The sequence below is a fragment of the Schistocerca serialis genome, unplaced genomic scaffold (assembly GCF_023864345.2).
Source record: "Schistocerca serialis cubense isolate TAMUIC-IGC-003099 unplaced genomic scaffold, iqSchSeri2.2 HiC_scaffold_1407, whole genome shotgun sequence".
NCBI classification, from domain to species: domain Eukaryota; kingdom Metazoa; phylum Arthropoda; class Insecta; order Orthoptera; family Acrididae; genus Schistocerca; species Schistocerca serialis.
Genome location: NW_026047633.1, coordinates 3,084,798 through 3,228,976, shown reverse-complemented (window position 1 = coordinate 3,228,976; position 144,179 = coordinate 3,084,798). Strand labels below are relative to the sequence as shown.

The 144,179-nt window shown below is 42.2% G+C and overlaps 1 protein-coding gene across 1 annotated transcript; it reads right to left on the bottom strand.

Annotated features, from left to right (window-relative positions):
* Positions 1-30,507: 30,507 nt before the first annotated feature.
* On the bottom strand, positions 30,508-89,179 carry LOC126442788 (uncharacterized). Its single transcript, XM_050090823.1, has 4 exons — positions 89,074-89,179; positions 50,877-51,450; positions 47,037-47,183; positions 30,508-30,912 (listed from the first exon to the last, which is right to left on the bottom strand). Exons 2-4 carry the CDS (start codon positions 51,437-51,439, stop codon positions 30,531-30,533), a joined length of 1,092 nt encoding a protein of 363 aa, XP_049946780.1. The 5' UTR covers positions 51,440-51,450; positions 89,074-89,179; the 3' UTR covers positions 30,508-30,530.
* Between the last annotated feature and the right edge of the window lie 55,000 nt (positions 89,180-144,179).

The following is a 144,179-nucleotide window of genomic DNA, read 5'->3' as shown; positions in this document are numbered from 1 at the left end:
CTGCTGGCGGCTCACCTCCAACTGCGCAACGCTACGCGCTGTTCACAGCCAGCTGCCTAACACTACAATGGCGAGTATTACAACAATGCAAAGCAGCCACAGACTGCACACAGCACAGCCAGCGCTACGTAACGTTGCCAATAAGAAAACATAAACAGCCTACTTTCATAGAGAAAACATAAACAGCCTACTTACATAGAGAAAACATAAACAGCCTACTTACAACTGTCACAACTGAACACCACACTTCACAATGTGATAGTACAAACTGCAAATACCCTGCTGGCCAAAAGTGAAGCAACAATTGGGTATTTTGCGAGGTTGCATCTATTTTGCCACAAAATAGTGTAAACGGGCGTTAGTAAAATGGAAACAATGTAAAGAACACAGAATGTAAACAACTGGACCATGCATAACCGTTGTTCCTTTTCTTACAACTCAATGTATCTCCACACACGCACTGCGACGACTGGTTACTGTGCTCAGCACGGGGTGTGACCACCTCTGGCAGCAGTACAGCCCCGACAACGGCGGGGCGTGCTGTGAGTGATGTTGCCAATCTCTTGTTGAGGCGATAACGCCCACAGTTCCTGCAGAGCTGCTCGCAAGTCCTGCAGAGTGGTTCGTGGATGATGACGCGATGCAACCCGTCTCCCCAGTGCGTCCCAGACACGCTCTATGGGATTCAAATCGGGAGAATGAGCAGGCCACGCCATGCACGGTCTCCGATTTCCAAGAAAACGTGAAACACCTCTGCTCTATGAGGTCGAGCACTGTCGTCCATCAGTACAAAGTCTGGGTCCATCTCTCCTCGCTACAACCGCACATCAGGTCCCGAAATCTCGCCTCGATACCTGGCAGCGGTTAAACCTCGCCAATTCACTGGTACAATTACATGAAGAGGTGTTCGAGTGGTCGCCAGAATCCCTGCCCGGGATCCTCGATATCAGTCTCCTTGCACAGTGTTTGGATTGAGAAATCGTGTTCCACGTTCCCTCTAGATGCGAATGCGTCGAGAATCACTCTGCAGACCAAATGGGGACTCATCTGGGAAAAGAATGTCGGCCCAACTGTTCGACCGCCCAGGTGGCATGTTGACAGCTCCACTCTAGACACTCCAGGTGGAATGTTGACAGCTCCACTGTAGACACTCCCTTCTGTGGAGAAGTACCAGAGGTACATGTACAGCAGGTCTCCCACAGTAAAGGCCACTCTACCGAAGCCTATTAAATTGACGTATTGTGATTGTTTCATGTGTTTTTCATTCTGAATTTTGTCAGAATAAATCCAATTGTTATCTTGAACAGAAATTTCATTCTGTAGTTAGGTAGAGCAATCCTTTCATCTGTCACGACATTAATTAAACTTTCGACTGTCAAATTAATTTTTATCAAATTAAATTATTGCAGGTGCCAATTCTTCTCTACCCCACTTGCAGGGTCGATAACAATCAGTCTGCGTTTCTTTTTTTAATCCATATGCGACAGAAAAAGTCGGAGTTAGGAAAGGGGGTCTTAGAGCATCATTTCCATGTGCAAATTCTAACTGAATTTAGTGCTAAACACGCTGCTAGCCCCGGCACAGCTTATATGGCAGTAATTTGAGTATGGTGCAGTTTACACTAATCTAAGGCAGGACCATACATGCTGCCAGCGAATAGGTTCCAGTAATCAGGTAATGTAGGGGACTGGTTCAAAGAACAAACGCTAATGGAGTTGGGTGATGCGCTAGACAACCAATGATATTCCGGCGTTTGGCCTTCAAAGAGATTGGGCTTTTAGTTTTGAAATACACGAGATTGTGAAAGATGTCGGCTGCATTCTTGTAAGTAGTATGAATACTTTATGTTCCATGAGAAACACAAGCTCGACAGAGAGAGGAGTTGTGTTTCTTAGCAATGGACTATTTGTCAGTTGATGCAGAGCTATTACAAAGATTCCTGTCACATTGTTCACAGTTCGTAGTAATTGACGAAAATCATCGAAGGAAACATAAGTGATTTTCAGTGTTTCCCAAGTAATGCTGTTCCTTATCTATATAAACGATTTCGGAGAGAATGGAGGAAGCGTCTGAGGTTGTTTGCAGATGATGCTGTCGTTTACCTTCTAGTAAAGTAATCAGAATATCAAAACAAATTGCAAAACTATTTAGAAAAGATACCTGTATGGTGCAAAAGTTGGCAGTTGAACCTAAATAATGAAAAGTGTGAGTTGATCCACATGAGTGCTATAAGGAATCTGTTAAACTTTGGTTGGATCAGTCAGGGCAGTAAATTGAACTAAATACCTAGTAATCACAATTACGAACAACACAAAATGGAAATAACACATAAGAAATGTTGTGGGGAAGGCGAACCAAAGACAGCGATTTATTGGCTGGAGATGCAACAGATCTGCTAGAGAGACTGCCTACACTATGCTTGTCCGTCCTGTTTTGGAGCATTTCTGCTCGGTGTGGGATCCCTACCACATAGAATTAACAGAGTACATCCAGAATGTTCAAAGGAGGGCAGGACATTTTGGGTTATCGAGAAATAGGGGAGAGAGTGTCTCTGACGTGTTACAGAATTTGGAGCGGACATCATTAAAACAAAGGCGTTTTTCGTTGCGGCAGAAACTTCTCAAGAAATTTCGATCACCAACTTTCTCCTCCGAATGCGAAAATATTTTGTTGACGCCGACCTCCATAGGGAGAAATTATCATCATAATAAAATAAGGAAATCAAAACTCGCTCGGGAAGATGTAGGTGTTCGTTTTTTTCTCGCACTGTTTGAGATGGAAATAACAGAGGATTATTGTGAAAGTGGATCGATGAACCCTTTGCCAAGTACGTAAGTGTGATTTGTAAAGTATCCATGTAGACGTAGATATAGATTACGAGTTTACTACGAGTGATATTATAGTGGACTTGAAAGGCCGTTTATTGTTCTTTCACTTGCTCGCATAAAATGTGGAAATAATTCATTTAATGCATGTGTTTTTTTTTATGTTGTTACTTTCTTTTTTGATACCCCAATTTCTTTTGCGATAAAACTTTTGGCTATGTAATTAATCACGTGAGCTGCAATGGAATTTTATTATATGTATGTTTATTATCTTTCTTTTCTGTCATACATTCTTTGGTTTAGGAATAAACCCCTCTGCCTTCAGATATTGTCTCTAAGTAGCATCTGTGACTCAGATATGACGTCGGTGAAAGCCATAAAGTAGAAAAATTTCTGGAGTAAACATTTCGTGCTGCACTAGTTGTCAACATTAAGCTGAGATTGTCGCATGATCTCGGGATGACTCTTTTTAAGACCAGTTCACCTTGGGCGTCAGGTCCTGTCATGTCAGATCCAAAGATTCCACAATTTACTTCAAACGGCGGCATTCAGACAAGTCGTCAACAGACCGTCACGTCACGTCACGGCAGCTCAAGGTTTCTCGGGAAGGAAGTATCGACGGCATCATCGCCTGCTAACATCGTAAGTTAACCTATTTTGCCGCGCTCACTCGTGTTGTAGTAGTGGATTGTGTGCTTTTGTAACTTCTTAATCTATATTTAGATATTGTGTTTGGTTTTCGTGGCAAATTGTAGATGTACCATGACGACTTGGATGTTTATTGCATTGGATATTGTTACACAAGCAACGTGAGATATCTGAAGGCGAAAATTATTTACGTTTCACGATAACGGAACAAATGTCCGCTTTCCCAAACCACAGAAATGTCGATGTTTTGAAATGTTGTGTCACATCTCAGTACTTCAACAAACAAAACTGATCAAGAACGCAAGTTATGAGGTTTGCTTTACCCATTAATCACCTTAGTTCCTCAGCTGCAATACCGTACTCTGACGCGGACTAAGCGGAATGACGTGACGGTGCCATGCCGTGGTGCCCGCTAATTTTGCTCATCAAAGCTAAGAGAACAATTTATTCTAGGTATCAAATGCCAATTGTTATGGTGTCTACAAAACGCCTGTCCCAAATACACAGCACATATGAGGGCAATCTATCTGTACTGACGATATGGCGGCATTCAAAATTTATAGGACGTTTTACGGGGAAACCTATGCCGACCCCAGATCTCGTGCCCACGGTGGCAATGTGTGTCGACAACAAAAAATCAGTTCTGTGCATCTGAATGCTCACTCTGTGATTAAGGCCGACGGTGAAATCGTACACTAGAATTTGTTCATTCTTTCTTTCTGTTTGTGTATCATTAAATGAGGCGTCTTTATCGTCCTCGTGCCAGTGTAATTCGTATCCTTAACACCAGTGCAGTACCGTCGCATGATCTTGGCCTCTCACCTCCCTTGAATTGAATCAGTAGAGACTGCGCCAATTCGGGCTGCTGATATGTTGGTTCATTCTGCTGTCAGCTTTGCCATTCAGGCCATAGACCTGACACTATAGTGGTGTGCAACATATCGCTTACAACGCAAAATATTGCAATCGCAAACTTTCGCCATTGTCTGTACCATGGTTATATATGGCACATGGACATTTTTATCATTTAAACCGGTATATGATGTGGGTATTTCTTGCGGCATGCTGTCATATTTTTGTGTTATGAACATGCTATTTACACCTTGTGGTCACTATTAACAGATGATTTTATGTACCTATGATATTCCTGTGAACATGTCCATCATGGACTTACAACCTATGCTTTTCATATTTGGCCATGTCAACCATTATTTTCCGTAGTATATTTTCAGATCAAACTCACTACAAATGTAAATGCTGCCCTGATGTTCATTCTGTGGCTCGATTGTTTAATGACTGGAAAACTTATTTGCTACCAGTCTGCCATAGATTTTTACGATTTTGCACTTTCTGCACGCTGGGGCATCCATTACAATAGATCTTGACGATGACATCACTTGACAATGTCTAATTTTACCCAACATTGTTGACTTAAGACCAAAATCATGATATTAATATAGAATAAGGAAGTTTTATACAGTCATAAGGTGGAAATATCATCCAAAAGCTATACTCGTCATTGTTTAATGCTGTGTTTCATTTCGGTGATGCGTAACTTATAGCAGTGAGCGTCATTTGCACAGTTGTGTATCCCACAATGTGACAGGTTCGCCGACGACGAGTTCATCTAGCAGCACACACGCGACCGATATATCGCTAGCAATGTCGCTAGAAATTGGTCACAAAACACACCAGCGATTTATATAGCAATTTTAATCAGTAATTCGAACGTCACTACGTCTGGAACACCTGCTATCGAAAATTATCTGCAGTGATTAACAAGATTTCGTACGTCGGTTAATACTCCCAGAAAAACAAGAGATGAAATGCATTGCAGTTGTTTTGGGATGTTACCGACTGGGCACTGTAACATATCAAGTAAAATGGTGTTGAGATTTAAACTGTCTGCTCTTTTTCTTTTTTCCCTACCTCGGCATCAGTACGTTAATCTGTCAGTGGTTTAGGGTCGCGGGATGCTCCTTCCTGTTGCCAACCTTTTACCCTCCCCTAATTTTTGGAGTGAGTGGTGGGGGACAAAGGCAGTTTCGGCATTCCTAACAAGGGCTCAGGATTGCGCCATTGGAGCTTATATGTCTTTATAGCACATTTCATGGTGTATGACATGGTTGTCAGTTAATTTTTCTCAAAATTTCCCTGGGAAAGAACTACTCACGACAAATCAAAAGTGAGACTTACGTAGTACGTATACATTTCTGAAATGCCAATAACAAACTCCCAGTAGATCTCTTTCACTATTCCACAGCCTCTCCGGGCAGAATTTTGCAGGAGGATTTTTACATATGGCAAAGATTGTACTGAAACATTCGCCTGTGTCATATTATACGAAAATAATAGTAAGCCACGAAGTAGTATTGTATTTTGTAAAGAAACATAAAAAAGATTATGGAATATACAAAATATACATGTGACGTGCACATAGTCACTGCAAACAAGTGATAAAAAGTAGTGGTGCTAAGTCGCTTATAAATTAATTTGCAAAAATCTTTGTACATTTCGTGCTCAGGTACACTCCAAGTTAAGTTACAAATGTTGTTTATATTGGTGTTCAGGTTTACTTACAATACGTCACGTTCTGTTTGAAGTAAGTGTGCACAGGTTAAAAAAAAATGTCCCCTACATTAGTGTGCGCTAGTGGCAAAGTCACTAATCGTGGGAGAAATGACATTCATGGCATTTTTCTTTGTCGTTATTTTGCACAAAATCTCGTGTAACTGATTGTGATTACATTGTCTTTTAGTCGTGGCAAATATGTATCGAAGCAATAACTTTTCGTGGTTTTCATACTCGAAGCTGTTGACACGAGTGTGCACAGTAAACGAAGTGACACATGTTGAAGAGTCTTCCAGCACTTATGACGCTGTAATATCCCATCGTGTGAAAGCGTCGTATCGCGATTGTTTGGGAGGCGACTGAGAGCACACTTAGTGGGCGCAGTACGTGTCTATAATAAATCCAGTGACAACTCAGAGCCAAACCGCTCACAAAAGGCACCTCCATGTCACTTTAGTAAAATGTCTATGAAGTCATCTAAAATCACGATAATTGACTTGGCATGTCGCGGTAAAGAAAATATTTATAATATTTCGAACTTTCTCACAGTGCACAGAATAACTCTACTCAAGTCCATAAATGTGCTGTTTTCACAAAGTACTTATATTCTTTTACAATACAGTGAAAGAAAATAAAGCATACAGATTTATCTAAATATGGTGAATTCTCAGATTAAATGACAAAAAATAACAAACATTTCTTACCAATATCGAAATTACAGATATGTCGGTAGTGACATCTCAAACAGAATCATCATAATCGAAATCTGTTTTACACTGTGAAAGAAAAGAAACATTAAAATGAAGTAATGCATTACATGTACAGTGCATTGGGAAATATCAACAGGCAAAAACTGTTATCAGTCTTCTTACTTTTTACACGAGCACGAGTCGACCACTGGTGTTGTTATGCAAGAGTACAATAGTGATTTCTGCAGAGTATGTTTTTATATACTCCAGTAAATGCGCATAAGAATGCAGGCTAAAGGGAAGGACAGGGAGCGAGTGTGAACAACATTTTATTGCTGTAGAGAAAAATAAGAATTGTTACATTTATCTGTTGTGTGTCAGTCACTAAAGAAAATAAAATAAAAATGTGTTCACAAAACCTTAACCTACGCACGTGCCAGTTACTTATAATTACCCCAAATGCAAAATTTAAGTATTATCAAGACGAGTAGTTAGTAACTATGAACAAGTAAAGTGAATGTACAGAATGAAAATAATTAAGAAATATTGTCTTTCCGATGAAATCGGTTAACTACAGCCGAAAAGTTATGAGAAACGGTATTTTCCTGTGAATGAGAAAAGACTCATTAGCATAAGCAAAATGACAAATTTATCAAAGCAAGTACACGGCAATAACAGTCTCCAATCCTTCACGTTGTTGATCACAAACAAAAAAATTCATATTTTTGAAAGAAAGTTTTATATTCCTGTAACTTCATAGCCTTGTGTTGTCGTTTGGCAACACCTTATCAGAAGCCATTATAAATATTACTTATCAGAGATACACACCAAAACACAATCAACAAAGCACACACCAAGGGTAAAATCATCACGTAATCCCTGACAGTATGCCACACTTCATATCATAAATCATAAACGTCTGCATAATAATCATAACAAGTTTGCTATCCTCACTTCCTATTATCTCACCATATCCTCATTATAAAAATCCATAAATCATTGCTACACATACTTCACCTATAGTTAATCCTTAAGTCTTCTCTTCACATACGACACCTACAGCAAAATCCTTACAGTCAATGAAGAAACCCTGATTCTGCCACGGTGTTACAGTATCTCGGTGCAAGACGATGAAATTAAATATCTTCTCCGATAGTTGACAGTACGTGTTACACCTGTGCAAATATATACTGTCTACCTGTTGTATCAGTACTATCTGGAATCCGTTATTGCATACTTTTGTACGTTAGCCTGTAAGAGAAAATGCATTACGACGCACAAAATTCGATGTTATTGTTTCTCATGTTGAATTTATCTTTTGTGATGCCTTTGTCTTTGACGAAAAAAATCATTGCTGTCTTCTTTTACGTAGGATTTGCTTGTAAAACAATGGACTGTAAAGATCTGGGTTAATTATCTTAGAACATCATGTGGTATATGCTCTGTAACAATCGTTGTATCTATTTACATAAAAGCCATTACACAGTGAAATTAAACATACGAAATGGCTTGTACTTATGGTACTGTATGAGGGGAAAATGTTATTGTCGTGTACACCTACATGTCAATGAAGGAAAACCTGTAGAAAAAGTTTAACTACTGCGTACAAAGGGTTGATGTCATGAAAAAAATGAGATTGGTGTTGTCAGAACGTACCTGATGTACTGTGTGATTATAATTAAAGTCAAACTTTCAGAGTGCTGTAGAAATAACACCGCTGGGCAGAATGACGTCAAATTGCAACGGAATATTATCGGAGAAAGGGGAAATCGCATGGCAGTAGAAAAATAAATAGTTACAAAATGTAGCAATACATGGCGCTGTAGGCATCATAATTTAATGTGGTCGACTACAAATGACAAATGAATTATACAACAAAGCCTAAGGTGTACGTTTGACGTCAAACAAACTGTACTGCTCAATGTGCATTGGTGTATAGGTGTCATACTGTTAATTACGTAAGCCCATCCACCAAGGCAAGGTCATATCACATGGATTGGGAAAAATCAGTTTTCAATTGTCCTGAGGACAATATCCGCATAAACAGCATCAATAATAATGAAATCGGATTATTAATTTCCTTGTGACTGGAGGAAAACGTGTTCAATATGCTGTCCACCGTTTCAGTTGAAGCCGAGAAACAGCACGGTCCACTACTGATCGTAGTGGTTTCCGGGATCACGTTCAGAATGTGTTGCGCAGTGCGTGCCTTCAGTGCAGCTAAGTTCGCAGTCTCAACAGCGAACGCAACATCTTTCAGACAGCCCCACAGCCAGAAGTCACACGGATTAAGATCAGGTGATCTGGACAGCCAGGCTGTAGGAAAATGGCGGCTGATAATTCTAGCATTTCCGAAATGGCGCTTCAGCAGCTGCTTAACTGGATTTGCAGTGTGCGGAGGTGCGCCATCTTGCATAAAAATGATCCCATCCACACTTCCACGCTGTTGGAGTGCTGGGATGACGTGGTTGCGCTAAAGACACTGATAGCGCTTTCCAGTGACGGTACAGGTAACAGGACCGGAAGCACCTGTCTCTTCCAAAAATTATGGTGCTATGAAAAACCATGACGTAAGCCCGCACCACACAGAGACCTTTTCAGGATGAAGTGGTACTGGTTGGTTTGCGTGTGGATTTTCCGTTGCCCATATTCGACAATTCTGTGTACTGACATATCCTGTCTGATGAAAGTGGGCTTCGTCTATCCACAAAATCTTCCACGGTCAATCATTGTCCATTTCCGTGCGAACAAGAAATTCTAAAGCAAAGGTCTCTCTTGCTGGCAGGTCAACAGGAAGCAACTCGGGCACGTGGGAAATTCTGAATGGATAGCAAAGAACGATGTATCGTAGGATTTTACGCGCCGTGCTCTCGGGTGTGCCCAACGTTCTGGCAGTTCTCCGTGCTCCACACGTTTGCACTCCGCCACTCGCCTCCTCCTGCACTGCTGTGGCCGCTGCTTCCACTGACGTCGAACCAGTTCGTTTCCGCCCTCTACCAGGTTGCACACCAAAATAATCCGTCTTTCGAATTTCGGAATCTTTTTCTCCAGACCCACGGCAGTCATCGCCTTTTCTCAAACCCTTCAGTGTCCGAAACTTCTGCAGGGCGACGTGTTTTTTTCTTCTGCCATACGTTTCCCACCTTCTCCTATAATATTCCGTTGCAATTCGACGTTATTCTCACGAGTGGTGTTATTTCGACAGCGTTTTGAAAGTTTAACTTTAATTATAGTCCCCCTGTATAAAGGTGTGGTGTTGTCGTCATTAAGGAGTAGAAAGTCAAGTAATTGTTCAATGAACGATGTTGTATTGGTGATGTGATGAACACCTCTCCAAGCTTTCATTCTGAGAGTTCCAAGATGTACTACGTTGGGAAGTGGAATTCGTCGAATCCGAAACGGTCGTTATAAAGTAGTGCCCCACAAGATAATGGATATACTCGAACTAAAACTTTTTGTCCAACTCTGAATTTTCTAGTGCGACTTATCTTCTTTTGTAGCATTTTCCTCCTCCCAATTGCTTTTTTTATTTTAGTAACTGCAATCTCAATCGGTTCACGATGACGTAAAAAATGTGACTTATGGAAAGTAATTAGTTCTTTTATTTTGTCTGGTCGATTTATATTCTTCAAAACTAAATGTGGCGAGAGCAAAGCTGAATCACTAGGAATTGAATTACTGCTGTCCTGAAAAATCTGAATATGTCTGTCCCATTCAGTGTGTTGTTTGTCTTCCTCTGTTACTGCTTCATAATTGTCTACCTTGGCTTCCATTATCTGCGAAACGTCTAATTAAATTCTTCATGTCCAGTGTCAGTATCAAAAGACGGGTAGTGAAAAATAGTGTGTACCACTGTGTATTCTTCGAGTATGAAAGAAGCTGTAATTTGTTTATATGCTGTTCGTCTGTTGAAATGCTCTGCTGCGACTGTAATGCAACTTGCTCGTTATTGTTGCGTAGTACAATAGAAGAGTCCTAAAAGACCAAAATCTGTTCGTGTTCTGTCAAGGAGTCCATGCCTAGCATAACTTCATTTGTTAAAAGTGGGTCGATCCAAAAAGTTGTATAAAATCTGTGGCCATGAAGAGCAAATTTTAGATGTTTCTGTAGGTTTACATCTACTCCTGTTCCTGAAACTGCTCCTCTAACTTTAGTCTTTTCTAATGGGATTGCAGGGCAAGAATTATTCGCATTGAGTCTATTACCTGCTGCATCAGTAATCGATGTAACCGGAGAGCCATAGTCAGTCAGTGCGCTGAAATTATGTGAGTCAGCTGGTGTCTTTACAACCGGATGGTACACATTCTATTGTGCCTGTTGTTTTTGCTGCAATAACGGGATAACACGCTCGGTTACTGTGTTCATATAGTAAAAATGTGCAAACTGATTAAATCCTGAACTTTACTATTAATCTCTTTAATAAAAACAAAGTGTCCCCGTGCGTTAATGATCTGCAAATAATCCTATTGTTGAAATGATCCCTGTCCGTTGGCGATTTTTGTAGCAAACAGGTCCTGAAATGAAAATGTCTCACCTCGTAATGTAATTTCTTGGAAACACGCTCCTTGCTGCTCTCTGCGCTCCAGTCGCAAATTTCTGACTCCAGTCGCTGAGAGCCCAGTGCAGTGCTCCAGACAGCGAGCAAACTGTTTTATACACACCACTGAGTGCGGCACGATTTTATATAGAAATGCTCTTCGGTGAAATATGCCTTTAACAAACTGTTTTTACATTATCTGATATGTAATTAACTACTGTATGATATTCATGTTACAACACGCATTAACATTGACAAATGGCAATATTGTTAACAACACTCACTGTCAAAAATGTGGGACAAACAATTGACAGACATGAAGAAACCGTTACAGTGAAACTCATTCAATCTTTTAAAAAAAACCTCAATTTCCTTGATATGGCCGTCTAATTCGACAATGAATCTAACTACGCTTGACTGCAGTGCCACCAAATAAAAAATGTTACCTTCATACTCTTTTCTAATATCCTTACATCTCATTTCTTTCTGAACCCTTATCTTTCTCTTCTGTTTCACACAAACCACTTTACTTAAACGCAGGTGCACTTAACTTTACGCCTGCACTGCCCAGAGTCCTCTGCTCGGCGTCTTAACTCACAACTACCCTCCTGACGCTGGAACTCCAGCGCCCCTCTCTCTCCCCGGCAGCGACGACAAATACGTGGACACCTTCCAGCGACGCAGCTGCTCTGACCAAAGACTGCACGCGAATAATAAGCGACTAACAGTTGTCGCTTAGTGTCTGAGCCATACTCTAAGGAAGTGCGTACAAAATCCAGAAATGCAAATAACAAACTCCCAGTAGACCTGTCCAGTAACAGGTTTGTTCTCCTGTTCTTTGTCAGCAGGTTGACGAGTGTATTCTAGCTGCCACCATTTACTTTGCCATCGACTGCCTTTTATTTTCAATGGGAAGACACCGTGTTTGAGAGGAGGCTTTTAAATGTAGAGAAATGAGCCTTCTATCTTTGGGTAAGTAATTATATCTGGTAGACGATTTTAATATTATATTCTGCTACGTCAAAGACTATCTCCAGATTCCTATTTGGGATGTAATAACACGGTTCTTCTCCTCTACTTCATCAGGTTAATGAGCGCGTTGTGATTTCTACCGTTCATCCTGCCATCGACTGGATTTTTTCGGCAAAGGGAAGGTGCCCTAGTCGGTAGCTGGCTTTGACATGTAAAGAAACGATTACATCTTTTTTTAATTTGCTACGTAATTGTATTGCAATTTACTCTTTGAGAAGTTTTGTCGCCATCCCTACACGCCCAGTCATTTTTTGGTGTAATATGCTTGCAGCTCTTCCCATCCCTCACTTCTTTGCACAACGAGCGTAATCCTGGCCGCTTAATAAATCATCTACGAAGCCTTCACTGGCCGTGCACGAGACTCTTGAACATCCCTCTACGTGCAATCTGCTCCTCACGATTTCACAGGCGTCCGTAAGGAATGCATACTCTGCACTACTTGTCAAAAAGTCTGGTGAGTTCACATCGTCAAGGACAGCTGCAATCATCCTTTATTTTCTGAAATTCTACCACCACAATGGTGAAGAATTTCGTTCAATACATTCAAACATAGGAGAAAACAAGGAATTGTCTGCCCCATGGACATGATATTACGTACGCATTTCAATATCCTGTGGTCTCTTATTGTTTTCCCTTATTACTATAGTGCACTTTCTGGATTTTCTGGAATGGGTCAGATATCCATTACTTCTCTCTCTCTCTCTCTCTCTCTCACACTCTCCTATACTGATTGATTAATAACCTAGAGAATTTACTAACGGTCAGGTTATTCAAGGATAATTATTGCTTTTTGGTACAGTACTTGTAACTAAGTTTCTACATTCAAATTACACAGGTTAAACATGTAAGTAAAACAGAACAACCAACTTTAGCCTGTACGTATCAAATCTTCCCAACAACTAAATTTCTACGCAGATTAATAAGTCAGAGAGCTTCGGATTAAATTTCAGACGAAACCTTTCCTACGGACCTGCCACACACTCTGGAGGATTTATACTCATCTCCCACTGCACTGTAAGCCTCAATGTGTTGCTGGGTAAATGGTTAACTAACCTTTTTCTCTCTCAATCAAAATTTCTAGTTTGCTTTACACGAATCTAGTTAATAATGGTTATTTTGGTGCCATGAGTAGTTAATTATCTCACACACGGGTCCTCACGTGAAGGTTTGCACACGCACATCCGTTTTCCATTGTCTCTTCGCCAGATTGAAACAGTCAGTACTCACCATGTGGAAGTGCTTGTTTCCAATTCAAATTCCGTACAAGAAAATTCTTAAATATTCTCAGCTTAAATTTATACACGCAAGTATCTCAGCTTAAAATTACCACACGTGGTGTCATTGAGACCATTGCCCACTGCAAAAAATCCCAAGTTCCCCATGAGTGTTACCTACCTTCCTTTACATGAATCTACCACCATAACGTTTTTTATATATATATATATTCTGAAAAGGGAAATCATTGTTTCTGGCTGCTCTTAAATGTTCCACACGCATACCATTCCCGTATTCTTTGGTTCTACGGAGCGCACTGAAAACAGGTGTTTCAACTTGGGGAACCAGCGCCAGAGTGCCGGGACATGGCCGTTCGCCAGGCCACCGCACGCTCCCTCACCAGTGGGGGAGGGTCCTGTTACTGTAGTGGCCAGCCACACACTCCAGCCCCTCCAGTGGTCTGGAATGCTTCTTTGGCTCTCCCGAAGGTGACCAGAGGACTGTGTCAAAGATAATTACAGGTTCTACATCCACTATCTGTGGTCAGCAAGCAACAAACCATTCACTCATTTCTCAAACATCACAAAACTAGATATAGGGATCTATTTTTGAAGGAAGTGTGCATACGAATAAGCAAATATACAAACTGTCCTTTTTTTCTACACCAGTAACCGGTGTGAGTGTAGTGAATACAGTTGTGTTACAATAAAACAGCTGTTCTGACGAGAACAACGGAGTATGTTGTTATACTATGGGTATTACTGTCCCGAACGAGGCAAACCTTTTCTATGTCGGGTAGTACTGTACTCTTTCATAGTACAGCATATTTTCCACAATTTGAAGGCTGCTCGTTTGTTGTGTCCTGCACCAGATCACAGTGTACTTTTCCGTTCGCTCCTTTAGGAACCGAAAGCAAAGCAGCCTGAACTGTGTTATTTAGGCTACAAATCTGCGGCCTTACGGCAGAAAACCACAAACACGTAGTGTTTGGGGGCGACCTGAGGTGCGTCGCAGTGGAGAGAGACCATCTGCCGATGGCAGGCGCGTCCACTCAGTGAGAGGACGCTGTCGGTAAAGCGCAGCTCAGTGGCGGCTGCGACAATACATTGGGCATCGTGCTGCTATCAGACACGTGTTTGACGGTGCTCGAGTACAGCATTCAATATCTGAATTGTTATTAGTTTTGCTGTAACACCTAACTCGTATGTTTTTGTTGATGCAGTTGTGGTTGACATTTGATTAGACGCAGCGCATTGCGGTGATTATTTCATGTGATCGCACTTGCTGCGCCGTTTGTCCCTGAACAGCTGCAGCTGGTAGCGTGTTTAAGAATGCCCGCCTGCCTCGAGTCGGGTTCCCGCCAGTGTGCAGAGCCGCTCGCCCCGCCGCCGCTGACCGCTCAGCCCTGCCGGAGGAAACCCCAGCCGCTCTCCGGGGCAGCTAGGGGCTCTGCAGGCGCGCCTCAGCCGCAGCACCTTTCTGGCACTGTGTGCGGGGAGGCCCACACGTCACACATGCGAATGCCTCACGAAATAGTATCAATCCTTAATGGTTCTAATTACAGTACCTAATAAAAGCATTAATTATTAGCAACATTTTGTTTCCCATTACCATAAGGACAGTCATTACAGATGTTACGTATTTGTCAGATACAACACAACCGTCTGGTAAAGGAACGGTCAGCTCCAAAATGAAAACAAGTCTCCAACAGATGACGAGCAAACAGCCCGGCCAGTCACAAGTAACGCCAAAAGAATTGTTCACCTCGTAATTGAAAATCCCTGAGTTTAAAATGGTGCAACGGAAATCTAAACCTATAAAAATACCTTCAAGTTACAGTAGAAAAGAAATTCATGTCATCGGTCTTCACCACACTGTCACCGACAAAACAGAAAAATCTACAAAGTCATAACGACAGATGCCTCTGCAAATATTCCAGACTTTTGCTTTGGTCCTCTTACGTTTGCCAGATTCATTAAATATAACGTTACGTTCGTTCCTGTTTTCACCATGGTATCTCAGTAGCTACAACTGTCTGTTTCACAATAAGCAACAATATACCGTTAGTTCACTTAGAAGAGAACTGTATGAAAGCAAGAGAAAATAAAAGCCTATCTAAATCTGTGAAGAAAGTTTTATATGCTACGTTTTGAAATTATTGCTCAATGTTCATCACAACAAACTGCAAAGTATTGGCCGGCCGCGGTGGCCGTGCGGTTCTAGCCGTTCCATTCCGGAACCGTGCGACTGCTACGGTCGCAGGTTCGAATCCTGCCACGGGCATCGATGTGTGTCATGTCTTTAGGTTACTTAGGTTTAAGTAGTTCTAAGTTCTAAGATGTTAAGATGTTAAGTCCGCAGCTCGTGGTAGTGCGGTAGGATTCTCGCTTCCCATGCCCGGGTTCCCGGGTTCGATTCCCGGCGGGGTCAGGGATTTTCTCTGCCTGGTGATGACTGGGTGTTGTGTACTGTCCTTAGGTTAGTTAGGTTTAAGTAGTTCTAAGTTCTAGGGGACTGATGACCATAGATGTCAAGTCCCATAGTGCTTAGAGTCATTTGAACCATTTTTTTTTTTTTTTTTTGCAAAGTGTTGCTTATGGACAATGAAACGATACGTTGTAAATATTATCGCCAGAAACTGTAAAACCGTCTTCTGTTATTGCTCTGAGCTTGTTTCAACGTAATTTAACTCTAATTACTGCCTGAGATACAGTGTTGCTTATTTTGTACTGAGTGCCAGTCCAATGGAGGTCAGTAATAGATCTCTGTGAAGAACACGGAACATGATTTCGGGTGCGAAGAAAGGAAACTTTTTCGACTTTGGCATATCCGAGATCGGGAGAGTTAATTTCACGTTTGAAAATGTAATAAACGAAGTCTGACTGATAGTTCTGAATTTTCTATTTCTTTCCGTTTCCATTCACTTTTAGCAGCAACGAGCAAGCGCGGGAGCAGCTTGAAAGCTGCGTGGTTGGCAGGACACGGGAAGCGGACCTGGAAGTGAAATCGTCCTCTGCTTTGCTGCGACCTGCGTCTGCGGCTGACGTCAAAATGTCTGCAGAATTAACACGGCGACGTTGTGCCAATTCGAGGCTTGTTTCGCATACGAAGTGTAGTTCATCTACACAGATGGGTTACTGCTGCTACCATATCAGCTTATCAAGATTTAAGTGAGTCTGAACGCGGTGTTATAGTCGGAGCACCAGCGATGGGACACAGCAACTCCGAGGTAGCGATGAAGTGGGGATTTTCCGGGACGACCATTTCATTGGTGTACCTACAATATCAGGATACAGGAAAACATCAAATCTCCGACATCGCTGCGGTCTAAAAAACATCCTGCAAGAACAGGACCATCGACGACTGAAGAGAATCGTTCAACAAGACAGAAGTGCAACCCTTCCGCAAATTTCTGCAGATTGCAATGCTGGGCCATCGACAAGTGTCGGCGTGGCAACCACTCATCGAAAAGGTGTTTCGGATCCGAAGGCCCACTCGTGTACCCTTGATGACTGCACGACACAAAGCTTTACGACCGTCAACACCATCACTGGACTGTTGATGATTGGAAACACGTTGCCTGGTCGGACGAATCTCCTTCCACATTGTATCGAGTGGATGGACTCGTACGGGTGTGGATACAACCTCATGAATCTGTGGACCCTGAATTTCAGCAGGGGACTATTCCAGCTGGTGGAGGCGCTGTACTGGTGTAGCTGGAGTGATGTGGGACCCGTGACACGTCTAGATACGACCCTGAGAGGTGACAAGTACGTAACCATCCTGTCTGATCACATGCGTCCATTCACGTCCGTTGTGCACAACGACGGATTTTGGGAATTCCAGCAGGACAATGCGACATCCCGCTCGTCCAGAGATGCTACAGAGTGGCTCCAGGAACACTCTTCTGATTTTAAACACTTCCGCCGGCTGTCAAACTTGCAGCATACTGTTCAGAGGAGATCTCCAGCCCCTCTTATTCTTCCGGATTTGTGGACATCCCTGCAGGATTCATGGTGTCAGTTCCCTCCAGCACTACTTCAGATATTAGGCGAGTCCATACCTCGTCGTGTTGCGGCACTTGTGCATAAAATATGTCGACTTGAACAGCAAATATTAAGTGTGTCTTTAGGGTTACATCTACTCCTTTTCCTGAAACTGCTCCTCTATCTTTATTCTTTTCTAATGGGACTGTAGGGCAAGAATTATTCGGACTGCGTTTATTACATGCTGCATAAGTAATCAATGTAACTGGAAATCCTTAGTCAATTCCCGCAGTGAAATTATGTGTCAGTTGGTATCTTTATAATCGCAAGATACACATTCTTTTGTGGCTGTTCTTTTCCCTGCAATAACGTGTCTCTTACATCTTCTAACGTGATAAACGTTCTGTTACTGTGTTCATATTGTAAAAATCTGCAAACTGATTAAATCCTGAACTTAACTACTGATCTACTTAACAAAAACAAAGTGGTCCTCATGTGTTAATGCTCTGGAAATAATCCTGTTGATGAAATGATCCCTGTCCGTTGACGATTTTCGTAGCAAACTGATCCTGAAATGAAAATACCTCACTTGTTTTGCAAGTAGTGGCGACTACTCGCTCATAAATTATTTTGCAGAAAGCTTCGTCCATTTCGTGCTCAGGTGAACGCCAAGTCAAGTTACAAATGTTGTTTACATTGGTGCTCAGGTGTACTCAGAATACGTTACATTTCGTTTGAAAGAAGTGTGCGCAAGTTGAGAAAATGGTCTACTCCATTATTGTGCATTAGCTATAAAGTCATCAATTGAGGGAAATAATTACATTCATTGCTTTATTTTTTATCGTTGTTCTGCACAAAATCTCGTGAGACTTATTGTGATTACGTCGAAGCAATGTCTTTTTCTGCTTTTCATACACGATGCTGTTGGTGTACCCAGCACGCTATGTAGCACATGTTGAAGTGTCTTCCAGCACTCATGACGTTGTAACACCTCTCCAAGTGAAAGCGTCGTATCGTGACTGTGTGGGAGGCGGCTGAGAGCAGACTTGGTGCACTCAGTACGTGTCAGCAACAAACCCAGTGACAACTCAGGGCCAGACCGCTCACAGAAGGTACCTCCATGTTACTTTTAACAAAATGTCTGTGAAGTCGCCAAAAATCACGGTAATCGATTTGGCATGTCGTGATAAAAAGAAAACTTTCATAATACGTTCAACTTTCTCACAGTGCAGAGAATAACTCTACTCAAGTCTATCAATGTGCTGCTTTGACAAAGTACGTATATTCTGTTACAATACAGTGAAAGAAAATAAAGCCAAGATGTTTATCTAAAACTACGTATGGTAGATTCTCGGATTAAATGACAAAGACTAACAAACATTTGTCACGAATATCGACATTGCAATTTAGACAGATGTGTCCGTAGTAACATGTCAAACAGAAAAATCATAATCGAAATTTGTTTTACTGTGCTAGAAAAGAAACATTAAAATACAGTAATCATTACATGTATAATGCATTACGAAAATATCAATAGGTAAACATTGTGTTGTTATGCAAGAGTACAATAGTGATTTATGCAGAGTGCGTGTTTCTATGTACTCGAGTAAATGCGCCGAAGTATACAGGCTAAAGGAAAGGAACAATGTGTTGCTGCATTCTCTGTTGTCTCTCAATCACACAAAAAAAGATAAAGCAAATGAAAATGTGTCCACAAAACCTTAATCTATGCACGTGCCAGTTACTTATAATTACCCCAAATGCAAAATTTAAGTGTTATCAAGAAGAGTACTTAATATCTATGAACAACTAAAGTCAACGTGCAGAATGAAAATAATTAAGAAATTCTTTTTCCGATGAAGTCGATTAAATGTGGGTGAAAAGTAATGATAAATGATATTACTCTGTGAATGAGAAGAAAATCGATTAGTGGAAGCAAAGTCACAAATTTCATCAAAGCAAGTAAATCGTAATAAGCGTCTTCAATCCTTCAGGTTGTTATTCCCAAAGAAAAACATGTAAATGTTTGAAAGAAAGTGTTTATCTTCCTGTAAATTCACAGTTTTGTCTTGCCGCTTTGTAACACCTTATCGCAAACCATTAGACATTCCAGAATGAGAGTTTCACTCTGCAGCGGAGTGTGCGCTGATATCAAACTTCCTGGCAGAGTAAAACTGTGTGCCAGACCGAGACTCCAACTCGGGACCTCTGCCTTTCGATGGCAAGTGCTCTACCATCTGAGCTGCCCAAGCATGACTCACGCCCCGTCCTCACAGCTTTACTTCTGCCAGTACCTCGTCTCCTACTTTCCAAACTTCACAGAAGCTCTCCTGCGAAAGGCAAAGGTACCGAGTTCGAGTCTCGGTCAGGCACGCAGTTTTTATCTGCTGGGGAGTTTCATTGGAAATTCTATTCATCAGAGAAACACACCAAAACACAATCAACAAAGCATGCTCCAAAGGTTAAATCATCACGCAATACCTAATACTCCCAAACATCAGTGTGCCACACTTCATATTATAAATCATAAACGTCTGCATAATAATCATGAAAAGTTCGCTATCCTCACTTCCTATTATCTCACCATATCTTTGTTGCAAAAATCCATAAGTCATTGCTACACATGCTCCATCTATAATTAATCCTTAAGTCTTCACATACGACACAGAGTAAAATTCTTACAGTCAATGAAGAAACCCTGGTTATAGCTCAGGATTAGAGTATCCCAGTGGTAGACGAAGAAATTAACTATCTTCTCCGATAGTTGACAGTACGTGTCGAACCTGTGCAAATATTCATACTCTACCTGTTTTATCAGTACTATCTGGAATCCGTTATCGCATACTTCTGTACGTTAGCCTGTAAGAGAAAATGCATTATGACGCGCAAAATTCGATGTTATTGTTTCTCATGTTGCTTTTATCTTTTGTGATGCCTTTGTCTTTGGCGAAAGAATGTTTGTCTTCTTTTACGCAACCTTTGTTTTTAAAATGATGTACTGTAACGATCGGGGTCAGATGTTAGAACACGGAATGATATATATACTCTGTAACAATCATGAAACAGAGAAAATAAACATCCGAAATGGCTTGTGCTGGATGAGATAAAAATGTTATTGTCATGCACACATACGTGTCAATGAAACTACGTACAAACGGTTGGCGTTATATGGGAACGAAGTGTAGTATATCGGTGTGGTGTTGTCTTCAATAAGGAGTACAAAGTCAAACAATTACACAGTGAACGGTTTTGTATTGGTGATGTGATGAAGACCTGTCGAAGGTTTCGTTCTGAGTGTTTCAAGATGTCCTACGTTCGGAAGTCGGATTCGTCGATTCCGAAATGGTCCGTTATAAGGCAATGCAAATTTCTGACACCTGTTCTTTGCTTTACTAAGACAATGGGCGTGTTTGAACTAAAACTTACTGTCCAACTTGAAATTTTTTAGTGTGACTTACCTTCTGTTGTAGCGTTTTCCTCTTCTCAGCTGCCTCTTTTGTATTAACTGTTGCAGTGTCTGTGAGTTTACGATGACGTAGACGCTGTGACTTGGGGAGAGACACAAGTTCTTTTACTTTGTCTGGCTGATTTTTATCCTTCAAAATTAAATGTGGCGAGAGCAAAGTTGTATCAATAGCGATTGAATTAGTGGTGATCTGAAAAATCTGTCCAATGGAGTGTGTTGTTTGGTTCGTCTGTTGCTGCTTCACGACTGTCTTCCTTGGCTTTGATTGTCTGCGAAACGTCGAAATTTAATCCTTCATCCGCATTGACTGTGGCAAAATACGTGTCAGTTAAAAATGATGTGTACCATTGGTTATTTTTTGTGTATGAAGAAAGCTCTAATCTGTTAATTTCCCATTCGTGTATTGAAATGCTCTGCTGAAAGTGTAATGCATCTTCATAGTCCGAAATGGCATCATGTTCTGTTAAAAAACCCATACGCAGCTTAGCGTCAGTTTTTAAAAGTGGGACGATCCAAAATTCTGCGTAAATTGTGTGGCTGTGAACAACAAATTTTAAGTGTGTGTGAGTGGTTTTTACATCTATTGTTTTTCCTGAAACTGCTCCTCTAACTTAAGTCCTTTGTAATGGGATTGTACAGCGAGAATTATTCGCATTGCGTGTATTGCCCGCTGCATCACTAATCGATGTAACTGGAGATCCATAGTCAGTCAGTGTGGTGAAATTATGTAAGTCAGTTGGTATGCTTCTAATCGCATGATGCACATTCTTTTGTGGCTGTCCTTTTCCCTGCAATTACGTGTCTCTTGTGTCTTCCGACGTGATAATATGTTGTCTTACTGTATTGATACCGTAAAAACTGTAAACTCATTAAATCCTGAACTTTACTATTAATCTCTTTAATAAAAGCAAAGTAGTCCCCGTGTGTTAATGGTCTGCAAGTAATTCTGTTCGTGAAATGATGCCTGTTTCTTGATAATTTTCGTAGCAAACAGATCGTGAAATGAAAATATTTCACCTCGTAATGTAATTGCTTGGAAGCACAGTGCTTGGCTGCTCTCTGCGCTCCAGTTGCAAATTTCTGACTCCAGTTGCTGAGAGCCTAATGGAATGCTCCAGACAGCGAGCAAACTGTTTTATACACACCACTGAGTGAGACACTGCTTTGAATAAAAATGGCTTGGATCGAGGAATTGCTGAAATATGCCTTTAAGCAAATGTTTATACATTATCAGATATATTATTACCCGTATGCAGTTCATATTAAAACATTTATTAATATTGTCAAAGGAAGACACCGATACCAAAATCTTACTCTCACAAACGTCAGTGAAATAATTGACAGAAATGAAAAAACCCTGACAGTGAAAATCAAAAAATCTTTAATGAAAAATCTCAATTTCCTTGATATGGCTGTCTAATTCAACAATGAATCTAATGTAACTAGCGCGACTGCAGTGCCACTAAATAAAAAAAATGTTCCCTTCATCCCTCTTCATACTCTTTTCTGATACCCTTACACCTCATTTCATTCTGAACCGTTAATCGTATCTCTCTCCTCTGTTTCACAGCATTCAAACACAAACCACTTTATTCAAACGCAGGTGCTCTTAACTTTACGCCTGCACTGCCCAGAGTCCCCTGCTCGGCGTCTCAACTCACAACTACCCCCCTGACGCTGGAACTCCAGCGCCCCTCTCTGTCCCCGGCAGCGACGACAAACACGTGGACACCCTCCAGCGACGCAGCTGCTCCTCCCTTCTTCTGCTTGGTAGGTAAACAGACCTGGTTAGACACTGTTCATATGAGACCCTGCTGCCTCAAATGCTGTCTCCTGTTCCTTACCAGCAGGTTAATGAGCGCCACGTCGCTGCCGCCATTTATTCTGATATCGACCGCATTTTTAAATTTTTTTTTTTTTTGCCAAGGAAAGATGCCCAAATGAAGAGAAATAAGTACTTCCTTCTAGCACGTGGATAAGTAATGACATGTGGTTAACATTTTTTGATATTACTCTCTGCAACGTCAAAGGCTATTGTCTACAGCTTCCTATTTTGAAGTAACAGGGGGTATTCTGCTGTTCTTTATCAGCATTTAACGGACGCCTTTCAGTCTACTCTGCCGATGACTGCATTTTATCTGCAAATGGAAGATGCCCTACTCGAACAATCTTTTTGGGAACATCTTTTTTATAACAAATTACATCTGGTTAACGTTTTAAACATTACATTCTGCTGCCTCAAATGTTTTCTACAGAGCCCCACATGAATTGTAGTAATATCACTGTTCTTTTCCAGCACGTTATGAATGTCTTTTGGCTGCCACCATTTCCTCTGTCAACAACTGTGTTTTATTTGCAAAGTGGAGGTGCCCTGCCCAAAAGCACGCTATGAAACGTACAAAAATCAGTACCTCCTCCTTTCATTTGGTCAGTGATTACATCTGGTTTAGACTTTCAATACTACGTTCCACATATTGAAAATGTTACAGTTCTCTTGACGATAATGGAAGAGAAAAACGTTGTAATTTTGTGTCGCGTCACCAAGACCTCAGTGAGTGTGTCTGCAGTTTCTCTGCTTCAGTCTGTCATCAACTGAAGGCCGCGGCAGGCGCCTCTTGCCGACACACTGTGGTGACGTCACAACACCACCGCCACACACGCTGGCCCCGTAATCGAGTGAGCCTGGCCTTGTTGCCTCTCACCGGAACAACAAATCAACACTTTGAAGTCTGGGACTCAGTATGACACACTAGCACGCCAGACTGGGGTCTTCTGTCGTTTTTTAAAAAAAAAATCACAATTTACGAACGGTTACAGATAAATCGTTGCACTTTGTCCGTTTCACCCCTGTACATTAAACTTTAAAATGAAGTAACACGTTACAGTAAAAAACTCCGCTTAAATTTACACTGTTATCGCAAGTTTATAGCTGAAACAAAGAAAATAAAGTTTTTACAGTAGGGTTTATTATAGGTAGAATGAATATTGGACTTGTTTATGTTTTATAAAAACAAACTGAAACGCGTTTATTAAAAACTATCGCAATACACAACTAATTACAATTTTTTATAAATAATTTGTATACGTAAATGGCTTTCGTGTTGTAATGGTTCTTTATTTAACTGACCATTACGGCACTCCAACTCCAGTTGTCGATACCAGTAATATCGTACTGCTTTTCTGCCAAGTAACAGACATATTTTTGTGACAATATTCACATTTTTTTATTAATGTATAGCTACTCTGATGTATCGATATATTACAGTGATATGGTTCTTGTGTGTATTCTTTTCTGTGAGACTGTCATAATCTTTGACTTAATTGTAACCATTTTGGCGCGAATGCGCACAGAGCAGTCTTTGTTTCGCTTTGGCAGAAGTTGTTATTTCTCTTTATAAAAGAACAGTCAAGTCTTGTATTTCGTTAAAGTGGAAATCAAGTTTACGAAGATTGATACAAAACTGTTTTCTTGATTTGACAATTAAGAAGAAGTATATGTGAATTTACAAGAAGTTTAATAAGAATGTGGATCGTGAACACCAAGTCAAAAATTACTTCTACCATACCATTATTCTGATCTGGGATTGTTTGATCATTAAGAATTTCCGCAAAAACGCATTTGTTACGTCTTCAAATATTGCTAAAACACAGATCTGGACCTTCTAGCAGTCAAAGTGGAATCACCCTAGAATCAACAAGATGAGCCATAACGACTTGGACGAAATCTACGTGGGAATCCATTCAACGTAAGTGCCAAATTAATGACTCTTCTTGCAGTGACCTCATTATTTCCATTCTGACGATACCATCCAAAGTGAATAACTTTGATGTTGCCCGATAAAGATAACATATGCTGCGTGAGCAACATTATTAATCTGATTTCTAACTTACTTTGCAAGTGCTGGTATATTGTTAGAGCGTGAAACGATTCAAAGCATTCTGCCTTGCACAGCGTAACATCACACACTGAACATCAGTATGTTGTTTCTTTCCGTTTCGACTCTCCAGTTTCTTTTTTAACTTTGTCACCACACGCTTTACGCCATCTTCACGGCCTCGCTTTGCTGACAGTTGGAGGAAAATTTCTTCCAAAATGTCGCCCAATTAGTCTGTCGCCTGCAGTCGAAGGCTTCGCCACTACTTGTTCCTTTCCAGCCACCGTGGCCAGTGTTTCTCCAGTTAACACACATGAGTTTATCTGGAGGACGTGGTTGCCTGTGTAGCATTTTATACATAACTGTTTACTATTCCCCAAATGAAAATTCTGTAGATAAGTAAGTCGTATCTAGGACTTGCCAACACGTTTTGTATTATTTACAGTCTGATATGTCACGTGAACGAATTATGTTTTTGGATGATGTAGTGAGAATTACTAATTATTCTTACAAGTTTCAAATAATTCAAAATGAAATTCACGCTTTACTTCAATCCTGTAGGCGACATTTGTAACTAATTTCCGAACACCGGATTTTGCAAGATTCAGCCGCGACTCACTCGCGTTACGGAAGAAGCGTTTGTACCGAGCAATGAAATGTATGTTCACCGATGTTATGTGGAGGAGGTTACAATTTAATTTCCATTATCCTCTGCGAATTATTTTGGGACGAGGTAGACCTTTTACTTTCTCAATTACAGTGTCACGGTCAGAGAAGCTGACAGGGGCTGCTTCGTCATCCTGCACAGTTGCTCACAGCCCGCTGTGGTGTGGTCTGTCAGGCCTCGAAGCCGACACTGGCGAGGCGTGCCGTGCAGTGAGTACGTGTGGCGGCGCGCCGCTCAGCTGCGGCTTCCGTGTCCAGACCTGCAGTCAGATTTTGCAGGGCGCCACAGAAGGGTGTCGCGCCTTCTGAGTCAGTCTCCCTTAAAATACAATTAAAATGTCCTGCGCTGACGAAGTCGCCTTTTGCCTGTCTCAGAAAATACGGGACTCGATCGCTGAAAAATTTCACCCTTGGAGCTCTCTTGTCTGATGTGGAGGGAGTGCAGAGGTTTAGAGAGGTGACCACATTCGCAACGCCTTTGACAATGCGTCCTCCAGGCTCTTTTTCTACATCTTTTAGTTACTGTGTTCGTGAAGAGTTACTCACCGCAAAAGGCGCAAAATCTGCATTACGAAACTCTGCACTTGGCCGGTGGCCACCCGAGCGAGAAGCAGAAGGCGCACTTCTGCGCATGCGCGGGCGTATCGAATCCCTCTGCTGGTTCTGTGATGCTGGCACCGTTTCTGCCTCCAGACGGCTGTCGCGCTGGACCTGTACCGTACGTTTTTGACAGTTCCGTCACTCTCTTAATAGTAACTGGTTCCAGAACAGAGGAGCGTTCCGTTCACACAGCTAGGCCAACAAATTTAATTACCATCAATGTTCATGTCCACCGCAAGGTACAGCGACTGTCACAATGTATCTGTGAAAATATATCATTTCAGAGGTTCCAAATACGTAAATGAAGTCTAAACATGAAGATGAACAATATTCAGGGCCAACATTTTAATCAGAGTCATTTGTTTTGGAGACAAATGACATATACAAATTAGATTGAAATCGGCCTGCTCTCTCGCAGGCGAATTGTTTGACGTACTGACTAGCCTCTAATTCGCATCATGTAGCGTGTGCTTCCCATATACATATTTACCAAAAGATGTGGGAAATCCCGATTAAAAAAAAAATAGTCCGATCGTGCATGTGTAACGTCAGTCCCGGATGGCGCGTAAATATTTAAGCGGAATGTCTCAGCGACAGAACATGCAATTGCACGTCTGCTGGGATAAAGTTGGACGTTTTCAGGTGTAAACCCATCCCTTAAAAGAACTGCCGTAGCGTTGTTTACTTCTGCATGGATAGTAATGACAACTTGAAAGTCAGCTGATGTACCTATACCTATCATTGAGACTTGCTGCAAAAATAAAACATTACATGTATTAAATCATCCAGAGCACTAATTTTAACAGAGGTTGTTATCGAAATAATGTTTAGTGTTAGTACATAGTGGATTGCCATTAGACAGATGTAGCGTGCTGTGACGTAACTGCGAAACTGCTGGGAGGGCGAGAGAAAATATCTTTGTAATACTGGGACACTAAATGGCAGCCGGACACCGGTGTCTGCGATCATCACCGACTTTGAAATTGTTGAGTACAACTGGAGCAGTAATCGCTAAACAGTATTACAGATTTTATGTCGGAAGTGATCGTCCTGATTTAGTTTCGGCCCCCCCTGTCGTGTGGCCAGTCTTTTCTCCGCCGCCGTGGTCGGACCGCCCCTACCGCCTGCTCCCGCCCCGCCACATCATCTGCGCATGCGCGGCCCTCTGCCGGATTCGCTGCCCGCATTCTGCGTCGCTCCCCCACCTGCGAGTTTCCCCTCGGCGACTGCGCCGGCCGTTTGCGCGGCCAGTCTGACGCCACCTGTTGCTGTTTGCACGTGAATAACAGTGTCGTAAGCGTTTCTGCCTTACAGACAAGACCGAATGTTTACACAGGCTTTCGTTACGTAGAGAGTAATGCAACATGTTACAGATATGGTGCTCTTTCCGGAAATAACTGTTTCTTTGGCGTCATTTTTATCGATGAAATTCGGATCTCGGAAATTTCTTTGTTATCTCGTCATCTGGCGTGCGCAGACGCATACTTAAATGAAACAAAGTGCTGTAAACTCATCGCTGTGAAACCGGGCTTGAAACGCATTTGGTCGGTACACACCTGTCTGAAGCGTATTTCACAATGCTCTTCAACTTCTTCCACTGATACCCGCGCTGTTGGTGCTGCAGAGTAAAGGAAAGGTAACCTGAAGCCTGTTTCTCGTCGCTCTTGCTAAGGACAATAATATTCCCAACTTATTTTCTATTTATGGTTACGGTCGTATTCGGTAACACTGTAACGGTCTTGGCATAGCTGATTCCCCGTTCTACCCTAACAGATTCGAAAAGTTCGGTTCTATTTGTCACTTGCAAGTCTAAGATGCTGTCTTCACGACTCGTTTCTCAGATTAATGGCCCGAGGTAGTTTTTGAGTAAAGCACTTGGATCAGTTTCTCACGATTCCCTGGCCCTGCCGTCAGTCTCAGCCACCTATGTCGCCCACTGCAGAGGTGGCAGGTTAAATGTTCCACCTACAACTGTAACATGGCGAGGAAATGCACGCCAGATGTTCTCCGGGTTTCTTACTTTCCATTCAGAGCTCTTAATAGACGAGTAGTTCAAAGATATTTCTAGCATCGCGGCTGCAACAGGAAAAGGCCGGAACAGCTGTGGTACTCAAACTGTCCTCCGCCTCACACCAGAATGTATCTGTGAAATTATCATTTCAGACTTTCCAAATCGGTAAATTATCTCAGAAAGGCGTTATCTTGTGAATTTTGGAGCAGTTTTGACACAATGCGGGATGCGTTACATTTTATCTTCATTTGCACAATAGACACGACTTCAGATCTGGTGCAGTTATTGTTTACAAGTTTGAAGATAAGGATTTATAGTATTCAGGACCAATATTTTAATTTCAGTTATCTGTTTTGCAAACAAATGGTATGTATAAATTACATTGAAAACCACCTGCGCTCTCGCAGGCGAATTGGTCACTGTACGGGCTAGCCTGGATTTCGCATCGTGTAGCATGTGCTTCGCATACTTCCGTTCAAAATTTAATTTTTTACACATTTCTGTCGCACTGGACTGAGATTTACGTATTTCGATATCAAAAGAAATTTTAGCCATTTCTCAGATACCAACCACACACTTACAAGCACTAGTTTAAATAAATGCGAACACGTTTCAAAATATATGACGTCCGTTTCGACAGCAGATGTCTGCCGTGAGTGCTATTGTGTTTGACGATGCGAAGAACACAGGTGGAGTTCTGGGCTGTTTTCCGTCTGCTGACGCGTGCCATACCGTTCCAAAGTGCCGTAATAGCAGAGTGGAACAGGTGAATGGCGTTAGGCGCGATCCGAATTTTGGGGAGTCGCCGTTTTTTTAGGACGCTCTAGCGCGGTCACCACTCGCCGTCAGAAAATCACTGCTGATTGCTGCATGTTGTAGAAGAGTTTGTCCAATTTAATTTTGTGTTGAGTTTTCAACTTTGAGAAACACGTAGTCTTTGTGAAATAAATGAAAATCTGAGAAAAGTCGGAAAATTTTGAGGCTTTCGTTGTGAACTCCACATACTACAGGGCAGGAAGCACGAAATTTGGATTTAGGAGCCCAAAACATGTGATTATGGAATCGCTGAGAAAAGATGTACTGCAGTTTGTTACCAATTGGTATTTTTGGTCATTGCACGCAAGGTGGCTCTGGATAGTTACTGCTAGATATTTTACGGTAGCTAACTTACTGTTTCCAGCAATTTGTGATCAGCAGTGTAATTGTACAGTAGTGGATTTCTTTTCCTGTGTATGCACAGTATATTACATTTATTTATGTTGAGGATCAACTGGCAGAGCCTGAAGTATTCATCAATGCCGTGGAGGTCACTCACCAAGTCAGTACTGTCTCCTGGCGCCGCTGCTTCCTCACAGAGAATGTTGAGGAGCTTCCGTGTGTAACGCCGCCACATGAGGGCCACAGAAGCTCTTGTTCAGAATGCAGTCTGCCACTTTGGTCACACATGCACGCACGGGGATGCCAAGTCTAATTGTATCACAGCGGACAGGGGAATGAATGTTCCAAATGTGGTCTGCTTCCAAAGCGTGTACAGAGACGCAAAAGTGTACTTTGGGAAACTGCCGAATAATTCCAGTGATGGCTGCATGTCCCACGTGATTGAGTGTAATTCCTTGAGAGATGGTAGTTTGTTCTGTAAGAGCAGCAAGTGAGGTGTTTAGGAGTCTAATGATTTTAGGTGGTTCTTCAATTCTCTTTATTTGAAGGTGAGCTGGCAAGAAGGCTGCAGATGGTGTGAGCATGATGTGGTGTGAGCACTGCTACCAATGTGACATTACAATTAAACACGAAAAGTACTTGTGCAATGCAAGCACGTAAGTGAATTCAGTGTGAGGTCGCAAGTGAAGATACATTCTAACTGAACAGCTTATATGGCAGTAATATGAGAATGGTGCAGTTCGCAGTGATGTAATGTAGCAACATAGACACTGCTTGCAAATAGTTTGCAGTAATTAGGTAATGTAGGATACTGGTGGAAAGAACTAACATTAACGCACAACAACCGGTATTCTCGCATTTGTGTCTTGGAAGAGATTGGGTGTTTACATTTCGAAATACAGGCGGTTGTGAGAGAGGTCGGCTGTATTCTTGTAAGCTGTTTGAATACTGTATATGGGACGAGAAACACAACACAGAGAGGGAGAGAGAAGTAGAGTTTATGAATGATGGAGTATTTGTCAATTGTTGCTGAGCTTTTGCAGAAATTGCTTGTGAAATGTTTTACAGAGTGAATTCTCAAAAGGAAGGTTTGTCACGTTGGTTTACAGATATCTCCTGTTGTTGCAGTAGGTGTGGTGTTACTGGAGTAATTGTGTGGACTGCAAAAGGTAGAAATGAATAGAGAAAGCGATCTTTTTTTTTCAATTTTTTATTTTAATATCCTGTACAATGAAGTTCTACTGGCACGTATTAATGCTGTGTTAGCATCTCGACGAGCTGCGGCCGGTTGCGCAGCCTGGCGTAGTCCAGGGGGGTCCTCCCGTCATTAGTCCTCACCCCCCTGTCGGCTCCGGCCTGCAGCAACGCAGCCGCCGCTTCTGCGTGGCCCCAACATGCCGCCCAGTGCAGCGGCGTCTCCCCCCCATGACTCCTGGCGTTGGGGTCGGACGCCGCAGAGAGCAGCAGCCGCACCACAGCCGCGTCGCCTCTCCGTGCAGCGCAGTGCAGGGCGGTCTCCCCGTCCCCCGCTCCCACGTCCGCCCCAGCCGCGAGCAACGCCCGCACCTCCTCCACCTCCCCCTCCTTAGCCGCCTTCATCAGCCTCCTGCCTCGCTCTGCATCAGAAAGGCTCCTGCACAAAACATCGACACACTCTCTACTATCGAGACACACACACCAAATGAAAGAAACTGTCACAGCCGCAAAACTGCCAACAATTCTGAATACACTTCTTCCGAGCGACAAGTCACAAATCTAGAAATCTCGCTTCTGCGATACGGGTTAACCAGCGTATTACAGACAGATCCACAGCACTAGCCCATAATCAAAAACTTCAGCCATCTCCCATTAAAAATAGGTGCACTCCATCTCCTAACAAATTCATTTGGTTTTCCTGATAATTCAATCCACAGATCCGCCTCCTTTCACCTCTGCATGCAGTTGCTACTCAATCCTTCATCTACATTCAAACACACCCCTAAAACTACCTTCTCTGGGTACCAATTCCTTCAGTCACTTAGGAAGAAAACACTAGAAACTAAACGTATCTGTAAGTACTGAAATACAATTTCCTCACCAGACAGCTAAGTGATTCAGACAAGTAACATGGAAATTTCCTGACATACCGACAAAAGATATAAAAGTCACTGCTTCGTACACAATAAGTTGGTCGACATATTTCAAATACAACAAGGGCACCGGGTCGACTCTCCCTGACACACACACACACACACACACACACACACACACACACACACACACACACACACACACTCTCTACCCGCTGCATAATAACCGTCACATGTGCTCATATAATCATGCATGCAACAAGAGATACATCCACTGGAACATTCATTTCCATCTGCTTACACACTTTGCAAGCCACCATATGGTCTGTGGCAGGCGGCATCCTGCACAACTACTGTACTCAGTCATGTTAACTTTGTGCAACTTTTTGCATTTTCTGAAAATTCTGGACACAAAATAAGTTACACACCACTACAGAAGGCGTAAAACTTTACATTTATACTTAAAAAGGTCTAAGTAAACTTCAAGTGTACACCAGCTACGCTGCTTCCGAGTAAAATTTCTCTTTCAGTAGTAGTACAAAGACTTAAACCCTAACTTTAGACCAGTCTCAAAAAAGTACTGTATTTCCTGTATCTAATGCAATGCATAAATTGGATCATGCCAGAAAGAAATCAGGTGCCTGTAAGAAATACAAACAGAGTGTTGATTCATTATCGCATGTTCACTTACAAATATCAAAATACTTGTATAGATCTGGCATTGCTGAACTTTAACCAATGTCGCGGGAACCTCTCCCCACAGTTGAAGGCTAATCCCAAGCGAGAGAGCCAGTAAGAAGCTCCAAAGACAAGTGAAATACCAACTAGAAACTACAGACCTAATAAAACTGCTGCATTCAGTACAAAATAATCAATGTAGGTGGAGCAGCAACCATATGAAACAATAGTAGTAACTGGTACATATAAAAAGTTCTCAACTGACTGCAGTCATCTGCTTTTTCCGTTCCGCTCCCAAGTAGAGCGAGAGAGAAACGACTGCCTGTATGCCTCTGTACGAGCGACAACGCCTCTCACCCTATCTCACACGCCTTGTCTCAAGTGTACATTGCCGGAACTAGAATTGTTCTGCAGTCAGCCTCGAAAGACGGTTCTCTAAATTTTCTCAACAGAATTCCTCGAAAAGAACTTCGCCTCCCCTCCAGTGATTCCGATTCGAGTTCCTGAAGCTTCTGCACAATACCTCTGCGTCACTCGAAACTACCGGTAGCAAAAGCATCAGCTCAGCTCTCAGTCCTATAGCTGTCTTCCTTTAATTATACCTGTTGCGAATACCAAACACTCTAGCAGTACTCGAGAATAGGTCGCACCAGCGGCCTACATGCAGCCTCATCTACAGGCCAACCACACTTTCCTAAAATTCTCCCAACAAACTAAAGCCTACCTCCCGCCTTCCCTACCGCAGTCCTCTCACGCTCGTTCCATTTCGTATCACTTTGCGAACTTTCGCTCAGACATTTAAGCGACGCCTCTGTGTCTAGCGCAACACCTCTACTGCTGTACCTCAACATTACATGTCTGTTTTTCCTACTCACCTGCATCAACTTACGTTTCTCTACATTTACAGATGGCTGCCATTCGTCACACCAACTAGAAATTTTGTCCAACTCGCCTTGTGTCGTCCTACACTCACTCAACGACGACATCTTACTGTACACTAGGGGACAGTCAGCAAACAGCCGCAGACACCTGTCCACCAGACCATTTATGTATACAGACAGTAACAGCGGCCCCATCACCCTTTTCTGGAGCACTCCTGCCTCTGGCGAACACTCGCCACTGAGGACAACATACTGGGTTCTGTCACATAAGAGCTGAGGTCCATGGGAACCTATTCCACACGTTTCTATCTCCTTCAACAGTCGACAGTAATCGACCGTGTGAAATGCTCTGTGGACATGTACGAATATGTTATTCAGAGATGATCGACAAGCGCACCACATCACAGGAAAATCTGCACAATGCAAAGAATTGCGATCTTTGGGGTAAAAATGGCTCAGTCACCTCTGTTGCAATCACGGATTGTATTAAAGAGTCGGCACAGAGAGAACTGGGGGCTAATGTTGCCCGTCTCAAAGAGAAAGGATTGTACTTTACACACAAGTCAGCCTTACCGCTATTGGACGCATCACAAAGGCGACCGAAAATAAACCACGCGGTTTGCCAGAGCCGCCAAGAAAGTGCACTACGAAATTTGGAGTATAAATCCATCATTGCAAGGAGTTTTTCAAAATAGGTAATTTGATCAACCATAGGGACTTTTGTATGGCTAAAAACTAGTGCTGACATTACACAAATTAGTTGTTGCCGTAAAAACAAAACAAAAAATTACTCGTATCACAAGAATGGTTGCGCTTCAATCCACCCAATCAAGGGGAACTTTTACCTCTTAGAGGAAACACAATGGAAGACCAAGTCTTTAATTGTCCGGTATAATTGCACCACATTTCGTTTATAATCGCTTTGGAATATATCCATCCATTTAGGAGGGAATTGTAGATGAAAATGCCTTTAGATGAACAGGTATTCGGTACTGATGTATATTCGTAATTTATGTAGCAACCTTGGCTTATGATTTCTGTTCCTGTGTTGATGTGATTTACTCCACAATGTCGTGTTTCGGGAGGTGGCTATCGTCTGCTGTCTCGCAGTGGTGCCAACTCATTTACCCAAAAATGAACACTGCGCGGATGGGCATGCACAGTGCGTCGCCATCGATTTAAGGCGCGCGCCGCGTAATCGCCGGCACGGCATTTCGGAACCGAGGCATATAGGAAAAGCAGGCCGGCCATTCCGGCCCCAAGGGAGTAAAAAACTCGCAGACACCCTCGCGCGCCTTGACGTCACAGAGAGGAGAGGAGAGGAGGCTGCAGCGCCGAGCATTCAGTTTTGAGACAGCCACGATCAAGGCTCGCTGTAAGTGTGCCGCGGCACATTGCTTTAACAGTGCTCGGACGACGACGGACGTTACGTATCACGTGTTTCCCAAGGATGAGCACTTGCGACGTGAATGGATAGTTCGGTGCAAACGCAAGGACGAAGTGAATGCGGAAACTGCACGTGTGTGGTCAGCTCCTTATCGGCCAGAAGATTATGAACAGGATTTGAGAAATGAGCTTCTAGGGTTACCTTCAAGAAAGAAGTTATTACCAGCAGCAATCCTCTGCATCAACATTCCGAACTGGCGTGGACAAGAAATTGTGGAAAGCGGTGATGCAAACGAAAGGGTAAGACGTCTGCACATACATAACACTTTCAATAATTGAAACTGAAAAATTACCGTAATACAAACGAATTCACATAAATGCAATGCTTTTTGACGCATTAGTATACTGCTTTACGGGAGTGAATGACTCGCTATATTGTACAGACAATAAATAATGTTGCTCAAGTGTATTTGCTTTCCCTCCTGGATATAAGAGCTACATTTGTCTTAGAAATAGCCGTTTCTTTAAGTATTCTCGATATGTTGACTATTTTAAAGCTAGTATATAGTTCAAATGACAAAATCAGCATATTTCGCGTAATTTGTTTACATTTACTTCTGTAACAATAGCTGATGCTAACCAGTTGACTTCGCAGCGTAGTGGTGTGGTTTCTGACTCCCATCTTGGAGGTTAAGGGTTCGTATACCTGTATTTCCTCTTACATTGTATTTTTACATTTTATCAAACTGGGCTATTGCAGCCGCTTATGCCACTCATATTTAATCACTTTTGTCAATTGATCTGATTTTTAGTGAGAAATTAATGCAGTTGCATAGTAATTTTTAGGAGTAAAAAAATGGAAATGTCGTGTGGCTAGGGCCTCCCGTCGGGTAGACCGTTCGCCTGGTGCAGGTCTTTCGGTTTGACGCCACTTCGGCGACCTGCGCGTCGATGGGGATGAAATGATGATGATTAGGACAACGCAACACCCAGTCCCTGAGCGGAGAAAATCTCCGACCCAGCCGGGAATCGAACCCGGGCCCTTAGGATTAACAGTGTCACGCTGACCACTCAGCTACCGGGGCGGACATTTTTAGGAGTAGTAGGCCTACTCGGTAAATAATTTTACGAATAATAAAATTAAAATTAAATTTATGCTTTAGAGATCCGGAAGACGTGCACAATGCTGTGGAGTAAGAAGTTTGCAAAAGCTATCTCTGACAGCTTTAGAAACTGTGCCACCGAAAGAAAGTCGACCGAACCGCATGTACAGACTGCGTTCATGAACCCACTGAAGTAGTGAATAAGGATTTGGAAATTAAGGAACTGAGGGCCGAGACTGAACTTTTAAAAAAACTGAATGCACAGAAAGAAGCGGCACTAAAAAATGTGATGCAGCCTTACAAAGTAAAACGAAAGATCTCCGACGTGTTCTTTCGTCGAAGCGGGCAGAAAAGTCATCTGACGTGAAAGCAAAAGTCGTATTGCACAAAAGTGTAAATAGTGTATTGTCAAAGTGTTTTACACCGGCACAAATAAGATGTCTATTAAATGAAAATAAAAGGGCAAAGTGGAATTCGGAGGACATTGCCCATCCATTAACTTTAAGAGCTCTGTCACCTAAAGCATACACTTATTTGCTAAAGCGAGAAATTCCTTTGCCTTGCAGGGCAACCCTTCAGAAACGGACAAAGGAATTTAAATGCAGAGCGGGTATTCTTTAAGATATCCTGTGTTCATTGAATGAGGGGTCAGGCAGACCAGTGTCTCTCGCACCCCGCATTTACATTAATGCCACCCTTACCATCTGACACTCCACTGGGAACTCCTGAGGACGTGATTTTGAACGTGGCTCAAAATTTTGTCTTTCTGCGCTGCAGTGCATGGCAAACGATTCTGAAAATGTGCGCTCGCTTCATCAGGTAGAATACTAACGGTACTGAATTACCAATGTATGATTTGGCACGATATGAAATTATACTGTGGGACCTTACTTCTTCCACGGGGCGCTTAAATGGAAATACGTATGCACATATTCTTACTAACATCGAGCCTATTCTTCTGGAGGTAGTTCCGTGGACAACCGACAGTGTATGTGGATCGAACACGACCACTGCCCAGACTCTTCGCCTGCTCCAAAGCGACCAATGAATGGAAAGTTTCCTGGCCGTTGTATGGGACGGAATGCTGCAGTACAAAGGCCAGCCAGATGCCCTGATATGACTCAAATGGATTTCTTTCTACGGGGAGCACTGAAAGATAGAGTCTGTCATGATCCCCAGGTATGTCAGATGATACGCGCCAGACCACACAACGACGTATCATCCAATGTAGCTTGTCCAGTACATTTCTCTCGCTCAAACAGCGATTCCAAATGTGTCTAGCAGTCGATGGTGTGCTATTTCATCATATTGTTCATTAAAATGTGAAACCACACTTCACTAAGGAAAGTATTTAGTTTGTGGATGACAAGGCATCAGTTGTTTTGAATAAATGTTTAGCTTATTTAAAATCTATTCCGTCTACGTACAATTTCGAGTAGTCTCTGATTTCTAATTGACAGCAGGTCTTTTGCGCTGTAGAACCACCCGGGTGCTTCCAGGCAGAGACAGGCTGAGCTGACAGAAGGTCATGGGATAGCGATATCTACACATACAGATGGCAGCAGTATCGCGTATACAAGGTACAAAAGGGCGGCGGGTTGGCCGCGCTGTCACCTGTACTGAGGTGGCTCCTGGGAAAGGCTTACCGACGTCTTGATGGCCGCACGACGGGTTCTAACAGACGTCGATTGCGGAATGATAGAGCTTGCCTATGACTTGATATTTTTAAAATGTACAGTATCCGATGTATCGACATAAAATAAAATACCGTTATCTGCTCCCCATGTATCGAGGAAAGTATGGATATATCAGCGCAAAATCATCAACATGCCTGCCTATAAAAATATGGGCTGCACGTTGTAAGTACACTCCCGGTTTTAGAGCTGTTCGTTGGAGTATTGATTTATTATTGGATACTCTGTACATCAACAAGCTATCCCCCTCAGAGCAAGAACTGAAAGGAAAACGACGCACATTCACGCCTCCTGACAACCACCGTGCAAGCTGCGGTAACTGCATGTAAGTGGCACACTGAAAGGTGTCTCGTGGGTCCATCGTTCGGTATCGTCACGTATCGGATTTGTCCGCAACACTTCACGTCGACTTCCCTGCTTTTTCATTTCTGCAAACGCCATCGACCCTGCAGCTGTAGCGCCAGAACTGGGTCGTGAATCTGAAAGTTTGCCGTTTCTGTTGGTAGCGCTGGGCGCCGAATACGCCAGCAGTTCCCCGAGTCCACTGCAGCGACCAGTTTTGTCGTTTAGATTTTTGTTCATTTTCAACGTCTGTTTTTGAAGAATGTCGATGTGAAAAAAGAGCACACTAGTTCCGATAAAAATTGTGTAACGCAACTGGTGTCCTGTTTCTTCGCATTTGATATTCCATTCAATCCGCCCCTCCCCCGGGGCAATGAGTGTCACATATACTTGCCTCACATAATCAAAATTAAACACTGGACCTGATGAAAGTTCAAAAAGCGACAACACTCCTTTACACAGTGAAAGGAGAATTATGCCTCAGTACAAATTCAAAAAAGCAACTTCAATATTTTCCGAAAACTGCGAAAAAATCTAAATTAGAGAGACTGTCTTTAGTTCGCGTGGCGAGAAGACGTATTTCTAGTGATGCAGTATGTTGTCTGAATAATACACTACTGGACATTAAAATTGCTAAACCACGAAGATGAAGTGCTACAGACGCGAAATTTAACCGACAGGAAGAAGATGCTGTGACATGCAAATGATTAGCTTTTCAGAGCATTCACACAAGGTTGGCGCCGGTGGAGACACCTACAACGTGCTGACATGAGGAAAGTTTCCAACCGATTTCTCATACACAAACAGCAGTTGACTGGCGTTGCCTGGTGAAACGTTGTGATGCCCCGTATAAGGAGGAGAAATGCGTACCATAACGTTTTCAACTTTGAAAAAGGTCGGATTGCAGCCTATCGCGATTGCGGTTTATCGTATCGCAACATTGCTGCTCGCGTTGGTCGAGATCCAATGACTGTTAGGAGAATATGGAGTCGGTGGATTCAGGAGGGTAATACGGAACGCCGTGCTGGATCCCAACAGCCTCGTATCACTAACAGTCGAGATCACAGGCATCTTATCCGCACGGCCGTAACGGATCGTGCAGCCATGTCTCGATCCCTGCGTCAACAGATGGGGACGTTTCCAAGACAATGACCATCTGCACGAACAGTTCAACGTCGTTTCCAGCAGCACGGACTATCAGCTCGGAGACATGGCTGCTGTTACCCTTGACGCTTCATCACAAAATGGCTCTGAGCACTATGCGACTTAACTTCTGAGGTCATCAGTCGCCTAGAACTTACAAATAAGTATACCTAAATAACCTAAGGACATCGCACACATCCATGCCTGAGGCAGGATTTGAACCTGCGATCGCACCAGTCGCTCTGCTCCAGACTGTAGCGCCTAGAACCGCATGCCCACTCCGGCTGGCGCTGCGTCACAGACAGGACCACCTGCGATGGTGTACTCAACAATGAACCTGGGTGCACGAATGGCAAAACATTTTTTCGGATGAATCCAGGTTCTGTTTACAGTATCATGATCGTCGCATCCGTGTTTTGCGACATCGCAGTGAACGCACATTGGAAGCGTGTATTCGTTACCGCCATACTGGCGTATCACCCGGCGTGATGGTACGGGGTGCCACTGGTTACATGTCTGTCACCTCCAGTTCGCGTTGACGTCACTTTCAACAGTGGACGTTACATTTCAGACACGTGGCTCTACCCTTCATTCAATCCACGCGAAACTGTACATTTCAGCAGGATAATGCATGACCGCATGTTGCAGGTCTTGTACGGGCCTTTCTGGATACAGAAAATGTTCGACTGCTGCCCTGGCCAGCACATTCTCCAGATCTCTCACCAATTGAAATCGTCTGGTCAATGGTGGCCGAGCAACTGGCTCTTCACAATACACCAGTCACTACTCTTGATGAACTGTGGCATCGTGTTGAAGCTGCACGGGCAGCTGTACCTGTACACGCCATCCAAGCTCTGTTTGACTCAATGCCCAAGCGTATCACGGCCGTTATTACGGCCAGAGGTGGTTGTTCTGGGTACTGATTTCTCAGGAACTATGCACCCAAATTGAGTGAAAATGTAATCACATGTCAGTTCTAGTATAATATATTTGTCCAATCAATACCCGTTTATTATCTGCATTTCTTCTTGGTGTAGCAATTTTAATGGTCAGTAGTGTATCTTCCAACGGAAATCGTAGGGTCAGTATTGCCTCATATTCCTAGACATCAACAAAACCCAAACTGATATTCCCCGACATCAGCTTCTACGAGTTTTTCCATTATTCTGCAAGGAGCTGATGTTCATACTTTGCAACCCAATGACTTAACTGGTATCTCATTAGTGCTCACACCTGTCACCAACTGCTTTCTTTGGAACTGAAATCTCATAATTTTGAAATGTGAGGGTATTTCGCCTCCCTCATACATCTTGCACACTAGATGGGAGATTTGTGTCATAGCAGATGGGAGAGTTACACACACACACACACACACACACACACACACACACACACACACACACAATTTCTACGCAGTCCTCCTTAGCCATTTTCCACTTCTCGTCAATAATTTGTTAAACATTCATATTTCCTTTTGCCTACTTTATTTGCTGAATTTTTATAGTTTCTTCTTTTAACAGTTGAACTCAGTATCTCCTGCATTAACCAAGGATTTCTATTTGGCCCTGTTATTTACCTATTTGATCTTTTTCTACCTTCTCTGAAAGCTACCAATTCATCCCCAACAACTTTATTCTTTGTTTTTCATTGTCCTAGTTTGTTATTGTGTGTGCTGTAAGTCCATTGCTTCCTTCTCTAACAGTAAGTTTCTCACTTTTTTCGTTGTAACATAACCTGTTGTGTCTGCATCCTAAACATTTCCCCACTTCTTACCTTTCCAAGTCTTGCATCTCATCCTGGCGTTCTATTTTTTTCTGCTTTGTTTCACATTCTCTACGGAGCGTACTGATTTTGATATCAGCATGTGCTGCATAATTATTACTATTATCCTGGACACTAAGTATACAATTCGACACTATCAATGATGTTTTCAGTGTGCATGTAATACATGTAGGTGTGTGTCATCTTATATTTAGCGTTTTTAAAATTTTTTTACTTGTAGCTATGTACTTCCTGTGCCAAATTACGCATTATTACCCACATGATTTGTATGCACGAAAATTGAAAAATTTGTTTGTTGCCTGGCAATTGAAATTTCGTAAACAGATCTCTTCGCAAAGAAAACCGCCTTTGTTTCAGTGACTGCCACACCAACTCGCGAATCATGTCAGTGACACTCAACCATATAGCGCCATAACACGAAACGAACTGCCCTTCTTTGCACTTTTTCGCTGTCCTCCGCCAATCGTACCTGGTAAGGATCCCACACCGCCCAGCAATATTCCAGCAGAGGACGTACAAGTGTAATGTAGGCTCTCTTTGGTAGGTTTGTCGCATCTTCCAAGTTTCTGCCAACAAAGCGCAGTCTTTGTTTCATCTTTCCCACAATATTATCTATGTGGTCATTCCAATTTAAGTTGCTCATAATTGTAATTCCTAGGTATTTAGTCGAATTGACAGCCCTTAAATTTCTGCAATTTATCGTATATCCAAAATTAAGCAGATTTCTGTTAGTACCCACGTCGATGACCTCGCACTTTTCTTTGTTTGGTGCCAATTGCCACTTCTCGCATCATAAAGAAATTCTCTCTAGAACATTTTGTAATTGGAATTGATCGTCTGATGATTTTACTGGAAATTACAGCATCTTCTGCAAACAGTCTAAGGGGCAGCTCAAATTATCACCTAGACCCTTTATGTAAATCAGGAACGGCAGAGGGCCTATGACACTACCTTGCGGAACGCCGTATATGACTTCTATTCTACTCGATGATTTGCCGTCTATCAGTATGAACTGTGACATCTCTGCGAGGAAATCAAGAATCCAGTCACACAACAGAGACGATACTTCATACGTATCAAATTTGATTAATACTGTATGTATATGTGGACAAGGAAAAATTCCCGGATTTCCCGCTTAAAAATACACTCTCCCACATGAAAACACTTTTTCCGTCTTAAGTGACAGTATATTTTCCCTCGGAAGTGCAAAACTTATCAATCCTTTGAATGGTTATGGTTTTGGACATGGGCGTAGAATTTCCTGTCACTTTAGAAAACGAAACTCAGGGAAAAAGACACGTTTTGGAAATATCTTTGACGTGCAGCAACATGTACGTTGCGTATTTTCGTATTACGACAGCACACATTGAAATTCCACCAAACACCGCATGTTACTTTCCGAATCACTGAAATCGAGATTGCGATGCGCTTTTGTAAGGCAGTCACAGCTCATGTCACGTGATCTCGCAAGCTCATGACAGCGAGTATTCAGGGCATAGGGCGCGTGATGTAGTCAGCCAATAGCAACATCCCTGCTAAGCAGCGGTAACACACGAGTTAATGGCTTACATTAATATACATAGTGTTGCTACAAGAAAAGCAAAGCTTCCACATATAATATTGGTCACTAAGGTTAATAAGCTGCAAGAGAAGCTAATCTTTCGAGATAATGTTGATTTTTTGCGCGTGTTACACTTTCAGATACATCACACAAATGTGGCAGTAAAATTTCTAATAATGACAGAAATGTCTGATCTCCAGGGTTCGAAATTCTTGTAAATGGCTTGTCATCAAAGAGTTGATTTTTAAATGGAGTGAAACACACTGTGATTTAAGAATTTCATGGTACATCCTCGCGCATAGTCCAACTTACGTTAAAGGATATTTACTTTGAAAGTAACGCTTGTCAAACCAGCATTAGCAATATTTTTCCACGACCTGCTGGGAACAGGTTCGTTCCAGCAGCTGCCGGAGAGCACCAGGTAAGAGGCGCCCCGCGCTTGCGCAGCTAACATGACGTAGGAAGCCCGTATGTACGTACGTGTAAAACATTAAAAGATCTTACATTACGTTGTAAAAGCAGTAAGACATCACAGGGTACTCCAAGAGATCAGAACTTCGTGAACCATCCTAAAATATGCACATTTAAACTGCTACTTAAAGCGCACATTCGTATGTCCAGATTCAGATGTAAATTTTCTTGGATTACCAGTACTGCATTATCTAATGTTTGGTTCTTTATTATGGCATAATGCCGTACGTGCTAGAAGATGAAAACTTGCACTTGAAATACAGCGAACAGTTGAAACTAGCCAGTACTGTGGAATTAAAAATTTCGTTTCAAATACATTGGATGCCTCTGCGGAAAAGGTTAATAAAACCCAAATTTCTTTAGCAAACAGACAAAAATAACTTCATTGTTCTGCAAGGCGATTAGTGCTTGACTGTCAGAAAGGTGGAAATAAAATAAAGTCTGAAACTAATAACGTATATCAGCCTTCGGTAATTATGTGAATGTATTTTAATTCACTTGATACCTCCTGGCCAAAGATATCCGCTTTGCTTTCATGTGACGCGAGAGTAAACGAAGGAGAAACAGCAAAACCATTGAACGTTAACACGGGTCACGTGGAGACTGCCCACTATAATTCAGACTTCTCTGCGCATCAGCCTCCGATCTACGATATTTGCGAACCGGGTCAATACTAAAAAAAAATCGAATTTTCAAAAGTACCCTATGTGCATCTTGTAAAACACATCATTCTGAAAAATTTGAAACAAAAACATACGTGTTCGAGAAAATATACGACATGTTATTTGGCCTTAAGTGTGCTGAAGTGCAGTGCCACGCCTCTTCACACAGCGTTCTCTTACTGCACTGCACATCACTGCACTTCGCACTGTGGGACTCAAATGTGTATTTTGTAACGGATGCCATCGAACTACGTTCAGGACAGCGGAAATTAAAATGTCCTTTGATTTTAAACAAAATAATCTTGCAAGTAATACTGGATGGAATTATTTGTAACCGGAAAAAGAACTCTTCAGAAAATTTGGATTCTTTACTGCCTAATAGCTAATAACTTTCTGTTCTGGGTGACAAAATGAAATATAGGATACACAAAACCAGATAAGACAAGAGACAAGCAAGACAGTACATATTTCTTCAATGCTTGGGTTCTTTTCTCACTAATCTTGCTCTAGCTTTACATGCCGTGCTTTCCTTTCTGCGGAAGAATCTGTTACCTCATCAAAATTCGTCAAATGTTTTGCTACGTGAAAATGTACCAAAGACTGGTGTGGTTTCTCGATCTCATTACGTCTATTGTCACTGTTTGCAGGACGAAAGAAAATAGGCCTTACTAATATTGCAGCAACTGTAACACACACCAAACAAGCGAGATTGTTTTGGTAATAATGGTCGTTTTTATAATATGGCAGAATATAACTCGCCAAGTACCAATATGAAATGCCTGTTTGGCCTACCACAAGCGAAAGGCTTTATGTTAGGAAATAGTTTCATGTTTCATTCATAAGCTCCAGTTTCTTAAGCATGAGCTCGAAAAGTAGAAAAGTAGTAGTACGAAATTTTTGTATAAATTTGGAACCGCCCCGTTTCTTCTCCTTCCTCGTTCTAACAAAAGCTTCTCATCCCTAATTCTGTAACTATTCCTATCATTGTCAAAGCTCATTCTCCAGTCAACTCTACTAACTCTGCCAGAATCACCGGTTTAGTAATTATCCAGCGATTATTCTCCGGTTAGGCATTATTACGTGTTCGTACAACGCGTTTTCCGCGCTACTCCCAGAATGGAACTTAAGCGGCTGCTAACCAGGAAATGTACAACTTGCCCTCTCTAGTGTAGTGACCTGGTCAAAAACTTTTTGTCAAACTTTCATTTTCTTTGATACAGAGACAAGATAATACGTTAATATTTCGTATCTGTTATTCCTGTCGGTCGTTCATTTCCACTCTGGTAGTCTGAATCTATGGACGTAGCTATTCGCTCATCATCTGCATACCAGTCAGTCACACACACATACTACATTCACCCGTGCGGCTTTACTCCGCTCAGCTCGTGTAGCCCCGTCCCCTTTTGTCTGCAGGAAAGTTTATTTCCAGATGCGACGAGGATTCCCCTGACAGGTACATCACGTACACTATGCACACATTCAAAAATCAACTTACGATTCATTCAGAAATCAACTTAGAATGTGATCCAAAATGTTCACAAATCAACAGCGATGAGCTTCAAACACTTTTGAATAATCGATAGACCAATGTGCTCTAGATGCTAGGTGCTTTGTGAAACAAAGTTATTTTTCCTCAACAATACGAATTTTCCCACCCTCGCCACAGAAATTGGAGCCCGGTTCAGATACTCTGGTTTGCTGCGTGCAGAACCAACAACTGTGCATGCGCGTGATTCCGCTCGTAACTGCTTAAATGAATCTAATGTAAACAGTTGTGACTTAACGCTCATCAGAGGTAATTTGTTGTGACGAAGCACTGCATTGTCTTCCTACAGCCTTTCACACATTTTGCTGTTGGCAGACACTTGTATGAGCACTGTTTCGTTTATATATAAAGCATTCCCTCATTCATATTTTGTTGCTGCAGTATTATTCTCCAGCAGCGGGATACAGTAATGTCCTTAGTTAGAGTATCGGTTATTAACAATCAAAATGACAAAAAATTAACTGAAAACTACATCAATGAAAAACTCCCGGGATTCTAGAAAATTCCCGTTTTTCCCAGTTTTCTTGCGGATGAAAAAATTCCTGCGTCTTTCCGGGATCTTCCGGGCCGTATACACCATGTAATAGTCTCTTGTTAGGAATGGTATCAAAACCCTTCTGGAAATCTAGGAATATGGAATCGATCTTAGATCCCTTGTCGACAGCACTCATTACTTCATGGGAATAAAGAGCTAGCTGTGTTTCACACGAACGATATTTTCTGAATCCGTGTTGGTTATGTATCAATTAAGTCATTTTCTTCAAGGTGAGTCATAATGTTCGAGTACAGTATATGCTCCAAAATCCTACAGCAAATTGAGGTCAGTAATATGTCTCTGTAATTCAATAGGTTACTCCCATTTCCTTTCTTGAGTATTGGTGTGACCTTTGCTACTTTCCAGTCTTTAGGAACAGACCTTTCGCCAAGTGAACGGTTGTATATGATTGCTAAGAAAGGCACTATTGTGTCTGCATACTCTGAAAGGAACCTAATTCGTATTCCATCTGGACGAGAAGACTTGCCTTTCTTAAGTGATTTGAGTTGTTTCACAACACCTAATATATATAATTTTTCGTGAAGGAATTAAGGAAAACTGTATTTAGTAACTCCGGTTTAGTGGCACCATCACTGAGGAAACTGTTGTTGGGTATATATAAAACTGAAGTATAAAATGGTCCATACTTGATACTGAAATCCACAGGCTATGAAGTCATCTTGCAAATGTATCAGTTCACTGTGAGATGTCAATATATTTTTCAGTAGGACCAACTATCTTTGCCCACGTCAGTTGCTCATTTCTGAAACTAGAAGTTTACTATACCATGCAATTATGCAAAACTTCTCCTCTGTGAATCAAATCCACTACTCATCACACCTGGTGACCTCCATCATCCATCGAATACAGGAGTTTGTTTACGAGTGACGAGCCATACAGTGCTGTACGCATCTCCACTCAGCCACACCCACTGCATTTCTCACTTCTCGAGAGCAGATACCTCAACCATTAGACCAGCTGATGCGTTTGCTGGCGTAGATGGAATTACCATTGTGGATCATGTTTTTTACCCATGGTTTGCAAACACTACCGCCAGAGGTTCTCATGTACATCCTCTACAGTAGGGTAACATCCACCGATTCGATTTCCCTTTTGCTACTCTTCCCACAAGTCCCTCGGGATAAACTCTAGTGGAAGTGTCGATGAGACACTGAGTCAGAAGTGGAGGTGTGCTCAGGCAGCCGACTGGTCACGGAGACTGCCTGCAATAAGCAGCAAATCTGGGTTCCTGTTCCAGTGCGGCACAGATTTCCAATAGTCACTACAGATGTAACTCACTAGGGAACCATTTAAGGAATACTCGAATTACATTTTAAGACATACCCAAAACAAGCTGCATCCTCATACCGGTACTAAATAATAACTTTGTAATTATTACTTTTATTTCTGTTTACCTTTCTTTCGTCATTTCTTCCTGAGTGTCTTCAATAACTTATATCTACAACCATTCACGTAAGTTTTGTTGAGTGGAATTGTATGAAACATCCCGTTTGCATACCCATTTAATTCAGAATCAATTTGTAAGAGACACAATCATCACTAAAAACAAAATCTAGATTCAACACATCAATATATAAAGAATCTTTGGAAATGGGTATGATTTGTATGTGACACTTCCTACGTAGCTAAAGTTGAGCGACTCTGAACTGAACTTAATTCTCACGGCAAATACAGAGAGCGAGAAATCTTCTGCACATGTGCTCAATCTTCAAAATATCATAGCCAAAAAAGTGAGAAATAAGTGATGTTTAATGGCAACTGTAACCTCTATCCAAAAACTGAAGGAATCTGTATTTTATTTTATTTACTATATCGGCTGGTTAATGCCAAAATAAGCAGTACTCTGAGGGTAAGACTTGGGGACGTGTGGCAACACAACTTACCGGAAGCGAGAGACGGCTGCGTCATCAGGTGGAGGGGTGTGTCTGGCAGACGTGGGAGGCGCAGCTGCAGCAGGAGTCCGGCTGTGGCCGCTGTGGGGTTGACTGTCAGAGTTGGGGGTGGACCCGCCCCCTGTGGCGGTCGGCGAGCTGCACAGAGAAACACTGTGTGGGTGGGCATGTTCACACAGGGGCTCACTGCAGGCGATACAGCTGAGGGACTGTCCACCAGGGCAACAGAACACTCAGTGCCAACAACACCATCCTGTCACTTAAGGTGACTGTACCACCAATTAACTGATCTTTTTCTGCACTACTTCTGCTATATACCCCAATGGCATAGCTTGAGATGCAAAACAACAAATTGTTCACAATGAAGCACAAACCAAATCCCAAACATCAGGGCCAACAATTTTGCTGCCCTGACAGAACAACTATCAGACACAATTTAGAAGCAGTTAAAGTCATCTGGCTGCTACTTTTGGTTGTGAGGTGATTTGAAAACTGATATATGGATGCTGAATTATATCACTGGAGGAAGAGAGACAGAGAGAGAGAGAGAGAGAGAAACTGGTAAGTTGGGGTATCAACTTACTGTTTAAACTATATGGTCATGGATATGCAGGCGCTCTGATGTGAAGCCCGAGGGAATGAAGAAGATGGACAAGAATTACAAGAGCTATGCTATAAAAGTTATCAAGAGTATATTCAAAATTTGCATTTCAGTAAAGCAAATAGAACTGTATATATGCATGTAATGTCTCCACAATTCGATTCCTTGAAAAGACAGCAGTGGTGATGTGTTTCATAAACAACAATTTTCGTGTTGAGCAGTTTGCAGTAGAGGCCACCATTAAAAGAAAAAAAATAGATTACACAGTGTATGCAATTTTATCTGATGGACAACGTTTAAAACTTGCGAAGTAACCTGTAGTCTACTGAATATTGATTTTTTTTTAAATTTAAAAAGAAACAAAATAGACTTGTCTGGAGCATATGTATCCGAGAGAGAGAGGCAACAAATGATAGCTGGATGAAAACGTCACATCAATACTGACATTGTGGGAGATATGTCGTACACCTGTAGATGAACAGCGAATATAATCTGCTGTATGCCCGTAGCAGGAAACCTGATAGGATTCCCTGGACGACCTCTGGTAACGCCACAAGGAACTTCAAAAAAGACAGGGGGACAGAGATTTCCTGTCTGCTTTGTTAAAGGGAATGCACGGAAAATATTCAGGGCGATAGCTGAACAGAGACGAGAAGGAAATGTGATTGTAAGGCACTGCATCGAGTGTGACAATATTACTGTGCTGGCTGGAGTATTCTCTTCTTGTTTGCCCCCAGTGTGCATGAGTAGCTCCAGTGCTCATAGCTCCTGCTTTACTGGATATCTCAGGGAGACATACCCTGCTCTTTGGGGCCAGTCACTTAGGGGTAGCGTCTTTTTTAGTAATCAGGAAAATCCTCAGTCCCAGGTTTGAACCTCACCATCAGTTGAATTTTGAATAAGAATCATCAGCATCGGTGTCTGAAGACTTCCAGCATCAGGTGTCGCCCTCTTTCAGCCAACAACCTTTCCACAGAGGGCGGAGGGGCCGACAGAGGTTCAGGGCACTCCCTTTCCCTTGAGGTCTGAAACTGCTCCTAAATGAGGAAGAATTGGCAATGATCAAAGGTTGAGTAACCAACGAAAGGATAACGTTCTATGATTCTGGAGCTGGAAAGTTAGGAGTTCGAATGTGGTTGGGAGCCAGAAAATAAGAAACGGATTTCTGGTCACATGAGAATAGGGTAGTAGCAACAGCAGTAGGATTCAGTATCAATAGAAAGGCAGGGCAGAAAGTGAGTATAGATATGTTCTCATGAGAACCAAAAGCAAACCAACAACATGCATAGTTCAGGTATACATGATGACGTTGCAAGTTGAAGGTGGAGAGAGAGAAAAAGTGAGGATATTGAACAGGTAATTCAGTACTATGTAATAGTCATGGAGGGACTGAAACGCGATCATAGGGGAAGGAGTAGAAGAAAGGGTTACACGAGAATATGTACTTGATAATAGGAATAGGAGAGAAGAAAGGCTAGTTAAGTTCTACAGTAAATTTATCCTCGTAATAGCTGGTATAGTCTGTTCAAAAATCACTAGACGAGGGGGTATATTTGGAAAAGAATCGAAATATGGGAGGTTTAAAGTCACACCATATTATTGTCAGGCAAACATTTTGAAATCAGATACTGGACTGTAAAGCATACCCAGGAGTAGATATAGAGTCATAACAATTTAGCAGTGATTAAGAGTAGGCTCAATTTTACGAGACTCGTCAGGAGCAATCGATGTACAAAGAAGTGGAATACAGTAGTACTAAGGAAAGAAGAGATGAGATTTATGTTCTCTGAGGCTACAGTTACTGCAACAATAAGCAGCTCAATAGGTAGTTCAGTTGAAGAGGAATGGATATCTTTAACAACGACAGTAACAGAAGTTGGAAAGAAAAACGTAGGTACAAAGAAGCTAACTGCGAAGAAACCATGGAAAACATAAGAAATCCTTCCGCTGATCAATCGATTGAAGATATAAGTTCAAAAATATTCAGGAAAATTCAGTAATAGAGAAATATGTCACTTAGGAATGAAATGAATAGGAAGTGCAGAGAAGCTAACGTGAAATGGCTGCACGAAAAATGTGAAGAAATCAAAGAAGAAATGATTCTTGGGACGACTGACGCAGCATATAGAAAAGTCAAAGCAATCTTCCACAGAATTAGAAGCAAGCGTGGTAATATTAAGAGCACAATGGGAATTCCAGTGTTAAATACAGAGGCGAGATCAGATAGTTGGAAAGAGTACACTGAAGGCCTCCCTGATTGGAACAACTTGTCCGATGGCGTGACAGAAGAACAAGCAGGAGTCGGTATGGAAAATATTGGTGATTAGAATCAGAATTTAAAAGCGCTTTGGAAAATTTAAGATCAAAGAAGGCAAAAGGTATAGACAACATTCAATCAGAAGTTCTAAAATCATTGGGAGAGGTGGCAAAAGGTCTATTCTCACTGGTGTGTAGAATGTATGAGTCTGGCAACATACAATCTGACTTTGAAAGAAATATAATCATCACGATTTGGGAGACTGCAAGAGCAGAGAAGTGTGAGAATTATCGCACAATCAGCTTAACAGCTGAAGCATCCACGTTTCTGACAAGGATAATACACAGGAGAATGAAAAGAAAATTGAAGTTCTGTGACGTTCATAGGATTTGTGGTCCTGGAGAAAGCGTTCGGCAATATCAAGTGGTTCAAGATGTTAGAAATTCAGACAAAAATACATGTACGCTATAGGAGAAGTCAAGTAATTTGCAATATGTACAAGAGGCAAGAAGGTAAAATAAGAGTGAAAGACCAAGAATGAAGTACTCGGATTAAAAAGGGTGTCAGAGAGGGATGTAATCCTTCGCCCCTACTGTTCAGTCTATACATCGAAGAAGCGATGACGGAAATAATGGAAAGATTGAAGAGTGGAATTAAAATTCAGGGTGAAATGATATAAGATTTGCTGATGACCGATTCTCTCAGTGACAGTGAAGAAGAATTACAGGGTTTGCTGAATGGAATGAACAGTCTAATGAGTACAGAATATGGAATCAGAGTAAATCAGAGAAAGGCGAAATTGATAAGAAGCAGTAGAAGTGAAAACAGCGAGAGACTTAGCATCGTGACTGACGATCATTAAGTAGATGACGTTAAGGTGCTATGCAATGTAGGCAGCAAAGAAACCCATGACGAACAAAGCAAGGACGACGTCAAATTCACACTAGCACTGCCAAAAAGGGAATTTGCTTACCAGGCTTCTGCCGGTGGCTCACCGAGCAGACGGCCGACTTCAATGACTTCTTGCGGGTACTTGAGCACAGCGTCCGCCCAGCCCCGCGTGGCCATCACCTGCAGGTGGTCCTTTATGAAGGCGACGGCAGCCCTGGTGGCGTCCGGGCACGAGTGCCTCATTGCCGTGACGGCCGTCGCCGCTGCGGTCTCGACGGCCAACTGCGAGATCAGCTGCCGCTCACAGGCAGCCTTCAGGCCCGACAAGCCGTACTTGTCGGCCGCCGAGAGCAGCTGGGCGGCCATGTCGGGCAGGTGGGGGGCCTGCAGGGTATACGTGTAGGCGACCAGGAGCCTCAGCACCGGGCCCTCCACGTCGTCGATGCTCACCTGGCCGCAGCTGGCCTCCAGCATGTCGTGCGCGAACATCGCTGCGAACACGGGGCTCGCGGCCGCCAACACGGCCCTGTGAGCCGCCACCCTCGTCTCGCCCGCCACCAGCGTCACCAGGGCGTCTTCACCCCCATCTACCAGGGCGGCCAGGGCCTCGGTTGTGTTGTTCTGAACCTCCGTAACTGCCGACATGGTGGGTGGTCCTGAAACACAGTGCCACTGAGCAGCCCTCACACTGCACCCTCAACACTTGTACGAGGCGCATGCATACCTGTATGAAACAGCAGCTGTGAAAGTGTTGTCCACCCTAAATCAATTGCAACGTCACCAGTTTCCTTCAAATGACAAGGGCCCGTACTGCTTTGCGATCACCTAAGGTTTGTAACTACCACTGCGGTGCTATGATAGACTGCTTTCACCTTCTAAAAATGTTATCGTTCTCAGTCAAAAGATGGTTTATTTATGTCATAGCAAAAAAATTAACAAAGCAACAAACGTGTTTCAGCCATAAAGTTACACGACTTATATTTAAATCCAAGTTGGTGGCACCTCTAACTAGGAAAAATTTTCTTCCTCCTTATCTCAAGTTCCTCAGATCCGTGACACCTGATCAGAAGCAATGTACATCTAATGCAGAAATCAGTTTCCTCGGTGAATGTCTCAGGGTAGGCACGATTAAACTTGACCGGCCACCATGGCCGAGTGGTTCTAGGCGCTTCAATCCGGAACCACGCGCCTGCTACGGTCACAGGTTCAAATCCTGCCTCGGGCATGGGTGTGTGTGATGTCCTTAGGTTAGTTAGGTTTAAGTAGTTCTAGGTTCTATTGGACTGATGACCTCCGATGTTAAGTCCCATAGAGGTCAGAGCCATTTGAGCGGTTTTGAACCACTAGTCTAAATTCATTGGTATGTTTAACTCTCCTTTGAACAGATTGATACCTGCGTCTTCTTTCTTCAGAAAAAGATGCAGCGCCCACCTCCGTGGTAAAGAATGCTGCATAATACAATCATAAATCATGTCGCCATTTTATCCGATTGTTGCGAGCTATGGTGTACCCAGGTATTTCCAGGTTGAGCAGTTTAGGAATGAAACTCGTTGCCTCCATTTCCAGAACGTGTGTTGTGGAACTTTCGCACAAATATAAATTTGCATCTCCTTTTGGCGTGGACGTGTTTGTAGAGCATCTTTGCCCCACAGAACGTTCGGGTACTTATTAGATGACACATACGTCATGGCTAAACCAAAGTAAGCTCTATCACAGCTCCGACATCACTCTTGACTCTCCTGGTCGTATGAGGGGCAAACGACGGAGTCAGTGAAATAGTTCCACACCCTACAGTGTAAACTGCCTTCCGAAATTCAGACAAGTGGGTTTTGCGAGAACGGCGTCCACTTTTTTCGAAACGTGCCGAATCAGAATCTCCATTCCACCAGCGTAAGACGTCTGCCGGACCGTTACGGTGCTAGCAGAGCGCCAAAGAATTCGTCCGAAGGCTTCTGTCGCGCCCGCCCGACTTGGATCGAGACGCCGAGGCAGTGCTGAACAGAGCGTAGCGCCGGAGGTCAGCGCAGGGTCGCAGGCCAACACGTACACTGCAGGCTTCTGGAAGCCACCCGACCAACCCAAGTCTTCCTTTCCCATCCCTCGTTAGTTGTACATTTGTTTCCGTTTTATGTCGCTTTGTGGTTTTTTCGCCTCCCCATACAAAGTATGCACTCAATGTTATAGGCTCAAAAATTTGGACACTGGCGTTGTAATCGCATAATGAACGACTTTTTACTGTTGTTTAAAGGCGTTGTTACCGTATTTTCCTACACCCAAGTGGTGTTGCATGTCAATAAACTAAGTGGTAAAAGCTGTAAAGCCGTTCACATTTCCATACAGTCTTCGAGCATCGACATGTTCCTCGTCTAAGAAACAGACGTCATTGTCTTATAAATCTTTAATGTATCCCGAGATCAGTGGTGTAGTTTTCTACTTTATTGTGACACTCGCAATGCGACTGTAGTTTAGACTGAGCTTTCGCAGATTCTTTCACTCAAACGGTTTTCTAGGTAATCACAAACTTGCCAAGATACTGAGCGGGATCGCGTCTGAATTATTAGAAGACAGAGAGCCATGGTCCCGATCACCTTCAGCATATTTTGGAGACACAATCTTCGTACGTGTCTGCGCCATGTAACTGGCAGAGAAACGTGTGTGAAATGCAAGTAGTGGCCTGCAGGAGGAGCTGGCCACTGTCCGCGAACAGCTGAACGTGTTGATGGCCGTGGTCAGCCGTCTTCAGGCTGCTGCCTCTGAGTGTAGCGGCAGTGGGGAGTCTGGTGCGTCGCAAGGTACACCCCAGGTGTTACACATGCGTCACCCACTGTCCCTGCTGTCGAGACATCTTCGCGGGTACAGGGCGCGGTTGGGCCACCCTCTCCCCAAGGGGAGCGGCGGTTTCAGCGTCGTTCGCGGCGCACGAGGCGGAGGGTCAATGTGGAGGCTGGTTGCGTGGCAACGCCCGATCTGCCTGTGAGTGGACATGTGGCTGCTCCTTCAGCAAGGTCCGAGCAGGCACACGGGGGGAGGGGTTTATTAGTTATTGGGAGCTCCAACGATAGGCGGGTGATGGAGCCCCTTAGGATAGCAGAAAGGTCGGGGAAGAAGGCCAGTGTTCACTCTGCTTGCCGGGGGGTCTCATCCGAGATGTGGAGGAGGCCCTGCCTGCGGCGATAGAGAGCATTGGGTGCACCCGATTGCAAATTGTTGCTCATGTCGGCACCAATGACTCCTGCCGTCTGGGTTCAGAGGTCATCGTCAGTTCGTACAGGCGGTTGGCGGAATTGGTGAAGGCAGAAAGCCTCGCTCGCGGGGTAGAATCAGAGCTAACTATTTGTAGTATCGTTCCCAGAACTGATCGCGGTCCTCTGGTTTGGAGCCGAGTGGAAGGCTTAAACCAGAGGCTCAGACGATTCTGCGGAGATTTGGGGTGCAAATTTCTCGACCTCCGCTATCGGGTGGAGAAACGTAGGGCCCCCTGAATAGGTCAGGCGTGCACTACACGTGAAGCGGCTACAAGGGTAGCGGACTATGTGTGGAGTGCACATGGGAGTTTTTTAGGTTAGAGAATTCCCTCCCTAGGCCTGACAGGATGCCTCCTGAGACGCGGCAAGGTAGGAGTAGGCAAAATGCAACAGGGAATAACAATATTAATGTGCTAATAGTAAACTGCAAGAGCGTCTATAGAGAGGTCCCAGAACTGTTCTCATTAATAAACGGTCATAACGCCCATATAGTACTAGGGACAAAGTTGGCTGAAACTAGACGTAAACAGTAATTAAATCCTAAACTTTGATTGGAATGTATACCGCAGAGACAGGCTGGACAGTCAAGGGGGGAGGCGTGTTTATAGTGATAAGAAGTGCTATAGTATCGAAGGAAATTGACGGAGATCCGGAATGTGAAATGATTTGGGTGTAGCTCACGGTTAAAAAAATGGTTCAAATGGCTCTGAGCACTATGGGACTTAACGTCTGTGGTCATCAGTCCCCTAGAACTTAGAACTACTTAAACCTAACTAACCTAAGGACATCACACACATCCATGCCCGAGGCAGGATTCGAACCTGCGACCGTAGCAGTCGCGCGGTTCCGGACTGCGCGCCTAGAACCGCTAGACCACCGCGGCCGGCCACGGTTAAAGTAGGCTCAGACATAGTAATTGGATGTCTCTATAGGCCCCCTGGCTCAGCAGCTGTTGTGGCTGAGCACCTGAAGGATAATTTGGAAAATATTTCGAGTAGATTTCCCCACAATGTTATAGTTCTGGGTGGAGATTTTAATTTGCCGTATATAGACTGGGAGACAAACATAGATAACGGGTGGCAGGGACAAAGAATTCAGTGAAATTTTTGTAAGTGCTTTATCTGAAAACTACCTTGAGCAGTTAACAGAGAACTGACTCGTGGCGATAACATATTGGACCACCTGGTGACAAACAGACCCGAACTATTTGAAACAGTTAACGCAGAACAGGGAATCGGCCATCATAAAGCGGTTACGGCATCGATGATTTCAGCCGTAAATAGAAATATTAAAAAAGGTAGGAAGATTTTTCTGTTTAGCAAAAGTGACAAAAAGCAGATTACATAGTACCTGACGGCTCAACACAAAAGTTTTGTCTCACGTACAGATAGTGTTGAGGATCAGAGGACAAAGTTCAAAACCATCGTACAATATGCGTTAGATGAGTATGTGCCAAGCAAGATCGTTAGAGATGGGAAAGAGCCACCGTGGTACAACAACCGAGTTAGAAAATTGCGGAAGCAAAGGGAACTTCACAGCAAACATAAACATAGCCAAAGACCCTTGCGGACAAACAAAAATTACGCGAAGCGAAATGTAGTGTGAGGAGGGCTATGCGAGAGGCGTTCAATCAATTCCAAAGTAAAGTTCTATGTACTGGCTTGGCAGAAAATCCTAAGAAATTTTGGTCCTATGTCAAAGCGGTAGGCGGATCAAAACAATGTCCACTCTGCGACCTAAATGGTACTGAAACAGAGGATGACAGACTAAAGGCCGAAATACTGACTTTTTCCAAAGCTGTTTCACAGAGGAAGACTGCACTGTAGTTCCTTCTCTAGATTGTCGTACAGATGACAAAATGGTAGATATTGAAATAGACGTCAGAGGGATAGAGAAACAAAATCGCTCAAAAGAGGAAAGGCTGCTGGACATGATGGGATACCAGTTCGATTTTACACAGAGTACGCGAAGGAACTTGCCCCCCCTTCTTGCAGCTCTGTCCCGTAGGTCTCTACAAGAGCGTAGCGTTCCAAAGGATTGGAAAAGGGCACAGGTCATCCCCGTTTTCCAAGAAGGGACGTCTAACAGATGTGCACAACTATAGACCTGTATCTCTAACGCCGATCAGTTGTAGAATTTTGAAACATGTATTCTGTTCGAGTATAATGACTTTTCTGGAATCTTGAAATCTACTCTGTAGGAATCAGCACGGGTTTCGAAAAAGACGGTCGTGTGAAACGCAGCTCGTGCTATTCGTCCACGAGACTCAGAGGGCCATAGACACGGGTTCACAGGTAGATGCCGTGTTTCTTGACTTCCGCAAGGCGTTCGATACAGTTCCCCACAGTCGTTTAATGAACAAAGTAAGAGCATATGGACTATCAGACCAATTGTGTGATTGGATTGAGGAGTTCCTAGATAATAGAACGCAGCATGTCATTCTCAATGGAGAGAAGTCTTCCGAAGTAAGAGTGATTTCAGGTAAGCCAGGGGAGTGTCATAGGACCGTTGCTATTCACTATGTACATAAATGACCTGGTGGATGACATCGGAAGTTCACTGAGGCTTTTTGCAGATGATGATGCTGTGGTGTATCGAGAGGTTGTAACAATGGAAAATTGTACTGAAATGCAGGAGGATCTGCAGCGAATTGACGCATGGTGCAGGGAATGGCAATTGAATCTCAATGTAGACAAGTGTAATGTGCTGCGAATACATAGAAAGATAGATCCCTTATCATTTAGCTACAAAATAGCAGGTCAGCAACTGGAAGCAGTTAAAATTATCTGGGAGTACGCATTAGGAGTGATTTAAAATGGAATGATCATATAGTTGATCGTCGGCAAAGCAGATGCCATTCATTGGAACAATCCTAAGGAAATGCAATCCGAAAACAAAGGTTACAGTACGCTTGTCCGCCCACTGCTTGAATACTGCTCAGCAGTGTGGGATCCGTACCAGATAGGGTTGATAGAAGAGATAGAGAAGATCCAACGGAGAGCGGCGCGCTTCGTTACAGGATCATTTAGTAATCGCAAAAGCGTTATGGAGATGATAGATAAACTCCAGTGGAAGACTCTGCAGGAGAGACGCTCAGTAGCTCGGTACGGGCTTTTGTTAAAGTTTCGAGAACATACCTTCACCGAAGAGTCGAGCAGTATATTGCTCCCTCCTACCTATATCTCGCGAAGAGACCGTGAGGATAAAATCAAAGAGATTAGAGCCCACACAGAAGCATACAGACAATCCTCCTTTCCACGAACAATACGAGACTGGAATAGAAGGGAGAACCGATAGCGGTACCCAAGGTACCGTCCGCCACACACCGTCAGGTGGCTTGCGGAGTACAGATGTAGATGTAGATATGCAGGGCGCGGCGGTGAGACACTCTGGACTCGCATTCGGGAGGACAGTGGTTCGACCACACACCGTGCAGTGGTCTGCAGCAGGTCTGCAGACAGAGGGCGAATGAGTGGATGTGGCTGCTTGTCATTTGTGTCTTCTGCACCGGTTTTCTGTTTGCTGTCCACCCACACAGGTTTTTCTTCATAGAGTCTCTCTCAATAGGGGTGCCGTGATGGTGCCCTAGGAGAGGCATGACCTTTAAGGTAGCCCTACCGGTCTTCATTACCGAATGTTCCACAAATTGCAACAGGTATTTACTTGTCGGTGTGTCGTTTCCCAGAAAAACCGTGAGGAAGTGGTCTCATTTCGTCCATCATTAAAGTTGTTTACAAGCTTTCCAATGAGTACGACGTGCATTAAACTACTTTTCAATATTTTTATAATTTCCAATGGTGGTCATGTTTTCTTCTACAGTGTAATTTCCGTGTGTGGGTCACACAAGTCAGAAACGATTTCACGGTGCCATCAATTTGGAATCTTTACAGTCGCCTCATCAGTATGAATTGCAGACTTCTTTATTCTTTTTCCACCCGAATTAGAAATTAATCAGCGAAAGAACTACGTCCTCTTGGTTTATTAATGACTAAACATTTGGCTGAGCTTTTGATATATTATCAATTTCTTCCACCCCTGAGAGGCGTTTTTGATGTGATGGGGCCTTCCACTGTAATTCCACATGTCTGATGGCATCTGGTCTTTATCAACCAACTGGTCTAGAAATAGTCAAATAATCGACGAAACTAGTTTTTCAGACAGTATTTTCTGAATAGACAGCCAACCATGGTCCAATATTTCTAAGACAATATATCGTAGTCCGGATAGATTGTTAAGTAACAATGTCTTTCTTAGTTTTTCTTAAGAGGGGACTTCTTTCCACGTTGATTAAAATGAAAATTGCAACTCGTAATCTCTGGTTCAGGAAATAATTTTCCAGCTGATGGGAATGGACATTAGCAACTTCCAGAGTCGTTATGAGAGAACAAGGTTCGATCCGAGCACATTTTTATTTGCCAAATAATAGTAATTATTAGGACTGTATAGTATGTCTCAAATAGTGAGGTGCATTCTGACTCCTAACGTGTACACAATTATCTTTCATGATTCAAACCAACTGTTAGCAGTGGTTAAATTGTGCTCTGTGCAAAATTCTGCCAGGCAGCTTCCCCTTTCATTCCCTTAATTCAATTCATTTTCCTCCAACTTTCCTTCCACTTCGTATTCCGACTATCAATTTCGAGTGCCGCATCACAAGTTTTCATCTCGCTTAAAGATCTGAGCAATTTCTCCTCTCTCAAAAAGCATTTCCTTAATCTCTTCGTCATTTTCGGAACTAGTTGACGTGCAAGCCAGTACTTCTGTAACTGGTTTGGCTGTGTGTCTGTCCTGGCTGTGGTAGCGACTTCACTGTGCTGCTCAGATAGCAGTAAGATGTTAGTGTTTTCGGCCGAGAACGATATTAGATTTCCAGTGACCTCAGGGAGAAATCTAAGGAGGAGCTATTCTCAAACACACGCATTTCTTGCTACCAGATGCTGAGAAGAAGACAGGCATTGTGAAGAATCTAGCCACATCAAGATAAAGGACCCAGATTAAAATACATAAGCACAATCATCGTCCAACTGAGCTACTTATAAAATTACGGGGGCGTTCGATCTGCAACGCTACACTTTTTTCTCGGCCAATTTCAGTTGGAAAAATGCGAAATTTTGTGAGACATCGTGGAACATTTCTGCTTCAGCCCCTACAGCTTCATAGAATTCCATCAGCTGACAGCACCATAAGTAGCCTCCAAAATGGCGTCTGTAAAGGAGGTGCGACCCAAGCTGAGAGCGGTCACCGAGTTTCTTTCGGATGAAAACCAGAGCATCGGAGATCTTCATATCCGCTTGCAGAATGTCTGAGGAGATTTGGCAGTGAAGAGAAGCACCGTGAGTCGTAGTGCGAGGTGTCTGTCAGCGTCAGAAGAGCTTACTGGTGATCCACGCCTGGCCTAGCAGCGCCATCGTCGCAGCAAGGTTGTGCATATCTGGCCGACCTCCACGTGTCGGTCAGCTGCAGACGGCTGTGACTCCTGCGATGTGGGGACGTGCTCTCATTCAGGGTGACCGGTGGATCACTCAGAGCTGAACAACCCGCATCTCGCACCTTCCGACTTCCGTCTGTTTGGTCCAACGAAGGATGCACTCCACGGCAAGCAGTACACGGATGACGGGCAGGTCACTGATGCAGCAAGACGTGAGTGGCTGATCAACTGTTTATTCACTCTGTCAGTTGAATGAAACAACCAGATGAAACTGGGCATGTCAGCTATATGAACACTTTTTCAACCACTCTCTGGGTTTGCAATGTAGCTAATTATTACGAATTGTCATCTTACATCGAAAGCGTAGCTTACCACGGAGCTGGGAGGAGAGCAGAATTTTGGTTCTCACGCTGGAACAGCTGATTTCAAGTGAATAACTTCAGTACTTTCGGAGATATAAATTTTTACCTAAGGGACAACTGATGGATTCATCTATAGCATCAATTGAAACTACAACCAGAAGTACAGGTCCATAAGATCTAATTGTCTGGAATTTTCTTTCGTTTCATTACCACAGATTTCTGACTAAATAAAAAGTAGTTTGGAAAATAATTATTTCATCGTGTTTTGGTTATTTAAGTGTTTTGCAGGGTCTGAGGAATGAAATGGCACATAATTTAAGGTCGTGGCTAGGTTCAATGAAGATAAAATAATCATGTTTTTCGTTCTAGTATGGATTAATTCACAATACGAAATATGCAGCAAAATTCAATGTTAGATACAAACTGGAAGGCGCATAAAGAATCATGTATCATTGCCTATAATGGAGGTATTAAAGATAATTATAGATCATTCTCAAGTTGTGTTTTGTTTCATGGAAATTCCAATTAGTGACGTTGGATATTGAAAATCGAGAAGAGATTTGGCCTTTATGTTTCAGTTAATGTGTTTATTGGAAATAATAAATGAATCATCAAGTATAAATGTGATTTGGACGCTTGGGAGACAGAACACGTATAAATAAACCTGAGATCACTGGTGTGCAAGTCGCTGAGCGAGTCCCTCGCCTGTCTTCCCTCAGGACACCTCTTCTGGTTTGTATCTAACATTGTGTTCTGCTCTATCCCTCCTATATTCAGAGTTAATCCATGCTACATCTGAAGACGTATTTGCTTGTTCGACCTGCACTGAACCTTGCCATGACCAATAATTTATCCTTTTCCACGTTAAATGTTTCTAATCTTTACTCCAATATTAGGATTTCATTTTAAAAAATCACTTTAACCACCAAATGACGTTCACAGTTACGGCCATTAGTAGCAATGCGTGGCCCCATTTGACACATATAACTTGTATCTCAAACACCTAGCTATATCTAGTCTCTGTCCCGAGTTCTCCCCCCTCCCTCCCCCATGAACCATTGACCTTGCCGTTGGTGGGGAGGCTTGCGTGCCTCAGCGATACAGATAGCCGTACCATAGGTGCAACCACAATGGAGGGGTATCTGTTGAGAGGCCAGACAACAAACATGTGGTTCCTGAACAGGGGCAGCAGCCTTTGGTAGCCGCAGGGGCAACAGTCTGGATGATTGACTGATCTGGCCTTCTGACGCTAACCAAAACGGCCATGCTGTTGTGGTACTGTGAACGGCTGAAAGCAAGGGAAACAACAGCTGTAATTTGTCCCGAGGGCATGCAGCTATACTGTGTGGGTAAATGATGGCGTCCTCTTGGGTAAAATATTTCGGAGGTACAATAGTCCCCAATTCGGATCTCCGGGAGGGAACGACTCGAGAGGACGGCGTTATCAGGAGAAAGAAAACTGGCGTTCTACGGATCGGAGCGTGAAATGTCAGATCCCTTAATCGGGCAGGTAGGTTAGAAAATTTAAAAAAGGAAATGGATAGGTTAAAGATAGATATAGTGGGAATCCGTGAAGTTTGGTGGCAGGAGGAACAAGACTTTTGGTCAGGTGAATACTGGGTTATAAATACAAAATCAAATAGGGGTAATGCAGGACTAGGTTTAATAATGAATAAAAAAAAGGAGTGTTTGTAGAATACTACAAACAGCATAGTGAACACATTATTGTGGCCAAGATAGACACGAAGTCCATGCCTACTACAGTAGTACAAGTTTATATGCCAACTAGCTCTGCACATGATGACGAAATTGATCAATTGTATGATGAGATCAAAGAAATTATTCAGCTAGTGAAGGGAGACGAAAATCTAATAGTCATGGATGACTGGAATTCGAGTGTAGGAAAAGGGAGAGAAGGAAACATAGGTGAATATGGATTGGGGGTAACAAACGAAAGAGGAATCCGTCTGGTAGAATTTTGCAGAGAGCATAGCTTAAACATAGCTAACACTTGGTTCAGGAATCATGAAAGAACGCTGTATACATGGAAGAACCCTGGAGATACTAAAAGGTTTCTGAAAGATTATATAATGGTAAGACAGAGATTTAGGAACCAGGTTTAAAATTGTAAGACATTTCCAGGGGCAGATGTGGACTCTGATCTCAATCTATTGGTTATGAACTGTAGATTAAAACTGAAGAAACTGCAAAAAGGTGGGAATTTAAGGAGATGGGACCTGGATAAACTGAAAGAACCAGAGGTTGTACAGAGTTTCAGGGAGAGCATAAGGGAACAATTGACAAGAATGTGGGAAATAAATACAGTAGAAGAAGAATGGGTAGCTCTGAGGGATGAAGTAGTGAAGGCAGCAGAGGATCAAGTAGGTAAAAAGACGAGGTCTAGTAGAAATCCGTGGGTAACAGAAGAAATACTGAATTTGATTGATGAAAGGAGAAAATATAAAAATGCAGTAAATGAAGCAGGCAAAAAGGAATACAATCGTCTCAAAAATGAGATCTACAGGAAGCGCAAAATGGTTAAGCAGGGATGCCTAGAGGACAAATTTAAGGATGTAGAGGCTTATCTCACTAGGGTAAGATAGATACTGCCTACAGGAAAATTAAAGAGAGCTTTGGAGAAAAGAGCCACTTGTATGAATATCAAGAGCTCAGATGGAAAACCAGTTCTAAGCAAAGAAGGGAAAGCAGAAAGGTGGAAGGAGTATATAGAGGGTTTATACAGGGGCGATGTTCTGGAGGAAAATATTATGGAAATGGAAGAGGATGCAGATGAAGCTGAAATGGGGGATATGATACTGCGTGAAGAGTTTGACAGAGCACTGTAAAACAAGACCCTGGGAGTAGACAACATTCCATTAGAACTACTGACAGCCTTGGGAGAGCCATTCCTGACAAAACTCTACCATCTGGTGAGCAAGATGTATGAAACAGGCGAAATTCCGTCAGACTTCAAGAAGAATATAATAATTCCAATCCCAAAGAAAGCAGGTGTTGACAGATGTGAAAATTACCGAACTATCAGTTTAATAAGTCACAGCTGCAAAATACTAACGCGAATTCTTTACAGACGAATGGAAAAACTGGTAGAAGCCGACCTCGGGGAAGATCAGTTTGGATTCCGTAGAAATACTGGAACACGTGAGGCAATACTGATCTTTCGACTTATCTTAGAAGAAAGATTAAGGACAGGCAAACCTACGTTTCTAGCATTTGTAGATTTAGAGAAATGCTTTTGACAATATTGAGTGGAATACTCTTTCAAATTCTGAGGTGGCATGAGTAAAATACGGGGAGCGAAAGGCTATTTACAATTTGTACAGAAATCAGATGGCAGTTATAAAGAGTCGAGGGTCATGAAAGGGAAGCAGTAGTTGGGAAGGGAGTGAGACAGGGTTGTAGCCTCTCCCTGATGCTATTCAATCTGTATGTTGACCAAGCAGTAAAGGAAACAAAAGAAAAGTTCGGAGTAGGTATTAAAATCCATGGAGAAGAAATAAAAACTTTGAGGTTCGCCGATGACATTGTAATTCTGTCAGAGACAGCAAAGGACTTGGAAGAGTAGTTGAACGGAATGGATGGTGTCTTGAAAGGAAGATATAAGATGAACATCAACAGAAGCAAAACGAGGATAATGGAATGTAGTCGAATTAAGTCGGGTGATGTTGAGGGTATTAGATTAGGAAATGAGACACTTAAAGTAGTAAAGGAGTTTTGCTATTTAGGGAGTAAAATAACCGATGATGGTCGAAGTAGAAAGGATATAAAATGTAGACTGGCAATGGCAAGGAAAGCGTTTCTCAAGAAGAGGACTTTGTTGACATCGAGTATAGACTTAAGTGTCAGGAAGTCGTTTCTGAAAGTATTTGTTTGGAGTGTAGCCATGTATGGAAGTGAAACATGGACGATAACTAGTTTGGACAAGAAGAGAATAGAAGCTTTCGAAATGTGGTGCTACAGAAGAATGCTGAAGATTAGATGGGTATATCGCATAACTAATGAGGAGGTGCTGAATAGGATTGGGGAGAAGAGACGTTTGTGGCACAACTTGACTAGAAGAAGGGATCGATTGGTAGGGCATGTTTTGAGGCATCAAGGGATCACAAATTTAGCATTGGAGGGCAGTGTGGAGGGTAAAAATGGTAGAGGGAGACCAAGAGATGAATACACTAAGCATATTCACAAGCATGTGGGTTGCAGTAAGTACTGGGAGATGAAGCTTGCACAGGATAGGGTAGCATCGAGAGCTGCATGAAACCAGTCTCAGGACTGAAGACCACAACAACAACAACAACAACAACAACAATCTGACTCCCTTCGGGGCTGCATTTTCAGCAAAACAGAAATACGTATTTTTTTATTATTTTCTGACTGAGAAAGCAGATTCCAGTTTTCAGAACATTCTTCATTCCCTTTTCACCCCCTTCCGGGTTGAAATTTGGGGCAATACCTTCCTAGACGACGCGTACAGTGTAAGGTCCGCACCCCCTGAAGACTTCGAGTTCCTCACCTTATCTGACCCGACCCCGTCTAGCAGGGAAGAGGCGAGGAGCGTCCCACACTGCACATCCTACAGCGACTCATGTTCACGGTCGGTGCTGCAGTGTCTGCAGTCTGTGGTTAGCGTCCCAGGTTCGATTCCCGACAGAGTCGCTAGTTTCCTTCTCTCGGGGTCTGGGTGTTTGCGCCGCCCCCGTAACTTCGGGTCATCTCCACCGCCGAGCAGATCGGCCAAGTTGAAGGAAACGGGACGGCTTTCTCCTACAGGCCGAACAACCTCGGGTGCAAATCTCCCGGCCAACACCGCCACCTCAGTCTGTTTCCATGGTTCCGCAGCTCAGTCGGTAAAAACTAAAGCCTTGTAGGACCACTCTAATAAGTGTGTGTGTGTGTGTGTGTGTGTGTGTGTGTGTGTGTGTGTGTGTGTGTCCGCGCCAGTCCACAGAGAACTTTCACTGTATCTATACCGGAACGAAAAATTTATACAATTACTGTTGTGAAATTATGCCAACATGTACACTTCTGTATGATTTATACAAGCTGAAGGAAACGTTCTTCTGCCTGAAAACTTCATGTGGCGTACACATTTTTTACGCGCCAGTCTTTTCCGACTCAGCGTGAAACATCGCTTCCAAACGATATGAAGCACACGAAATGCACTGTCATGAATGTAACTGTATACCCTCATGTGCATAACCGTAATACGTTATAGTGCTCTTTTCCAACACAGTTCTCTAGTATGAACCAAATCTAAACCTAAAGCACCACAAAATTAATATCGTGATGGGGCATGCAGTAAAACTAAGTAACCACCTACAGATCCAAACCTGAGACGACTTTGCGGAATGTGGTGGTGAGTACTTTGTTCAGCGAAGCCGTTCTTCGCTGCGCCGTGACGTCAGTGTTGCTGCTGCCGCCGTCGCCCCCCCCCCCCCCCCCCGCCGCCCAACCTTGTGCTCACAGCAGCCAGTTTCCACCAGCCTCGCCGCGTGACGTCACCCGCTGACCCTGGACTGGCGACCCGCGGTTGTCTGCACTGCGCGGACGCCCGCTTCCTGCCCACAAACCGCTGTTCCGCAGCGCCAGCGCGTCTCCTCGAAGCTTCCAGGCTTGCAGCGAAATGACGACGACGAGAAAAATCGAGAAACTGCGGCCAATACAGACGCCTTACCGAGGATCACCCTACCCACGCGCCATTCGCTAGCGTAACAGGAGTGAAAAGACAATATCAAGAGAAATCTTGTCGAGATCAGTATTTTAGTTGGCACTAATGCCCGCTGTGATACTATCCGAAACCGACAAGGTCCCCCCTCCGTTGGTAATTATTGCAGTATTACATCGGCTGCATTCTGGGGCAGGACCAGAAATACGAGGGTATTTTACTCAGTCAGCACGTACTCCAAACTGTGTTACCTATTTCATCGTCAACACTGTCATAGTTCGACTTCTTAACATACAATAACATCTGTTTCGTAAAAAAGCATTTCTGAGGGAAGCCATCATTCTGTCTCGTTTCTGCTCTGCCACTTAATAGCAAGCTGAATCTATCCTACCTACATCATGACCTGTATAAAGGTCAAAACTGCATGTCGCTGCCTTCAGGTATCACCAAAACAACGAGAAAACTCGTTCGTTCTGAGATTAAACTGAGCACATAGAATAGTCGCCCAGAACAAGTTTGCAACCCTCATTTTTACAGAAGTTGGGTTTTACATGGAAAAAGGTTGTTAACAGTAATTGGCGCAAGGTAGGGATACCGGAACTGTCTACTAATTCTTGTGTTGGCGTCAGATTGCCAAGTTTGCGTTGGGCAGAACGATGGTATATCCGTACGTAAGATGGCGGACACAACCAGTACACTTCTTACAGCCAGTGCTCAAAAACCGGTCACCTCTACACGACATGATTGAAGAAGTCTGGTCTCTGAGTATAGAACTGTAGCGCATCTGCGGAATTATGTGCTTTGCATCGTCCGCCATGTTGTAGTTCGGCAAACGTATTTCCATCGGTCCGTACGTGATAAAGAATTGCAGACCCATTTCTTGTTTTGAACTTGATGTCAACATGTGATATAATAGCCTGATGTGGGAGCGAACTCCGGAAGTATTTTCTTTTCGTGTTCTAGTGACATTTCCTAGCAGCCATGTTGCAGTTTGGCAAGAAACGAAATACGAGCACCTACGGCTGTCACGACCTGACAGCTGAAGTTCAACATGGAGGAAGTACAGAGATGACTGTCAGGAACACACGAACAGAGGCAAACAGTGTAAACAACGTGTGAGTCGGTGGCGTTACGTGAAGCGTAAACGACTCACGGCTGCTGGAAAACAATACACTACTGGCCATTAAAATTGCTACACAAAGAAGAAACGCAGATGATAAACGGGTATTCATTGGACAAATATATTATACTAGAACTGACATGTGATTATGTTTTCACGCAATTTGAGTACATAGATCCTGAGGAATCAGTACCCAGAACAACCGCCTGTGGCCGTTATAAGGGCCTTGATACGCTTGGGCATTGAGTCAAACAGAGCCTGGATGGAGTGTACAGGTACAGCTGCCCATGCAGCTTCAACACGATACCACAGTTCATCAAGAGTAGTGACTGGCGTACTGTAACAGGCCAGTTGTTCGGACACCATTGACCAGACATTTTCAATCGGTGACAGATCTGGAGAATGTGCTGGCCAGGGCAGCAGTGAACATTTTCTGGATGCAGAAAGGCCTGTACAGGACCTGGAACATGGGGTCGTGCAGTATCTTGCTGAAATGTAGGGTTTCACATGGATCGAATGAAGGGAAGAGCCACGGGTCGTAACATATCTGAAACGTGACGTCCACTGTTCAAAGTGCCGTCAATGCGAACAAGAGGTGACAGAGACGTGTAACAAATGCCACCCCATACCATCGCGCCGGGTGATACGACAGTACGGCGATGACCAATACACGCTTCCAATGTGCGTTCACCGCGATGTCGCCAAACATGGATGCGACCATCGTTATGCCGAAACAGAACCTGGATTCATCCGAAAAATGACGTTTTGCCATTCGTGCACCCAGGTTCGTCGTTGAGTACACCATCGCAGGCGCTCCTGTCTGCGGATGCAGCGTCAAGGGTAACCGCAGCCACGGTCTCCGAGCTGATAATCCGTGTTGCTGCAAACGTCGTCGAACTGTTCGTGCAGATGGTTGTTGTCTTGCAAACGTCCCCATCTGTTGACTCAGGGATCGAGAGGTGGCTGCACGATCCGTTACAGCCATGCGGATAAGATGACTGTCATCTCGACTGCTAGCGATACGAGGCCGTTGGGATCCGGCACGGCGTTCCGTATTACCCTCCTGAACCCACCGATTCCATATTCTGATAAAAGTCATTGGATCTCGACGAAAGCGAGCAGCAATGTCGCGATACGATAAACCGCAATCGTGACAGGCTACAATCCGACCTTTATCAAAGTCGGAAACGTGATGGTACGCATTTCTCCTTCTTACATGAGGCATCACAACAACGTTTCACCAGGCAACGCCGGTCAACTGCTGTTTGTGTATGAGAAATCGGTTGGAAACTTCCCTCATGTCAGCACGTTGTAGGTGTCTCCACCGGCGCCAACCTTGTGTGAATGCTCTGGAAAGCTAATCGTTTGCATATTACAGCATCTTCTTCCTGTCTGTTAAATTTCGCGTCTGTAGCACGTCATCTTCGTGGTGTAGCAATTTTAATGGCCAGTAGTGTACAGAGGTATCAAAGAAGGGGTGTTAATAGTCGCAAAATCACCAGATGAGGTATGTAGAGCAAGATTATTTTTCAAGTACTTGTTTTTTAATCTACATGTGACCCTTACAAGTGCTTGTTAGTCAAATAACGAGGTCAGTACACTTGTTTCATTGTAACTTTGTCACTCGCGGTATAAACCTGTGTGCAACAGAATGTTTCCTTATTCCTGAAAAAGGAAATTAGTTTTGTCTGTTACAACCTTGTTCTGGGCGGCTATTTAATTGTAATAGTAGTCTCTACTTTGCCGCTCTTTATACTGAATTCAAGGTATTACTACCGGCAACAACTGCAAAGTAAAGCTTACTCACTTAATAGAAAAGTACGTATGTCACTGGATACGCGATGTTCTGTGGCTGCAGGTCAGAGCGCGTTTAGACGAGCCTCGAAATAAAACACGACGCTGTCTTCAGCTTTAGAAATGACTTCCACAGCTCAGGGACATTACACAGCTGAGTGTACCTGGCGTCAACATGACAGCGACTACATTCTTAGACCCAAATCCTACGCATTAGATCGCATGCATTACGACAATTCCAAGCGTAAGAACTAGGAAAAACAAATAAAAGGTAATTGTCATCGTCAAACAGGAAAGCGGGACTATGACATACGACATATTTCTTTTAACGATAGCTTACTCATGACCATTTATGCTTCTGCTCTCTCTCTCTCTCTCTCTCTTTCACACACACACACACACACACACACACACACACACACACACACACACAGCATTAATAAACTAATTATACAACAGTCTACACAAATGAAGTAGTGGTCGGTATTATTTCGAAAGTACGAGTATCGTGAAAGTCTGTGGTGATTTGATGTATTTAACTTGTTGAACTGTATTGCCAATGAAGGCAGATCTAATTACATGGCGATGTCTTTCGAACGACGTGATCTCTTCCTCTCACAAAGCACAAACGGCCAGCTGCCGTATTCCTGTCGCGCGCATTATTCTCAGCTCACTGAGCAATGTGTTGTCACCTTATCAACTGTTTACTTTTCTCAGCAACAACCGTTTTATTCGCGAATCGCATTGTCAGTAACCAGTATACGGCGTGTGCGTCTCGTATTGCCCGACGGCTACGCTCGTCATTAGTTTTAATACTCGTCAGATGAAGAAAAGGAATAAAATACTTTGTAAAGTTTCCATTCCAGTCGCTCAGTGTTAAAAATACGATGGGTTATGGGATTCAATCACAATTCCAACAGCATTGGCGGTTTATTTTTGTGTCAATTGCTAACCTTTCCTAATTCGAAGAAGCATCACTATTTTGTGAGTAACGGTCACATTCCTCTTGTTGACCGGTTTAATTGTACTTCTTGCCAAAACACTATAATTTTAACATTCATTTTTGGAACAGCTACTGTGAAAGAATTCTGAAAGTGTCTCATTAAACAAGTAATTGGCGACCAGAGAGCTCAATAGCTTACCAAGAACCTCATTGTGTCTACTTGTGGTATAGTTCAATTCTTTTATCTCGGCGGTTCGCGCATACCCGCCCAGACGCGGGAGATTGCTGCGTTGCCAGTTGTACGCGCCAAGAGAAGCAGCGCCATAGTATAGTATAGTTCGCAAACTTACCTCTAGGGAGGAGCGCGCAGTTTATGAAGTAAAGCCGCCACGGCCGCATTAACCCTTTCGCTGCTGCAGACACGTGCTCCCCGCATTCCGCGCTGTGCGCGATTTTGTCATCACTGCACTGCTCGCCTGTGCAGACACATGGTGTTCCGACTGCTTTGACACACTTATTCGATTTCACATAATCTATCTGGCCCAAAAATTTGATTTTAACACATCATCTTCACTGATAACTTCCCCACATAACTGACGATTTTGTTTCGATGTTCAACGCAGTTATTGCGCAGATTAAGTGTAGTAAACCATTGCACGAAATTTTGAAGTGTTTGCAGAGGCAAAAGTCCACAGCGTATACTTTCCGTATAGTCGATTTTAGTTGCCACTAGAAATTTCAAATAATTACATTCAAACGAATGAAATTCATGAAGACACTTCGATATTGTTTTTAAATAAAGGAAATATTAAACACCGCACAATGTTTGAACTCAGAACCTTTTGCTTAGCAGCCAAGCACCTTCACCATTACGCTAACGCAGCTCGTCATTCAACATAATTCCTGAAGGACTTTAAAGTATCACGCAAAATACCGTCAAACACTATTGGTATGACTATGAATTATTCACGTTTCATCCAAGTACAATAGGAAATAGCCGGCCGTGGTAGCCGAGCGGTTGTAGGCACTACAGCCTGGAACCGCGTCAGCGCTACAGTCGCAGGTTCGAATCCTGCCTCGGGCATGGATGTGTGTGATGTCCTTAAGTTTGTTAGGTTTAAATAGTTCTAAGTTCTAGGGGACTGATGACCTCAGAAGTTAAGTGTCATAGTGCTCAGAGCCATTTGAACCATTCTGTAATTTGTGAAAAAATGTGAAGTCACTTTAAAGCAAAGTCAACAGTTAGCAAGCTACTAAAGCTACCTTAAGATTTAATTGAAACAAAAATAGCTCTTTTAAGCAATGACACAGCTATATCTAAATTTCACTATCGTTTATGACGAACATGCTTCGTCGATGAACTTTGATTCTGACACGACATTCTTCATCTAGCAGTACAAAATGAGTCCTGAGCTGGAGTGCGATCCAAAAATAAAAAGAACAGCTACTTCCGACCACTTTACGGTGTGTGGCGGAGGGTACTTGGGGCAGGAAGGCCATTCTGCGGTCCGTCGCCGCGTCAGCCTCGCTGCCGCACACTCCTCTCCCCCACAGCAACAGGTACTTTTTTTCCGCGGGTGTGGCCGCACTGCGCCAGCTGCCCGGGGAAGTCCCGGCCTCTGTGGAGCCTGGGCTGGCCGCGGCGGGCGGCCGCTCCCCGGTGGCAGACCGCTCTCTCTCTCTCTCTCTCTCTCTCTCTCTCGCAGTGGCTGTGTGTCTCCTCAGTGTTTCAGCCTCGCAGCCGGAGTATCTGCTTCCGCGCCTATCAGCAAAGCGTCAACCACACCCGCGTATTCTGGCTGTTGAGACGTTTACGCCCCACATGAGGTTGCCAACGTGGAAGCTTCACTCTTGCCAGCTGAGGTATCCGTCCACGCCTTACGGCACAAATTTCAACGTGTCTAGATACGCAAGCTTCATCCATCGTGCTTCACAAAACTAAAGTGTCAGCAAGTTTTACAATAGTATAAGCAACCCGGCAGTGGCAACGATTCACTTTAGGTTATCTCCTTTATACGGAACATATGCAAGCCTAACATCTGACACAGTAATGAAAAACTTACGAAATCGCCATTTATTCTGATTTTTTTCCGATATACAAGTTGTTAGGGCTTGACAAACATATCCCTATATATAACGGTAGGTTCGTGTAGATGGGAAACAGTTTCACATTTATTGGGTACTGTATTAGAATTTCGCGATTCCGGACTGACCGCCGCTGTTTGCGAAACACGAAAATTTGGGCCGGATCTGAACTCTAACGCGAATGCCGCAGAAACTTCCACAGCTCACGTCAATTCGGGTTCGTAGAATGCGAAACAATTTGGTAATGTTTACCACAGCTGCAATCGTGAGAAGAGTGTGTCTGCATCTCTCAAGGGCACTGAAGTGTGATCCGGAGATGGGATTAACACGTACACTGCCAACATGGAGTTGAATTTATTTCAGAACTACGTATCACTGTATTTCGATTTAGAATCTCGTTGGGTACACGGGAATATACAATTGGAATTATCGTACATTGACGGAGACTAATCGGTTACGATTTCCCACAATACTGTTGTCACAGCGTACACAAGAGACTGGATCTATGGCTTGGCCCAGTTTAAAAGTATGCTCTCTTCTTTATCAGCGTTAGGATTAGCTTTCGTTTTGTTTTGCAAAGACGCAGTTGTATTTCTTGCACGGAAGGACGTTTCTAAGGGAACCTGTAGTTTTCTTTCATTTCTATTCCGAGCTCATCAGCGAACTGCAATAGCGAGTGACGTCGGCACGAGTTTCCTGCAGCACATTCCTGTCTTCTGTTATCACGAGATCTCAAAACGACGTCGTCCTTATGTGTAAAACACAGCCGGTATCGGTAGTTCTGAAATTTGTCTGTGCCCGTACCTCTTCAAACTGATGTCTGCATGTATCTACCAAAACCAGGTATCACGTTTTTGTGAATAAAGCTAACGCACTCCAGAGAGCAAGACGGGCTGCATGTCGTGCAGACAAATATGGCCGCCGATATGCGGCAGTCTGTGTCGGCAGCCTTTAGTGCGCACCGCGAATACGGCACGACGCTGCTTTCAGCTGCAGGGACAATCTGTGTGCGCCTCACGCCGCCCTGCCCGGCGTGTGGAGCAGCCACCAACGACGCTCTTAAAGCCCAACTCCAGAAAATAAGCTGCTTATGTATGAGCAGTAATGAAGAGGAGATGAGGTTATTATAACATTTTCAACATTTCGCGGCCCTGTCCGCAACTGTATAAATATTAATTTGAAACTAACAACAGCCCCAGTTGCAATGTTTACCTAGATTTACCTAGGTTTCAGTTGGGACAACCCAACCTTCTTCAGAATAAAAGGAACTACGATTTCTCCATACTGGTCAACGTCAGAAACTAAAAACTATAATACAGAAATACGTCGCCACATTGTAATAACTTACCCGGGAAACAGCCACGGCCCCACTCCGCGACCGCTGTACGGCAGCAACGGACGTTGTACTGGTACTGTCCACAGCCTCGAGAGCGCATGCGCGACACACTGTGTTAACACTCGTACCAACGTGTACTCCTAAACTTAAAATTTTATGAACAACCAGGTGCGGCTAACGAAATTGACGTACACGTTGTCCAGTAAGGAGCACAGACAAAGCGACTGTCTTAACATTTGTAATAATTTGTTGGACGTCAAAAGTGAAGGGACCAATGCGTTTACTATTTTAAGCCAACCTAGCATATTTGAGCTAAACATCGAACTTGACCGCATGGGGATAACTACGGGTTTGAAATACCGGATAATCCCAGCTATTCGGCAAAACGGGAGTGCTAAAACATGTTGATTACTCCCTACGATTATGGCGGATGGAATAACGGTTGAACACCTTCAAAAAAGTTTTTGCTTCGCAGCTGCAGCTGGTCGTTAAGAAGGTTATTTTTTGTCATGTAGTACGTGAACTTCGCAATGCAAGAGCTGAGCATTATTAGGAGGGTTGAGTGTGTGAGCCGTTTGCACCAAGTGTTCAGCGAATGTCGAACCACGCTTGTCATCTGCAACTTTAGTAGGGATAGGCTCCTTGTATCTCGTTAGTAAGGCTCTTCCTGTTTGGCCGATGTAAAATTTCGGACAATTGTCACATGCAATCTTGTAAACTCCGGATAATGACAATTTAGGCTTTTTCAAAGTGTGAATCAGGTTCTTCTGCAGCCTACTATTAGTAGGCAAAATTGTCTGGAACCCCTGGTTCTTTAGAAGACGCCCTATTTAATATGAAACTTTACCTATGAAGGGACTAACTTCCAGCACGATAACCTAACGTGGAACTTTTACTTTTATTACTATTTACTTTCCTGTCAGAGCCGTCTCTTTATTTCAAGCTCGTAGCCATTATTTCGGGCTGTTGTTTCCAGGGTTGCCAGTTCGTGTTCCAAGGCTTCTGCGGATGGGGGAATGGATATCGCTCTATGTATACTAGAACGAGAAAGTGCCATTTTATGCGCCAGCGGGTGTGCAGAATCGGCAGGTATGACATTCTCAGAAAAACTTATGCTTCCTGGAGATGAAGATGTCACATTCTATGTGATCATCGACTATACATAACTTAAGATCTACAACGTCATACTGGGTGACTCGTTTTCAAGAGTAAAAATTTTCTCGTGGAGATCGTTGAACAGTGCAAGTATCTGATCTATGTCTTCTTGGGATGAGTCAATTACCAAGAGAATATCATCCATGTATCTCGGCATACAACTTTATTTTCTCCGCCATCTATATATTACTAACAAAAAATTGAGATTCTATCGTATCCATGAATATATCGGAAAGAATCCCTGCTAGAGGGCTACCCAGTGCTAACCAGTACGGTTGTGAGTATATTTTGTCTTTAAAAGAAAAGTAATTGTATTTCAAAACAATGCGCGGGAGATTCATGAGCACATCAATTTCAATATCTGGTAATTTCTTATGGAAGTGTAAGTCCGATCTACAGGTACGTTGGTGCGGAGGCTGGAAACCTCGAAGGGGGCCAGCTCGGATGTGGCATGGCAGATTACGTTATTCAGTTCATTTACCATTCGACAGAGTTTCTGAAAGTAATTTTTCTGGAAAGCGAAGTTGTCCTTAATTTTGTAATGTAAACAGACAGCCAGCTTGTGGTACGTACTATTTGTACTGTCCATGATCGGACGTATCGGATGGAAGTTTTTGTGAACTTTGAATTGTCTCGTTAGTATGGGCGGCTTCGGGTTCATATTCAGGAGTCATTTCTTTAGAAACACTCCTATTAATTTATTGGTTTTCTGCTAACTTGTTCTTATCTCTTTCTGTAACGCTTGAGTAGGATCTGATTCGATGGAAGTAATGCCATTTTGATCGAAAAATGGCTGTTTTTCTATGTATTCCGCTTTGGAAGCTATAATTAACGAGTTCCCCTTATCGGCTTTCGTAACTAGGGCGCCATTATTCTCCAATTTACCATTAATACTTTTCACCGGTCTATAACGTAATGCTTTGATTGAGCGACAGATCATTCATTTTCTAAGATTTCACAGAATTCTTAGCCTAACCGCGTTTGAACATTCTTTGGCGTTTTGGTACACTCCAAACCTAATTTAAGGCCTGCTATGAAAATGTCTACCACGTGTGGTTCTTTGATCGCAGGTGCGATATTGAATTTCAGCGCTTTTGACAGTAACTGGGTCTTAGCTGTTGAAAACATTATAGAAGTTTTATTAATAACACGCTCACAGAACGTGCGTGTGAAACCTGTATTATTGGAACATCCTTGTTGGTTACCTCTGGTAACACCGTTGGACAAATTTGACAGTTTTTTCGCATGCCTTGCAGCGATTTCTTCTTTCTGTTTACCAATGAAATCATTATCTATTCGATAATTTTAAGACTTCGAATAGTGCATCGATATTTCAAGATACAACTAATAAGCTTTCTCGTTTAACCAACCTTTCTTTGTATACAATTCCGCAATTCTGTTATTGAGGATCTGAGCTATGAATTTCTTTTTGAAAGTAGGCGATTTGTAATATGATTTTCCTACACAATTCGGAGTACTAGCGTGGCCATTTCATTTATTAACAAGTGTAAACAGAATAACGTGACCCCGAAGTTTGTCAGCGGATATTCCATGCCGCAAAACACAATCTTTGTTTCCGTTGAACGGACAGCACGGCTCTCATCAGAGACCCATCTGAGAAGAAATTCCTATGTTCTAGGTCAAAATGCGAGTAGATTTTTGTTTTGTAGAACGTCTTCGCATCCCCCCCCCCCCCTCCAGAGAGACAAAATGCGACGTTGTGAAGGCGGTAATGAACGGAAGAATTTCGAAACACTGACTACTTCTAGGAGGGAAGAGAGGTGGTGAGCCCTACACAGCGTATCCTAGACAGACTCGTGTTCACGGTCGGTGCAGTAGTATCCGCAGTCTGTGTTTAGCGTCCCAGGTTCGATTCCCGGCCGAGTCGCTAGTTTCCTTCTCTCGGTGTCTGGGTGTTTGCGCCGCCCCCGTAACTTCAGCTCATCTCCACCGCCGAGCAGATCGGCCGAGTCGCGTGAAACGGGACGGCTTTCTCCTACCGGCCGAGCAACCCCGGGTGCAAATCTCCCGGCCAACACCGCCACCTCATTCTGTTTCCATGGCTCCGCAGCTCAGTCGGTAGAAACTAAACTCTTGTAGGACTAATCTAGTGTGTGTGTGTGTGTGTGTGTGTGTGTGTGTGTGTGTGTGTGTCCGCGCCAGTCCACAGACAACTTTTACTATATCTATACCGGAACGAAAAATTTATACAATTACTATTGTCAAATTATGCCAACATGTACACTTCTGTATGATTTATACTAGCTGAAGGAAACGTTCTTCTGCCTGAAAACTTCATGCGGCGTACACATTTTTTACGCGCCAATGTTTCCCGGCTCAGCGTGAAACATCGCTTTCAAACGATAAGAACCACACAAAATGCACCGTCATGAATGTACCTGTATACCCTCATGTACATAACCGTAATACGTTATAGTGCTCTTTTCCAACAGGTCTCGAGTATCGACCAAATCTAAACATAAGCACCACAAAATTAATGTCGTGATGGGGCATGCAGTAAAACTAAGTAACCACCTACAGATTCAAACCTAACACGACTTTACGGAATGTGGTGGTGTTCACCGAAGCCGTTCTTCGCTGCGCCGTGACGTCAGTCTCGCTCCTCGCCGCTCCCCCCCCCCCCCTTTTCAGTGTGCTCGGTTTCCACCAGCCTCGCCGCGTGACGTCACCCGCTGACCCTGGACTGGCGACCCGCAGTTGTCTGCACTGCGCGGACGCCCGCTTCCTGCCCACAAACCGCTGTTCCGCAGCGCCAGCGCGTCTCCTCGAAGCTTCCAGGCTTGCAGCGAAATGACGACGACGAGAAAAATCGAGAAACTGCGGCCAATACAGACGCCTTACCGAGGATCACCCTACCCACGCGCCATTCGTGGGCGGAAGAGGAACTTAAATTTTTCCGTCTGTTCTCTTGTGCTGCGCCGAGTACGATGGCCAGAACTTATTTTAATAGTTTCCACAATGAAACATTGTCTCAAAATATGGTAGAAAACCCAAAGAGATTCTGGTCGTATGTAAAGTGCACCAGTGGCAAAAAACATCCGTAATTCCTTCACGAAAGTAAATATCCCAGAATTCGAAACCAGAACAGTTGTTAGCGTGATTGACAAAAGTAGATTGGTGTTGCGAAACAACAATCACTTTACTAAGTCAAGTCTTCAGGTCCAGGTGATATAGCAGTCAGGTTGCTTTCAGAGTATGCATACAACACCGCCTTTCTTATGAATCATATACAACCGCTCACTTGAAGGGTCTGTTCCTAAAGACTGGAAAGTAGCAAAGGTCACACCAATATTCAAGAAAGGAAATAGTAATTCCTCACAAGCGACTATTAATCAAATTGCGTGCATATGGAGTATCGTCTCAGTTGTGTGATTGGATTCGTGATTTCCTCTCCCAGAGAGGTCACAGTTCGTGGCCATAGACGGAAATCATCGAGTAGAACAGAAGTGATACAAGGCGTTCGCAAGGTAGTGTCATAGGTCCTCTGCTGTTCCTGATTTACCTACATGATCTAGGAGATATCTGAGCAGCCCCCTTAGATTGTTTGCAGATGACGCTGCAATTTACAGTCTAGTAAAGCCATTAGACGATCAATTCCAACTACAAAATGATCTAGAGAGAATTTCTATGTGGTGCGAGAAGTGGCAATTGGCACTTGCCACTAAACAAAGAAAAGTGCGAGGTCATGCTCATCGGTACTAAAAGAAATCCGAGTAATTTTGGGTATACGAAAAATCGCACAAATCTTAGGGCTGTCAATTCGACTAAATACCTAGGAATTACAATTACGAGCAACTTAAATTGGAAAGATCACACAGATAATATTGTGGGGAAGGCGAAACAAAGACTGCGCTTTGTTGGCAGAACACTAAAGAGACAGCCTACATCACCCTTGTCCATCCTCTGCTGGAATATTGCTGCGCGGTATGGGATCCTTACCAGGTAGGATTGACGGAGGACATCGAAAAAGTTCAAGTAAGGGCAACCCATTTCGTGTTATCGCGAAATAGGGCTGAGAGTGTAACTGATATAAGATGCGAGTTGAGCTGAGAGTCACTGAATCAAAGGCAGTCTTGATTGAGGAGAGATCTATTTACGAAATTTCAATCTCCAACTTTCTCTCCCGAATGTGTAAATATTTTGTCGACACCCAACTACGTAGGAAGAAATGATCATGATCATAAAATAAGAGAAATCAGAGCTCGAACGGAAAGATATAGGTGTTCCTTTTTCCCACGCGCCATTCGAGAGTGGAATGGTAGAGTAGTAGTAGTATGAAAATGGTTCGATAAACCCTCTGCCAGGCACTTAAGTGTGAATTGCAGAGTAACCATATAGATGTATATGTACATGTGATGAGTTTCATATTTAAATGCTTTAGGTATTCAAACCAAACAAAGAAAATTTCGCACCACGTGGAGTGTAGAGCCACCGCCCGCCGGCACACACGATGGTCAGTCTACGACCCTGTCTATCACGCCACGCATGTAGTTAACACCTCCCTTATTTCTGATACATGGTCCTACTCGAAAAAAAGTCAAAAGCTGATTTTTGTCTGTAATCTTGTGAAGAACATTAACTACTTGTTTCTCGCCATTAACGGTGTTCCACGCGCGTGTTTCACTACGAAGCAGGAAGCAGTGTCGTCCATTTTCGCGGTACGTATGAACAGCGAGACAATCAGAGCACACGTACTGGTTACAGAGACTGTGACTGTACACAATTTAAGATAAAAGTTACGTAGGTAAAGTACGATTAAGATAGACGTTGATGGCTGTTAATACGTCAGAATGTCTGAAAGGTTCTTCCACACTGACATAGTAATAAGCTACCGAACACTTAAGTTGGACCTACTTCCGAGAGCGGAGCACCACCAGTTTAGGAGAGTTACGGCTGCAGACCTGTCATCGCGCTTGCGTTTGTTTACATCTGGTTTGCTCTTATGATGAAGTACATGCTACATACGAACCCCGTAGCCCCACCCTTTATTTCGCATTCACGTTCATTGTCCTACCCGTCTCACAGCCATACCACCTTACTCCACACCAACCTACCTCTCGCTGTGCTACGGAGTACTGAAATCTTGTTCCCAACAAATAAGTAGGAGTCTCAGCCAGATATGTATTTTTCCTCATAGACTAAAATACTCTGTTGTTCAAAAACTGCGTAAAAATGAGGGGTCGACAGAAGCGTCCGATCCCACGCGTCGGCTTTGACCCGTGACGTAAGGGTGTTGTGTGTCACGTCACGACGGCGCGGAGTTTGGTTTGTGAGTGTGGCGTGTTTGTAGATGTCGTCGTGTTGTGGTTTGTTGTGCTCTCTGGTGGTATGTTCAGGGTTTTCGTTCGTGTGGTGTAATGGGCTCAGTTTGCTTTTGTTCATTATCCAGAATTGTTAGTGTGTCAGCTGTGTTTGTAGTGGAATTCGTTTCAGTGAGTTAAAGATTTTGTGTGAAGGTTAATTTAGTTTTTTTTTTTTTTTTTTTTTTTTTTTTTTTTGTGGTTTTAGGGCGCAAAACTTCTATGGTCATTAGCGCCCAGCCCGTGACATAGAAAACAGGAAAAAAACGAAATTTAAAATCAGCAGCAATGGGAACAAAGTCATAAAATGTGAGAAACTAAAGGCAGAAGGAATGCTTAAAAATCCACTATAGAAAGGGGTTGGTTGTCCCCCAAAAAAAGCTTCAAATGACTGACGTCATTTCACTGTCACTAATAAACTGTAGAACGCGGTCAGCTGAGCGCGTGTCATCTGCTAAAATCGACGATAGATCAGGCGATAGCTGGAGACGGGAGCGTAACGGATTAAAATAGGGGCAGTCAATTAAAAGGTGCCTGACCGTCCACAGCTGAGAGCAGTGGGGACAGAGTGGGGGAGGATCACCGCTTAAAAGATGTCGATGACTAAAAAGACAGTGCCCTATCCGGAGTCGAGCTAAAATTACCTCCTCCCGACGACGCGTTCGGGAGGAAGAGGTCCAAGCGCAAGGAAGGGCTTTCACTTCCCGCAATTTATTGTGGGGAAGTGTTGACCAATGCGCATGCCATAAATGAGCAGCTTGGCGACATAAAACGCTCCGTAGATCGGTAAACGGAAGAGACTGAATAGCTGGCCGAGGAAGAGAGACTGCAGCCTTGGCCGCTATATCGGCCGCCTCATTTCCACAGATACCAGCGTGTCCCGGGAGCCAGAGGAACGCCACTGAGACGCCCCCCAGGTGGAGCAAGCGCAGACAGTCCTGAATCCGGTGGACCAGAGGGTGCACAGGGTAAAGAGCTTGGAGACTTAGGAGAGAGCTGAGAGAATCTGAGCAGATTACGTACTGTATCCGCTGATGGCGGCGGATGTAGTGGACAGCCTGGAGAACAGCGTAAAGCTCCGCAGTATAAACCGAACACTGGTCGGGAAGCCGAAAGTTATTTGGGGTGTCGCCAACAATATAGGCACTCCCTACACCTAACGATGTTTTCGAGCCGTCGGTGTAAATAAATGTGGCTTCCGTCATTTGTGCACATAGAGCAGCAAATGCCCGACGGTAAACAAGTGTAGGGGTACCATCCTTGGGAAATTGACATAGGTCTCTGAGCAAGTTGATCCGGGGACGGAGCCAAGGCGGTGCTGTACCCCAAGTTGTCAAGAAGGTTTTAGGAAAGCGGAAGGAAAGAGAATGGAGCAGTTGACGGAAGCGGACTCCCGGGGGTAGTAGGGAGGAGGAGCGGCCTGCATACCCGACATCAAAGGAGGCGTCGAAAAAAAGGTCATGCGCTGGATTAGCAGGCATGGAAGACAGATGGGTAGCATAACGACTCAGAAGGACTGCCCGCCGATTGGACAGCGGAGGTTCAGCAGTCTCAGCATAAAGGCTTTCCACAGGGCTGGTGTAAAAAGCTCCAGATACTAAACGTAATCCACGGTGGTGGATAGAGTCGAGACGCCGAAGAATAGACGGCCGAGCAGAGGAGTAGACTATGCTTCCATAATCCAATTTCGAGCGCACTAAGGCGCGATAGAGGCGGAGAAGGACCACTCGGTCCGCTCCCCAAGAGGTACCATTCAGGACACGGAGGGCGTTAAGCGAACGCAGACAGCGAGCCGAAAGATAGGAAACGTGGGAGGACCAGCACAGTTTTCTGTCAAACATAAGACCCAAGAATTTAGCGACGTCGGAAAACGGAAGGTTGACAGGACCTAGATGTAAGGAGGGCGGAAGAAACTCCTTACGTCGCCAAAAATTTACACAAACGGTCTTACTGGGTGAGAAACGGAAGCCGGTTTCGATGCTCCACGAGTGGAGGCGATCGAGACATCCTTGAAGACGTCTTTCAAGAAGGCTGGTCCGTTGAGAGCTGTAGTAGATCGCAAAATCGTCCACAAAGAGGGAGCCCGAGACATCAGGAAGGAGACAATCCATAATTGGATTAATGGCGATGGCAAACAGTACAACACTCAGCACGGAGCCCTGGGGTACCCCGTTTTCTTGGGAGAAAGTACGGGAGAGAGTAGTGTTCACCCGCACCCTAAATGTGCGCTCTGCCATAAATTCGCGAAGAAAAAGGGGCAGCCGGCCTCGAAAGCCCCAAGAGAACAGTGTGCGGAGAATGCCTGTCCTCCAACAGGTATCGTATGCTCTCTCCAGATCAAAAAATATTGCTACCGTTTGGCGTTTCCGGAGAAAATTGTTCATGACATAAGTGGAGAGAGCAACAAGATGGTCAACGGCAGAACGATGCTTTCGGAATCCGCATTGGGCTGGTGTTAAAAGACTGCGGGACTCCAGCCACCAAGCTAAACGGTAATTCACCATACGCTCCAAAACCTTACAGACACTACTCGTGAGAGAAAAGGGGGCGATAGCTAGAGGGGAGATGTTTGTCCTTTCCAGGTTTCGGAACGGGAACGACAATAGCTTCCCGCCATCGCCTGGGAAAGGTACTGTCGGTCCAAATTCGATTATAAAGGCGAAGGAGGTAACGCAGGCTATGGGTTGATAAATGCAGCAACATTTGGACATGGATACCATCCGGTCCTGGGGCGGAGGAGCGAGAAGAAGAGAGTGCATGTTGGAGTTCGCGCATGGAGAAAACAGTATTGTAGCTTTCGCGATTGTGAGAGGAGAAAGCAAGATGTCGCACTTCCGCTGCACGTTTCTTCGGGAGAAACGCTGGCGGGTAATTTGAAGAGCTCGAAATCTCAGCAAAGTGCTGACCCAATGAGTTAGAAATTGCGACGGGGTCCACTAAGGTATCATGCGCGACAGTGAGCCCAGAGACCGGGGAGAAACTAGGCGCGCCTGAGAACCGTCGAAGCCGACTCCAAACTTCCGAGGAGGGAGTGAAGGTGTTAAATGAGCTAATAAAGTATTTCCAGCTTGCCTTCTTGCTATCGCGGATGACGCGACGGCATCGCGCACGGAGCTGCTTATATCGGATACAGTTGGCCAAAGTTGGATGGTGACGGAAAATGCGAAGAGCACGTCGCCGCTCACGTATTGCGTCACGGCATGCCTCGTTCCACCAAGGAACTGGAGGGCGCCGGGGCAATTCGGAGGTGCGTGGTATTGAACGTTCCGCAGCTGTGAGAATAACGTCGGTAAAATGTGTGACCTCATCGTCGACGCTGGGAAAGCGACGGTCATCGAATGTCGCTAGAGACGAAAAAAGTGTCCAATCGGCTTGGGCAAACTTCCAGCGTCGCGGGCGCATATATGGCAGTTGAGGCTGCAGTCGAAGAACACATGGAAAGTGGTCACTCGAGTGTGTATCATCAAGGGCGAACCATTCGAAGCGCCGAGCTAGCGGAACAGTACCGACCGCAAGGTCCAAATGAGATAAATTTGCCGTGGAGGCAGACAAAAATGTGGGGACCCCAGTGTTGAGGCAGACTAGATCCGCTTGGTGGAAGACGTCTAGCAATAGTGAGCCACGTGGACAAGGATGTGGAGATCCCCAAAGCGGGTGGTGGGCATTGAAGTCCCCAACCAGCAAATAGGGGGGTGGAAGCTGATCAAGAAGATGAAGGAGATCAGCTCGTGCCATTGGTGTAGACGATGGAATGTATACCGTACAAAGAGAGAACGTGTATCCTGAAAGGGAAAGACGGACGGCGACAGCTTGGAAGGAAGTGTTTAAGGGGATTGGGTGATAATGGAGAGTATCATGGAGCAGAATCATGAGTCCTCCATGGGCTGGAGTGCCTTCAACAGAGGGGAGGTCATATCGGACGGACTGAAAATGAGGGAGAACAAAGCGGTCATGGGGACGCAGCTTTGTTTCCTGAAGACAGAAGATGACCGGCGAGTAGGATCGTAAGAGGATCGACAATTCCTCCCGATTGGCGCGAATGCCGCGGATATTCCAGTGGATAATGGACATAGGGTGAACAGAAAAAGGAGGAACGTGACCAAGGGTGCTGTCAACTCAACGACTGCTCAGAGCTTGCGACCGACAGCATGGAATTGCATTCAGTCGAAGGCAGAAGATCCTGATCCATAGGTTGGTCAGGAGCAGCTCCTGCCACCAACGATCGGCCAGTTGACCGGCCACCAGCAGTGCGCCTCGGCGACACAGAAGATGGCCGAGGGCGATTTCCGCCAGGTGGTGCTGTAGATGGGACACGCCTTGGCGGAGAAGGAGAGGAACTGTGTTTCTTCGTAGTCTTCTTAGAAGTATGATGTTTAGATGAAGGAGGAACCGATGGTTGTGAAGTTGCGGTACGTAAAAACTCTTCACGAGAATGCTCTTTTTTCGAAGACTTGGCGTCTGACTTTTGGGCTCGAGATTTAACAGAACCCGACGAAGGGTGAGCCATAGAGTGGGCAGGCGAAAGGGGTGAGGTTGAACGGGCGATCTTTGCGCTGGCCGCTCTGACGACCGTGGTACTAAAGGTGAAGTCGCAAGTCTGCGTGGCCGCCTCCTTTGTTGGTCGAGGAGAAGCAAGGACAGCGCTGTATTTACCTTTCTGAGGCACGGTGGGCTGGCGACTGGCGAGTAACTTTCGAGCAGCAAAGGTCGACACCTTTTCCTTCACTCTTATTTCCTGGATGAGCTTTTCATCCTTAAAAACGGGGCAATCTCGAGAGGAGGCAGCGTGGTCACCCATACAGTTGATGCAGCGAGGGGATGGAGGTGGACAAGCACCCTCATGGGCATCCTTGCCACAAGTAACACATTTGGCCGGATTGGAACAGGACTGGCTGGTATGATTAAACCGCTGACATCGATAGCAACGCGTAGGGTTTGGGACATAAGGGCGAACGGAAATTATCTCATAGCCTGCTTTGATTTTTGATGGGAGTTGAACTTTGTCAAATGTCAAGAAGACAGTGCGGGTTGGAATGATGTTCGAATCAACCCTTTTCATAACCCGATGAACAGCTGTGACGCCCTGGTCAGACAGGTAATGCTGAATTTCTTCGTCAGACAATCCATCGAGGGAGCGCGTATAAACGACTCCACGCGAGGAATTTAAGGTACGGTGCGGTTCCACCCGGACAGGGAAGGTGTGGAGCAGAGAAGTACGCAGCAATTTTTGAGCCTGGAGGGCACTGTGTGTTTCTAACAACAGGGTGCCGTTCCGTAATCTGGAACAAGACTTTACAGGACCCGCAATTGCGTCGACACCTTTCTGTATAATGAAAGGGTTGACCGTGGAAAAGTCGTGACCTTCGTCAGACCGAGAAACAACAAGGAACTGTGGCAACGATGGAAGAACAGTCTGTGGCTGAGACTCAGTGAACTTACGTTTGTGAGCAGACATAGTGGAAGGTGAGGAAACCATTGCGGAAGAATCCCCCATGATTACCGGCGTCTCCGATGGCGCGCTCCTCCCTTGTGGGGGCCCTCACCGAGGGCACACCCGCCTTAGGTGATTGTTCACACCTCAGGTCACACCTCCCGACAAACGGACGGAGGGACCAATCGGCACTTTCGGAAGGTATCAGCTCGGGTAATCACCCCTCCCTGGGCCTGGCCGTTACCAGGGGGTACGTACGTGTCCTACCTGTCTACCCGGGGCGGGGAATTACGCGTTACCCCGTCACCGGCTACGCATGGAAGTGCGTGGGTCGGCCTTCAGACACGCACAGGGAGGAAAGAAGAGAAAGGGAAAGGAAAGAAGAGGGGGTCTCAAACGCCGTAGCGGAGAAAAGGGCAAGGAGAAGAGGGAAGGAAAAGAGAAGGACAGAGGAAGGACGAGGACTGGCAAGTGTAAGAGCAAGGAATTTGGAACAGTTTCGAGCGTCCGTCTCCGGACGTAGGCACAAACCATACTCCCAGAGGGGGAGAAAGGAAGGAAAGAGACAGAGGTGAGGGGGGGGGCGAAGATGGGGGACGGGGAGGGATGCGGAAAGGGAAGGGAAGGTATGCAGCCCGGAAAAGGAAGGAGGGCCACATTAGCTCGGGGTCCCGTGCTCGCTACGCACGTGTCCACAAAAGAGTTGTGGACCCCCTGGGGGGGGTTAATTTAGTGTTCGCTGTACATCGTATGGTAATTTTAGTAAAATTAATCGGTTGTTTTTGTTCAGGAATGGATATGACGGACAAAATTAACAGTGCGCAGGTCAAGGGAAGTCGATCCCAATGTGTGGCTGTGTATGTTGGTATTGGTATCGGGAGATGTTTTTGAGCTATATAGGCCAAGGAAAGGGTTTGATCCTAATTTATGGGATCGGGAGCTGCTGTTGAGCTATATAGGTCAAGGGAAGTGTCCGATTCCAGATCATATTGTGTTTAGTGGTATTTGGGGAGTTTTGTGATGTCTGTTTTTTACGTCGTTTTGTGTTTTGTATGGGGGTGGGCGTCCAAATTAGTTTATATTTAGTTTGCCCCCACCCAAAAACACCCCATTTCCCGCACTTGTCCCGTTAGTGTCATTAGGCTTTTTGTGGAAAGTGTGTGTGTTTGTTTTTCGATGTATTTTCGCCCTCATAATGTGTACGTAACGACTTTACATGCGCCATATTGGAATCGTGGTTTACGGTCGTTTCCGCCATATTTGGGACGTCAAAGCAGGGCGGGATCGGACCCTTCCGTATTTCCAAAATGGGGATAGGTCTGATGCTAACAACTACCAGCCAGTCTCACTTCTGATAGCTTTATTCAAAAGTCTTGAAAAAGTAATGTATTCAGGAGTAGCATCACGTACCTGTAAAAATGAAGTACTAACAAAATGTCAGTTTGGTTTTCAGAAAGGCTTTTCAAGAGAAAATGCTATAAATATGCTTTCACTGATCAAATATTAAATGCACTGAATAACCAAACATCACCCATTAGGATATTTTGTCACCTCTCAAAGGCTTTTGATGGTGTGAATCACGAATTTCTTCTGCACAAGCTTAAGTACTGTGGCATGAGTGGGACAGTGCACAAATGGTTTAATTTATATTTAACTGGAAGAATGCAGAAGGCTGAAATTAGCACTACAGATTGTCTGCAAAAATGGTGTCCCAGACAGTTCAGTCTTGGGTCCCTTACTGTTCTCGATATATATTAGTGACTCGCCACTCTATATTCATGAAGATGCAAAGCTAGTTCTTTTTGCTAATGATACAAGTACAGTAATCACAGTCAAGGAAATTGTAAATAATGTCTTTGACAAAATTATTAAGTGGTCCTCTGCAAATGGACACTCATTAAATTTTGAGAAAAAACAGTGTATGTAATTCTGTGCAGTAAATGGCGTAACACCATTGATAAATATAGGCTATGAACGCAAGTCAGTTGCTAAGGCAGGGTATTCAAAATTTCTGGATGTGTACAATGATGAGAAATTGAATTTGAAGAAACATCAATTATCTGCTGAAATGATTAGGTTGAGCTACTTATGCTACTGGGGTTATTGCAAAATATTGGCGATGAACATCATTAAATTAGCCTACTACACCTATTTTCATTCACTGCTTACACATGGTATCGTATTTGGGGGCAATTCGTCACTAAGAGGAAAAGTATTCATAGCATCAGGCTAACAGCTGGAGCCCAGCGAAGAACATCTTGTGGACATTTATTTAATGAACTTGAGATTTTCACAGTACCTTCCATGTACATATATTCATTTATGACATTTGTCAATGACCCACCCCAGTTCAAAAATAACAGCAAAGTGCATAGCTACAACACTAGAAGAAACGATGTTCACTACTCTGGATTAAATCTCACTTTGTCACAAAAAGGTGTGAATTATGCTGCCACAAAAATATTTGGTCATTTGCCAAATAGCATTAAAAATCCGGCAGATATCTAAACAACATTTAAAAGAAAATAAAAGTATTCCTGAATGACAGCTCCTACTGAATAGATGAACCTTTAGACATGAAGTATTAACTATAAAAATATTTACTATTTTGTATAAAGAAAACTTATGTTAAAGTGACACATCCCACATCATTACGAAATGTATTAATGCTCTATGCAACAAGGATCAATGTATGTATGTATGTATGTATGTACGTATGTATGTATGTATGCAGACCAATTTGTCAACACAACCCATATTTCAGGGAGGTGGCTATCGTATCAGCCCTTCTTTGTGGAAGTTTGTCTACAACCACCTGCATTGCTATTTTTCATTTACATACACAAAAGACGATGAAATTACTCTTAACGTATTAATGTCAAGAGATCCGCTTGCTGTGTTATAAACTGTGTATTCCTTTCTCTACGCAACAGCAACACACTTTATACTGTAGGCAACTACAGATGTAACAATGCGTTCTTCTTAAAGCCACAACAGTTGAATAATTCTTTATTTGTCCTAATAAAGTATTACTCAGGAGCACCCGTTTGGTTTGACAAGAACATGTATGTGAAACTTCAGTTTCTCCCAGCTTACTTTTTGATGGAACAGTCCACAGGTGAACTGCCTGTTCGTAGTGTCCGACGGGCACGCTATGAACCGAAAGTACAGCTATGGACTGTTCCATCAAGAATATATATAATAGTTGGGGTCTGCAGTGAGATTTGTAACTGATACTCTGTATTTTGATATCGTTCTGAGCAATGACAAACACTTATCAGAAAAGATTCTGAGGATGCCCGGTTTTACTGCCAAAGTGTTTCAGTACTGGTCCTTTACGTGGGATACTGCTTCACTCGTCCAGATATCCCCTTAGCAGAAAACCGACTACTTTTTTGGTAAGTGTACGGCACAGTCACTGCCTGGAGATGCACGATTATTAACAGAAGTGAAGACTAAGTCCCTAACGCCGGGAATTTTGACAACTTTTCTAGCAAGAGGATCAATTTTAGGTCAACGTAATAATTCATTGATTTCTGCACTTACACATATAGAACAAAGACGAAATGGAGGGTAACATTATCTGTCTTACTGACTACCCAACAGACTACCTTGTCACCAAAAACATTTCTCTAGAAAAGTGAAGATATCGAAATTCAATGGAACAGCGTTCTGTATTAAAAAACATTTGCGTGACCTAACGTGCTGACGATTGCTAAGGCAGGACTGGGAGAAAGAAGCTAACAGATTAGTTGCACTAAATTCGTCAGTTTTCCTGGAGCTGACTGCTTGGGAAAATACCGGATTCAATGCTCCACTATCTAACTGTCAAAATGCGTCTAGCTTGGTTTGATTTCAAACCATTAGCAATAGGATCAGATTATCGCAAGGTCTACGCACTATCCTGACGTAAAGTAATTGTTTAGTTCCTCAATAGTCGAAGTTGCCATAGCATCTTATCTACTTGCAGAAGCAGTGTTCCGTCATTCTGTTCTGTTATTCCTAACACGCACAATAATTCTTTTACGGATCACATGTGTACAAAAACGAACCTGTATTTCGGGGAAAAAAATTCAACAAAATGGCGCGAATACGAGTACAAATCTCGTCCGAGCCTATGCTTTTTACTCATGCCTAAAGTCCGTAGAACAGCAGAATTAATAGGAACGTCGGTAGGACTTCAAAATAAGATTTGTAATACGAAATTCGTTAGTATTTTGAGAGCGTAATAACCGAATGCGATTTGCTTTATAAGCGATAGTCTCCATAGTGAACGTAAATGAAACCTTACAGCTACCATGACTTTGCAAAAATAAACCAAAAGAAGACAAAGAAAATAATTCAACACTACAGGAACGCATGAAAACAGTCGTCCTTACCTTATTAAGGGTGTGGGTGTAGCAGAAGAAATTCTCGGCGCAGAAACAGCAGCACGAAATCCCAACGCAGAACGTCTCACTGGACACGACTGGCTACAAATGCGACAGACGCCTGAAGCGGCAGGGCTGTGGCACGCAGTCAGTGCTGCCAACGGCTGCGAGGCCGGCAGGTACCAACTGCAATCTGCTACGGGGGCTCACACAGCGGGCAGCGCTTCCAGGGACCCCGCGCAGAACATGCGAATGTAATACGAAGACTGTCGTCCTAATTTTGTTATTGCGGACAAGCTGAAAAAAATAAAGTAACATGTTTGTGAAAGTACTTTTAGAGCTATGTAATCCAATTCTACGCTCACTGTGACACTGCTGTGGCCACTGGAGTGCCTCTCAGAAAATTATGCCCACACCGGAGTCGAGGGAACCAGCGGCTGTGAGACGGACGCGCTACAGTACTGTTTATTGTCAACACATGGCTGTTGCCCATGCATATATTCGGTTCATTGCTTCTCAGCCCCTGTCCGCGCCATTTCTACTCTTTGCTGTGGATAACAATGAAGCATTACATCCCACCCGTCAGCAGGTTCTTTCCTACAGAATGATTGTTTTATTGTCGTCAGTTGAAACATATGCCTGCCGCAGTTTCCCACTTCACGTGTTGTGTGTGCACTGTGTGTGAAGATACAGTGTTTTTCCCTGTCCTGTGGAGTTCAAAGTGCCAACAGGGAAACCTTTCATGAAAGGGACAGATTTAAAACATACGATTCATGTATTCAAAAGATCAAGAAAAAGCTACAACTGAACAGTTTTTGAACTCACAAAAAGGCGCTTCCGGAAAATTTCTCCGACCAACAACGTCAGACAGTGAGAGTTAAGCGTGCTTAAAAGGCCATGTCGTTAACAGCAGCCTCTCATCGTGTGGTGCTTCAGATGCAAGTGAACACAAGCACTGGAACACGGACCCCCAGCTGTCCCACATGCGGGTAGGCCTACTGCTAGCAGTTGTGAAGCAGCCACGAGTTTGGACCCAGCCACTTGGCCTAATAGGTTAACATCCACAATGATAAGTGAAATTTTACATAAAGGCCCTACTAAAATTGTAAGTTTTGAGTATCCTTTAAACGAGAATGAAAGAAAATTTTCAACTCATTTTTAATATAAGGAGTTTACCAAATTGAGAAAAACAATGATCCTAAATGGCTTATGTATTCGAAACCTACCGACAACTTTCTTTGTTTTTATTGTAAACATATTCGATCTCCTTCAAACTAGAATTGGTCAATGTTTCTATGCTTCGATACAGTGTATCGATACGTGGAACTGTTTCAGTGTTTCCGAACGGCTGTGGTTCACTGTTTCGAAACAGTGGTGTTTCATTCCGCCACTGTCTCGGATAACCGGACCAGATTCGATCTCGAGCCAGACACAGAAACTGTATCGTTGTTTCAAAATAAGGCTGTTTCAGTCCACCTGTGCTTGGAACGGACTAATTGTATCGAAACAGTGATGTTTCTTCCGCTCTGTGTCGGACGAGATTCCGGCTCGGCACAGGTGCTGAAACACAACATACCACTTCGTGAGACACTTTCAAGAGTTTCGAAATCTTTTTGACAAGCAATAGCATGAAGCTTAAGATATCCGAAAATAAAGCTTCGTTTCTAGCTGACTCTCCTATTCCGAAATGGCGTAACATCTGCTTTATAAACACTAACAAAACAATAAAACAACGCATACTATTCACATTCAAAATAATAAATATGTGAAAATCATTCAGTTAAATTACACTTTTTTTATAACAAACGCTTCTCTGTTCATGTACAGTAATCATATTAAGAAACGCAAGTAAGACTACAACATTTTGAATAAAAAAAAGGCGTCGAGTGACAGTTATTAGACATATACATAAATTTGATGTAGGTATAATTGCAAGCAATCTGTTTGACATATCACTTACAGTTTAATGGTGAACGGGAAGGGCTGGGGAGCATAGTGTATTTATAGTAACGGTTCGAATCACCTTGAAAGACAAAATTTTTTTCTGTTATATCTTGTTATTTATTCTAATTATTTGGCGTTATTTGTGAGTCTATAGTCACTGTGCCTATTACCCACAATGATTCCCTTTGTGTCCATGGAAATTAGCAGGATGGGTATATTACCCATACTAAAGGAATGTGGGAATCCCATTAGCATATCCGTTGTTTCTGCAGTTTGCTCCCACCTCCAGTTCCGTCCGTGGTGGTTCTTGTATCTTCAGCCATAGCTGTCCTCAGCCATTTGAAAAGCATGAAAGTCACACGACACGAAAGCAGCGCATTTGCTGCAGGATATACGAAACTGCCAAGACGCCCAAGTGATAGTTACATACTTCCTGCGATATGATTAGCGCTCTCGCACCTCATTTGTGTTTATATGTACATACTTATACAGTAGACATTCAAGATGATAAAATGTGTAGGTTTATTAGATTACAAAACACAAACTGTTTCACTGTTTCGAAACAGCGTATCGAAACATTACATTGTACTGTTTCATTTCTTTCGAAACAGTTATGTGTTTCTGTTTGCCCATCTCTACTTCAAACAAGATATCAGGCGATGGACTCCGTGGCTGGGTTCATTTAGAAAATCGGATTCAAGAGCATGAACAATAATTTAACAACATAAACAGTACAAGAAAGTGGACAGAATGCGAGGTAATTTGAAACAACAAAGTGGTATTGATCATACTTACTTTGAACTACTGGAAAGAGAGAAGGAACATTAGCGTCAGATTCTAAACTGAATTATACTCACCATCAGATACCTAGTTCAACGTAATATGGCCTTAAAGGGAGGCAGCGACAAGCTCCATCAAGAAAATAATGTTAGTTTTCTTGGTTTGATCGAAATGACCGCAGAATTTCACCCTGTTTTGTAGGAACATTAGAGTTGGGTAAAGGCTCAAGTAAGTCATGACCACTTTCTTGGAAAAAACATTCAAAATGAACTCATAAATTTGCTTCCCAACAAAGTAAAAAACAGCATTGTTAATTCTGTAATCGAAAGTAAATATTTTTCTGACGTGCTTGATTGTACTCCTGACACAAGCCACAAGGAACAAATGACATTGATTCTTAGGTCTGTAAATTTATCAGAAGACGCAAGGACTGTAGAAGAACACTTCCTCGACTTTCTGAACGTCACTTCAACAACAGGAGAAAGTTTGACTGGAACCGTTTTGTCGGAACTAGATAAACTAGGACTCGATATTCATGACTGCAGCAGCCAACGTTATCGATTATAAAAGGTTATCGAAGTGGTGTTCAAGCCAGAATATCAAGGTGCAAACCAAGAGCATTTTATACGCCATGTGACAGCCACAGTCTTGTGTTATTAGATGCGGCGAAATCTACTGCAAAAGCAGTCACATTTTCTGGTGTAATTTAAAGAATATACATGATTTTCAGTGCATCCACTCAGAGATGGGAAATCTTATTGCGCAGGGCGCCAACTTTAACAGTGAAGAATCTTTCAGATAGTCGATGTCAAAGTAGGGTGTAGAGTGTCAAAGCTGTTAAAGTGCCAGACGAGAGAAGTCAGAGGCGCCCTTCCTGAGGTGAGCGACGGCGCTGTTGAAGCGAAAACAAAGAGCGGAGCTCACTCGCTTGCTGTGGACGATTTGAAAAGCTTCGAGTTTATTGTAGGCGTTGTCGTATAGTACGGTCTTCTCTTTGCCATTAGCGCAACAATTAAGGCAGTTCAAGCAGCAAACGTTGACGTGAAAGTAGCAACTAAATCTCTCGAAAGTCTAATTACGTTTATTGGGAATTTCCGCGAAGGAGTTTTCGTTAATATGCAGTTAACAGCGAAAGAGATAACTGAAACTTCGCAGACTTGACCAAAATTTGGAGAAAGGAGAACTGGCAAGCAGGCGAAGCAATTTGATTTTGAAGGTGACGACATGGTTTGCAGAGCTCAACCGTCAGAGGAGACATATAGGAGCGATTTTTTCTACCCTGTCGTTGAGACAGTGTTAAAAAGTTTGAAAGAGAGGTTTCGCCAAATGGCTAAGTATTCCGGAGTACTCGGCTGTTTGTTTTCTCTACACAGTTTAAAATACATACAGGACGAAGAATTGAAAATGCTGTCTACAAACCTTGAGAAAGAGCTAAGTGTAAACATAAGTTGTGAATGTTCGAAAGACGTTGTTGCTTCAGCTGTCTTGACAGAAATTAATGTGCTCAGAGAAATGGCGCCCTATGACGTGAAAACTCCTACGTTAATACTGAAATACTCGAATGACGCTGCAAACCCGCTTCACGGGATTTACATCGCCCACAGTATTTTGCCAGCCGTGCCAGGAACTGTCGCCTCCGCTGAAACAAGCTTTCCACGTTCAGAGCTCGTCAAGAATTATTTCCGAAGCAGCATGTCGGCCATGTTCTCAATAGAACACGGCGCGGTTCGAAAACTGAGTTCTGAAGATACTATTCATGAATTTGCTCTTCAAATAGCGAGGAAAAGATGTTTTGCGTATACCCTTTGTGTTTATAACCTACAACTCAGTTAATTTCTTGTGAACACAGAGCACAGTCGAGTGATGAAAACATTGAAGCAAAATTTGTGAACCTTACCTGATTTTGAATTTCATTGAATTGGAAGGATTCCCGTAGCAGTCTTATTATTAACATTTTTGTAATAACCATAACTATTAAGATTTCTTCTCCAACTAACTATTTTCCTACAGCGACAGTAGATCCCCTGCGGTAACAGTCTACTGATGCACTGGTACTGCGTTAATGACGGAAGTTAGAATTCTTTTGAACATCACGGATATATGTGAGCTGTGTTGGAGGATGGACTGGGAGTTTTGGGGGGGAGGGTGTGGGAGAGCCCTCGCAGAACTTGGGCACACGTCCCCACGCCGGCTGAGCCCTGCTCACCCACTGCTGGCTCTGGAATTTCCTGTAAACAGGCTTTCACGCCAACACTACTTTGTCTGTTCCCACTACCCTTCCCTGTACGCGTTCAATATTCCCTGTTAGTTCTCTTTGTAATGGGTCCCACACACCCGAGCGATAGTCTAGGATGGACCAGACGAGTGTTCCGTAAGGTGTCTCCCTTGTAGACTCACCGCATTCATCCAGTGTCTCGTCCACTCTGCGATCTAGTTTACCTACAACTGAGCCTATGTGATATTCCCATTTTATATCACCTCAGTGTGCCACACTCATGTCTTTGTATGAGTTGACTGATTCCAAAAGTGACTCATTAATATTACAACAACCTTAGACTACGACGTCTTTGCGTGTTTTTAAGAGCACAATTTTGTACGTAACTTCTCTGCAAAACAGACTGAAGTGGATGACAGAGTGTTCGTCGAACCACTTTCACACGATTTTCCATTTCTGCCCACTTAAAGCAATTTGTCAAATCCTGCTTTACTTTGAAATCATGTGAAGATATGAATAAAAAATTGTACAGCTTCTTTCAGACACTCCTTCATTATAGATAATATATCATTTCCACAAACTGTGGCCTGACTGTTAACATTGCTTCCAAGGTCATTAGCATACGACGTGGACAGTGGTGCATGCAACACACATCCCTGAGGCGTGTCTCAAGCTACTCCCACACCTGTTGGTAAGTCTCCTTCCCAGATAACATGCTGCGTCCTCCAGATACCTAGACAGATGGACAGGTAGATGGACAGAGACGGGGAAAGTGGGGGGAGGGAGGGAGGGACACAGGCAGAGCTGGAGACAGAAGCGCCTCATTCGCGTGCAGGGGGCGGCCCCTGCCTTTCCGCCCCTCGTGGTGGATGTCGCCGCAGTCCGACACACACACTGCCGACACTCCTTCCCGCTCTCTATACACCCCTGACAGCAGCGCTCAAAGCGGACACTAAGCTATAGTTCTGAATGTGATATACGAGGAATGCGAATAGCATCATTTATATTCATTTGTAACACAGTTTTTCAACAGGGAACGTCTTAATGCTGTAAAAATCTGCAGTAACTAAAACATTACACCTCTTTATTTTTTTTTTTTTTTGAATTTCCTAAGGACCGTGGGAGGTATGAAGTGGTACATTTCGGGACGTTTTACTTACGATTCTCCTGTAAGTAACATATATTTAATGAAGGATGTCGTTTTCTTACAAGGGAATCAAAAAGGCTAGTAAACAGCGGAAGGCTTGACCTTCAGCAGAAAGACGACGTGAAGTTTTGTTCACAACACCTCCAGTCGGATCAATGAACGCGAGACATGGGAAACTTCTCTGGAATGCAGTATCTGCGTTACGTAAGGTACCAAATAAGCCAACACAACTGTTGATGAAATGAAAAACACACAAATGTGGTAATAAGACATCAAAAACAATGAAACTTTTCCAACACGGATCACATCAATTCCACAATTGTTGCTACATCTCTGCCAAAAACGGCAAGAATCTTACAACAGATTCGCTCTTGAAGCAAAAACAATTACTCTGAAAGAAATATTCGTCTAGTAGAACACCGATAGAAGTGTAAGAATCTGTGAATCATTAAGCTACATATAAAATTGTTACGTGTCAAAGAGACTGTCCATCATGACAGGAACAGAGAGCAAACGAGATATATTTTCTCATGCTTCAAATACACTCCTGGAAATTGAAATAAGAACACCGTGAACTCATTGTCCCAGGAAGGGGAAACTTTATTGACACATTCCTGGGGTCAGATACATCACATGATCACACTGACAGAACCACAGGCACATAGACACAGGCAACAGAGCATGCACAATGTCGGCACTAGTACAGTGTATATCCACCTTTCGCAGCAATGCAGGCTGCTATTCTCCCATGGAGACGATCGTAGAGATGCTGGATGTAGTCCTGTGGAACGGCTTGCCATGCCATTTCCACCTGGCGCCTCAGTTGGACCAGCGTTCGTGCTGGACGTGCAGACCGCGTGAGACGACGCTTCATCCAGTCCCAAACATGCTCAATGGGGGACAGATCCGGAGATCTTGCTGGCCAGGGTAGTTGACTTACACCTTCTAGAGCACGTTGGGTGGCACGGGATACATGCGGACGTGCACTGTCCTGTTGGAACAGCAAGTTCCCTTGCCGGTCTAGGAATGGTAGAACGATGGGTTCGATGACGGTTTGGATGTACCGTGCACTATTCAGTGTCCCCTCGACGATCACCAGTGGTGTACGGCCAGTGTAGGAGATCGCTCCCCACACCATGATGCCGGGTGTTGGCCCTGTGTGCCTCGGTCGTATGCAGTCCTGATTGTGGCGCTCACTTGCACGGCGCCAAACACGCATACGACCATCATTGGCACCAAGACAGAAGCGACTATCATCGCTGAAGACGACACGTCTCCTTTCGTCCCTCCATTCACGCCTGTCGCGACACCACTGGAGGCGGGCTGCACGATGTTGGGGCGTGAGCGGAAGACGGCCTAACGGTGTGCAGGACCGTAGCCCAGCTTCATGGAGACGGTTGCGAATGGTCCTCGCCGATACCCCAAGAGCAACAGTGTCCCTAATTTGCTGGGAAGTGGCGGTGCGGTCCCCTACGGCACTGCGTAGGATCCTACGGTCTTGGCGTGCATCCGTGCGTCGCTGCGGTCCTGTCCCAGGTCGACGGGCACGTGCACCTTCCGCCGACCACTGGCGACAACATCGATGTACTGTGGAGACCTCACGCCCCACGTGTTGAGCAATTCGGCGGTACGTCCACCCGGCCTCCCGCATGCCCACTATACGCCCTCGCTCAAAGTCCGTCAACTGCACATACGGTTCACGTCCACGCTGTCGCGGCATGCTACCAGTGTTAAAGACTGCGATGGAGCTCCGTATGCCACGGCAAACTGGCTGACACTGACGGCGGCAGTGCACAAATGCTGCGCAGCTAAAGTGCGCGTCATTTATGGCGGCGGCCGAGTTTAGGTTCTTTCTGCGCATCTGACGTCACAAAACACAGTCAGCCAATGAACAGAGAACGACGTTGCCAGAGCTCGACTGCAGTGCAGAGCACGGACGAGTGTCTTCAGTTTTAGAAACGTTCAGTCATAAATAAAGTAATTGAACAAAAGCAAGGTCTTGATAGCAGACTTTCTATGAAAGAAAGTTTGGAAAAAGCATTCTTTATACTAATTGCTTCATATTCTATTAATAAATTAAAGCAAACAAGCAGCAAGCCTCCTAATTCAGGCGATAGCAAGGAAAGGTGTTCGTATCATTCTCACTAACAGCTTCTTCGCAATAAAGAATAGCGGTATTTGTTTATTTCCTGTTGTACTTCGACGAAACGTGAGTAATTCACAGTCATACCAACAGTATTTGTCGGTATTTTGCGTGATAGTTTAAAGTCCTTCGGGAAATGTATTGTATGACAAGCTGCGTTAGCGTAATGGTTAAAGTGTTTGAATGATAAGCAAAAGATTCTAAGTTCAAATCTTGTCCAGTGCTTACTATTTTCTTTATTTAAAAACAATATCGAAGTGTCTTACTTCATGAATTTTATTCGTTTGAATGTAATTTTTTGAAATTTCTAGTGGCAACTAAAATCATCATACGGAAAGTATACGCTTTTGACTTTTACCTCTGCAAACTCTTCAAAATTTCGCGCAATGGTTTACTTCTTTACTACATCTAATGCTGCACAATACCTGCATTGAACATCGAAACAAAATTAAGTAAGTTATGGGGGGAAGGTATCCGTCAAGAAGATGTATAAAAATCAAATTTTGGGGGCAAATAGTTTTTGTGAAATCGAATGATAAAGTGTGTCAAAGGAGTCGAAACACCGTGTGTCTGCACAGGCGAGCAGTGCAATGAAGACAAAATCGCGGAATGCGGGGACCACGTCTCTGTAGCAGCGAAAGGGTTAATGCGGCCGTGGTGGCTTTACTTCATAAACTGCGCGCTCAACCCTAAACGTAAGTTTGCGAACTATACTATTGCGCTGCTTCTCTTGGCGCGTACAACTGGCAACGCAGCAATCTACCGCGTCTGGGCGGGCACGCGCGAACCGCCAAGATAAAAGAATTGAACTATAGCGCCATTCGACGGCCAACACCGCGGTTCCTGGTGTGTCCGCTGTACCGTGCGTGTGATCATTGCTTGTACAGCCCTCTCGCAGTGTCCGGAGCAAGTATGGTGGGTCTGACACACCGATGTCAATGTGTTCTTTTTTCCATTTCCAGGAGTGTATGTGTTTACGTTCTCTTTCTTTAAGAGGAGCCAGCTGCAGTTATACAAATTATTGCTTCACGAGTAAATTGTAGGTTACGTCACAGAATCACCTCGGTCGGCGCTTTGTCGCAAGTTTTTCAAACTGGGCGACTGTTATTAGAAAATAGTTTCCAGCTTTCCACAATAACGATCTTTTTATAAAAATAAATATAATTCGTATTTGTTTCGATATTCTGGAGTATAATATTAGTGGAATCAGTGTATGTGCAGCTTTGTCGAACAAATTTATTACAAATTAGATTTTGAATGATACTGTTCAAAGCATCGTGTTCCACAAACCCCAACTTCGCACTCTACACAAAACACACGTGCTTTTCTTCTCGCTTATTCCCGACTGGCAACACACACGGCATTTTCGCGTCGGCGCCTGCTTTTACGCGAAAGACTGTGTGTGTTATTCTGGAAGATGTCGTCCCACCAGACGTGTCGGCACCGACGCCTGTCAAGGTTCCATGCTGAGAGGATCAACTGACATCGATACTGCCTCTTTCTGTGAGGTTCATTTGAAACTCAAGTCTTCGGAATTTTACCACCAAGTCGGTTGTACAACAGGTACGGATTCAGAGCTGCTACGTCCATGAAATGGCCAAATCGCTGCATATATATTTTCGAAGACGTTTGCTCGTGGCCGAATAACTGGTCCCGTATTGGTCAGCTGAATCAACGCCAGCCGTTCTGTCCCTGCGCTCCAGGATCACTCCAGGTTTCCACTGCACTTTTATCTCCTCAGTCTGCCGCAGCTCGCCGCTGTAAACACGGGGAAGCGTGTACACGTCTCTGCTGTCTCGCCACCGCACTGCCATCACCTTCCCTCTATAAGAGGTCTTACATTTACCTCTCCAGAGTTTTGCCTCCTTCGAAGCCGTTGGCATTTCTTTCCCGTTAATACTAACAGTTCCAATGCAGCCACTGCTTTTAGAAACGAGAAAATCGAACCGCCCATTAATAATATGGAACCTGTCGGTAGACAAAGTATATCCATTGTTAAAACATCGGTGAAGCAAAGACTTTAGACACTAGAGGATATTCACTATGTTGTGGCTTAAACACAATGTCTTTTCCACTGCAAGTTACGAAGTGTCACAAAGAACCGCTACCTGCTTTACACAAGCGAAACTATTTAATATGAATGCGAGACTGATAGACGTCCCGCCCTTTCCACAATTAACAGCGATTCATGATTGGATAACTCACGTCCGGGAGTAAAAAGCCTCCTCAAATGTTTTGTATAGATGATCAATGACAGATCTGTATCTACACAATTCAGCGGGAATACCAGAGTCATTTTGAATAAACACTCTTGTCATTAAAACGAAGGAACCTCAAATAGTACATTTCAAAATTCACTCTGTAAATAAACCCTTAGAGGAATAAGATAGCGAATAAAGATTAAAATTCCCCCATACTTTTTTCTACCCATTTGCGAACAAACGATCGCTGTTTTAATGTGTCCTGCGTGTGCGTTTATGAACTGTTCAGCACATTTGTTCGTCTCGCTCGCCATCTTTGTAGCAAGCTGTCATAAAAAAGTGATGCCATTAAATGATTGCGGAGAATCTCCAAAGAAATTTTTACATCTAGATTTCGTGTCGAACGGAATTTGCTCCTATCTACACTGCAATTAACGGATCACGAAATTGCCGAACCGGAACCATTGTAATCAGTTATCACTTCTTGTCTGACGTCCCCTTCACATCTTGACGTTTCTGAGTCATTGTCATTGAGTATCATCATCGCTGTCTTCACCACTACTCCACACTGCGTAGCTTTTATTTATTTATTTTTTTCACTCATCACTCTTCTGACTGCTGTGTTTGATGCGGTCCGCCACGAATTCGTCTCCTGTGCCAACCTCTCCACCTCAGAGTAGCGCAGGCAGCCCAGGTCCTCAACTGTCTGCTGGGTGTACTCCAGTCTCTGTTTTCCTCTACGGTTCTTGCCCTCTACAGCTCCCCTTAGCACTGTGCCAGTTATTTCGTCATGTCTTTACAGCTGTCCTACCATCCTGTCCCTTCTTGTTGTCATTGTTTTCTCCATATATTCCTTTCCTCGCCGACTCTGCTGAGAACCTCCTCATTCCTTACCTTATCAGACCACTTAATTATCAACATTCTTCTGTAGCACCACGTCTTACATGCTTCTATTCTCTTCTGTTCTGGGTTTCAGACAGTCCGTGTCTCACGGTCATATAAAACTGTGCTCCAATCGTAAACCCCAAGAAATTTCGTCCTCAAATTAAGGCCTATTTTTCATACTAGTAGACAAGCCAACATCTCTTTTTCTCAACACATACTAATCGTACTGGGGTAAATGAGGTATCGTTAGAAAGCTTTTTAACCGGCTTCTGTCATTCCATATTAGTATTGCACTAAAATTTTGCTACTTGCGGAAAATTTAGCTTAAAGGAGACTTACAACTGTCACACGCAAAAGGGTATGGCGGGTGGCGAGCTTCACACCTATATTCTACGAAGCTAAGTTATTAAACAGGAATAAGAGTCTCCCTCTTCATACCACCTTGCTACAAAAATAATTTTATTTGTTGTAAAGCACTTATTAACTGGACAGTTTGTATACAGCACAGTAACAGATAATGTCTGTGGCCACTGCAGTTATCCGCTATATCTGCCATTGTACAAGTTGACTTTCCTAATCGAGTATACCTTCTGAAACGACAGACATATCTGCCATTGCCACCTTCAATTCTGATTTACCTACCACCATAATCTAACGTGCTCACTGTAACTGAAAATACCTCTCGAGTGGAAGTTACAGGTTACGTGGATGCACTGACAGTCCCTGACCTCTGCCACTCGTACAAACCGGGACAAACAGTCCGAATGCAAAACACATTTCAGGAAACATGAACGTATCATGCATAATCCACGATTATTATTTCACATCGTTCGGTTAGTTTATAAAAATGTTTCCTCTTATTCCCACAAGTACCCTTATACCAATGACTAAACTTATTCCAAATACTGACATTATTTAAAACTGTAACAGCGAGCATGTTTCGCACAGGTCCCGTGGTTATGCTGTGTATTCCATCGTCTTTGACATGGATAAGTCGGAGATTTTCCAATCGATTCCATATAGGTTTCCCAAGCTTTAGGGGACCTTTACAGTAATTCCAAAGTGCTTGAGATTTTAACAGGGCTGCATTATAAAGTTTTTGTACGAGTTACTTTCAGGTATCGTCTTAGTCACAACCCTTTTAGCTATTCGGTGTAATGTGTCTGACCTCTCTCCCGCCTTTCTTCACATCCTTTTGATGGCACTCTTCTTTATCAGACGATTCAGATGCGGTTTACATTGATCAAACAGTAACGGTAAAAATGTAATGTGTACTAAGGACTAACTGCCTTTTCTAATGCCTAGGGTCATGGACATCTTCACTCGACAGGTACGCCTTTCGTGCATGAGAACTACCAAGTGTGGTACCGACGTCGCAAGACAGAAAAAACCCAAAATCGTGACTGGCAATGTCCTTACTGGAGCTGGAAATTTAGCGTGGAATTCTACGCGAGATGAATCTAATAGTTCCCACAAAGAAAGTATGTCTCGAAAACTGGCAGAAAATCAGGTCGTAGTAAAAGTACACCAGTGCAAAGACACAGCCACCACCCGCACTCTGCGATAGGAATTCTGATGTTTCCTATGACAGTCACTAAAAGCAGTTTCCCAAATTCAGCGAAGATGAAGTAAATATTCCAGAATTAGAGTCAATGAGAAACTTTTAAGTCCAGGTCCTCAGAGGAGTTAAGCAGTTTAAATCACTTAATGAGGGCAGGTCCTCAGGTCCAGATTGTACACCAGTTAGTTTCCAGATGTAACAGCCCCGTACTTAGCAATCGTATACAACCGCTTGCTCGACGAGAGACCCGTACCTAAAGACTGGAAATCGGCACACGTCGGACCAGTACACAAGAAGGGGAACAGGAATAATCCGCTGAATTACGGACCCATATCACTGACGTCGATTTGCTATAGGATTCTGGAAGACACATAGATAATGTTGCGGGGAAGGCTAACTGAAGTCGGCGTTTATTGGCAGAACACTTACAAGATGCAGCAGGTCTTGTGAAGAGAATGCCTACACGAAACTCGTCCGTTCTCTTCTGGAGTGTTGCTGTGCAGTATAGGCCCCTTACCAGATAGGACTGACTGAAGACACCGAAAAGTTTGAGAGAAGGGCAGCTCATTTCGTGTTATCGCGATATAGGGCCAGAGTGACACGGATATGATAGCCGAAAATATTTTGTTGACGCCCACCTACACAGGGAGAAATGATCACCGTGTTGAACTAAGAGACAACACACCACATTTAAGTGGTCGTTTCATCCACGTGGTGTTCGAGAAGTGCACGGTGCAGACAGAGTGCAGACAGGCGGTCCGGCGAGTCCTCTGCCAGGCACTTAAGTGTGAATTGCACAGCAGTCGTGTGGGCGCAGGAGTGTATGTAGGTGGGACGGGGGTAACCAGGAAATGAAAGAAAAACAGTTAGAAGACATTGGTTAAATGCCATTAAAACACGTTAAATTTATTTTCATGCCAACACACAAATTGTAAGTTATTTTCATTTAAATTTTGCCAAGATACGGAAGAAGTACAATGGCTTTTATACAGTGAAATAACCGGTGGATTTAATTTCAGACGTATTCGTACATTGTTTGTGCTCATCAGGACCACACAGGTGTCCCTGCTGAATTGTTTACATTGGCCGAAGACGAACAAAAGGAAGTAATATCACCATAAGGACTCACCATTTCGAAACAAAGGTGTTCAATTTCTTTCCGTTTCCTCTTCCTATCTGACATCGTTGAAGCTCCAACAACAATTTAAACATCAATTTTGTTCAACAGTTCTACTTTACCCATCCTCTGCAAGACAACTATCTTGCTGACCTTGGACATAAGCACGTTCCTTCTCTTTGACGTCCCTCTATACTCGCAACAGATGGGCCAATAGAGGAAACTACACAACTCGATGTTGACTTGTTAACTGCCACTGCGCTTGGATCTCTGTATGCCAGTGGCTGTATTTAAATTTAATGTTTGTCACCATCGATTGTTGCCTCTGCAGTATCCAACACTATATAGTTATTCAGATGAGCGACATATCTGAATTAAGGAGGGTCAGGTAAGTGAAGTTTCGCTGTCTCCGCACCTGTAACCACCTGCCTCCCTTGGGACAGGAATCGTTACATTCTTCTTGAACCCTGAGGATACGTAGCTTGCCTCATATGTCTTGCACACCAGGGGGGAATGTTTTATCCTGGCTGGCGTAGCCAAGCATCTTAGTGACTCTGAAGGAATGTCATGTACTCCGCAGATCTTGGATCTTTTAGTTGTCTTTTGTATCGTGAGGATTAGAAAGCAAAGTGATTAAATGACAGAGGACGTAGCCTTTCGGCGCCAGAGTCACTTTGCCTCCAATCACCGAAGGATCGCTCACATGTGGAGCTGTAGACAGTCGCCCATAAAGAGAGTGAGGCCACCTGTAGCACACTGATCATTCATCCCAAGATACACAGTGATACAGCTGAGCACCACAAGTCACATTTCTGGACTCGTTTAAGATACTGCAATACGATTTGCCCCATATTAAATACTGTGAGAAAGGCTTCAGTGAACGACGTATAGTCTGTTTTCATAGTTATATCAATCGCAGGGATATCGGTATCAATTTAGCTTTTTGCAATAGGACTGTTGTAGTTTCTGCTGTTTGTATCGTAGTTCTGAAAGAGACCAAGTCTACAGCATTTCGCTCTTCAAAATCTAGTTAGTACTTTCGGAGTAATTACAGTATTTGTAATTTAGGGTTAACCAGAGGCATTAAGTAAGTAATGCAGCACATTTGTTTTCCTCCACCAGTTTTGCTTGAAAGAAATGAGGAATATGTTGTGGGGAATCGTGGAATACTTCCGCTTGAGCCCTCATAGTTTCATGAAGACCCGATAGGTGGTGGCACAATACGCACCCTTCAAAGTGTAAAATAGTAAGTACCTGATGATTGGAGAAGAGGAGGCGTTGTTCCCATCTTAAAAAATGGCAATAAAAGACTTTGTAAAAACTACAGAGGAATAACATGTATGAGTCATATAGCCAAGATTTTTGAAAGAATTTTACTAAATCGAATAAGTGAAAGATAGAAAAGGAGCTGAGTGCAGAACAGCATGGGTTTAGGAGAGGAAGAAGCACAATCGACCTAATATTTTACATCTGTCAACTGATGGGAAAAAGTTGGGAATGTAACAAAAGGGTGATAATTGTTTTTATCGACATAGAAAAGGCATATGACTCAGTTAACTGGGAAAGACTCTGGTAAGAAATGAAGAAAATAGATATAGAAGATGAGTAAATTAATGTAATGAAGACAATGTACAAAGGACACAATTATAGAATTAGAACATCATTAGGGAACTCTGAATACTTCGAAATAAGACAAGGACTTCAACAAGGAAGTATTCTACCTACTGCACTTTTTAATGCTGTGATGGAGAAATGAATAGGGCAGTTAAAGATATGGTAAAAGAAAAAGACAGAAAGATTATTTTTGCAGATGATATGGTAATATGGGGCGATAAACAGGCACATGTACAGTTACAACTTGATGTGTGGAAGGAAATAATGAAAAGGTATGGATTAAAAATAAATAAAGATAAGAGTGAAGTAATGGTATTTGGAAGAGACAGAGGGATCAATGGATATATTACTTTGAATGGAGAACCCCTCAACATGGTAGACAGTTTCACTTATTTAGGGAGTGAAATGTCTAGTGATGGAAGAATAACAAACGAAATTAATAGGAGGTTACAGAAGGGAAGAAATTTCTACTAAACAATAAAACACCTGATTTGGAATAATGAAGTTTCAGAAAAAGCAAAACTCCTTATGTATGAGAGTTTTTGCTTCCCTATTGTTACCTATGGAGGAGAAACATGGACAATGACAGGAAGGGACTGGAGCAAACTGCAAGCAGGGAAATTGAAATTTCTCAGAGGAGTTTAGGGAAAAACAAGAATGGACAGAGTAAGGAACGTAGATATCAGAAAGGACCTTAAACAAGAATGCATGAGAGAAGAAACAGAAAAAAGAGATTAAGATGGTACGAGCATGTTAAGAGGGTGTGTGGGCAGAGACTCCCCAAAATTATGGAAGAACTAAAGATGGATGGAAAAAGACCTAGAGGGCGCCCAAGAACACGGTGGAAAACGGGAGTGAGAATATCTGTGGAAAGGAGAGGTGTGACCTGGCAGCATGTGGAGGAAGAAAAGTGGTGGGAGGACCGAAACAAATGGAGAGGACTCGTCAGCACCCAGAACTGGCAGTAGCTGGAGCGGGATCCAGGTATAGATAGACCTAGGAATCACAATTATGAACAACATAAAATGGAGAGAACACACAGGAAATGTTGTGGGGGAAAGCGAACCAAAGATTGCGTTTTACTGGCTGAAGATGCAACAGATCGACTACAGAGACTGCCTACACTACGCTTGTCTGTCCGCTTTTGGAGCGCTGCTGTGCGGGGTGGGATCCCTACCAGATAAAATTAACGGACTACATCGGGAATGTTCAAAGAAGAGCAGTACATTTTGTACTATCGAGAAATAGGGGAGAGACGTGATGCAGAATTTCGGGCGGACATCATTAAAAATAAGGCGTTTTTCGTTATTCTAGAAACTTCTCACGAAATTTCGATCACCAAGTTTTTTCTCCAAATGCGAAAATATTTTTTTGACGCCGACCTCCATCTGGAGAAACGATCATCATCATAAAATAAGGAAATCAGAACTCGCTCGGAAAAATATAGGTGTTCGTTTCTTCGCGCGCTGTTCGTGATTGGAATAATAGAGGATTATTGTGAAGGTGGTTCGATGAACCCTTTGCTAAGCACGTAAGTGTGATTTGTAAAGTGTCCATGTAGATGTAGAGGGCTCTAAGCACTATGGGACTTGACATCTGAGGTCATCAGTCCCCTAGACTTAGGAACTACTTAAACCTAACTGACCTAAGGACATCACACACATGCATGCCCTAGGCAGGATTCAAACCTGCGACTGTAGAAGCAGCGCGGCTCCGGACTGAAGCGCCTAGAACCACTCGGCCACAGCGGCCGGCGTGTAGATGTAGGTTACGAGTTTACTACGAGTGATATTGCAGTGGACTTTGAAGGCCGTCTATGGTTCTTTCACTTGCTCGTGTAAACTGTGATAATAATTTATTTAATGCATGTATGTGTTTTATGTTGTTACTTTCTTTTCTGTCACCCCAATTTCAACAATGTAATTAATCGCGTGAGCTGCAATGGGATGTTATTGTATGTATGTGTATTATCTTTCTTTTCTGAGATACCTTCTCTGGTTTAGGAATAAACCTCATTGCCTTCAGATGACGCCTCTAAGTAGCGTCTGTGACTCAGATAAGACGTCGGTCAAAGCCACAGAGTAGAAAAATCTCTGGAGTGTGCATCGCGTGCTACGCATGTTGTCAACATTAAACTGAAATTGTCACATGATCTCGGGATGACTCTTTTTAAGACCAGTTCACCTTGGCCGTCAAGTCGTGTAATGTCAAGTCATAACATTCCACAATGCATTTGAAATGGCGGCTTTCAGACAAGTCATCAACAGACCGTCACGTCACGTCACGTCACGGCAGGCCAAGGTTTCCCGGGAAGGAAGTGTCGACGGTATCATCGTCTGCTATCATCGTAAGTTAACCTATTTTGCGGCGCTCGCTCGTCTTATAGTAGTGGATCTTGTGGTTTTGCATCTTCTTAATCTTCATTGAATTATTGTACTTCGTTTTCGTGGCAAATTGTAAATGTTTAGAGTTATTTCCACTAGATGTTTTAACACAAGGAATGTGAGATATCTGGAAGCAAATTATTCAGGTATGACAATAACAGAACAGACGCCCTCTTTTTCATAACACAGAAATGTCGATGTTTTGAAATATTGCTCCACGTCTCAGCATTTCAACAAACATAACTGATCAAGAACATACATTATGAGGTTTGGTTTGGCCATTAATAACCGTAGTTTCTCAGTTGCAATACTACACTCTGACACGGACTAAGCGATTTGATGTTACATGGCGTGAGAGACAGTGTGAATACAAGCTGATGTGACGGTGCTGTGACGTGATGCCAGCTCATCTTGCTCATCAAAGCTCTGAGAATAATTTATTCTAGGTATCAAATGCAAATTGATAAGGTGTCTACAAAACACTTGTCCCAAATACACAACACATACGAAGGGAATCTATCTGTACTAACGATATGGCCGCATTCAAAATTTATAGGACGTTTTATGGAGAAACCTACGCCGCCCCAACATCATATGTCCGCGGTGGCAATGTATATCGACAACAGAAAATAAATTCTGTGCATCTGAATCCTCATTCTGTGGTCAAAGCCGAGGGTGAAATCGGACACTAGAATTTATTCATTGTTTTTTTCTGTTAATATATCATTAAATGGGGCATCTTTATCGTCCTTGTGCCAATGTAATTCGTATCCTTAACACCATTGCAGTACTGCACGTTATCTCGGCTTCTCATCTCGCTAGAACTGAATTAGCAGAGACTGCACGAATTCGAGCTGCTAATATGTTCATTCATTACAATATCAACTTTGACATTCAGGCCATATGCCTGACACTATAGTGTTCTGCAACATATTGGTTACAACGAAAAATATTTTAATGGCAAACTTTCGTAATTCTCTGTAGCATGGTATGTATGATATATGGACATGTTTCTCATTTAAACCTGCATGCGACGTGGGTATTCCTTTACGAATGATATCATATTCTTCTTCTACAAACATACTGTTTACACCTTGTGGTCACAGATAACACTGTTCTTCCAAAGATGTATTTATTTATAAATGTATTCACTGATAACATAGTTCTTCCAAAGATGTTTTATTTTATGTACCTATGATCTTCCTGTGAACATGGATTGTCCAACGTAGACATGTTATTCCTCTTTGGCCATGTCTACCAGTATCCTCCATAGCATATTTTCAGATCAAATTCACTACACATGTAACTACTGTACTGATGTTCATTCTGTGGCTCGATTGTTTAATGACTGGACAACACATTTCCTACCTGCTGTCATAGATTTAGACGATTTTGCACTATCTGCACGATGGGACATCAATTTCAATAAATCTTGACGATGCCTTCACATACACTATGTGGTCAAAAGTATCTGGATACCTGGCTGAAACTGACTTACAAGTTGGTGGAGCCCCCATCGGCAATGCTGGAATGCAATGTGGTGTTGGATTTGTTATTATTCACAACTCCAAATGCATTACGCGCTTTCTCTTTAAAGTACTTTAATCACGATATGGGGCCTTAGTAACTTTGAAAATTAATTGTAAATAGTCTTGGGAAATCGTAAATTAAAAAACAGGAGATAATTTGTGCATAATTCGGGCTAAGCTTAGTAGAACTTACTCAGTCATATTCCACCCAAAGTGGGAGGAGAGAAGATTAAAGAGAAATGAAACAGAAATAAACACGCAAGCACTATGTAACACAACGTTTCTGCCGATTGACAATACAGTGTTGGGCCCCATAAATTGAAAAGGCCCTAAGTAAGTCTTGGCACCACGCGATTCTGCCAAAAGCCCTCAGAAATTCACAGGTATAAGGTATAAACCTCGGAAAAAAGTACACTGCATCATGTGGGGTAAACGTTGGTTACAAGCAGTGTTGCTGTATTTGGGATAGAATTATACATTTCGATTTGCAGCTTCAGAGTGAATAACGTAACAATTTCTGAAACAGACTGTTGCAAGCCCAATATTTGCCGCCAACCAGTGGGAAAATTTCTGAGCCGAATTACCTCACTGAGTGTGCGTCATCATGGTTTGGTGCAACATACAAAATCGAGACCTTCGGTCGTATGAATAAAACGGAGAGTCTACTTTATATTCCAAATTTTGGAAAACACTCCCCAGTTCGCACAAATAAAGCGTGTCGGAGGATACACTCGATCCAAGAACGTCCTCATCTTGAGTAAAGGGGTGGGGAAAGTCGCTCAAAACAAAGAAAACACTCGGATTTCGTATCAGTGAATCTAGAAGAACGTATCACAAGCCGAGAACATTCTCCGTTTTTTGAAGTGATCTCTGTATCACACATCGATCTGAGTAAGTTCTGTTGAGGTTAATTTTTACCGACTTTTTGGCAGTAAAGCCAGAGTTTACATTGCCTGGAAGGCAAGAAGGTATAAGTAACCCGAAGAAGTACAGAAAAAAGAAACTGTAGAAGCTTATACGGGTTTTGCAACAAAAAACGTCACTTGCCTGGCGAATTTCCTTCGAGAAAATCGTGAAAAAAAAGAGGGGAGACCTTCCAAACGAAGTGAATATTACAACATTTTTTCAAAGTGATGCACGAGAAGACTTTGGTGTACACAGTTAGTTAGTTACGTATTCCACTGATCAATAGCACGGAAAACCGTTATTATGTGGAACATGTAAAATGCATAAGAAATGTGCACAGGAAACAAGTCTTTTTTTGTTTACATTGTAGTGTTATACTTAAATATTTCTATCCCAAACCCTTAATTGGCACAAAATGCATATATTATATCTCCAGATTTATTTACTCATATTCAAGAATTCATCTATGGTATAGAAGGAGTTGTCAAGGAGGTATTATTTCAGTTTGTTTTTGAAACTATTACTGCGGTCTGTCAGCAGAACAAATGTGCCGCTGACATTTCCGGATATTCATCATCATGTATTCTCACAGCATAAATCTTATGTCTTGTTACATTAAAAATATAGGCGGATCAGAAAAATTGATAGCTGGTTGATTACAAACCTAGCGATCTGTTTCTCGGAACGAACCCCACGGGCGATCGCTTGCGTCCTTGACACGCGAGCAGATCATTCCGCATCGTATTCAACCAAAATTATCTCGTGTTAGAAAACTCTGCCACAGTTCTGGTTTGGAGTAGATGAAAAATCGTGTAATTGTAAGATTTCATTCACATAATGTGTTCACCTAACTTCAGTAACAGAAGAGGTTCCCGCATGTCGTTAATTCGATAAGATAGCAGAAAACCCATTTTCTTAAATTGTCATTAATCGCCTGAACAGTTCGTTGTCGCAAGTAAAAGTGAAATCGAAACATAGTGCAACTCTTTACAGAACACACTGAGGCCAGTCCCATCTTCGTACACTGAACGGTTTGCCTGTTTGAGCGAGCTGAATGAAGTCTGACGTTAGGCGTGGGTTCTGTGCGTGACACGGCAGACGATACACACAGAGAACCTTCTCAGGGAGGTGGGGAGGACGTGGGGAGGAAACTCTCTCGTCAGAAAATACGCTTCCAGTTTTTGATTCATGCGAAACTGAAAACGTTCTCAGAGAGTATTCTTTTGCTCTGAGAATCTGCTTTGGTGAATAACCTCACATTCATTGTCCCCATGAATGTGTTTTCAATGGGCGTACCCACGATATAAACTAGTGGAATTGGGTGGGGGAGGGGGGCAAGTCATGTATTATCGAAGAATAGCGAGTAGGCAAACCAGGCAACATTTCTTGATAAATAAAACGGAAAACTGGTGACACACGGCTTTCAACAAACATTTTGAACATAAGAATGCACTCGCATAATAATACAATAATTTAAAATCTTGTATCGGACTCAGATTTTTCTCATAATTCCGTTTCTAACATCCTGCCAGTAGGCGGACAAGGGGGACATCACCCCAAGGCTGGTGTCGCGCCAAAGTAGGTCACCCAAGAACAGGACGTCGCCCCAAATTAGTTCACCCCAAATGACGTCCGTTACGTCACTGATGACGCAAGTGTCAGAAGCCCTGTCACAGCCCCTGGCGGGAAAGTGCCACACACCTCTCCATCACCAACATGGCGGAAAGTTCAAATTAAAACAGGATAACTCATCAGACCACAGTTAAATCTACTAAGCTAAGAAAATCGCAGGAAGATAGGTCACCTGGGCTACCTCCAGTAACCTAAGCCACCCGACCGCCACCTCTTCCTAGGAACTGGTGCCAAGTTTGATTTTTGGCTAAGAAAATGATGTGAAAGAAAGGACACTTGGACTACCTTCACCAACCTCTCACCTCATCCTAGGAGCTGGTGGGAGGTTTGAATTTTGGCGGGAAGAGAGGTCAATTGGGCTACCTCTGCTACCGTAAGAAAATGGCGGGAAAGAAAGGACACTTGGACTAACCTAAGTCACCCGACTGCCACCTCCTCCTAGGGATTCGTGGGAGAAGGACTCAGCCTGCACTGGGATGGTGAAGAGAGGAAGGAGTGTGCTTTATTTATTTTGGAACAATTTATTTAGGGATGGAGTATATTTATTACACTGGTACAAACAAACACACTCTGACATGCTTGGGGTCATGTCACAGAGCCAACAGACACGCGAACCACTAAAAGACCAGTCTTTACTTAATCAATTTGAGGCACTACCGCCATCCGGTGTGTTTGCCACGAGGTCCAGAGCCCAACTGAGCTAGTACACAGTACCGGCATCAGATGGCGCTATCATCCCTCCCGTCTGTTCAACAGCTTTCTCTCTATCGCCATTCTAATGGGACACCTCTAACGCGTGGATACCGATGTCACAGATAGTGCTGTTCCACTGCTCGTGACGTGTGTGTGTGACGCGCATATTGACGTGAGAGATCGTGCAATAGAAATCTGAACGCAATTCAAATGGAACACTCGGGCACTGAAGCCCGCGGCCCCGACACCTCCTCGGCCGCGACCGCCACAGCATCTCTGTGGCGTCCATGGGCCACCCCGCCGTCAGCTGTCAAACCACACACAGGTGTCCGTTTGGGCCCATATCACGTAAGAATCTTACGTGGTCTGGGGTTCGGGTCCCGCACGCATGACGTGGCAGCATCCCCATCATACTTGAGACGCCTGAGAAATTTCTCTCCAAATGCGTGGTCGCCTTGGCGCCGCTGATGCTGCGATCGTACGGGAGCGAAGACCTATTTTCAAAGCACAGGCGCCACAAGGTGGCAGGCTTCTGAAAACACCCTTAATAGTAAGAGCGTTCTCCTTGTTTGGAAATACACTTCTGGAAATTGAAATAAGAACACCGTGAATTCATTGTCCCAGGAAGGGGAAACTTTATTGACACATTCCTGGGGTCAGATACATCACATGATCACACTGACAGAACCACAGGCACATAGACACAGGCAACAGAGCATGCACAATGTCGGCACTAGTACAGTGTATATCCACCTTTCGCAGCAATGCAGGCTGCTATTCTCCCATGGAGACGATCGTAGAGATGCTGGATGTAGTCCTGTGGAACGGCTTGCCATGCCATTTCCACCTGGCGCCTCAGTTGGACCAGCGTTCGTGCTGGACGTGCAGACCGCGTGAGACGACGCTTCATCCAGTCCCAAACATGCTCAATGGGGGACAGATCCGGAGATCTTGCTGGCCAGGGTAGTTGACTTACACCTTCTAGAGCACGTTGGGTGGCACGGGATACATGCGGACGTGCATTGTCCTGTTGGAACAGCAAGTTCCCTTTCCGGTCTAGGAATGGTAGAACGATGGGTTTGAAGACGGTTTGGATGTACCGTGCACTATTCAGTGTCCCCTCGACGATCACCAGTGGTGTACGGCCAGTGTAGGAGATCGCTCCCCACACCATGATGCCGGGTGTTGGCCCTGTGTGCCTCGGTCGTGTGCAGTCCTGATTGTGGCGCTCACCTGCACGGCGCCAAACACGCATACGACCATCATTGGCACCAAGGCAGAAGCGACTCTCATCGCTGAAGACGACACGTCTCCATTCGTCCCTCCATTCACGCCTGTCGCGACACCACTGGAGGCGGGCTGCACGATGTTGGGGCGTGAGCGGAAGACGGCCTAACGGTGTGCGGGACCGTAGCCCAGCTTCATGGAGACGGTTGCGAATGGTACTCGCCGATACCCCAGGAGCAACAGTGTCCCTAATTTGCTGGGAAGTGGCGGTGCGGTCCCCTACGGCACTGCGTAGGATCCTACGGTCACGGCGTGCATCCGTGCGTCGCTGCGGTCCGGTCCCAGGTCGACGGGCACGTGCACCTTCCGCCGACCACTGGCGACAACATCGATGTACTGTGGAGACCTCACGCCCCACGTGTTGAGCAATTCGGCGGTACGTCCACCCGGCCTCCCGCATGCCCACTATACGCCCTCGCTCAAAGTCCGTCAACTGCACATACGGTTCACGTCCACGCTGTCGCGGCATGCTACCAGTGTTAAAGACTGCGATGGAGCTCCGTATGCCACGGCAAACTGGCTGACACTGACGGCGGCGGTGCACAAATGCTGCGCAGCTAGCGCCATTCGACGGCCAACACCGCGGTTCCTGGTGTGTCCGCTGTGCCGTGCGTGTGATCATTGCTTGTACAGCCGTCTCGCAGTGTCCGGAGCAAGTATGGTGGGTCTGACACACCGGTGTCAATGTGTTCTTTTTTCCATTTCCAGGAGTGTAGATCACTGTCTAAGCACAGACGGGGCGATCGTCGCAAGCGCATCTAACGACATTCTCAACCTTATACTCATGTCACATGACCATGTAAAAATAAGAACCGAGACGACCTCACGGAAATTGTATAGTGTCCCATAAATAGTTAACGCTCTCTTTCTTGATGTGTCAGCTTGTATGCACGGAAATTCTTGCCCTAATAGAACCTGTTTAGGAAAATAGCGCAGAATAACATCGAATGCAGTCTCCCTTGCGGACCTAATGAGGTTTCTCTTCCTGCTTTCAGCACACACAAACGTCCCCTTCGCTATGCACAGGCTCCTATATCCCTGCACAAAGGATGTGAATGAATCGAGCATTATGATCGCATCTAATCGAATTTACTCATCGAATTAATGACGCCGCTGGTATCGAAGCACTGTCCGCCCTTTTTCCTTCTGCAGTGGATACTTCCAGCCATTATTTTACACAGTTCGCCATATTGCGCTGGCAATTAAATCTTACAAACTACCACACATACCATCAAATACAGAAAGACTCTTACTCATTCACACTGCTATCGCACCGAGGACAGGAGCATGAATATTAGAACGTGTAGTTTTTGATAAAAAATTGTCAGAGTGTATTGTTAGTCTGTCTGTCCATCCTGCCCTGAAATTTTGGTTGTGATGAAACACTAACCTGTAGCACAGCCCAAGGTATAGGTCAGTCTGGAAGGTTGTGCGTTTTAACGTTGATGATGTGCAATTGCCAACAGAAGAAATTACAGATTCCCCAAGTTTATATTGTCGTCTTGTGAATTTAAAAGGGATGATAAATAATTGTGAAAAACACTATGAGTAAATAATGAAAATTCTTTTCTCCTCTCGTTTTAGCTGTCTGATATGCAAAATTTTTTGTCGTGAGGTTACTGACAAATACTTGTCCGAGTGTTTTATTGGTCTGTCTGTCCATCCTGTAACGAAATGTTGGTTGTGATGAAAGACAAATCCGTAGCAAAGCCCAAGGTCAGGGTGAGGTTGGTAGGCGGTGTGTTTTGACGTTAATGTTGTGCAAAAGAAAACACTAGAATTTACTGATCTTCCTGGAACAAATTGCCATTATGTGAGTTTAAAAGTGATGATAAATAAATGTGAAATATACTGTGGGTAGATATTGAAACTTCTGTAATCTTCTTTTAGCTGGCTCGTACCCCAAAATTGTCTGTCCTGTACTTACTGATAAAAATTTGCCCGAATGCTTTATTCGTCTGTCTGTCCATCCTGCTCAGAAGTTCAGGTTCTCATGAAAGACAAACCTATAGCATAGCCCAAGGTCTAGGTCAGGGCCAGCTGGTGTGGCCGAGTCGTTCTAGGCAGTTCAGTCTGGAACCGTGCGACCGCTACAGTCGCAGGTTCGAATCCGGCCTCGGGCATGGATGTGTGTGATGTCCTTAGGTTAGTTAGGTTTAAGTAGTTCTAAGTTCCAGGGGACTGGTGACCTCAGCTGTTAAGTCCCATAGTGCTCAGAGCCATTTGAACCATCTAGGTCAGGCTGGGGTAAATATTGTTGTCTTGGGAATTTAAAAGCAATGATAAATAAATGGGAAATACACTGTCAGTAAATAATGAAAATTCTGTCCACCTTTTGTTTTAGCTGTCAGGTACCAAATTTTTTGTTGTCTATTTACTGATAAATACTTGTCAGAGTGTTTTATTGGTCTGTCTGTGGTTCTTGCCCCGAATTGTTGGATGTGATGACACACTGTTCTGTAGCACAGCACAAGGTCTAGGTCAGGCTGGAAGGTTGTGTGTTTTAATGTTGATAAAGTGCAATTGCCAACAGTAGAAATTACAGACAGCCCAGTTACATATTGTTGTGTTGTGAACTGAAAATGGTACAACTTTTATAGATGATTGGTTGGTAGGACATGTTCTGCGGCATCAAGGAATCACCAATTTAGTATTGGTGGGCAGCACGGATGGTGAAAATCGTAGAGAAAGAGACCAAGACATGACTACACTAAGCAGATCAAGAAGAATGTAAGTTGTAGGTAGGTACTGGCAGATGAAGAATTTTGAACAGGATAGAGTAGCATGGAGAGCTGCATCAAACCAGTCTCAGGACTGAAGACCACAAGAACAACAACAACAACAACAACAAATAAATGTGAAATGCACTGTGAGTAAATAATGGAAGTCTGTTCTCCTAATGCTTTACCTCTCAGATACGTAAAATTTTTGTTGTGTATTTACTGATAAATACATGTCAAAGTGTTTTATTGGCCAGTCTGTCCATTCTGCCCTGCAGTTTAGTAGGTGATGACAAACTAACCGGTAGCAAAACCCAAGGTCTAGGTCAAGCTGGTACCTTGTGTGTTTTAATGTTGATGAAATGGAATAGCCAACAGTATAAGTTACTGATTTCCCAATTAAATATTGTGTTTTGTAAATTTAAAACAAGTTATAAATAAATGTGATATGCACTGTGAGTATATAATGAAAGTCTGTTCTCCTTTTGTTTTAGCTGTCAGATAAGCAAATTTGTTTGTTGTGTATATTCTCAGAAATACTTGTTAGAGTGTTTTATTGGTCTGGCTGTCTATCATGCCCAGAAGTACGGTTGTGATGACAGACTAACCTGTAGCAAAGCCCAAGGATTACGTCAGGCTGGAAGGTTGTGTGTAATAACGTTGATGTTATGCAACTGCCAACAGTAGAAATTACACATCTCCAGGTAAATAGTGTCATAGTGTGAATTTAAAAGGTTTGATACATTAAAGTGTAATACACTGTGAGAAAATAATGAAAATTCTGTTCTCCTTTTTTTTAGCTGTAAGTTATGCAAATTTTTTTGTTGTGTATTTACTATTAAATACTTGTGAGGGTGTTTTATTGGTCAGACTGTCCATCTTGCCCTGAAGTTTAGGAGGTGATGACAGACTAACCTGTAGCAAATCTCAGGGTCTAGCTCAGGTTAGAAGGTTGTGTCTTTTAACATTGATGATGTGCAATTGTCAACAGTTGAAATTACAGTTCCCCCGCCCCAGTAAATATTGTCATCTTGTGAATTTAAAGTCAATGATAAATAAATGTGAAATTCACTGTGAGTAATTAATGATAATTCTGTTTTCCTTTTGTTTTAGCTGTCAGCTACGCAAATTTTTTTGTTGTGTATTTACTGATAAATACTTGTCAGAGTATTTTATTGGTCTGTCAGTCCATACAGCAATGAGGTTTATGTGGCGATTGCAGACTAACCTGGACCTAATCACAAGGTCTATATCAGGCTGGAAGGTTGTGTGTTTTAGCATTGATGGTATGCAATTTCCAACAGTATAAGTTACAGATTCCCCAGGTAAATATAGCTGCCTCGTGAATTTAAAAGGAATGTTAAAAAAATGTGACATATACTGTGAGTAAATAATGAAAAATCAGTTCTCCTTTTGTTTTACACGTCAGGTACGCATATGTTTTTGATGTGTATTTACCAATAAATCCTTGTCAGTGTGATTATAGGCACGTCTATCTATTTTGCTGTGAAATGTTGGTTATGAAGACAGACTGACCAGTAGCGTAGCAATAGGTGTGGGTAAGCATGGAGGTTTGTGTTTATTAATGTTGGAGTTTGATGGGTTGTGAGGGGAAGGAGACCAGACAGCGAGGTCATCGGTCTTATCGGATTAGGGAAGGATGGGGAAGGAAGTCAGCCGTGCCCTTTGAAGGGAACCATCCCGGCATTTGCCTGGAGTGATTTAGGGAAATCACGGAAAACCTAAATCAGGATGGCCGGACGCAGGATTGAACCGTCATCATTAATGTGCGAGAATTTCAATTACCAACACTAGAAATGACTGATCTCGCAGTTAAATATTGCCGTGTTGTCAAATTAAAAAACATGGAAAAATGTATGTGGAATGCATTGTGAATGAATAGTTCTACTCTTGTTTTAGCTGTCTGATACGTAACTTTCTTTGTTGTGTATTTCCTGGTAAATACTTGTCAGTGCATTTTACTGGTCAGTTTGTTCATACTGCCCTGAAGTTTAGATGGTGATGGCAGACTAACCTGCAGCAAAGCCTGAGGTCTAGGTCATGCTGGAAAGTTGTGTGTTTTAATGTTGATGATGTGCAATTGCCAACAGTAGAAATAACTGATCCCCTAGGTAAATATGGTCAACTTGAGAATTAAAAAGGGGTGATAAATGAATGTGATATACACGGTGAGTAAATAATGAAAATTCTGCTATTCTTTTGTTTTAGCTGTTAGATACATAAATTTGTTTGTTGTGTATTTACTGATAAATACTTGTCAGGGTGTTTTATTGGTCTGTCTGCCCATCCTGTCCTGAATTTCAGGATGTGATGACAGACTAACCTGTAGCAAAGATTAAACTCCAGGTTAGGCTGGAAGGGTGAGTGTTTTAATGTTGAAGAAGTGCAATTGCCAACAGTAGAAATTATAAAGCCTTCAGGTAAATATTACCGTCCTGTGAATTAAAAAGGGATGATAAATATGAAATACACTGTGAGAAATTAATGAAACTTCTGTTCTCTTTTCATTGTAGTTGTCAGATCTGCAAATTTTTTTGTTCTGTATTTACTGATAAATACTTGTCAGTGAATTTTATTGGCATTCTCTCCATCTTGCCTTGAAATGCTGGTAATGGTGAGAGACTCACCAGTAGCGTAACTGTAGGCCTAGGCAGGGATGGAAGGCTGTGTGTTTCAATATTGATGAGGTGCAATTGCCAATAGTAGAAATTACAGATACACCAGGTTAATATTGTTGTTTTGTGAATTAAAAAGGGATGATAAATAAATCTGAGATACACTGTGAGCAAATAATGAAAATTATGTTCTCCTTTTGTTTTAGCTGTCAGATACATAAATTTCTTTGTTGTGTATTTATTGATACATACTTTTCAGAGTGTTTTGATGTCTGTCTGTCAATCTGGCCCTGAATTTTAGCATGTGATGACAGACTAACCTGTAGCAAAGATTAAAAAGTCCAGGTCAGGCTGGAAGGGTGAGTGTCTTAATGTTGAAGAAGTGCAATTGCCAACAGTAGAAATTACAGATATGGCAGTTACACATTATTGTGTTCCGAAATTAAAAGGAATGGCAAATAAATGTGAAATGCACTGTGAGTAAATAATGAAAATTGTTCTCCTTCAGTTTTAGCTGTCAGATACGCAAATCTTTTTATTGTGTACTTACTGGTAAACACTTGTCAGAGTGTTTTATTGGTCTGTCTGCCCATCGTGTCCTTAAATTTATGTGGTGATGATAGACTAAGCTTTAGCAAAGCCGAAGGTCTAGGTCAGGCTGGAAGGTTGTGTTGTTTAACGCAGATGATGTGCAATTGCCAACAGTAGAAATTACAGATCGTCCAGGTAAGTACTGTCATCTTGTGAATTGGTAAGGGATGATAAATAAACGTGATATACACTGTGAGTAAATAATGAAAAATCTGTTCTCCTTTTGTTTTAGCTGTCACATACACAATTTTTTTTTGCTCTGCATTTACTGATAAATAATTGTCACAGTATTTTATTGGTCTGTCTGTCCATTGTGCCCTAAAATTTAGCTGGTGATGACAGACAAATCTGTAGCAATGCCCAAGGTCTACGTCAGGCTGAGACATTGTGTGTTTAACATTGGTGTTGTGCTATTGCCAACAGTAGAAATTATACATAACCTACATAAATACTGTCATCTTGTGAATTAAAATGGGATGATTAATAAATGTGAATTTCACTGTGAGTAAATATTGAATTGTTTGTTGTCTTTTTATTTTACCTGTCAGATACCTAAATTTTGTTGTTGTGCATTTACTGATGAATAATTATCACAGTGTTTTATTGGTCTGTCTGTCCATCGTGCCCTAAAAGTTAGTTGGTGATGACAGACTAAGCTGTAGCGATGCCCAAGGTCAATGTCAGGCTGGGACGTTCTGTGTTGTAACATTGATGATGTGCAAATGCAACAGTAGAATTTACAGATTCTCCAGGTAATTATTGTCGTCTCGTGAATGGAAATGGTATGATAAATAAATGTGAACTATACTGAGAATATATAATGAAAAATCTATTCTCCTTTTGTTTTAGCTGTCACATACGTAAATTTTTTATTGTGCATTTAGTGATAAATAATTCTCAGAGTGTTTTATTGGTCTGTCTGTCCATTGTGCACTAAAATTTAGCCGGTGATGACAGACTAAACTGTAGCAAATCCAAAGGTGTAGTTCATGCTTGAATGTTGTGTGTTTTTATGTTGGTGAAATGCAATTCACAACAGTAGAAACTGATGATCTCCCATTTAAAGGTTGTTGTGTTGTTATTTAAAAGGGATGAAAATTAAATGTGAAATGCACTGTGAGTAAATAATGAAAATTCTGTTCTCCTTTTGTTTTAAATGCCAAGCATGCAATTTTTTTGTTGTGTGTTTGCTGATAAATACATGTCAATGGGTTTTATTGGCATGTTTGTCCATTTTGCGGTGAAATGTTGGTTATGATGTGGGACTGATGAGTAGGATAGCTATAGGCGGAGGTGAGGACGAAAGTTTGTGTATTTTAATATTGATGATGTGCAGTTGTCAACAGTAGAAATTACAGATTCCACATTTAAACAATGTCATCTTGTGAATTAAAAAGGTATGATAAGTAAATGTGAAATGTACTGTGGGTAAATAATGAAAATTCTGTTCTCCTTTTGTTTTAGCTGGCAGATACGCAAATTTTTTGGTTGTGCATTTACTAATAAATACTTCTCAGAATGTTTTATTGTTCTGTCTCTCCATTCTGCTCTGAAGATTAGGAGGTGATGACAGATTAACCTATAGCAGAGCCCAATGTCTAGGCGGGGCAGGAAGGTTGTGTGTTTTAATTTTGTTGAAGTGCAGTTGCTAGCAGTAGAAATTACTGATCTCCCAACTAAATATTGTCCTCTTGGGAATTAAAAAGTGACGTTAAATAAATGTGAAATATACTGTGAGTAAATAATGATAATTCGGTTCTCCTTTTGTTTTAGCTGTGAGATACAGAAATTTTTTTGTTGTATTTTTACTTACAAAAACGTGTCAGAGTGTTTTATTGGTCTGTCTGCCCACCCTGCCCTGAAGTTTAGATGGCGATGACAGACCAATCTGTATCAAAGTCCAATGTCATGGCCAGGTGCGAACATTGTGTGTTCTAATGTTGATGAATTGGAGTTGCCGTTAGTAGTAATTCCTGATCTCACAACTAAATATTGTCGTCTTGGGAATTAAAAAGTGATGATAAATAAATGTGAACTGAACTGTGAGTAAACAATGAAAATTCTGTTCTCCTTTTGTTTCAGCTATCACATATGTAAATTTTTTTGTTGTGTATTTACTGATAAATACTTGTCTGAGTGTTTCATTGGTCTGTCTGTCCATCGTGCCCTGAATTTTAGAACGTGTTGACAGAATAACCCGTAGCAAAAACCAAGGTCTAGGTCAGAGTGGAAGTTTGTGTGTTTTAACATTGGTGATGTGCAATTGTCAGTAGTAGAATTTAAAGACGCCCCAGGTAAAAATTGTCATCTTGTGGATTAAAAAGTAATATTAAATAAATGTGAAATACACTGTGAGTAAAAAAATGAAATTCTGTTCCCGTTTTGTTTTATCAGTCAGATACACACCATTTTTCTGTGAATTTACTGATAAATATTTGTCAGAGTGTTCTATTGGTCTGTCTGTCCATCCTGCTCTGAAGTTTGGGTTGTGATTACAGACTAACCTGTAGCAAAGCTCAAGGTCTAGGTCAGGCTGGAGGGTAGTTTGTTTTAATGTTGATGAAGTGCAGTTGCCAGCAGTAGAATTTACAGATCTCCCAGGTAAATAGTGTCATCTTGTGAATGGAAAAGGATTAATTAATAAATGTGAAATATAGTGTGAGTAAATAATAAAAATACTGTTCTCCTTTTGTTTTAGCTGTCAGATGTGCAATTTTTTTTGTTGTGTATTTACTAATAAATACTTGACAGTCTGTTTTATTGGTCTGTCTGTCAGCCCTGCCCTGAAGTTGAGGTTGTGATGGCAGAATAACCTGTAGCAAAGACCAAGGTCTATGTCAGGTGGGAAGATTGTGTGTTTTAATGTTAATAATGTGCAATTGTCAACAGTAGAAATTGCAGATCCCCCAGAAGCCCAAGGTCGAGGTCAGGTTGGTAGGTCAGGGTGGAAGGTTGTGTGTTTTAATGTTGATGAAGTTCAGTTGCCAGCAGTAGAAATTACTGATATCCCAACTAAATATTGTTGTCTTGTGAATTAAAAAGGAATTACAAATAAATGTGAAATACACTGTGAGTGAATAATGAAAATTCTGTTCTCCTTTTGTTTAAGTTGTCAGAACATAAACTTTTTTGTTGTGTGTTTACTGATAAATACTTGTCAGGGTGTTTTATTGGTCTATCCGTTCTTCCTGGAATGAACTTCAGGTTGTTATGACAGACTAACCTGTAGCAAAGCCCAAAGATAATGCCAGGCTGAAGCGTTACATGTTTTAACACTGATAATGTGCAATTGCCAACAGCAGTTGTTACAGATTTCCCAGGTAAATATTGTCATCTTGTGAATTTAAAAGGGATGATAAATGTCAATTAAATGTGAAATACACTGTGATGGTATATACACAGTCTGACTGTATGTTGCCAATCTCTACCTTCTACATGCCAAAGAGAGTAGTCATTTGGTTGCTGCTTCCCCCAACAACCTTAGAAATTCTGACGTCATGCATCATCAGGCAAGTCCTCCCTCTCACAGAGACCTTCAATCAACTCTTTCCACCTATCCACTCTCTCTTCTGCATATACCATGGAATTCCCATATCACTCTTAATGTTACCACCCTTGCTTTTAATTTTGGTTAACTAGATTTTTCTATATGCTGAGTGAGTCCTTCTGACAAACATGTCTTTTCTGATTTCTTAACGTTTTTCATGTAGCCATTTTGCCTTAGCTTCCTTGCACTTCCTATTTGCTACATTCCTAAGTGAACTTTATTTATTTATAAATTGTGTCTGTACAACAAAATTTGTTGATCCAAATTGTAAAATCTATTAAATTCTTGAAAGTAGTTGCCCTGAGCAATGATACACTTCCAGCAATACCCCATGCTTGGTAGTCTTCCTGGAAGGCGGTGACTGGAATTTCCTTCAGAGTTCATCTTATTGCCTTGTGGATGTCCTCAATGGTATTAAAACAGAGCCCCTCCCTCTTGGTTTTCACACACAGAAACAGGAAGAAGTCTGACTCTACAATGTCTGAACAGTACAGCGGGTGCAGCAGCGTTACCAAGTTGTGCTTTGCTAGGAACTCCTGAATCAATAGAGCGATGTGGCACAGCGCATTGTCCTGATACAACTTCCACATGTGCCTTGTACAGGTGACTAGATCTGCTACTCTGAGGTAGTATGCTGCTTTCACAGCCATTCCTTGTGGTATAAACTTTGAATAGATTAAGCCTTTCGTGTCAACGAAGATGACAAGCATGGTTTTCATTTTCGAATTTCTCTTTCTCGGTCTTGGGAGACATGAGAGTATCTCATACTGAGCTTCGTCACTTCGTTTCTGGGTCCTACCAAAAAAGCCATGTCTCATCGCCACTGATGAGAGTGTCTAAGGAACCTGGGTCTCTCTACAGCCATTCTACAAGTTTTGTCACCATCTCCAAACAGTTGCACTTCTAGTTGTCACTCAACATTTTTGGAACAAATTTTGCACACGCTTCATGTGTCTTCAAATCATCAGTAATGGTGTTAAACACAGTCCCATGTCACTCAGTCACCGAACACACACATATATGTCGGCATTCAACAAGGCACGCACACGTGTCACACAATGGTACTTGTTGATGGCTATCCAGAGCGGGCTTCATCAGTAACCACTTCCCAGCCCTTGTTAAATTGTTTTAGCAACCTGAAAACTTGTGAGTAAGATATGGCAGTCTCCCTGTAGGCCTCTTGAATCATTCTGCAAGTTTCAACCACAGTTCTCTTGAGTTTGGAACAAAACTTGATTGAATGGTGTTGCTTCAAAGTTAACTGATCTTGTGTGATACCAGAAGCACTGAACAAGGGTTTATGCAAACAATGATGCTGACGCTTCCACAGCTCAGCGCAAACTGTAGAAGGCAACACTGGAAGGCTGATAACTCCTACACCATTCCCTGCCATCAGAGCAATGCTCAGGCCAACAGGGGCATCAGGAAACAACTAATTGCACTACTTCTCGACCACACCTTGTTATTCCTTAATTTAACCGAATATTTCGTATTTTCCTCTTTCATAAATTAACTGAAGTATTTTTTCTGTTATCCATTGTTACCTCATAGTTACCTTACTTGACTCACTTTTTTCCAACTTTTGATGTTGCCCTTTTCACAGATGCTCATTCCTCTTCAACACAATTGCTTACAGAGATATTCATTATCATACTACCTATGGCTTGAGAGAACTTCAAGCATATCTCTTTATTTCTTAGCACTTCCATATCCCACTTGTTTCTGCACTGATTCTTCCTGACTAGTCTCTTAAGGGGCTCCGGAACGCCCTATACTTGCAATGTTAAAATAACGCTTATAAATTACATCTTTCCTCACAAAGTATTTGAGGTAGGAAGTTGAACTTTTTATAGAATATTTATTGGAATATGGGCTACAACTTAACACAGGGATTTTACAAAATTTTAGTTCAGTTATTAAAGATGATTTTTTTTCAATTGTAATGAAAATTCACAACATTTTTTTGCAATTTTGTATTTATATATTCAAAAATATACAGTTTTTTGGAAAAAGGCTGTGTTAAATTATGCAGAAGGTACTGTGTAACATTTACTCAAGGTTTGAAACAAATATGTTTGGAAGATCCTTAGAAAACATGTAATTAGTATGAGAAAATAAAAGTTTTGGGAATCGAGCGACAAAGATTGGATTAACTTTTTAGTGCATTCCAGGTCCATAGGATGGATTATCTTCATCCTCTGCAAACTCCTCCTCCAGCTTCCTCTTGTTCCTCCTCCTGTTTACTCTTGCTTGTATTTCTAGACTCTTTACAGCCCTGTCTGCAGCCCGAAGGTGTTCCTTGTCTAAAGCAAGCATCGCTCGTTGTTGTGTTCGTAGATTTTGCTACCATTTTCTTCAGTTGCAGTTACTGCAACACTGTTCCAAAAGGTGGTCATGTATGAACAGTTATCACATTTCAGTTGTATTTCACTAGCAAGTCCTACATGCTTTATTATGGAGAGTTCCAGACCAACTTCACTACAATGAATACATCTTACACAGTTTGAAAAAATTCCTTTGAGAACCGACATATCAAATATTTCATTCACATCCGATTCGCCCATAAAACATTCATAGTTTTCACTCATTGAACCAAGCTTCTTCTGTGAAGTATTCTCTTTCCCACTTTGACTGCTATGGGCAGGTGTACTTGAGAGGTTAGGTTCAATCACTTGGTTATCGTCTTTATTGTTTACAGTAATAACACATACCTTTGGCTTTCCAACATTTCTCCTTTTCTTAAAAGCCTTCAGAGGATTTCTAATAACTTTACTTTTCCTCATTATTATACTTCAACAAAACAGAGACTCAAGAAACAGAATTAATTACGAATATTTCCGAGATAACGAGAGAGTAAATAAACATGAAACAATCGACAATCACACCAGCGATATATATTGAACCATCACAGGTTAGCCACAACACATACTTTATCTCACATCACTAAAATGTACCTGATGAACACGGACGTTAATAATAACACCATTTGACAGCAGTGTAACAGCGCCACAGTGGGTCACGCCCATGTAGAACACATTTCAAAAAAAATTTAAAAATAGTTGTAGTCTTCGGAATTGAATAAATTATATATCTATTAAAAGGTAATAGTCTGCAGATTCAGAAAACGCAAAAAAGTAAAAATTGAACTTTTCATGAGTTTGAGCCTTTCCGGAGCCCCTTAAACTTTAGCCTGCTCTTCATGCTAACTAAATTGTGATATGTGTCTATATCTGTTTCTGGGTATGCATTACAATCCAATATTTGATTTCATTATGTAATCTACCTGGGATCTTACCTGTATCTCCCTGCCATTTTCAAGTATAACTGCTCCTCCTGTGGTTATGAACACAGTTTTCTCTATTACTAGCTGAAATTTATTGCTGGACTCAATTAGTCATTCTCCTCTCTCAATCATACTACCAAGTCCATATTCTCTTGTTAGCCTTTCTTCTGTTCCTTCTCCTACAACCACATTCCAGTCTACCATGAGTATTAAATTTTCCTCTCTCTATGTATACAGAGTTAGCAGTTCTTCTTCTTCTTCTTCTTCTTGTAAATTTCCTACACCGTGCAGTGTCTCTCACATCGAAGTTTCCATCTACCCCAGTTTTGTCCTCTTCTTACATATCCCTGTCCTGCAATGCCAGTCACACTCCACTGTTCCAATGTAACTGAGATACTTGAATTAGTCTGCAATGGGATAGAACTCAAGTGTGTTCAAAGCAGTTCTAAGTCGTTTAGAAAGATATTTTGAGAAAATTATCATCTTGTGTAGAAAATGATTATTTCTCCAATTTTGGTAGAGCAGACGTGCCAGGTATAGGAAAAGCTCCAATTTATTGGAGTGTCTGACTGGTTTCTCCTATTTGCGATTAATGGTGCATTGTACTGCTTAATAGCCACGTGTTTGTAAGCGAACTGTATTTCACTATGTTTGGGTGGTTTTCCGTTGGATGGTATGTGTGAAGAGACGTGTTTGAGAGAAGTCGTTTAGTTACTTTGTGGTTGGGGATTAAAGCATGCACTAAGGGATAGTAACGTTGCATTGAATTATTGTGGTTGTATACGTGTAGCCTACCATAGCATGGAGGAATAGTTACTTAATGATATTTGATTAGTATTTCTTATGTGACTTCGGCGTGAGCGTTGTAGTATAGTAAATTCCAGAAATCTCATTGGACGCATGGAATGTGCAGGCTATATTAAAGAGAACTGGTGTCCTACATGACAGTTATTTGTTGAGAAACAATCGGAAGTTTATTGAGAATTTGATAGCTTTTCACCTTGTCCCTAAATGACAAATCAAGAACTGTTTGTTAGAGAACACCGTAATTCTCTCTAGAAGAGATCATCGAGTGTTGCTTTTTGAGTTTTAAATATTAGTGGGTCATGGAGCTCTACCTCTGAAGTGGCTCAGCCTTTTTTTTATTATTTAAAGTTCATATCGTTGAAAAGTGGCGGCGACACTCAGGTATTTTTTATTACTTATTATTTTTCCGCTTAGAGGGGTATTGGGTAGAGAACCAGCACTCGTAAAGTAAAATGCTAACTTGTACTTGTAAACCAATCAATTGCAAGAATTAAAGAAATAGCTGTTTTTAAATTGAAAATGTCAGTACCCAACTTGTGCCTTATCCCCAAACTACTTCATGAAAAATATTTAAAGGCATCTTTCAAAGCAGACTAATATCTCGAATATATCTTTTCATAATGAAGTAAATCCAAAACTCAATAAAGTAAAAGACTGCCATATTCAATGAGCTATATAAACCTCCTTGGGAATATTGGTTAAAACAAAGTTTAAAGAAAGTAAAGAGAAAGTATAGCCTAGTATTTTTCAGTTAATAGCTTGCAACAAAAAGAAAGAAAATTAATGTTTATTTAGACAGGGAAAGTAATTTTATGTTTTATCTGAAAGTGTTAATAAAATGTTATTCCATTTAACTCTGAAACGTAGAGAATGACAAAACAATTAACTACAATAAAATGTCAATAGAGTCAAGGATACTGCTGCAGACGAGCGCTCATGGAAATTGTGTCTAGGGGACGCCGAGGAATTGGCTTTGCTGATTGGTCACATCGTGCCATGATCTTGTCTCCCACATCAGCCAATCCAGATCGTTGCTACTTTCTGAAACACACTGTTCTTTAAACGAGGCCATTTGTCTGTCGATACATTGTGTGGCTAACTCGTTATAGTACTTCACTGTTGTGTGTTCTAGGCTTATGTTTATAATGGCAGATTCAAACACGTGTTTTGTGTGTGATAAAGCATTCCAGCTTCGAAAAACTTTATATGCACACATCAGGAAAATGCACGATGTAGAGCCAAATACAGAAGGTAAGATTAAGTGCCCACAAGACGACTGCAGCTATTCCTTCAATGCATTGGCTAATTTGAGAGCACATGTGGAGAAAAAGCACATGGTTCAAACTGCAGATGAAAAGGTTGTATTCCAGTCAATGGACGGTAAGAAACACCGCATAATAATAAGTTTTTACTATTCAATAGTAGGAATGTTTCTGGTAAAACTATAGAATTTCGTTCTTTGTGCATTCAGTAGTCTGGTGCAATGTTGTATTGCAAAGTTTCCTTCAGTTCACATGAAAGGATTATTTGTATTAATGGTCTAGTCTTAGAAGACATGAAAGTTACAATCATTGTAATCAACAATGGGTAATTAATAAACTTTATTTTTACTGTCCATAAATTGTGTAGAAACTTTTTTTTTTTTTTTGTATCACTCAATGCATGGAACCCAGATTGGAATCCAGTTTGCCAGCCTTTGTGGCCGTGCGCTTCTAGGCACTTCAGTCTGGAACCGCACTGCTGCTACAGTCGCAGGTTCGAATCCTGCCTCGGGCATGGATGTGTGTGATGTCGTTAGGTTGGTTAGGTTTAAGTAGTTCTAAGTTCTAGGGGACTGATGACCTTAGATGTTAAGTCCCATAGTGCTCAGAGCCATAGGAACAATTTTTTTAAATCCAGTTTCATGTGTAACAGATTTCTCTTAACAAAAGGAACAATTTAGACATACCGGGAGATAGTGAGCAAATTCTGAAGCTGTGGGAAGAAATTGCTGTCACTTGTTAACCCTTGCTCCAAGAAAGGAGGTCAAACTGTGCCACCAATGAGAAGGTGCCAGTTCAACGAACATCAAAGAAAGAGATCTTCAGTCCAAAAAGTGTCTTTGGTAAACCAACCCTGGCTGAAAAGTCAATTGTTGCTAGTGCTTTGGTGCAACCTGACACTGAAGTGTTGAGTGTACATGTTGGCTTTGATCACACATACTCTAAGAATTAAATTTATCTGTCCTACAGTTGTGTGTGCATGTTTGTGTATCATGGGTTATAGGCCTACTGGGGAAACTCGCCATGTAAAAAAATGAGTAACGCATCATACTCGGTACCTCAGGGTGATATGGAAATCCGAGTGTACTTAATAAAGAAAATGTCACTGTTTGTGTGTTTCTTTTTACTCATTTATCCTATTGCATATAGTTAACAAAATGTAACTGAAATATCTACTAAACTATAACATTAATTGGACTATGTACATAGTCATTTCAATTGGTTTTGCTATTTTTCACAGGTAAAGTATAAGTATTCACCAGAATCCTACATTACGAATGTTTTCCAGTTGACAACTGAATGAAGTCAAAAAGCAAAATTTGCTTGGCCATGCTGAAAATTGTTTATTCAGTTCTAGTTATTATTTTTTATATTAAAACAGTCCCCGAGAATCTGTTTTGCTGACTTTCTTGGTCTAATTTTCTATATTTAACATGTCAGTTATGACATTCTTTGTGATAGATGTTTTGTCGACAGGCATATGGCATCAGGTGTGTGGCTTTTAGTGACAATACTGCAGTCGATGTGTTAACAGCTTTTCAGGACCTCGAGCATGAAGTATACACATCTAGAAGTCTTGTTTAAAAAGTGCAGCCAAAATTCTAATGTCTGTCTGAGGAATTTTCCTTTAATGGAATGTTTTTGCCCAATAATTCAGTTAATGCCTAGTAATTACTTAACATGGTAAGTGCTGTGAGGACAACACCGGCCACAGCAGAGCTGTCTGCCATGGCTGCTGGCAACTTTGTGACATTTAGGGGATAATATACAAAAGTGGGCTGTGCAAGAGGTTCAACCTAGTTTTCTTTGGTTAAAGCAATTAAAATCAAACTTGTGAAGCATGTTAAAAATCACATACTCCTCACTATAATTTAAATGTTTACATTTAAACGGTTCTGACATGTGCATAGTATATGGAAATGTTATATTTTCTTGAAATCTTAAGAACCAAATCTGTTGGTTGAATTAACATATGAGTAAACCCATCACAATAGCACTATGTTATGCATCAGTTAGCTGTAGTTACAGGATAAGTAAACATGTACAGTAAACTTTTCATACAAATTTTATTATAAACCTTGCAAAATTTATAGAAAAGATTAACTTGTGTAGGCATCATTGTAAATACATTTTTACTTCAAGAAAGCTGAATAGGATAATAATCTCAAGATGGCTTAAATTGCATGACACATATCACCAATCAGGTATTTTCTGTTGGAGAAATAGTCTGGTTTTTCAGAATTTTTTTCATTTGTTCTTGTGAGAAACCTTGTAACAAACAGCTGTTTTTCTACGATCAATCCATTATTACATGCATGTAATTTTGGTGACCCAATGGCAGCCATCTTAAGCCTGTATGCAAACCACCAGATAAACATGTCTACATAGTTGGCCTGCATTGTGCAGGTCCCAGCAGTTTTTTATTAGGTGCTGTGAATGTCTCCTTCAGTTCCATGTGGATGCCTCTGACATAAAAGTATTAGCCTATGATAATTTTATTAAGTGCTTTCTTACTGTATTGACCTATATCAATGGTGACATAAGAAAATTTTTACTGGATCAGGATTTGAACCCATCTCTCCTGCTCTCGAGGCAGTTGCACTGACTACTTCACTACCCAGACACGGTGCCCATCACGACTATGTGGATTACCTCAGCAAGTCTGCCATCTGACCCAAAATTCCATATGTCACTACTACTGCACTAGTACCCTCACTACAGCAGTCCCTCTCACTCGCCGTGTCTGAGAGATATTCCTGCAAATGGCTCTGAGTGTATGAGTGCATCTGAACTGAAGAAAGTTCCCCAATGCCAAGCTAGGCTATGTGTAGATCCAATTGTATGCACAGTGACTGTTCTTTCGGGTGTCTGAAAGAATGGATACCGTGCATATAATTGTAGAAATATAACTAGTTGTCTTACGACCGAGGTGTCCACGTCAGTCTGAAGTCCGTGGAATCTAGTAACAAAAACCGGTGGCACCTGCATAATGCAGACCAACTATGTGATACATTTATCTGGTGGTTTATGTATAGCCTTAAGATTAATGGGATGCCGAAACTAGCTGCATATAGTAAAGGATTTATAAAAAGGAAAACAGCTGTTTGGTACAAGGTTTTTCACAAGAATTTGAAGCCAGCTGCAGTCCTATATCCCACCTCTGATGGATTCACAAAAAGAAGAAAAAATCATTCATTGCCCTTAGAATTTCTCCGAAAATATTACCCATTACATGGAATGACCAGAGGCTGCATTCAGAACAAGAATTTTGGAGACCTATGGAGGACCGATGCCTGGTAAGTGCTAGATCAATATATGACCTCTTCCAACACCTCTTCATTTTCTACCTTGTGCATTTAAGAACTTGTTCACACAGGGTGATCGTACAGACATACTTGATTTTGCCCATCACACAGACTGGCACGCGATTGAACTTGAACATGGCATCAGAGCTCACTCCCCAGAATTTACAAGAATTAGGAGACTTGTGTGCTCAGATGTGATGCCAACTCCCTCCAGTGACCTATCGAGGCCTCGTCGATTCCGTGCAAAAATGCATCGTCACTGTTATCCGTGCTATTAGGTAGGTGGTCAAAATGTTCTGGTTAATCAGTGTGTGTAGCTGTACTTAGTCAAGGATAGACTGTAGCCATTCATCGAGCTGATCACTTATTTTCATTTCTTTACGAGAATATAACATCGTTTCAATCTATAGGAACAGGAAACAGTTCGTTAGAGAAATCCCACAAGCAGTGTGGTGGGGTCAGTCTGGCCCCAAACTTACCTGCTCTAAACACAACCACTTGGTTTTACAGTTCAGAGTGCAAAGTATGCAGACCTACAGCACTACAATTTTACAAGCATTCAATCTAAACATAAACAAAATTCCCTGGCACTCGTATTACCCCACCACACTGGTTATGGGTTAGACAGGCTACACCTGATGACTTGGCAGACATTTGTAAAAGAAAGAAATGAAGGTAGTTAACTGAGGTGATGGAAAAAAAAAGAGGCAAGTGAAAGTAAAGAGTATCATTGAAGTAAAGATGCACTTGAAAATTGCATAAAAGAAGTAAATTTTGTGAATTAATTGGAATATATTTCAAAATCTTGCAGCGTACAGAAACAAATAACTTTCAGTTTATTTAAATAATATTACTATTTGCCTAAATAAACACTTGCATAATATCGTACATACATTTTCAATAAAAAAGTTTTGGTTGCAGGCAGCTTTTCAAGAAGTAATGTATCTTCTACAAATTCATCCCACCAAATACAGTAATAAATTGTAAAGTGAAAGAGTTAAAATGATTCTTTCAATAATTTTCTGTAAAGTGATCAGAATAATAGTGTTAACCCATTCTACAGAAATTCTGGAAGTTCTTCTTAGTATTTCAGCAAGTTGTATGATTCATGTTTTATGTACTTTTAAATTATTCATAATTTAAGTGAACACACTGAAAACAGAAAAAAATATAATAATTCAATTAAAAATAAATAAAATAAATACAAGCTGGCAGGACCATGAAACAAAAAATGCAGATTGAATTTCCATGTACAATGTACCATTATATCTGTATAGGAAGTTACTTTTATTTTTTTAAATAAATGCAAAAGGAAAAAGCGTGCAAGGATTAAATAATTATGGGTAAATCACCAGAAAATATTAAGCAAACAACAGTATATGTTTTAGCCACTTTTGATGACTAATTAGTAATGCATTTCAGACATTGCCCATCATCAGAATATCTGCCCAGAAACATCACAAAATATGTATGACACATTAAGCATACTTAGATTCATAGGCAAATAAGTTAACATACCAGAGAAAAAAACTTTACTTCAGAGTATCATGCCAAGTGTTATCTATCATAACTTTGGAGCTCTCAGCTCACAGCATTCTCCCATCACATAATTAGCTGTTATTACATACCACTAATTGACTTGGTTGTAGAAGTGCTGAGTTCATTTGTCATATTTTGACAGATAATTAACAAAAATCAACTGAAAAACCATAAAAACAGGACATCATGCTAAATGATTTTTTATTCCTTTAGGAAAACTAATAATCACAATTGAGAGTGCAAAGTTCACATTGGAACAAAAGTCCAGTATTAATACAGGTGGTATGGGCAGGAGACAGAAGGAAGGGAAGGGACAAGGGGGATGTGGTGAGAGGCTTCCAAATTAATCTCAGCTTATGTAAATGAGAACCAGTAATCTCTGGTATTAATAAACTTAAAATAGGGAATAGAAGCTTACTGTAAGTCTATTAGGTATTGCACATACACATAATAAGTTGAAGGTGAAATTTCTTTAAAGTGCCTAAACAGGTTATTAAATTATTCCAGCACTTAGGTAAGAACACATAATATATCCAATATAATGTTATTTGAGTGTGGAGAAGCCATCAGCCTCTGTCAAACAGTAGTAAGTCACATATTTAGCTTTTTTTTGTTTGTTTTTATAGTTTAATTCTTAAGTTAGAAACGGTAGGATGGATAGGGTGTGTGTTGGACACAAGAGGAGCTGGCTGCAGTTCATGATTGGCTGAAGGTGCTTTTAACTACGGTCAGCTGTCTTCAGGTGTAATGGTGGCAGAGAAACTGGTGCATTGCTTGGAACAGCTCGGGTATCATTTGTTTCACCATAGGCTCTGCTGTTGAGGCACCTTCTAGTGTATCTGATGTGGTGGGTCTGGCCTGACCATAGGGTGAGTGGCAGTCGATAATACATTTGCATCACTTGAGGCAAGGGGTCAACGTTCAGACAGATCATTGGGACAGGGGGGGGTGGGGGTGGGGTTGGGGGGGGGGGGGGTGGACTGCACATGGTAAAGTGAGCATTCATGATCAAGGAAAGATGTGAGCAGAACACGGTGGAAGGAGGGTTGGGGCATGGAGGTGTACAAAATAAGAGTAGAAGAGAGGAATATCTTTGTTTGATTGTGGAACTACACTCCAGAAAATACCCTCTATATGTTTTGATGGCTATCAATGTCAACACTAATTTTGATATCATCTTATAATGATTGGTATTGGCAGTCATTAGGAGTAGTCTAATGGTCTTTGTGATACTAGTCTGCCCTGTGAGTTTGGAATCAGCTGAAGGCGTTTTTCCTTCTACGCTTGTTTTGATATATATACATATATATGTAGTACAAACAATGTTTTTTATTCTCATGATTATTGTTGAATTGTTGTGTGTTTTTGCATATTCAGCAAAGCATGATATTGTTTATAATGTTTGAATTCTTTACAGTATTAGGCATGTAATAAATGTCTTTGCTGTCTATGCAAATTCCAAGTTGGAAGTAAGTTTGCTATTAATTCAGATAGAACACTGCTGTATAAATTGGGATCATGCCTTATGACATGTAGTCCGTAGTCTTGTCATAATTCTGTGACATAATCTCTTCTGGTTTTGTATTTATTAAGATTCAAAACCACCCCCTGCCCCCTTGCCACCACCGTTTAGTCACTATTTATTTTACTTCTACCCTTGAACATACCTCCTCAGCTTCCCATTGCTCTTGCCCAATCCAACCCCCTCCCCCCTCCCTCCAAACAAACATTCTGTATATGAAATTAGGTCAAATCTGTTGAAGAAATCATCAGCCAAGTCATGAGGACAAAGACACAGCATGGCTTCCATTCTGTGGTGCAATGGGTAAGTTAGAGTGTAAAGAGGCAAGGAATCAGAAGAGTCTTTTTGTCACCAAGGAAAATTAAAGGAAGGTTGTGACCTGACAAACATACTCTCAGGCTGTAATATTCCTTGTGATTATGGTATCAGTTATGTGAGACAGCCTATACAAACTACTGCTAATTGCTGTGTTGATCATCACCTTAAGCATGAAAAAATGAAAATCAGCAGTTTCTGAGAACTGTTTAGTGAGTAAATGCAAGATAGACTTTAAGCAGATGAGGACCTGGCCCATACTTCTAGCTGTTTGGTCTCTGTAATTACGGAAGCAGCTGAAATTAGACTGTGTGATCACAACAATACACACGCTGGCTATGTAATTGTCAGTTTATTTATTTGCTATTTTCTAATACAAGAACAGACCACATGTTGCACATGAGGCAGTATATTTGAATATAACACAATACTTTCACACAATTTCGAATTAATCAGTATAATTAAGCAATGTGTGGAAGCATGCACTTCAGAAAGAAAAATTACGGAGAAAAACTTCACATAGTTCACCACCTATTACAAGTTATGGCACTGCAACCTGTGCTGGACAGCTTGCAAAAATGTGACCTATGGATGCAGAGGGTGTTGCTTTAGCATATGCTTTCTCCATGATGTAATTTAGCCAATCGCATGGTGTCCACTGGGCACAAGTGTGAACCTCACTAATTTTATGACAGTCAGACTTGGCCCCTGACAATAGTGATAGAGGCAGTAATCAAAAGCATGGGATTCTATTCAGATTTGATGTGGAATCTTATGACGGAACTTTTATCCATGTGAGTAAGATAATTGTGTAAAAGTGATAGTCTGACATCTTACAGAAGCCTCCTCATTGTCCTAGAGTTTTACACTCTCATGTCAATATGTTAACCCCCTAATTTTATTTGGTGTTAATAAGAAGTGTGAATTAAGGATTATTTGTGAAATTAAATGCCATAATACTTGCACAGACTGTCTCTCTGCCTTGGATTCAGAATAGAAATTTACATTCTGGTGCAAAATCAGAATTTTATTCATGATTGGTGGTGCTGATCTCCATGACTGTTCCTTTATTTAACACCCTGTAGTCTAACAGGTTGCTGACAGGCATCAGACAGAAAACTGGAAACCCCAATATTAAATAAATGTAATTACTTCTGAAACAGTGATTTACTGCCATATGGAGTTCTGCTCCACAGACAACCCCTGCCAATGGGTCTGAAGATGACCACAAAAGTGGTCGAAACCAATGACCACAAATAAATTCAAATTGTGATTGAGAATGATTTAAAGTAAATTATCCAAAATAAATATAAAGTAAAAGAGTATCTCATTAGCCTCCTCTCCTATAATTAATCATAATGTTTGGACTCAAGGATGCATGTACTGGATAACAGTAATGTTCATATTAAACAGATATTTAACTTTACAGTTACATGAACAGCTGATGGTGCTCTCTAAAAATTATAAAATGGTTTGTATGAACTACTAGAAGAAATAACAGTTGAGTAAAAAAACTATTTCTAGCTTTCTGTACTCGTAGTTCCTTCCTCTGGGAAGATGAATACATTTGGGAAGACTGGGAATGAGGGGAGTGTCGCTCAGACCACAAGTCGAGAGAAACCCACCTGTATTGAACACTGATGCAATTCATTCCGGAGTACCACTTGAATTTCTGGGATCCCCAGTCAGTTTAAGGAAGAAACCAAGTAGTTCAGAAGTGGGCTTCTAGATTTCTTACTGGTAGGCTCAATCAACATGCAAGTATTATGGAGATGCTTCATGAACTCAAATTTGAAAACCTTGGACAAACATGTTCTTTACATGCAACACTATTGAGAAAATTTAGAGAAATGTCATACAAGATACCCACCACCACATACCGTATTGTAGCTAGCAGACTAGGCCCTATGTTTGTAAGACAGAATACGCAAAAGAACTATGAGTGAATGTCTAATACATTAAAACATACGGTATCACTCTGAAACTTTGTGATTTATCTCAAATGTTTTGTTACACATTTCACTGTAACTGATAAACTGTGATTGCCATTGACCTACATCTATAACAGTCTCACGACTTGGAGATGTGAGTATTGTCTAGACCTATTAATCTATTAATAATTCCTAATTCAACATTGTTTATCACAATGGCATATGAACATATCCCGGTTTCTGAAAAACTAGTTAAGGTATAGGAAGATGCAGTTCGTGCATAACACTGACATATACTTCTTTGTTTACATAACAACGACCAAAATTGAAGCATAACACATACTTTCCCAGGGGCACAATATTGCGACCCCCCCCCCCCCTCCCCAGGAAATCTATTCTATGGACTTCTCTATGATATTATCTGAGGCCTAGAGAGGGTGATAATTTCGTTAGTTGTGGAACTCATAAAGTTTGAGTGCGGGACAATTGTTGTGGTGACAAACGGACATATGACATTGCCTAATATTTATGTTTGCATTATATTTGAAGGTACCATATTTATCGCACTTCTCGCAATAAAACCTAAAAGAACAAGGTAAAATCGGAAAATATAGTTAATGAATAAGCATTCCAAGAATATTTTGATACATATTATGAACAATATCATACATAAACTGCAGAAAATGCAAGGAATATGTATGTAACTTTTACATATATTTGGTCTGCTTTTCCGCATTTGCCATGGCTGCAACGTGGTTAGTTTGTCATTCGCATTCGAACCTAATTTTTACATTTAATTCCGATAAGTTAAGCTCCATTGAATAATCTGGACTTATTTGACGTTACAAAATGACAGCTGTGTGCAGATCTACATGTAATGGCTTTTTAAACAACAGGTGAGTGACGTCGCTAATGTCAATAGAGCTCGTTACACTTCTTGTCACCAGGCAGCACTGCTACACACGTTCTGTCTCCCTGATGACTTCTTTAGCCTCAACCAATCAGCAGACCCTATTCCTTGGCGTCCCCTAGACGCAAGTCTCATGGAGGTAAAAATGTTTTACCTCCATGCGGAAGCGATTCCTCGGGGCCTGCGAGATGCATGTCTCCATGAGTGCTCGTCTACAGCAGTATCCTTGAGTCTATTGATATTTTACTGTAGTAAACTGTTTTCTCTTTCTCTACGTTTCAGAATTAAATGGAATAATGTTTTATTAATCACTTTCAGATAAAATATAAACTTACTTTCCATGTCTAAATAAACATTAATTTTCTTTCTTTTTGTTGCAAGTTATTAACTGAAAAATACTAGGCTATACTTTCTCTTTACTTTCTTTGAACTTTGTTTTTACCAATATTCCCAAGGAGGTTTATATAGGTCGTTGAATATTGCAGTCTTTTACTTTATTGAGTTTTGGATTTGCTTCATTATGAAAAGATATATTCGAGATATTAGTCTTCTTTGAAAGATGCCTTTAAATATTTTTCATGAAGTAGTTTGGGGATAAGGCACAAGTTGGGTACTGACATTTTCAATTTAAAAACAGCTATTTCTTTAATTCCTGCAATTGATTGGTTTACAGGTACAAGTTAGCATTTTACTTTACGAGTGCTGGTTCTCTACCCAATACCCCTCTAAGCGGAAAAATAATAAGTAATAAAAAATACCTGAGTGTCACCGCCACTTTTCAACGATATGAACTTTAAATAATAAAAAAAAGCTGAGCCACTTCAGAGGTAGACCTCCGTGACCCACTAATATTTAAAACTCAAAAAGCAACACTCGATGATCTCTTTTAGAGAGAATTACTGTGTTCTCTAACAAACAGTTCTTGATTTGTCATTAAGGGACAAGGTGAAAAGCTATCAAATTCTCAATAAACTTCCGATTGTTTCTCAACAAATAACTGTCATGTAGGACACCCGTTCTCTTTAATATAGCCTGCACACTCCATGCATCCAACGAGATTTCCGGAATTTACTATACTACAACGCTCACGCCGAAGTCACATAAGAAATACTAATCAAATATCATTCAGTAACTATTCCTACATGCTATGGTAGGCTACACGTATACAACCACAATAATTCAATGCAACGCTACTATCCCTTAGTGCATGCTTTAATCCCCAACCACAAAGTAACTAAACGACTTCTCTCAAACACGTCTCTTCACACATACCATCCAACGGAAAACCACCCAAACATAGTGAAATACAGTTCGCTTACAAACACGTGGCTATTAAGCAGTACAATGCACCATTAATCGCAAATAGGAGAAACCAGTCAGACACTCCAATAAACTGGAGCTTTTCCTATACCTGGCATGTCTGCTCTACCAAAATTGGAGAAATAATCATTTTCTACACAAGATGATAATTTTCTCAAAATATCTTTCAAAACGACTTAGAACTGCTTTGAACACACTTGAGTTCTATCCCATTGCAGACTAATTCAAGTATCTCAGTTACATTGGAACAGTGGAGTGTGACTGGCATTGCAGGACAGGGATATGTAAGAAGAGGACAAAACAGGGGTAGATGGAAACTTCGATGTGAGAGACACTGCACGGTGTAGGAAATTTACAAGAAGAAGAAGAACTGCTAACTCTGTATATATAGAGAGGAAAATTTAATACTCATGGTAGACTGGAATGTGGTTGTAGGAGAAGGAACAGAAGAAAGGCTAACAAGAGAATATGGACTTGGTAGTATGACTGAGAGAGGAGAATGACTAATTGAGTCCAGCAATAAATTTCAGCTAGTAACAGAGAAAACCGTGTTCAAGTACCACAGGAGGAACGCTTATACTTCAAAATGGCAGGGAGATACAGGAAAGATCCCAGGTAGATTACACAATGAAATCAAATATTGGATTGTAATGCATACCCAAAAACAGATATAGACTCATATCACAATTTAGTTAACATGAAGAGCAGTTGTACGGACACAATTTATAAATAAATAAAGTTCACTTAGGAATGTAGCAAATAGGAAGTGCAAGGAAGCTAAGGCAAAATGGCTACATGAAAAATGTTAAGAAATGAGAAAAGACATGTTTGTCAGAAGGACTCATTCAGCATATAGAAAAATCTAATTAACCAAAATTAAAAGCAAGGGTTGTAACATCAAGAGTGATTAATCGTCATTTATCATCCCTTTTAAATTCACAAGATGACAATATTTACCTGGGGGATCTCTAATTTGTACTGTTAGCAATTTCTTCTGTTGGCAATTGCACATCATCAACGTTAAAACACACATCCTTCCAGCCTGTCTTAGACCTTGGGCTTTGCTACACGTTAGTCAGTCAGTCAGTCATCACGACTTAGACTTCAGGGCAGTATGGGGAGACAGCCCAATAAAACACTCTGGCAAGTATTTACCAGTAAATACACAAAAAAGAAACTTCCGTATCTCACAGCTAAAACAAAAGGAGAACAGAATTTTCATTATTTACTCACTGCATATTTCACAATTATTTATCATCCCTTTGTAATTCACAAGATGACAATATTTACCTTGGGGATCTGTAACAACTACTGTTCGCAATTGCACATTATCAGTGTTAAACATATAACGCTTCAGCCTGGCATTATCCTTGGGCCTTGCTACAGATTAGTCTGTCATAACAACTTGAAGTTCAGGCCAGGAAGAACAGACAGACCAATAAAACGCTCTGACAAGTATTTATCAGTAAGCACACAACAAAAAACTTTACATTCTGACAGCTTAAACAAAAGGAGAACAGAATTTTCATTATTTACTCATAGTGTATTTCACATTTATTTGTAATTCCTTTTTAATTCACAAGACAACAATATTTAGTTGGGATATCAGTTATTTCTACTGCTGCCAATTGAACTTCATCAACATTAAAACACACAACCTTCCACCCTGACCTACCAACCTGACCTAGACCTATGGCTTCTGGGGGATCTGCAAATTCTACTGTTGACAATTGCACATTATCAATGTTAAAACACACAATCTTCCAGCCTGACATAGACCTTGGTCTTTGCTACAGGTTATTCTGTCATCACAACCTCAACTTCAGGGCAGGGCTGACAGACAGACCAATAAAATACACTGTCAAGTATTTATCAGTAAATACACAACAAAAAAATTTGCGCATCTGACAGCTAAATTCTGTAAATTCTACTGCTGGCAACTACTCTTCATCAACATTAAAACACACAACCTTCCAGCACGGATTAGACATTGGGCTCTGCTTCAGGTTAGTCTGTCATCACCTCCTAATCTTCAGAGCAGGATGGAGAGACAGACCAATAAAACATTCTGAGAAGTATTTAGTACTAAGTGCACAACAAATAAATTTGCATATCTGGCAGCTAAAACAAAAGGAGAACAGAATTTCATTATTTACTCACAGAGAATTTCACATTTATTTATCATTCTTTTTCGTTCATAACACAACAAGATTTGCCTGGGGGATCTGTAATTTCTACTGCTGACAATTGCATATCATCAGCGTTAAAACACGCAAGCTTCGAGTCTGACTTAGACATCGAAGTTTGCTATTGGTGATTCTGTCATCAGAGCCTTAACTTCAGGCAGGATGAACAGACAGACCAATTAAGCACTCTGACAAATATCTATCAGTAAATGCACAACCGAAAAATTTACGTATCTGACAGAAAACCAAAAGGAGAACAGAATTTTCATTATTTACCCACAATAAATTTCACATTTACTTATCATACCTTTTTAATTCACAAGATGACAATGTTTAATTGTGGAATCTGTAATTTCTACTGTTGACAACTGCACATCATCAATATTAAAATACACAAACTTTCGTCCTCACCTCCGCCTATAGCTATGCTACTCGTCAGTCCCACATCATAACGAACATTTCACCACAAAATGGACAAACATGCCAATAAAACCCATTGACATGTATTTATCAGTAAATGCACAACAACAAAATTGCATACTTGACATTTAAATCAAAAGGAGAACAGAATTTTCATTATTTACTCACAGTGCATTTCACATTTATTTTCATCCCATTAAAATACACAACACAACTACTTTTAAATAGGAGATCATCAATTTCTACTGTTGCAAATTGCACTTTACTAGCATTAAAACACACAACATTCAAGCATGAACTAGACATTTGGATTTGCTACAGGTTTGTCTGTCATCACCAGCTAAATTTTAGGGCACGATGGACAGACAGACCAAAAAAAACACTGTTACAATTATTTATCAGTAAATGCGCAACAGCAAAATTTATGTATCTGACAGCTGAAACAAAAAGAGAACTGCTATTTCATTATTTACTCACAGTGAAATTCACATTTATTAATCATCCCATTTTAATCCACAAGACGACAATATTTGCCTGGGTTATCTATAATTTCTATTGTTGGTAATAGCACAACATCAACGGTAAAACACACAACCTTCCAGCCTGACATAAATCTTGGGTTCTGCTGTAGGTTAATCTGTTATCACCAGCAAATTTTTATGGCACAATGTACAGACAGACCAATAAAACATTGTGGCAATTATTTATCAGTAAATGCACAACAAAAAAATTTACGTATCTGACAGCTACAACAAAAAGAGAACAGAAAATTCATTATTTACTCACAGTGATATTCACATTAATTAACCTTTGCACTTTAATTCACAAGTCGACAATATTGTCCTAGGTTATCTTAAATTTCTACCATTGGCAATAGCTCAAAAGCAATGTTAAAACACATAACCTCCCTGCCTGATCTAGACCTTGGACTCTGATACAGCTTAGTCTGTCATCACCAGTTAAATTTTAGGGCACGATGGACAGACAGACAAAAAAAAACACTGTTACAATTACTTATCAGTAAATGCACAGCAGCAATATTTACGTATTTGACAGCTAAAACAAAAGGAGAACTGATATTTCATTCTTTACTCACAGTGAAATTCCAAATTATAAATCATCCCATTTTGATCCAGAAGACAACAATATTTGCCTGCATTATCTGCAATTTCTACTGTTGCCAATAGCACAACATCATGTTATAACACGCTACGTGCAGCCTGACCTGGACCTTGGGTTTTGTTACAGGTTAGTCTGTTATCACCTCCTAATCTTTAGAGTAGGATAGAGAGACAGTCAAATAAAGCATGCTGAGAAGTATTTATTAGTAAGTGCACAGCAAAAAGATTTACGTATTTGACAGCTAACACAAAAGAAGAGCCGAATTTTCATTATTTACTCACACTGTATTTCACATTTATTTATCATCACCATTCCATTGTCTAGACAACAATATTTACCTGGAGGATTTGTAATTTCTACTGTTCACAATAGCACATGTCCAATTTTAAAACGCACAACCTCCCAACCTGACCTAGACCTTGAGCTCTGCTACAGCTTAGTCTGTCATCACCAGCCAAATATTAGGGCATGATGGGCGGAGAGACCAATAAAACGACTTGACAATCATTTACCAATAAATGCACATCAAAATAATTTATGTATGTGACAGGGAAGACGAAAGGAGGATACATTTTTCATTATTTACTCTCAGTGTGTTTCACATTTATTTATCATCCATCCTCCATTCATTAGACGACAAAATGCACCTGGAGGATCTGTAATTTGTACTGTTGGCTATAGCGCAACACCAATGTTAAAACACCCAACATCCCAGCCTGACCTAGACCTTGGTTTGTGCTACAGGTTAATCTGTTATCACCAACTATACTTTTGGGCATGATGGACAGACAGACCAATAAAACACTCTGACAATTATTTATCGATAATGCACAACAACAAAATTTATGTGTGTGACAGCTAAATCAAAAGGAGACAGATTTTTCATTATTTACTCATAGTGTATTTCACATTTCTTTATCATTCCTTTTCCATTCAGTAGGTGACAATATTTACCTGGGTTATCTGTAATTTCCACTGTTGGCAATAGCACAACATCAGTGTTGAACACACAACTTCCCAGCCTGATCTAGACCTTGGGCAGCACTACAGCTTAGTCTGTCTTCACCAGCTAAATTTTAGGGCACGATGGACAGACATACCAATAAATCACTGTGACAATTATTTATCAGTAAATGCAAAATAAAAAATGTTACATATGTGACTGCTAAAACAAAAGGAGAAGAGAAATTTCAATATGTACTCACAGTGGAAATCACATTTATTAATCATCCCATTTTTATACTCAAGTCGACAATATTGTCATGGGTTATCATTAATTTCTACTGTTGGCAATAACACAAAAGCAATGTTAAAACACAACCTCCCACCCTGACCTAGACCTTGGGCTCTGCTACAGATTTGTCTGTCATCAGCAGCTAATTTGTTGGGTATGATGGACAGAAAGACCAAAAAATACTGTTACAACTATTTATCAGTAAACGGACAAAAAAAATTTATGTATCTGACAGCTAAAACAAAAAGAGAACAGGAATTTCATTATTTACTCACAGTGAAAATCACATTTATTAATCATATCAGTTTTATACACAAGTCGTCAATATTGTCCTGCGTTATCTTTAATTTCTACTATTGGCAATAGCACAACATGTATGTTAAAACACGCAACCTCCCAGCGTGACATAGACATTGGGCTTAGCTAC

Coding starts and splice junctions, on each gene's coding strand:
- LOC126442788 (XM_050090823.1), bottom strand. CDS start 51,439: ATGTCGGCAGTTACGGAGGTTCAGAACAACACAACCGAGGCCCTGGCC. Junction 47,184..50,876: donor GAGCCACCGGCAGAAGCCTG/GTAAGCAAATTC, acceptor TTCTCTGTGCAG/CTCGCCGACCGCCACAGGGG. Junction 30,913..47,036: donor GCAGCCGTCTCTCGCTTCCG/GTAAGTTGTGTT, acceptor TGTTTTGTGCAG/GAGCCTTTCTGATGCAGAGC.